At 43.5% G+C, this 144179-nt stretch overlaps 1 protein-coding gene and 1 pseudogene across 4 annotated transcripts in view; both read left to right on the top strand.

Moving 5' to 3' along the window:
- Positions 1-35337: 35337 nt before the first annotated feature.
- LOC307057483 (aldehyde oxidase 2-like) lies at positions 35338-100304 on the top strand (annotated as a pseudogene). The gene is made up of 34 exons: positions 35338-35391; positions 38725-38773; positions 40260-40356; positions 41845-41951; positions 43258-43384; positions 45661-45722; positions 48281-48369; positions 50605-50685; positions 52759-52903; positions 54340-54432; positions 58584-58732; positions 61568-61661; positions 63626-63736; positions 65130-65314; positions 65876-66056; positions 67862-67955; positions 69332-69501; positions 70089-70204; positions 73094-73212; positions 77168-77265; positions 77706-77830; positions 78557-78688; positions 80734-80821; positions 82485-82571; positions 83124-83317; positions 85719-85945; positions 90122-90204; positions 92713-92841; positions 94570-94648; positions 95394-95442; positions 96998-97115; positions 98450-98616; positions 99284-99382; positions 100128-100304. The product of its transcript is annotated as an aldehyde oxidase 2-like (transcript).
- A 40029-nt stretch (positions 100305-140333) lies between these two features.
- The window catches only part of BZW1 (basic leucine zipper and W2 domains 1), a gene marked incomplete at its 5' end in the record, with an annotated part of 13843 nt that continues 9997 nt past the window's right edge, over positions 140334-144179 (top strand). For 2 of the 3 annotated variants that reach the window (XM_079710387.1, XM_079710386.1), the window contains 2 exons: positions 141115-141178; positions 143264-143440. In XM_079710387.1, the coding sequence (XP_079566513.1) occupies positions 141115-141178; positions 143264-143440 (241 nt within the window). Of the gene's footprint in view, positions 140435-141104; positions 141179-143263; positions 143441-144179 lie in introns of those variants that run through there. The other variant, XM_079710385.1, reaches the window with a different exon arrangement.

Here is a 144179-nt window from a genome sequence, read left to right as displayed (position 1 = left end):
TTCCTGTGTATGTCACCAGAAAAGAAAACTGCAAGTGATTGTCAGCTACAAAATGCAGAAAGCGGAGAGTCTCATCAGCTGGAACTTGGCAAACTTGTTTTGCCTACTTTATATTTAAGGACCTCACTGAACTAAGTAAGCAAATGTTACTAACAGTGAAAAAGATTCTCTCTGAATGCCTTCTCTTTATCATGCTCCTTTGCATGTATAAAGAAAAGATTTAGAGCCAAGAAAATGTCTTTTAAAATAATTATGTTATAAAGATGTCATCTTCTGCTTGTGGTTTATCATAACAGACAGGTACTGAAAAAATTGGGAAACTCTATGCAATAAACACAGATTTTCTTTTAAGATAAAATTTGACCCCACCAAATATTAGTGAATTCTAGTTATCCATGTGTAAATGTTCTCTTATTTAGATAAAATATTGGTAACGGAAGAATTTTATAGTCTAAATATAAATTCTGTTTTACTTGGTGTGTTTAGCCTTTTGTTCTTATTACATACTGAATCTTTCCTCAGTTTCCATATCCCTCCAGTAGGTACTTGTTTTTAAAAATTACATACGTCTTTGTTTTTTTGTAAACTTAAGATAACTTTATGCTTGTTTGACTTTGCTTTTACTTTATTTTAGATTCAAATGGCATTATTTCATTCCTTTTATGGCTGAGTAATATTCTGTTGTATGTATATACACCACATCTTCTTGATCCAGTCATCTGTTGGTGGGCACTTGGGTTGCTCCCATGTCTTATCTATTATTAATAGTGCTGCTATGAACATTGGGGTGCATGTATCTTTTCAAATTAGTGTTTTCGTTTTTTCCAGATATATACCCAGGAGTAGAATTGCTAGATCATATGGTAGTTCTATCTTTACTTTTTTGAGGAACCTCCATACTGTTTTCCGTAGAGGCTGCACCAATTTACATTCCCACCAACAGTGTACGAAGGTCCCTTTTCTCCACATTCTCTCCAATGTTTGTTATTTGTAGATTTTTAATGATAGCTATTCTGACAGGTGTGAGGTGATACCTCATTGTGGCTTTGACTTGCATTTCTCTAATAATTAGCAATGTTGAGCATCTTTTTATGTGCCTGTTATCCATCTAAATGTCTTCTAGAAGGACATTTTAAATAAGATTATTTGTCATGATTTGATATCTTGATTCCCTATGTTTACTGCTATATCAAAAAAAGCAGCTTAGTTTCTTTTTAGCTAGAGTAATAGAGTAGGGATTGTGTACATTTAGTCTGCTTTGGTATGTCGAAGAATTAGGAATCCTTTTAGTTTACCCACAAAAACAACGAATACCTGTTTGGAAAGAGAAAACAAACTTATACAAGTTAAACATAATTCTTGAAGTATAGATAGGTTAAATGCTCAAAAAAAGAAACTACTGCTGCTAATTAATTATAGTGAGTAGTTTAAAAATTTTTTTATGGCTGAGTAATATTCCATTGTATATATGTGCCACATCTTCTTTATCCATTCATCCGATGATGGACACTTAGGTTGTTTCCATCTCCGGACATATATACAGTACCAAACGTAAGGTAGATAGATAGTGGGAAGCAGCCGCATAGCACAGGGAGATCAGCTCCGTGCTTTGTGACTGCCTGGAGGGGTGGGATAGGGAGGGTGGGAGGGAGGGAGACGCAAGAGGGAAGGGATGGGGGAACACATGTATAAGTATGACTGATTCACTTTGTTATAAAGCAGAAACTAATAAAAAAAATTTTTTTTTTACTGTTTTTAAATCATATTCCTTGTCTTCTGAATTTTTCTGTTAGATTCCATGAACTGATTCTAAATGCTGCTGCCTAATGTTTGGGGCTTGAGAACACAGGTTGATGTTCTGAATGATTTAAAGACTTAGCAGGTCATTAGTATACACATCTTCATCTAAAGTACATAAAAAATTAAGGCACTTTTAAATTTTCATATTTCATATTTATAAAATTTATCATATTTATATATATTTTTAATATCATGTAATCTCCAGTTATATGTATAAGCAATTATGTTCCTGAAATTTCAACAAAAATATGGCATTTAATTCAATATAATCAATATAGCATTCCTTCAGTTGTGTGCCATACTTTCAGGCTGATTTTATAAAGAACATGAAAACCTATACCATAACATTACTCTTCTTGGGGAAAATGGGAGAACAGAAAGGATTTTGTGGTTGTTTGCTTGCTATTTGTGAAGTTTATTACATAAGATGCTATGCCTAAAAATTAATTTTACTGGGCTTTTATCATTAGTCTAAATATTGCAGTATATGAGTGATAATCCATGATGACTGTAAAAACAAACACCTGTTTATTTTAATGCCAACAAGTTTGCTGGCAACTCGCTTGACTTTCTGAGGCTCTCAGTAATCAAAGAATTATTAATTCACTCAGTAAAATATTAGATAAGGCAGAGTCATCTCCTAAGATGGAAGCAAATTTAAGGGAACTATGGAAGTAATTCCATAAAACGTATAGAAATATTTGCCACCATAACTTCAACAAAGTAATTCTATTCATTGACTTTTTCCCTCTATATGTGTGCTCAAAAATGAAGATTGTTTGTATTTAGATCTACTGTGTTAAGGTGAGAGTGGCCAAATACTTGCAGCCAGTATCCTTATAGGTTAAGGTTCAAAAGACATAAACACTCAATACTTTTAATACCCAAAGCATATTTTTAAATTCTATGGGCTTCCCTGGTGGCGCAGTGGTTGAAAGTCCGCCTGCTGATGCAGGGGAGACGGGTTCGTACCCCAGTCCAGGAAGATCCCACATGCCGTGGAGCGGCTGGGCCCGTGAGCCATGGCCTCTGAGCCTGTGCGTCCGGAGCCTGTGCTCCGCAGCGGGAGAGGCCACAACAGTGAGAGGCCCGCGTACCGCAAAAAAAAAAAAAAAAAAAAAAATTCTCCAGTCTGGAGTATTCTAACATAAATGTTCAAATACTGAACAATAGCTAATATCAAACTTCTTTTTGTACAATTTTTATACTTTATACAAACAAGCTGATTTTGCACATGGACTCACCATAAATCCATTCAAGTCAATAAATCCTTTTTGAATTCCCACTCATTCCCTTTCACCTTTTTCTTTTGGGGTGCCCCCTTCTCTATCCATCATTTTCAAAAACTGGAGCTGCCTGTCTGAGGGTCACGTGAAGGGTGAAGAGGGTGGTAGGCTAAGCAGGAATTTGCAATTAGGGATGCAATTTACATATAGGCAGTCAAGAGTTTTTGTTGGAACTATAGCAAATAAAATAATAACTACAATAATAATAAGCAATATTTGCATGCCACTGTCCAGTTTCCAAAACATTTTCGCATGCTCCACCCAGCTTAAGCCTCATAGTTTGCTTCTGGGTACTTAATAAAATTTCACTTTGTAATTTTTACTGAATCATTCATTATATCCAGCTGTCAGTTTCTTGAGGGCAGTGACTGTGTTTTGTACTTTATGAACGTACACATACATGAGCCCCCTGGAAGTAAATGTTCGTAAACTGATTGCCAAATGGTTAAGAGCTTCAAGTGGAAGATTTACTGGATTTTATGATGAAAGATCTATTAAGACTGTTAAGGAGACCAATGACACCATCAGAGAGAACAGTAGGAAAATCTGTGGCAAATGGGCCAAAGTAAGGGGATTGGACACAGGGAGACCAGGAAGAGAAGATTCCAGGAATCCCCCTTGGAAGGATTAATCCTGGGCCAAAGCTCTTCATTATTTTTAATGGCTAAATTGTTTTCCATAATATCTGTATATCATAGTCAACTATTTTTTCCATTGAAGTGCATTTGTCCTCTTACACTGAGGAGTGTGTATCCTAAATTTTTGGTAGTATAAGCAATGCAAATTTATAGGCATGAAGTTGAATATAATAGTTATATCCTAGTTCTTATTCCTAATTCTATTTATTTGAATTTTCTCATTTTTTTCCCTTAAGCAGACTTGTTAAATATTTATTAGATTTTCCCAAAAAAGTTTTTGGGTTTATTTATCAATTCTACTCTTTTCCCATTTTCTAAATATTTTTTCTTCTTCTATCTTTGTTATCCCTATTCCTACTTTTTCTTTATTTTTCTTTTTCTGCCTTCTTGAGCTGAAAGGTTAGCTCTTTTATTTTCAATCATTCTAGATTAAAAATAAAACATTTCAAGTTATAAAATTTCCCCCTCAATATAGTTTTAGTCACATGTCATAGGTTTTGACATAGAACCTTTTCATTGTCTATTTTTATAAGTCTATATTTTCTTTTTTTAGTCTTTCTTTGAGCCTGAGTGTTAAGAATTTTTTAAAATTTATTTTTATTTACTTATTTTTTGGCTGCATTGGGTCTTTGTTGCTGTGCACAGGCTTTCTCTAGTTGCGGCGAGCAGGGGCTTCTCTTCGTTGCGGTGCACTTCTCGTTGTGGCTTTTCTTGTTGTAGAGCACAGGCTCTAGGCACGTGGGCTTCAGTAGTTGTGGCACACAGGCTCAGTAGTTGTGGCGCACAGGCTTAGTTGCTCTGTGGCATGTAGGATCTTTCCAGACCAGGGCTCGAACCCATGTCCCCTGTATTGGCAAGCAGACTCTTAACCACTGCGCCACCAGGTAAGTCCCAAGAATTTTATTTTAAAATTTATCTGTGGCTAGATGTCTTTTGTTCGTCTTTTTATCATTTCCAATTAATATGGATTGCACTGTGATCACTAATGATTGTTCAAAGGGAAAATGACTAGAAAATGAAATAAGAAACAAACTGGGGTGGGGGTGAGGAACATATGCATGAGACATAGCCTTAAAGGGTAAAGAAAAATAATGAAAACAAGGCACAAATAAGAAGAGGAAGTGAGAGGGCTCAAGTGGCTGGACAGAGCAGAGAACTGAGTCTGTCAGTTACTAGCATGGCAGGAGGTTTGGATTGTTTAATATGGTACCTGATGCAAGACAGTGTTAGGAGACCAGAATGACATAGGGAAGGGAGAGTAATGCGCAAGAAAGACAGTCCTCAAAGGAAATCCAGATGCTCCTTGTTGAGAAGGCTCTTTGAAGACTACCAAGAAATGCCTGACTTGATCTGCTCTAATGGTTTAAGTGTTAAGATGATAATATTTTCCTGCACCATCCCGTGATATTTTAGCTTCTTGGGTGGGCTTACTATTTCTAGATCTTCCAGTAAATTGGAGGGATGAATTTCAACATAGAAAATGAGCCAAGAGCCCAAACTGTGGAACCCATCCCACTCGTACTATTTTCTTCATCCAACAGTCATTTTTGAGTTCCAGTACTGTGCCATATGATAAGCACAAAGGGTCATCAGCTTCTAAACGTCTAACTTATTCACAGCCCAATATGTATGCCAATTCTCTTTTTGCTGACCAGAAAGGAGAGAGAGAACGAGTGACTGGCCAAGGTAGCAGTTATTTCGCAGCCAGAAGAAAATTCTGTATACCCACTATCTACCTACAATACCACAGTCACCAGGGGAGCAGGAGAAGAGTTGCGTTCCCTGAGCCACTCCCTAATTATTTCTTTCAATGAGGGGTTTCATTAATGAAGCTTGCCCAGAAATGTCATGGCATCCACAAGTCCCTAGGGAGGCATTGGTACTTAGTGGTGACCAGCCAGGATGCTGGAGCAAGGCTGCCCGGGTTTGAGTCCTGGCTTTACTACTTCTAGAGTATGACCTTGGGCAAATTTCTTAAACTCTCATGCCTTGGTGTTTTGGACCTGTAAATGGGTACTATAATAGTCCTTGCCTTACTAGATTGATTTGAGGATTAAATAAGCTAATACTTAGAACAGTGCCTGGCACATAGTGAGCACTCAATAAAAGTGAACTCTTATTGTTATTCCAGAATGCAGGTGCCTTCACCAGTGCAGAGTCACGGAGGCATTGCCGGTCCTGCAGAGAGAATGAAGCTACCAAAGAGAACACAGACACAGGATGCTCAAGTTAAACAAAGCCACAGCATCATGCAGTCCTTTTCATTACAAAATTAAATAGCTGTCTAGAAAGTTGTGAAGCAAGTTGGAGAGAGGCCAAGACTTCAGTAGAAATCACTGAAAGGGATTTTGTACTTAAAGACTTTTCTTTGAGCAAGTGCCTAAGTAAAAGTTAGCAACTGTCTGTGATGAGCACTGAAAGCCCTGAAATGAGTAGTGGGACTCCTAGCAGGACAAGAACAGCATAGATCACCCAGAAGAGGGTCCAGAAAGAACATAGACTATCGTCTGAGCCACAGTGGATAGGCTTATTATCAGTTCTTTAGTACGAAAGAACAGGATAGACCCACTCTAAAATCTTTAGGATATAGCTCATTACAGTATGAATTTAGTCATTCTTTTTAAAAGAGCATCCATTTTGTCTTTATAAAGTCATAGGTGAACCAGGCTTTGTGCTAAGCATTGGAAACACATGATGAACAAGACAGACCCTGCCCACATGGAGTTTATGACCCTAGGAGAGACTTGACATTAACCAAGTAATCACACAAATGTCATTGCAAGCTTTGTTAAGTGCTCAGAAGAAATATGAAATGGTCAGTGAAGATAATGTAAGGGACTTTGAGACTTGGGAGTCCGAGAGCAACAGCAATGCCATGCCCTGAGGATAAGGGGACATTGCCTGGGCAAGAACTGCAGCAGATGGTGCCAGGGAATAACATGCTTGAAGGCTCTGCGGTGGGAAATGAGAGGTGTGAGCCAGCGACTGGGAGAAGGCCTGTGCGGGGAGCATGTCAGTGGGATGGAGAGCCTGCCAGGCAGGGCCATGTTAGCATCTTTGCTTTCTTCCAAATACAGGGCAGGTCACTGAGGGGTTTAGGCACACGCACTTGACACTGACATATTCATATTTGTGTTTTCAACGGATCCTTGCAGTTGCAGTGTGGAAGCAAGTTTGAGGGACTAGAATGGAAAAGAGAAGTCTATTTTGGGAGGCTTTCAACCTGGCTGTTAGAGTCAAGGTTATGGTGCCCACAACCAAATACAGAGACCCCTTTACTGAGTCAGATCCCAAAAGGCTCATACCTATCTGGGTGCTCCATGTGCTAGAGTGACACCCAAACCATAGGAGTCCATGTGACCACAGTGAAGCTTTTATTTGGGTAAATTTAGTTGAATCAAAAAGGTGTCAAGGGGCTTCCCTGGTGGCGCAGTGGTTGAGAGTCCGCCTGCCGATGCAGGGGACATGGGTTCGTGCCCTGGTCCAGGAAGATCCCACATGCCGCGGAGCAGCTAAGACCGTGAGCCATGGCCGCTGAGCCTGTGCGTCTGGAGCCTATGCTCCACAACGGGAAAGGCCACAACAGTGAGAGGCCCGCATACCACAAAAAAAAAAACAAAAAAAAAAAACAAGGTGTCAAGAGTAACATTAGCCATATAAAAGTTTGTGAAACTAATGGGTTTGACCTAGTGAAATAAGCTGGGAATGTGAGACCGAAATGATTAGCTGATGTGCTGGGGTTTGAAGAGGCTGCCTGATTTCAGGACAACTAAGCGATAGATAGAGGAATTAAACAGATGAAGATCAAATTACTATCCCAATTTTATTAAAAGCAAAGTTGAAGAATTGGCTGAGGGCTGTGGGCAAGCCATGTTGCACATATTTCACTTCTGAATTCAACCTGCCCTGATCGTAGTGGGCCCTGTGACTGGGGCAGGTGGTGCAAGATGGGGCCTGTTTGGGGGACTTTTGCCTTTGGGGGCTCCTTCCTCCATAAACAAATATTAGAAATTATATTTTACGGCTGAATTGGTACAAAAGTATAATCCAGGGTGGTTTATATTCATTTTTTCTTCTGATTTTAAAAGAAAAGAAAACATTTCGTGGCCCTCTAAACTGGGTTATGTCAGCCCAGCAGAGGGCAGAATCCTAGAGTCGCAGGCAGGTAGGTCCTGAGATGGAGGAGATGGGATTTGAGCTGAAAGTGCCAGTAATGGACAGTCCTACTCTCATAGCCTCCGCCCATGGAACATGACTGGTTGTCCCTCCAGCAAAGTACACTAGGATCCAAATAAATGTTCTGGTCCTGGCTCACCAAATTTGTGTACCAGCAGATTCCCATTCCCATGGATCCATGTACCAAGCGGCGTTAAGAAATACAGTCTGGTAGCCAAAAATAATGTTAGTGTGTTTTCCAGTCTTTGTGTCTCCTGAAGAATGTTCATTGAAATCTGTAACTCATCACACTTCCAGAAAGCCTGTTTCCTCCTAATTCGGTCAAGCCCTGCAACTAACTGCCCTTACTGCAAACCCACCTATCTAACCCTAGTCTGGCTTGTCTGTCTTCCCCAACTCTTTCTTCCTTTTGTTTCCTCCCCACCATTAACCTGCTTGGTCTCCAGGAAGGGAAGCACAGAGACCCATGGGGAGGGGGAAATGCCCCTCCCTGTGAGGGGTAGAGAGGAGGAAGGAGGAAGCGGTGGGGAGGACTCACCTACTGCGTCCGTCTTTGCCCTGTCACACCACAGAAGCCAGAAGCCTTAAAAAATAGCCCGTTTTGTTACAATGACAATAGACAATGTCTAATAGAAATAGAAGTGCCCTATAGCAGGGCCCAGCTGTCTCTGGAGATGCAGGTGAGCCAGTGGGCACAGGAGGGGCCGGGTAGGGGGCGGGGAGTGGCAGAGAGGCCACACCCCTGTTTTTGACTGGAAGAAGAGAAGGGCAGTGTTATCCAGCCCTCCATGTGCCCGTTTGTCTTAGCTCCTGGGGTAGAGATCAACTGCGTGGCAGAAGAATGCTATGGAATTCTTGGCCAGCCACCTGGTGGGCAGAACCGAGGGCTCCATTGCATAGATGAACCAGAATTCAAAAACAACAACATCAAGTACAGATTGTAAATTATAGGCAAAAGCTATGGAAATGTTTGAGGAAAGCAGTACCCTTTAAACAATTCTGTCCTAAGGGGCCTTATTTCTGTCTGGGTGTTTGATTTGTTACACATGGACAAGTGGCATGTGTGTGTTTCAACAGCTGGTGCTTTTAGACTCCAGAGGGTGGTTCCATGAAATCTCCAGGCCTGTGATGCAGCCCAGCTCCCAACATGACCTGCATTTCCAGGGAAGATGAGAAGTCCATAGTTTTACATCTTTGAGCAAACAAGACCCATGCCTACTGATAAGGCAAGACCTCAAGAAATATCTGACTCCAAGGGATAACCGCCCATTTTCACATGGTAGGAGAAACCATATCTCTGTATTATTACAAGCTCAAACAAGCCCTGGAAGGAACTCTGTGCTATTAAATCTTAAGGAACAGTTGGTGTTCTATATATACACATTTCTACTCACCAGGGAGACACTGCAGCTCCATCTGCTTGAAAAAGATGTCGAAATAACCTGGACCTGGAATTGCCAACACATCTCAGGAGGGTGGTGCTGGGTCTTTCAACCAAGCAGGTTCCATCAGTGGTGAAACTAAGCCAACCCAGCGAGGGGCTGGGCACCCAGAGTCAGGCCATACAATTTTTTAAAACGTGATGGATAAAAGCTAGGGGATAAATTACCATGACATTTAAAAGCTGCAATCGTTTCTATTTCACAGGCAGTGAAAACTTTATTACTCTGTTAGGGTAGACTATTCCAGCATTCCAAGGAAACTGAGAATTATTCTCTGTCTCACAGGTGGTTGAGGAAACAAGAATAAGAAATTACAAATAGGAATCTCATAGGGCACAGACTCACTTGTACAAAACATGTAACTATCTTTGGGTGCCTCAGAACCTCATTTGTAAAATGGAGATTTGATTCCTACCTCAAAGATTATCACAATGGGGAGCCTTCAAGATGGTGGAGGATTAAGATGTGGAGATCACCTTCCTTCCCAAAAATATATCAAAACTAAATCTACATGTGGAACAACTCCTACAGAACCCCTACTGTACGCTGGCAGAAGACCTCAGACCTCCCAAAGAGCAAGAAAATCCCCATGTACCTGGGTAGAGCAAAAGAAAAAAGAAAAAACAGAGACAAAGGAATAGGGACGGGACTTGCACCTCGGGGAGGGAGGTGTGAAGGAGGAAAGGTTTCCACACACTAGGAAGCCCCTTCACTGGTGGAGACAGGGGGTGAGCCGTGGGGGGAAGCTTCAGAGACATGGAGGAGAGCGCAGCAACAGGGGTGCGGAGGGCAAAGCGGAGAGACTCCCGCACAGAGGATCGCTGCCGACCGGCACTCACCAGTCGGAGAGGCTTGTCTGCTCACCCGCCAGGGCGAGTAGGGGCTGGGAGCTGAGGCTTGGACTTTGGAGTTCAGATCCCAGGGAGAGGACTGGGGTTGGCTGCGTGAACACAGCCTGAAGGGGGCTAGTGCGCCACAGCTAGCTAGGAGGGAGTCTGGGAAAAAGTCCGGACCTGCCTAAGAGGCAAGAGACCATTGTTTTGGGGTGTGTGAGGAGAGGGGATTCCTTTCCCGTCTGCACACAGAAGGCAGAACACCACCTAAATGAGCTCCAGAGACCAGCATGAGCCGCAGCTATCAGCTCAGACACCAGAGATGGACACCAGAGATAGGTACGAAACGCTAACACTGCTGCTGCAGCCACCAAAAATCCTGTGTGCAAGCACAGGTCAGTATACACACACACACACACACACACACACACACACACACACACACACACACACACAGGAGCCTGTGTAGCCTGCCACTGCCAGGGTCCTGTGATCCAGGGACAACTTCCCCAGGAGAACACATGGCATGCCTCAGGCTGTTGCAACATCATGATGGCCTCTGCCGCTGCAGGCTGCCCCACATTCCAATTATAACTACCGTACCCCTCCCTCCCCCAGGTATGAGTGAGCAAGAGCCCTCTAATCAGCCACTCCTTTACCACCCTCCTGTCTGGGTGGGGAACAGATGCCTGAGGGTGACCTACACGCAGAGGTAGGGCCGAAACCAAAGCTGAACCCCATGGACTGTGCAAAGAAGAGAAAGGGAAATTTCTCCCTGCAGCCTTAAAAGCAGCAGATTAAATCCCCACAATCAACTTGATGTACCCTGCATCTCTGGAATACCTGAATAGACAACGAATAATCCCAAAGTTGAGGCAGTGGACTTTGGGAGCAACTTTAGGGTTTCCTGTCTGCGACTGATTTTTTTCTGATTTTTATGTTTACCTTAGTATAGTTTTTAGCACTTGTTGTCATTGGTGGATTTGTGTATTGGTTTGGTTGCTCAATTTTTTTATTATTATTATTTTAAAAAAATTTTTATTTAAATTAAAAAAAATTTTTCATTTTAGTAATTAAAATTATTTATTTATTAAAAAAATTTTTTTTTCTTTCTTTTTTTCTCCCTTTTCTTCTGAGCCATGTGGCTGACAGGGTCTTGGTGTTCCAGCCTGGTGTCAGGCCTGAGCCTCTGAGGTGGGAGAGCCGAGTTCAGGACACTGGACCACCAGAGACCTGCCGGTCCCACATAATATCAATCAATGAGAGCTCTCCCAGAGATCTCCGTCTCAACTCTAAGACCCAGCTCCACCCAACAGCCAGCAAGCTCCAGTGCTGGATGCCCCATGCCAAACAACTAGCAAGACAGGAACATAACCCCACCCATTAGCAGAGAGACTGCCTAAAATCATACTAAGTTCACAGACACCCCAAAACACACCACTGGACACAGTCCTGCCCACCAGGAAGACAAGGTCCAGCCCCATGCACCAGAACACAGGCACCAGTTCCCTCCACCAGGAAGCCTACACAAGCCACTGAACCAACCTTGCCCAGTGAGGGCAGACACCAAAAACAATGGGAGTTACGAACTGCAGCCTGTGAAAAGGAGACCCCAAACACAGTAAGTTAAGCAAAATAAGAAGACAGAGAAATAAGCAGCAAACGAAGGAGCAAGGTAAAAACCCATCAGACCAAACAAATGAAGAGGAAATAGGCAGTCTACTTGAAAAAGAATTCAGAATAATGATAATAAAGATGATCCAAAATCTTGGAAATAGAATGGAGAAAATACAAGAAACGTTTTAAAAAGACCTAGAAGAGCTAGAGAGCAAACAAAGATGAACAACACAATAAAATGAAACTTAAAATTCTCTAGAAGGAATCAATAACAGAATAACTGAGACAAAAGAACGGTTAAGTGACCTGGAAGATAAAATAGTGGAAATAACTACCACAGAGCAGAATAAAAAAAAAATAATGAAAAGAATTGAGGACAGTCTCAGAGACCTCTGGAACAACATTAAACGCACCAACATTTGAATTATAGGGGTCCCAGGAGTAGAAGAGAAAAAGAAAGGGTCTGAGAAAATATTTGAAGAGATTATAGTTGAAAACTTCCCTAACATGGAAAAGGAAATAGTCACTCAAGTCCAGGAAGCACAGAGAGTCCCATACAGGATAAATCCAAGGAGAAACATGCCAGGACACATATTAATCAAATTATCAAAAATTAAATACAAAGAAAAAATATTAAAAGTAGCAAGGGAAAAGCAACAAATAACATACAAGCGAATCCCCATAAGGTTAACAGCTGATCTTTCAGCAGAAACTCTGCAAGCCAGAAGGGAGTGGCAGGACATATTTAAAGTGATGAAAGGGAAAAACCTACAACCAAGATTACTCTACCCAACAAGGATCTCATTCAGATTCGACAGAGAAATTAAAACCTTTACAGACAAACAAAAGCTAAGAGAATTCAGCACCACCAAACCAGCTTTACAACAAATGCTAAAGGAACTTCTCTAGGCAGGAAACAGAACAGAAGGAAAAGACCTACAAAAACAAACTCAAAACAGTTAAGAAAATGGTAGTAGGAACATACGTATTGATAATTACCTTAAATGTAAACATATTAAATGCTCTAACCAAAAGACATAGACTGGCTGAATGGATACAAAACAAGACCTGTATATATGCTGTCTACAAGAGACCCACCTCAGACCTAGGGACACGTACAGACTGAAAGTGAGGGGATGGAAAAAGATATTCCATGAAAATGGAAATCAAAAGAAAGCTGGAGTAGCAATACTCATATCAGACAAAATAGACTTTTTGTTGTTGTTTTTGTTGTTGTTGGGGTATGGATTTTAACACTGTATTTTGAAGTCCTGTTATTAAATAAATCCTTTTAGGATTTTTAAGTATTTCTGATAAATTGTCCCATTTATCATTATTTTTGGTAGTACTTCTTTCTTTCTTTTTTTTGCTCTGAATTGTATACTTCTTTCTTGAAATCTATGTTGTTTGATGTTTCTATAGTCACACTCTCTCTCTACTTATTGTTTGAATGGTTTATAATTTGTGTCTTTTTACTTTCAATCCAGACAAAATAGACTTTAAAATAAAGAATATTACAAGAGACAAAGAAGGACACTGCATAATGATCAAGAGATCAATCCAAGAAGAAGATATAACAATTGTAAATATTTATGCACCCAACACAGGAGCACCTCAATACATAGGGCAAATGCTAACAGCCATAAAAGGGGAAATTGACAGTAACAGAATAATAGTTGGGGACTTTAACACTCCACTTTCACCAATGGACAGATCATCAAAAATGAAAATAAATAAGGAAACACAGCTTTAAATGACACAATGGACCAAATAGACTTAATTGATATTTATAGGCCATTCCATCCAAAAGCAGCAGAATACACTTTCTTCTCAAGTGCTCATGGAACATTCTCCAGGATAGATCATATCTTGGGTCACAAATCAAGTCTTAGTAAATTTAAGAAAATTGAAATTGTATCAAGTATCTTTTCCAACCACAACTATGAGACTAGATATCAATTACAGGAAAAAAATTATAAAAAATACAAACACATGGAGGCTAAACAATACACTAGTAAATAACTAAGCAATCACTGAAGAAATCAAAGAGGAAATCAAAAAATACCTAGAAGCAAATGACAATGAAAACATGACGACCCAAAACCTATGGGATGCAGCAAAAGCAGTTCTAACGGGGAAGTTTATAGCAATACAATCTTACCTCAAGAAACAGGAAAAATCTCAAATAAACAGCCTAACCTTACACCTAAAGCAACTAGAGAAAGAAGAACAACAACAAAAAAAAACCCCAAAGTTAGCAGAAGGAAAGAAATCATAAAAATCAGATCAGAAATAAATGAAAAAGAAATGAAGGAAACAACAGCAAAAATCAATAAAACGAAAAGGTGGTTCTTTGAGAAGATAAACAAAATTGATAAACCATTAGCCAGACTCATCAAGAAAAAAAGGGAGAAGACTCAAATCAACAGAATTAGAAATGAAAAAGAAGTAACAACTGACACTGTAGAAATACACAGGATCATGAGAGATTACTACAAGCAACTATATGCCAATAAAATGGACAACCTGGAAGAAATGGACAAATTCTTAGAAAAACACAACCTTCCAAGACTGAACCATGAAGAAATAGAAAATATGAACAGACCAATCACAAGCACTGAAATTGAAACTGAGATTAAAAATCTTCCAACAAAAAAAGCCCAGGACCAGTTGGCTTCACAGGCGAATTCTATCAAACATTTAGAGAAGAGCTAACACCTATCCTTCTCAAACTCTTCCGAAATATAGCAGAGGGAGGAACACTCCCAAACTCATTCTACAAGGCCATCATCACCCTGATACCAAAACCAGACAAAGATGTCACAAAAAAAGAAAACTACAGGTCAATATAACTGATGAACATAGATGCAAAAATCCTCAACAAAATACTAGCAAACAGAATTCAACAGCACATTAAAAGGATCATACACCATGATCAAGTGGGGTTTATCTCAGGGATGCAAAGTTTCTTCAGTATATGCAAATCAGTCAATGTGATACACCACATTAACAAATTAAGGAATAAAAACCATATGATAATCTCAGTAGACTCAGAAACAGCTTTTGACAAATTTCAACACCTATTTATGATAAAAACTCTCCAGAAAATGGGCATAAAGGGAACCTACCTCAACATAATATAGGCCATATGTGATGAACCCACAGCCAACATTGTTCTCAATGGTGAAAAACTGAAACCATTTCCACTAAGATCAGGAACAAGACAAGGTTGCCCCCTCTCACCACCATTATTCAACATAGTTTTGGAAGTTTTAGCCACAGCAATCAGACAAGAAAAAGAAATAAAAGGAATCCAAATAGGAAAAGAAGAGGTAAAACTGTCACTGTTTGCAGATGACATGATACTATACATAGAAAATCCTAAAGATGCCACCAGAGAACTACTAGAACTAATCAATGAATTTGGTAAGGTTGCAGGATACAAAATTAATGCACATGAGTGTGGGAGGGAGGGAGACGCAAGAGGGAAGAGATATGGGAGTATATGTATATGTATAACTGATTCACTTTGTTATAAAGCAGAAACTAACACACCATTGTAAAGCAATTATACTCCAATAAAGATGTTAAAAAAATTAATGCACAGATACAGGGTGAAGTAAGTCAAAAAGAGAAAAACAAATACCGTATGCTAACACATATATATGGAATCTAAAAAAAAGAAAAAAGAACCTAGGTTCTGATGAACGTAGGGGCAGGACAGGAATAAAGATGCAGGTGAAGAGAGTGGAGTTGATGACAGGGAGAGGGGGAAGGGTAAGCTGGGACGAAGTGAGAGAGTAGCTTTGACATATGGACACTACCATATGTAAAATAGATAGCTAGTGGGAAGCAGCTGTATAGCACAGGGAGATCAGCTCAGTGTTTTGTGACTAGAGGGGTGGGATAGGGAGGGTGGGAGGGAGATGCAAGAAGGAGGGGATATGGGGTTATATGTATACATATAGCTGATTCACTTCGTTATACAGCAGAAACTAACACAACATTGCAAAGTAATTATACTCCAATAAAGATGTTAAAAAAAAAAAAGATTATCACAAATATTAAGTGGGCTAATACAGGGAAGCTTTTCACTCAGCATATACTTAAGTACTGAATAAAGGTTAGCTATTACACAACGGTAATATATTTTATATATTCATTTACTCTATGTATATATAGTAATTATATATATTAAATTATATATATATGTAAATATATATGTTTAAATTCTATCTCAAGCTCTATTCCACCTGGCAGCAGAAACTGAGTCCTACTCAGTGGAAACCCAGCAGTACAAAGTTCCTGTAGTAGATTTGGGACAGTGGCCTTAGGAGAAGACACTCACCTTTGGCATCCCTGTCTTTGGGCCTGGCATTTCTGCATTTCTTTTTGAATTCCTGATGTAAGAACCTCACTCTGAAGGCTGGGAGTGTGGCATGCCCTCACCAGTACCTGAAGAATGGGAAAAAGAGTGGCAAGGGGGAAGCACATCAGCTAGTATTTCCTGCCACAGTAGAAATGGGACTTTACAGTTCCCATGGGGTTTGTGCTTATATATCATCTGGGAGCTGATGACTCTTAAATTGGCATCTACAGTCTGGATGACTCCTCTGACCTCCAGATTCCTATATCCAATTGACATGTGGACTTGAAAGTCAAATAAGCAACTCAAACTGAACAGACCCAGGAGAAGACTCCCACCCCCAACGTTACAAACCCAGTTCTCCTATCTCAGCAAGTGACTCCACAGTTCACCCACCTGCTCAAGCCAGAAACCTAGGACTGATGCTTGAGTCCTCTCTTTCCTTTACCCCCACCTGTATGTCACCTATCAACTGATCCAGTTGGTTCTACCTCCAAAATTCATACCAAGTCTGTCCCCTTCTCTCTATCTGATGCCACCACCTTACACCCTAGTCTAATTCCCCATCAACCCCGTCAATAGCTTCAGATCTGGTATCCAGGCTACCCTCTTATCAGCAATAACTCATTCCCTATACAGTGGAATGATCTAATATAAATCATGTTACATCCCAGCTCAAAACTCTCCGTGGCATCCCTTCCCACCTAGAAACCTGCGAACCCCTCTCCCTGGCCCTGCCATCTCTGATCTTCTCTCATGCCATCTTCCTCCTCCTCTCCACACATACCCACACTGGCTTTCTGCTTTTCAACATGACAAGCTCATTTCTTCCTTTGGGCCACTTGGGGCTCTCTTTTCCTGTGCCTTCTCTCAGTAGGCTGGCCTTTAGGACTCAGCTCAAATGCACCGCAGTGCTGACTACCCAAAACTAAACTAGTCTTTTAAGTCAGTTTGTATCACCTTCCCCTCTTTATCACATGGCTTATCATTTCCTGAAGTTAACTTATTTCTCTAGTTGTTTTTATCCCATCACATTCTAAATACATGGCATTTTGTTGTGTTGGCCAAAAAGTTCGTTTGGGTTTTTCTGTAAGATGTTATAGGAAAACCCGAACAAACTTTTTGGCCAACCCAATATGTAGTACTTTACGGTCCCCACAGAACTCACACACACACACACACACACACACACACCCCTAAGATCCAGGAGAACAATGATCTTGTCAGGCACGCAAATATTTTTGAATAAAAGAATCATCTTATTTGATAGTCATATTCCTCTCACTCATTCTCATGCAATTCATATGCAAGGATAAAACTACTTGTAAATCTCTGAAACGTAATACGCAATTCAAACTTCCTTGACTTTACATGGTGGTTCCTTCTGCTGAAATGTCCTTTCTTTGTTCTTGTATTCATCCTTCAAACCCCTGTTTGGGTAAAGAGCACGCAGAGGGGTGGGGATGGGAACTGCAGAGGCAGCAAGGCAGGGGAGGGTGGGGCCGTACTGCCCGGCCGGTGAGGTCAGAACTCGGTGTTCGAAGGAAGATTGGAGTCTCCGTAGTGAAATTCTGTCCCAAACCCGGAGCCCTCCCTCTCCTCAAGACAGGAAGCAAAAGGAGGCAGCTTTGAATATCCAACAACGCACTCACCATCTCCATTTGCACCACGTGCATGCTTTTTAGGGTTCCCAAACTTTTCGTATCCAAATAGAACTTGAGATGTAAAAGACAGCTCCAGTCCCCTGCTCAACCCAAAAGCTGTGGGGACATTTTTGATTCCACCCCTGACACACACACACACACACACTCACACACACACACACACCCCTCACATCCAATCTGTCAGCAAATCTGGCCCCTTCTTACCACTCCCCCAACTGTCACCCTAGTCCAAGCCTCATCATCCCTTGACTAGGCCAATGTCATAACTTCTAATTATCTCTCTTCTCCCACCCTTGCCCCTACCTTTCATTCTCTGCAAACAGCCGAGCCATCTTTTTAAAACTTAGACCCTGTCACCCCCTCCTAAAAGCCCTCCAATGGCTTCCCATCATATTTAGACAGCTCAGCAAAACCTTTACCATGCCTACCAGGCCTCCCTACTTGCTCTGGCCCAGACTCTGGTCACTGACGACTCCTCCAGCCTCATTTCCTACCATGTTTCCATCTGGAGCACAGGAAGGAGGTCAAAGACACAGACTTTGCAGCAACTCTGTCACCATTGCCTATGTGACATTGGACAAGTTGCCTAATGTCTCTGTGCCTCCGTTTCTGCATCTTGAAAGTGAAGATGACAATACCATTTTACCAAGCTGTTGTAGGATTAAGGGAGTCCTGAGAACGGTCTCCAGCCCATAGCAAGCTTATGTACATGTTTCTGGTTTTAAGTAGTTCGAGGTCTTAACCCTTAAATTTGAAGAAACAAGTGAATATAAAAAAAAAGATTAAGGGGCTTCCTTGGTGGCGCAGTGGTTAAGAATCTGCCTGCCAATGCAGGGGACACGGGTTCCAGCCCTGGTCTGGGAAGATCCCACATGCCGCGGAGCAACGAAGCCCGTGTGCCACAACTACTGAGCCCACATGCCACAACTACTGAGCCTGTGTCCTCTTTTCTCTGGGTTCAGTGTTGCTGCCCTTCCTGATGAGTTTCTCTCCAATTCTCCTCTCCAATCTTGCCTGACTGTACCCAGCAGAGGAGCTGCCTGAGCCAGGGACGGCAGATAGCTTTCATCTTGTGTGCCAGGGTTTGTTTTTGTTTTTGTTTTTGTTTTTTTGCGGTACGCGGGCCTCTCACTGCTGTGGCCTCTCCCGTGGCAGAGCACAGGCTCCGGACGCGCAGGCTCAGTGGCCATGGCTCACGGGCCCAGCTGCTCCGTGGCATGTGGGATCTTCCCGGACCGGGGCACGAACCCGTGTCCCCTGCATCGGCAGGCGGACTCTCAACCACAGTGCCACCAGGGAAGCCCTGATGTGCCAGGTTTGATATGTTGGGAGGAGCAGCCTGGAGCACCACAGGACAGACAGAGCAGAGATTTATGTTCTCTTCTGCTCTTCCTTCACATTGGCACCTCCGTTTCACTGGGGAGGGGAGGTGGCAGAGACAGAAGTGGCTCCCCTATAACATACTCCCTTATGACCCTCTTAGGGGATCTTCTCAGGCTAAACATTTTTATGACTTTATGTGGCTGTGAGTTATCTTGAGTCAATTTTGGAATCTACCTGTTTCCCCATCTTGGTCCTTTCCAGGTAACTCTAAGGAAAAATAATACAGAATTTACAATTGTCACATATATTAGAAAGTTCTGAAATAATGCTCCATTATTTCTCCAAAATTCTAGTTCCAAGTGTTAGAAATGGTTTCCTTTGTTGTTTTTGATCCTTGTGAATCCACCACCTATCAAAAACATGCCCCCCAAAACAATGGATAGAATTGCCATAACATGTTGGTATTATCTTCCTAAAATCCCTTCTCTTATTTCAACAGTATAGGTCATAGAGAAGAATGGTGATCCTGAAGTAAATCTACTATTCTACTTGAGGAAAGTCTGTATCCTCACATTTTACTGCAATCGATCTGGATTGGGTGGTGAAAAAAGACCATGCTAAGACTTCTGAAGAAAGTCGCTCTGTATTTGCTCTAGGTAAATAAGCTTGTGTTCAATTTGTACAGTCTAGTTGGAGTTCAGAGAATGCATCTAAAAGTGATAGATTTGTGCTTTATTTGTTGTACTTTTCACCTGAGCAAAACCAAAATAATCATCCAGTGAACCTCGAGTGTGCTAACTTTGGAAATAACTTTATGACTTTTGAGCCCCATGGTCACCTTGATGATGGTTTTTATATTCAGGAGTGTGAATGTAAAAATGTCCAGCCAGGGAATTCCCCAGCGGTCCAGCAGTTAAGACTCTGAGCTTCCATTGCAGGGGGCACGGGTTCAATCCCTGTTCGGGGAATTAAGATCCTGTATGCCACGTGGCGGGTCCCCACCAAAAAAAAGATTAAAAATTTCCAGCCACTTGCTCAAGGGTGCATGTTACTGACAATAGCTTCCCACAAGGGCATTTCATTGACTTGTCAACTTTTTATAATCCATATCAGAGAAAACAAGATTTTATAAATATATTTCAAAATCCCGATGTATAACTAATGCACTCCCAGCTGTTAACCTCTGATCTGGACCCTTTTTCACTTCTCACTCCTCCTGCACCTTCAATAAATAGTCAAAAAGAAATTCCTGGGTTTGGGTGCAACTATAAAAGGGTAGCACAAGGGAGTGATTGTGGCAGTGGTTACACAGATCTATGAGATAAAATTGCATAGAACTGAGTATACCCACATGATATGAGTGCATGCATAAGTGATGAAATCTGAAGAAGCTCTGGAGTCTGGTTATCAGCATGATGGCGATGTCAATTTCCTGGTTTTGCTATTGTACTGCAGTTTTATGGGATGTCATCACTGGGGGAAGCTGGGGGATAGGCCCATAGGACCATGTACTATTTTTGCAACTTCTTGTAAGACTATAATTGTTTCAAAATAATAAGTTAAGGGAGCTCCCTGGTGGCCTAGTGGTTAGGATTCCGGGCTTTCACTGCTGTGGCCTGGGTTCCATCCATGGTCAGGGAACTGAGATCCCACAAGCCACAAGGCGTGGCCAATAAATAAATAAATAAATAAATAAATAAATAACAACATAATAAGTTAAAAATAAGTATACTTATTGAGCACCTACTAAGAGCCAGGCACTGTGTTAAGCACTAAGGAGTCAGTGGTGTACAAGACAATCCTGCCTCCAGAATCTTCACTTCCTTCTGCCTCTGTTTTTTTGCCTCCCAATGTGCACATCTAAAAACATGACTTCCTTTCTCCCTGTTCTTTTCTTGCCAGACTTAGCTAATAAATTGTGTGTATCTGATGCCTCATTTTCTCTCCAGCCTCCATCTTTCACTATTTAACATTTCAATCTGGTTTCCTACCCCATTATTTTACTACTGTAGCCAGTATGGTCCCCTAGTGTCCCCATTGCACTCACTGTTCCAGGAATTGGCTTATAGTTGAAACAAAACAAAACAAAAACCAAACAGGCCAAATCCTCCCTCACTGGTTCCTCCATCTCCCATTTACCCAGCTTCAAAGTCTCAGTGTTAGTCAGCACACCGTATCACTTCCCTTTTATTACGCTTCTAAATCTACTACACACTTTACCATGCTTTCTCTAGACATCTTAAAATGAAGAAATCCTATATCAGGAATAAGCTGAAAATTCATGGACTCCCAGGTAAGCATAGCCAGAAGCAGCCCCAGTCTCCCATTTTCCCACCCCTTCCCTCAGTGTCCCTCGCTGTTCATTCCTTTCTGGTGTCTAGTATCATAAATAAGTTGTTCTGAGGAATTAAGACTCACCTAAGACTTCCAGATCTCAATCTCTGATTACAGAGTCAGCAGTTCTGAGATGGAATTAAGGGCTTCATTTTTATTATTATTTTTTTTTTTTTGCGGTACGCGGGCCCCTCACTGTTGTGGCATCTCCCGTTGCGGAGCACAGGCTCCGGACGCGCAGGCTCAGTGGCCATGGCTCACAGGCCCAGCCGCTCCGTGGCATGTGGGATCTTCCCGGACCGGGGCACGAACCTGTGTCCCCTGCATCGGCAGGCGGAGTCTCAACCACTGCGCCACCAGGGAAGCCCAGGGCTTTATTTTTAAGTTGTTCCTCAAGTGGTTGATTCTCATGAATATTTATGAATAAGCACAGATTTCCTACCAGAATCAGCACCCCACATGCACATACCAGCACTGACCTTCTTCACTTTTCACAGGACTCTCATGGTCCCTCCCAGAGCCCTCTACCTAAGTTATATTCATAACTTTATCTTATTTTCCTTAAGGCAGGTGTCCAATATTACAAAAACTTCAGGCTGCCACAAAACTCCAATTTGCTGCTGGCTTGGAGCCTGGCTTAGGTGTCATTTCCAGAACAGGACACACTCACACAAAGAGAAAACTTTGTCTGGAGGCATCTCCACCTCCCTTCAACCATTCCACTCTTTCCTTGCCCAAGTTCACAGTCTCCCACTGAGCTACCCACCCAGCCTGGCCTCCCTGCCCAGACCTGTTGGGGTGCAATCCTGCATCACCTCTCCTTCCACATGACACCTCCTGGCCTGCTGTTAAGCGATCCAATCTGTAAAACAAGATAAAGCACCACAAAGAGTGGATGGCCCACAGCTGCTTGGGTCAAGGATGGTGTGTCATAGAGAGTTGCTTAATCCGGGTGAGATCCTGGCTCTAGGATAAAACTGGAGAAATGGGATGTGTCAGAGGCTCCCTAAACATTTGTCCTTATTTTCCCCTCACATATACCATCACTGAGGCCCTAACACTTCTTGCAGTGCTTCTTTTTAAATTTTATTTTATTTTTTATTTTTATTTTTTCGGTACGCGGGCCTCTCACTGTTGTGGCCTCTCCCGTTGCAGAGCACAGGCTCCGGACACGCAGGTTCAGCGGCCATGGCTCACGGGTCCAGCCGCTCCGCGTCATGTGGGATCCTCCCAGACCGGGGCACGAACCCATGTCCCCTGCATTGGCAGGCGGACTCTCAACCGTTGTGCCACCAGGGAAGCCCTCTTGCAGTTCTTGAAACAACTATTCAGTTGATGAATTTTACCAAGCACCAGGTGTTCAAATGACAGTAAGCTAGAAGACAGCCTCTGCCCTCGGTCTAGTGAGGGAAACAGCCGGTGAAGAAGCAGACAGCGGGCGTGATGAGTGCCATGTTGTTGGGACACGGGCAGGGCACTCACAGCAGGCTTGGGGATGGAAGGAGGAGAGGAGGGTTATATAGGAGTTGCTAGGCAAAGGGAAGTCTTGGGGGAGAGGGTGTCCTTGTCGGTGTTATGTGTGAGCTGGGGCGGATACAGAGGCAAGAGAATATATTGCTTTTGAGGAACTGAAAGCAATTTATTCTGACGGATGTAAAGAGTTGTGTGTGGGGATGGGAGGGTGTAACAAGAGATGAAGGAGGAGTGAGATCGTTGAGGCAAAGAATCAAGTTTGACCCCGACGTCACATTCTCTGCCTGGCACGTGGGACACAATCACTCACTGATGGATGACCAGAAGCCAGTGGAAATTCCATGGTCAACTGCCCATGCTGGCCATGAGCATTTAGTCTCAGGGTAACTTCTGGATATGCTGTAGGGCTGTGTATCTTGGGGACACTGAGAAAGTTCTTTTCTTAAAGGACCAAAAAATAAACTTCTGATATATTATTGTTTGAATTTGACTTATTATGTAGGGTTGCCAGCTTTAGCATAGAAAAATACAGTATGCCCAGGTAAATTTGAATTTGAATGCATGGGACATACACTAAAATATAATTCATTTTTTATCTGAAATTCAGATTTAACTGGGTGTCCTATATTTTATCTGGCAACCCTACCTAATGATGAGCTTTAGGATGAGTCAACAGAATATGGAAGAAACTGCTTGAGTCAGACACTTCTGGTGGGAGTGGCATCAAACGAGTTGTTTGGTGACCAGAGGGCAAAGCAGCCAATTGAATCAACTTTTTCCTTTTCACTCAAGGCAACGTTAACATGTGCAGCACAGAGCTGTTTTAAGGTCTGACAGAGTGAAAAGTGAAAATTTGCCTCCATCTTTGAGCCAGATGGCTCCTGGTTTCCTTTGCTTGGAAATGTCAGGACACCAAAGGCAAAGAGAAAGGGTTTCTCTGCCTTTTCTGTTCCGGTCAACAGTGCACTCTCACTAAGGTATCACCCACATGACTTGACTTCCCTGAGCTGGCTTAGACTGAGGACCAAAGAACAGAGGAAGTGGGTGTGCAGCCCCTATGAACCTCTGCAAAGAATCTCAGCGCTTTACTCCAAGGTGTCCTGATCCGGTATTACTTCTTCATGGGCAACAACTTCCAAGATGAAATCAGTCTCCACCTCCACCCAAGCCAAGTATAATCTGCACCCATGAAGTCCTTTTTAAACCTCACCCAGAAAAGGTCCCAAGCAAATTCCAGTAGATTCTAATAGAACCTGTAGCAGGGGATTTACATATACTGTTTGTTGTTTCTTTGTGAAAATATGCCAGCGTCATACAGGGAAGGGGAACACAGAGGCTGTTGACATTACTGGTTCAGGAGCCAAGATTATTCAATTAATATTCTCTAATCCCATAAGAAAGCAAAAGCATTACATTGCTGAACCAGGGAAAGTTTAACTTCCCGATGGGCGTTTCTGAATTTTACACACGCACCATCTCCCAGCACTTCCACAGCAATAATATAACACGAGTCCAGAATCCATTGTCCACAACCCTGAATTCAACAGGCTTTTTCATACTCATTGGGAGGCAGACTCTGATCTAACTGTCATGAGGTTCTTTGTAGTCTTCATGTGTCCCACTCAGTGTGAATATACATATGACTCACTGCAGAAACATTAGTGTTTGACTGCAAACACTAGCCCCACCTGGAGGGCGATTGTACTATCTTTCTAAAATCTAGAAAATGTTGGATTCAGAAATGCATCGGGGTTTTCACATGAAGCAGTGTAGTGTTGGTCTGTAGGGATTTCTTCTCCCCTTTCACCAGTTAGCTCATTTATATGCAAAAAAGTAGAACAACTCTCTAAGCAGGAAATCTTGGGGGAAGACTCCAGAAAATGACTTACTTGTTATCAGTATCCGAAGAAGAAAATGGTAGAAAGCAGAGCGGCCTGGGCCCCTCTTTTCTTTGACTCCCTTCCTTCCGGTCCACCTCACAGGAAGTATGAAGTATGGTTGCAGGGGAGGAGGCTGCGGTGCATGCACCGTCATGGTGTCAAGATACAACCCTGAGTGCTTCCCTGGTGGTGAAGTGGTTGAGAGTCCACCTGCCGATGCAGGGGACACGGGTTCATGCCCCGGTCCGGGAGGATCCCACATGCTGCGGAGTGGCTGGGCCCGTGAGCCATGGCCGCTGAGCCTGCGCGTCTGGAGCCTGTGCTCCGCAACGGGAGAGGCCACAACAGTGAGAGGCCCGTGTACCGCAAAAACAAAAAACAAACAAAAAAAACCCCTGAGACCAAGAAGATCCAGTATCCTTTGTGTTGGCCCCAGCACTTCTGGAAAGAATGCAGGGCCTCCACCTCCTGTCCATATGTCCCCTCTCCTCTCTCCAGGTGTCCATCGTGCTCACACGGCCTCCAGGCCTGCTCTCCTGCAGCTTCCCAAGCTCCAGATCTTTCCCATGGACTTTCTTCCCATCAGAGTATATCTGTCCTGTGTGCCAGTCTCTCAGGGCCATGCTCTCTATTGCTGTACAGCTACTTCCTTTGCTTTTGAGCAGGAGATCTCAGAGTGGGGGCCAGGCAAGAATGCCTTTAACACAAAGAGGTGATACATTGTCCTGGCAGAAGAGCTAGGTCAACATACACTAGAAGAGTTACTCCCCTGGAAGGGCTGAGTGAGACCTCAAATCATGCTACATGATTGAACATTTTAGGTCACCTTGACCTAAAATGTAAATTTACTCACTAATTGAATGTGGTGGGGGAGTTGTCTAGCATGATTCCCAAGTTTTTGTGTTAGGTCCCTGAGTGACGCTGTTCACAGATTAGGAAGGGGGGAAGCAGAGGAGGGAAAAGGGGTGAGTTCAGCTTTGGACGCATTGCATTGCAGTAATTAAGGGACACCTGAGAGGGATTGGCCACGGGTATCTATGTCGACAGGTCTGTTATTCAGAGGAGAGGTCTCATCCGGAGCTATAGTTTATTCAACTTTATCAACATAAATGCTAACAATGATAATAAAAATAGCTAACATTTATTGAATGTGAGGCACTGTTCAAAGTAATTTACATATGTTATCATATTCAGTCCCCAAAATGACACTGAGAAAGGCTTGACTATCACTAATACTGAAAAAAGCGGAAACGGAGGCAAGAGGGTTAAATAACGTGTCAATGTCATGAGGGCCAGTTAGTGGTGAAGACAAGTTTTCAGCTCTGATTGTCTGGAATGTAGCAGGAAACAGAGAAGAGCTTCTAAGTGCAGGACACTGTAGAACAACAGACAGGGAAATGGGCAAAAAAAGACACTCTCACAAAGGAGACCAAGAGGGAGTAGCCAGAGTTGAAAGGAGCATCTAGAAGAGAAATTTCCAAGATGGTAGAAGTGCAATAGTATGAAACACCAGGGAGTGGCCCAGAGCCATTAGGTTGCTCCCAGAGCATTGTCAGCAGGGACGTGGGGCTAGAAGGCGAGGTACAGATGGTGAGGTACAGACAGGAGTGACTGGAGGGCCAGGAAGTCTTGGAGAGCTTTTGAAGAAACTTGACTAAGAAGGGGAGAAAGATGGGCTATTAGCCGAAGAGAGATAATGATTTGGGGATTTTTTTTAGCACAACAAACACTTGAACTTACTTCTAAATTCAAGGGAATTTAGGGAAATGAGACCCTAGAAAGGAAGAGGTTAGGAAGGCAAGTGATAATGGAGCAAGTCCATGGGGAGAAAAGAATAGATGGGATCCAGAGCACAGGGGAGGAGGTCGGGGGATTCCTCACCCTCCCGGCCTGGAATGGGGATGAGGCTGACTGCAGCTATAGATGAGTAGGGATGGGCTGGGCGGTGAAGGGAACTCTTGCCTCTATTTCCTGGAGGAGTCATAAGGGTAAGACAGGAGAGCAATGAACACTGGAAAATTTGAGAGAAAAAAGGAGAGCGAGATAACATTAAGAGGAAGTAAGCTTAATGGGGGAGGGGGACTGGAGGACACATAAAACACAACTACACAGTGAACCCAGGGTCCACTCTTGCTCTGTACACCAAACACTCTTCCAAGAGACTAAATTGGACTAATGAAGCCTGGACCCCATTCCCAACCAGTGAGATGAGAATCTAGTGCTAACACATCTGCCGTGTCGTCAATACAGATTCTAGTGTGGGAGAGATGGTCAAGACAAGGGCATAAACTCACGGCTTCCACACTTGGCCATACATTTGAATCAGCTGAGGAGTTTTGAAAAGTGATGGAGTGATTGCATCCCAGAGATTCTGGTTTAATTAGGCTGGCATGCAACCAGAGTATTTGTATTTTTAAAAACTTCACACAGTTGAGAATCGCTGGGGTAAATTACCCCATGGTGGTTTACATAAGTCAGTATATCATCTTATGATGAGTAAAAAGCTTTCTTTCTCTGAAATGAGAAAAATAAATGGAGAGTGAGTGTCTCTTGGAGGTCCTACGCAAAACTCATTGTTCTTTTTTTCCATTTCTCTCTACCATTCTACTCCAGCCATATGTAAGTCCTTTCTTTTTTTTTTTTTTTTTGCAGTACATGGGCCTCTCACTGTTGTGGCCTCTCCTGTTGCGGAGAACAGGCTCCAGACACGCAGGCTCAGTGGCCATGGCTCACGGGCCCAGCCGCTCCGTGGCATATGGGATCTTCCCGGAGCGGGGCACGAACCCGTGTCCCCTGCATCGGCAGGCTGACTCTCAACCACTGCGCCACCAGGAAAGGCCATACATTTTTTGGTTGAATTCATTTTTAAGCACTCTATGTCTTGGAACTACTGTGAATGGAAATTTTTCCACTTCCATTTTTTTATTATTATTTTTTAAGATTTTTATTTTTTGGCTTCGATGGGTCTTTGTTGCTATACGCGGGCTTTCTCTAGTTGTGGTGAGCGGGGGCTACTCTTCATTGTGGTGCGTGGGCTTCTCATTGCAGTGGCTTCTCTTGTTGCAGAGCACGGGCTGTAAGTGCAAGGGCTTCAATAGTTGCGGCACGCAGACTCAGTAGTTGTGGCACACGGGTTTAGTTGCTCTGAGCCATGTGGGATCTTCCCGGACCAGGGCTCGAACCCGTGTCCCCTGCATTGTTAGGCAGATTCTTATCCACTGCACCACCAGGGAAGTCCTTCCACTTCCATTTTTAAGTGTGTATTTACATAATAACAAAAACTATTAATTTTTCAATATTTATATTATATCAATCACTAAATCGAGTTTTCTTCTCTTCCAATGTTTATATCAACTTATACAAGTTATCTCATCTTTCTGCTATTTTACTACATCTGTTATAACCTCCAGGGCAGTGTTATCCAATTATGGTAAGAAAGGGCATCCCTAGCTAATCCTTGATTTTAATTAAATATTTTTATTTTTGCCTGTAAGGATAATATTAATTATTGTTTATTGTAAATACTCCTATTCACTAGTTTCTTCCTGTTCTGTTTGATTTAGAGTATTTCTTAGGAATGTCTGCTGAATTTTATCATGTAACTTAATAGCATTTATCAATTTGATTAATTTTGATCCTTTATTTTCTTGATGTAACAAACTGAGTTAAATTTTAAAATGTCATAAATTTCTGATATTGAACTGCATTTGTGTCCCAGAAACAAGTCTTACTTGATGTATTATCCTTTAGTGCATTGCTGGATCCTATTTACTAATATTTTATTTAGAATTTTTGTGTCTACCTTCATAAGCAGATCTATTCTACAATTTTTTGTACTGTCTGAGTTGGGTTTCGTTGTTAACATTTTGCTAGGTTTATAAGATGAATTGGGGATAATTTCTATTGTATACGACCTCAGAGAGTTTAAATAACATTGGCATTATCTTAATAATTATGTAAAATTCATCTGTAAATACATTTGTTCCTGGTGCTTTGTTCAGTGATAGAGCTTTAATCTTTGCCATTCTCTTCCATAATAAGTTGTCATGTTGTTTACATTTGCCTGTTATGTCTTTGACCCACCTATGTCTCATCCTTTCTTTTTCACTTTAAACATGTTTCTTAGTATATGTATATATATATATTTTTTGAGGGGGTGGAGGGTGGGTATTTTTCTAATCCAATCTGCTAGTCATTATTTTTAAGTAGTAATAGTTATTTCATTTCTATATTTTATAATTATCTAAAATGTTTAATTTTTCTATTTATTTATACATATATAACAAATAATATAATGTCACATATTTATATAATTCAGGCTTCCTCTCCTCTTCACATTTCTCAATGGGGTTGTTTTCTGTTTGATCCTTCTCAGGTGGTAAGGTGGTTGTTACCCTGGCAGGAATACTTAGCTCCACCCACAGGGTATCTATTGCCCTTCTCTCTTCTCAGAAACCAAACCTGCAGCTGCTAGTCTCCCACCCTCTATCGTCCACATGGCAGCGAGAAGTTTGACGCCAGGCTGAATTTTTTTCTTTCATAGAAAACTTGATCTTTCAAGCTAGTACCTTGTAAGAAATTCTTTTTATCCTTGGAGTACAAAAATGGTGTCAGGAGATGTCAGATGCGTGTCTTTCTCTTCAATCCAGCCTGGAACTTGAGGAGAATTTCCAATCTCTAGACTCAGATCTCTCTTCAGCTCACAGAGAGTGTCTTCCTTGGTGTTCCCTGGCTTGTAGACACATCTCTCCAATCTTCCTCCATCGACTGAATTGTTTGTAAGTTGGTTGGTTGGTTTTTTCTTGAGAAAGTCTTGGGGGCAGGGGTTGTCTTAGTCCATTGGGTACTATAACAAAATACTATAGACCAGGTAGCTTACAAACAACAGGCATTTATTTCTTATAGTTCTGAAGGCCAGAAGTCCAAGATCAAGGCACCAGAGAGTTGGTGTCCAGTGAGCACCTGCTGCCTGGTTCATAGACTGCTGTCTTCTAACTGTGCCCTCACTTGGTACAAGGAGCAAGGGAGCTCTCTGGGGTCCCTTTTATAAGGGCACTAATCACATATATGAGGGCTCTGCCCTCATGGCCTCATCACCTCCCAAAGCCCCACACCTCCTAATACCATCATCTTGCGGGTTAGGATTCAACATATGAATTTGGGGGGACACAAACATTCAGAGCATAGCATTCCACCCCTGCCCCACAGAATTCATGACCTTTCATGCAGGCAAAGTGCTACATAGGAAATAAAACATGCTGTGTGCTTTCAAAATACAGTGGTGTGACAGGCATAGAATAGACATTTCCATTGCAAAAGGGAGAAATAGGAAAGAAGAAAAGGATGGCAGGTCCAGAGATGTCCAAATCCTTAAGACTCCAGAATAATCCCCTTTGGCTAGATGCTCTAGAATAATCCTCTTTGGCTAGATGCTCTAGCTTCCAGGCCCACTGGGCCCTTCAGGACCCGCTGGGCCTGCCTTCAGGATCCCACCCCATCAGCTCTTCTGGGCAGAAGTTGGGCCCGATGCCTCTGCTGGGCATTGCCCTAGGGGGGGCTGTCTACCATGGTCCCGCCCCAGGCTGTTCTCTGCTTGGTGGTCAGCACAGCTCCAGGTGGCTCCATCCCTCAACAACAGGCAGAGGTAGCCACGCCCCAGCTGGTACACTCAGCAGGCAGGTGGAGGCTGTGCAGCTTGGACCAGCCAAAGGCCCTCACCTAACCAGTTGGACAGGAAGTGGAGCCCGCAGTGTGGGCACAAGGCAGCAGCAGCCCCTCCTTTGAAATCATTCTGCCTCCCAGGCCCTTGCACGCTAGGCCTCTGATGGAAGGGGCAGCCCTAATGAGGGCTGCACTTCAATAATCTTTTTTTTTTTAATTCAAATTGACAGTTGTCTCCTCCAATAGCTCCCTTTTGCTGAGTGTGTTCTATTTTGAATAATTGTCCCTCTAACTTTTGGGTCTGTATGAGTTGCCAAGGACTGCGCTAACAAATTACCACACGCTGGCTGGTTTAAAACAACAGAAATGTATCCTCTCACTGTTCTGAAGGCTGGAAGTCTGAAATCAAAGTGTCAACAGGGCCATACTTCCTCTGAATGCTCAGGGAAGGAGTGTCCCTTGCCTCTCTCTCGCTAGCTTGCGGTGGTTGTCAGCAATGCTTGGTATTCCCTGTTTATAGACACATCACTCCAATCTCTGCCTCCATGTCTATCTTCCCTCCGTGTATGTCTGTCTGTCTCCAAATCTCCCTCTCCTTATAAGGGCCCTTATAGGGCCCACTCTAATCCACTGTGACTTCATCTTAATTTGATTGCATCTATAAAGACCCAGTTTCCAAATAAGATCACATTGGGAAATTCATGCAGCTCAATCCGCAACAGGCCCCCTTGAATATATTTGTCGGCTTACTGGGCTCCAACCTAGTTATTGGCGTACCCTAAGAAGCACCCGGCTATAGAAGCCAAAGTGATCCTGATTCACCCGGTGAGCTGGCAGGGCAGAAGCAGGAAGCCTGCCAGTGCCCTTCTAAGGAAACTGAGGAAGACTCACAGCCTTGCAGCTCCCTTGACTCCCCTCATACTCGCCCATTGGGAAGAAAGGGCTTGGATGGCCCATGTGGCACACCTGCACCCCAAAGGACCAAACTCTCCTCCAGATTCACAGTTCTCAAAGTGCAGATTTCCAGGGTCTTCCCCCAGCCTGGAACCTCTCCCCACACACAGCCCAGGTCTCACTGGCACCCAGCTTCCCAGAAGCCCAGCAGCCACCTGGCTCCACAGAGGCTGGAAGATCAGAGCTGGGAGGGGCAGGGAAGGGACCTCACAGTCAAAGAGGTTAAGAATGGAGGGTCTGGAACATAGACATGTAATGACCAACCTAAGGTCATTTTTTTTTTTTTTTTTTTTTTTTTGTGGTACGCGGGCCTCTCACTGTTGTGGCCTCTCCCGTTGCGGAGCACAGGCTCCGGACGCGCAGGCTCAGCAGCCATGGCTCACGGGCCCAGCCGCTCCGTGGCATATGGGATCCTCCCAGACCGGGGCACGAACCCGTATCCCCTGCATCGGCAGGCGGACTCTCAACCACTGCGCCACCAGGGAGGCCCCCTAAGGTCATTTAATGACCAACCTGGGGTTCCTAAAAGCACCCACTGTTGGTCTGCTTGCCAGTGTTCCATCTTCAGGTTTTGAGGAGCTCGCAACAGAAGGCAGCACCCCAGGGACACAGAAGTAGTGGCAAGTACTTTTCCATTTACATCAGCAGGCAAGACTGGTTACATTTTTTCCCCCAGAAATAAGTTTGTTTGAATTGTTGGGGAGGGGTGTCATTTCCAATGTGAGTTCTTTCCTTGGGTGACAGGGATTCTTTGATGTAACTCATAAGACCTTTTTTATAACAAACATACAAGCACCTGGGTCAATAGATGTGGCATTTCTCTCACCCACCGGAACAACCCATTTAAAAGGAAAGAAATTAAAAAAAAAAAAAAAAAAAGCAGTGGTTGCTTTTTTCCCCATTGTCTTGAATGAGGTCTGAGAATCAGAAAAACTTGGCAGAGACAACCTCCTACCTTCCTACTGTGAACAACCTTTGTTCCCTCTGCCATGAGGGATCTTTAGACTCAGCTCCCCAGAGCCCTGAGGGTTTCCGAAGGAGAGAAAACCAGAGGACTTTAGGCCTCACCCATAGCCCTCCAGGCTAAGCAGTAACCGTCTTAATAATTTGTTTACACTTCACAAGATACCATTCAAGCAAAACTTTCCCTGTGTGTTGGAAAAACACTTCTTTAAAGCCATTCAAGGTCAGTTTCCAGTTTCCCAGCAATGAATGTATTTGGTTCCCTAATCCATAGTACTTATATCTTCCAACTCTAATACCGTAATCTGACTTTAGTACTCTAAAACTGATCTTCTCCAGTAAATGCTTGTGTTTTATATTGACTCTGAAGGAGTTACTCCTATAAATATTTTGAAACACCATGATTTATGCTTTTTGTTGGCAGTATCCGCGCTCCTATAAATGGGAACCGTGTGTTCTTTGTGATCACTGGCTGCTCTGTTTTAAATAGCAGAGTGAAGGAATTCCCTGGAAATCCAGTGGTTAGGACTCCATGCTTCCACTGCCAGGGGCAGAGGCCAAAAAAAAAAACAAAAAAAAACAAGGGCAGAATAAGATGGTGAACAGACTGTGGACCCTTAGACAATCCCTGCGTCGGTTTTCCCCTAAGTGGAAGCAGCCAGAGGAAGCGCCTCCGTCTCCACATGCCACTTTCCCTCTCCCCCAGCCCGCCTCCCCTCCATTCCCAATTCTCTTGGAATCAACTCCTAGTCATCTTGTGGGCCTACATGTCCCTTCCTCAGGGAAGCCTTCTCTGATCCTTCTCCCCAGACAAAGCTAATTGCTCTGTTCTATGTTTCTCACAATTGTTGATATCTAATTACATGTTAATTGTCTCTCTTACTAACTATAAACTCTTTGGAGGAAGAAAACATGTAGATCTTATTTTCCACTGTGCCTCTACCACTTAGCATAATGCCTGGTGCAAGGTAGATGCTTAATAACTGCTGGGCCAATGAATGAATGATCACTAATGCCTCCTTCATTTAAAGTATTTGGGGTAATCAGTCAAGCATTCATGAATCCCTGCAATGAACAAGTTGTCATCCATGCTGAGCATGGTGGGGGAAACAACCAGCTGCTTAACCTCCAGGAGCTTAATACTTAATTGGGAAAATGAGATACAAACATTGATAAGCCAACAAACTATTAGTAGCAGATTAGAGACTCGTTTCCTGATTTATTAAGTAGAAAGTAAAGAAGCAATTGGTTGGATCTGCAGATGCTTTTGGAATTGAGAGAAAGCAGTGAAGAGAGGTTTGATGCTGCTTTGTGTGTGTGTGTGTGTGTGTGTGTGTGTGTGTGTGTGTGTGGTACGCGGGCCTCTCACTGTTGTGGCCTCTCCCGTTGCGGAGCACAGACTCTGGACGTGCAGGCTCAGCGGCCATGGCTCACGGGCCCAGCCGCTCCGCGGCATGTGGGATCTTCCCGGACCGGGACACGAACCCATGTCCCCTGCATCGGCAGGTGGACTCTCAACCACTGCACCACCAGGGAAGCCCCTGATGCTGCTTTTTGATGGTAAATAGAGAAGGAGGGAAGATACAAGGACAAACAACCACAGCTGGATAGGAACAGGGTTGCTATCACTGCAACATGGAAGAGCCTTCTTTGGTCACTTAACAGGTACTCACTGGGCATCTATTCTGTGGTCGGCACCATTCCAGGACTGGGATACAGTGGTGCCCTCAGGTAGCTTGCATTCTAGTGGAGAAAGCAAATACCAGGTGAAGAAGCGTCAGGTAGGACTGAGTGCCATGAAGAAAACGAAACAGAGCTGTTAGGAGAGTGATGGACATGCTCCTTCAGACTGGGTGGTCAGGGAAGAGCTCAGACCCAAGTACCAAGAAGGCAGAGACATGCCAGCGTCTGAGAGAAGAGAAGTCGAGGCAGAACGGGTAACGTGCACCAAGGCCTAGGACAGGAACGAACTCAGCACATTCAAGAAGCAGGGAGGGCTTCCCTGGTGGCGCAGTAGTTGAGAGTGCGCCTGCCGATGCAGGGGACACGGGTTCGTGTCCCGGTCCGGGAGCATCCCACATGCCGCGGAGCAGCTGGGCCCGTGAGCCATGGCCACTGAGCCTGCGCGTCCGGAGCCTGTGCTCCGCAACGGGAGAGGCCACAACAGTGAGAGGCCCGCGTACCTCAAAAAAAGAAGAAGCAGGCAAAGGCCAGTGTGGCAGAGACAACAACCAAGGGAGAAAGCGGTGAAGCTGCGCTCAGAGAGGTGGGCCCTAGTTTATTTATCTGTTGAGTGGTTACCTAGACTGGATCACTATTTTCCAATGGAATAATCCTGTGGGCCAGGAGGAAGGAGGAAAGGCATCAAGGTGCTGGGTGGATGCAACACCCTACACCTCCACTTCAGGGCACAGACTGGACTTGTCCATGCAATTTCCTGTAAGTAGACATTTCTGCAGCTAGAATAAGAAAAACGTTGGGGCAAGTGGGAGGTCTCTGAAAGCCCACTGCTAGCTCTCCATGAGAAGGAGGAAGTCCATCCAGGACATGCCCCTGGGGCGGAAGCAGCATGCAGAGTGGGTTTAAGTTTAAACAGTTTATGGTTTTCACACTGAAGCCCTCCAACTTCCAAGGAAGCACGAAAAGGTGTGGGCTATTCACGAGCAAGCTTCAAAGCCAGGATTGGTGGGAGGCAAAGTGAGGCATGAGCTAGGAGGCCGGGCCACACAGGTGCCCTTGACTTAAAAGGCCACGAAGCAAGGGAGTCTCCACCCCCTGCCCTGCTCTCTGGGGCTCCAGGCTGTCTGCTTCCACACAGGAAGAGATTTCAGTTGCTCGGACCTAAATCCTTTCTGCTCATTTCTGCAGCTGGTGCCAAAGAGCATTCCCATTTGGAGCTGTAAGGTGAAACTTTAGCTACGGGTGCAATGCCTTGCCCATCGAGATCGGATGAATTGGTTTTCTTTGTGAATGGGTGGAAGGTAAGGGTTGGGTGTCACTACCATAGTTTGCAGAGACAACAGGAAACTTCTAAGGTGAGGGGAGCACTTGTGGCCTGTTTGGGTTGAGACCGCTCCAATCAGGGACAAGAAGCCAGAGGCTGGTAACCAGGCTAATTTGGCCCGTTATCCAGTCCGCCCGGGCTCGGCCTCTGGGAATGTGCGGAGGCAGTAAAGCATTGGGGGTAATGGCACGTGCCTCAGTGTCAGACAGCCTTGGTTCCAAGCCGGCTCTGCCTTTTACTGGACAAGCTTCTACAAGTTACTTCACCTCCCTGAGCCTCAGGGTGCCCGTCTTTACGGCTATTGTAAAGATTAAGAGAGACGCTTCTTTCATTGATTAGGAACCTCCTAAATTCTTATACGAGGCCCTTAGCACTGGGCCTGATATACTGAAGGCCCTCTATTCTAGCAACATATACCAATTCTCAAACTCAGGAGGATAAGAAATGGAGCGCTCTTTATTTTTCTGTTTTTTTTTTTTTTTTGCGGTACGCGGGCCTCTTACTGTTGTGGCCTCTCTCATTGCGGAGCACAGGCTCCAGATGCTCAGGCTCAGTGGCCATGGCTCACGGGCCTAGCCACTCCGCGGCATGTGGGATCTTCCCGGACCGGGGCACGAACCCGTGTCCCCTGCATCGGCAGGCGGACCCTCAACCACTGCACCACCAGGGAAGCCCTATTTTTCTGTTTTTTGAACTTAATTTTTCTGTTGAGTCTCCATTATACAGAATTAGTTGACGTGTAATTGCAGTCAATTTCCAGGCCCCCTCTTTCCCTGAGTTGCAGTGGAATTGCAGGAGGAAACGCTACAACACTTTTCCCTGGCAGCCACCCCTCCAGGCCTCACCATCAGTCCACACAGCCCACTAGTTAATCCTCAGTGCCTTCTGCCGGGCCTGTTCCTCTCCTGCGTCTCTCAAGGGACCATTCTGTGCTCCAAGGCATGCAGCTTCTCCGGGGTCTTGCCACCTCTCCTCCAGGGCCCCTCAGCCTTCCCATCCCATGAGCTTAGCTGGAATTTTGTCAGGTACCTCCACCCCTGCCCCACGTCGGGGCTTGGCCCAAGGAAGGAGATAGAGCAGAGCCTCTACCTTCTCATCACTTTCGTTTTAACTCTCTCTCCTGTATCCAGTCTCCACCGCCAGCAGCCACTAAACGTTCTTCCAAAACTCTCACTTACAAGCTGGGTCCTTACTCGCTTGTTCCACTGGCCTGGGCTTTGGAGGCTCCTTCCTCTATTTTCTGTCCTGCATCCCTTCTGAGTCATGAGCCCAGAATGAAGTGGCTGCAGCCCGGACAGGGAATAAATCAAGGGTTAGAGGAAACACAGGTTGTGTGGTAGGAGTGGAATCAGCTAGATTATAAAAATATTATCCAACCACCTTCTCATTAAGTGCTTTCAAAAGACCTGGGGGACTTCCCTGGTGGCGCAGTGGTTAAGACTGCACGCTCCCAATGCTGGGGGACCAGGTTCAATCCCTGGTCAAGGAACTAGATCCCACATGCATGCCACAACTAAGGAGGCTGCGTGACACCACTAAGACCCTGGGCAACCAAATAAATAAATAAATATTCAAAAGACCTGGGATGAAAGTAAGGGCAGGCAGATGAGGGCTGCTTCTTTCATTGATAGCAGCCCCTAGAGATCCAGAAAGCTCTTGAATTGTAATATCTCAACTTGGAAGCATCTTCCTGTACTATTTTATTCTTTGAGGTCTACAAAAGTTCATGTTTTTCTTCTGGGGAGAAAGAAGAACCAAACATGAGTGGCCCACTGTAGCTTCCTTTCCTCTGTTGCAACAAAATGGCTGGAGGTGTTTACAGGACACCCAAAGAAAAAGTGAAAGTAAATAAGCAAATGGGAAAGAAGCAGCAAAGAAGCTCCCTCCATGGCTTTAGAGTGCCAAATCCCCCACTTATCAAGGTGAGGGAGGGAGGAGTTCTAGTGTTCTTCCCGAACCTCCCTGGGTCCTGAGCTGGGGCCACAAGGCTCACCATTGGCCACGCTGCTAGTGGCACATTCAGGGACCACTCCAGGATGGTAGCAACTCCCTCACCTCCCCTTTCTGCCACCAAGTCTTAGGATCCCTGATGTTATCAAACATACTCCCCACAGGAGGTGTCTCAGAGGTGCCAGAATAGAAACCCTTCCTATTCAGCCTTCTTCCCTCAAGGACCCTTCACACTTACATACACAGACACAGACACAGACACACACACACACACACACACACAGCATCCAAGTCCTTCTCCAATTTGAAGTATTTCAAGAGTACAAAAGACTGGGTTAAAAGACTCCACAAATTTAGATAGTGCAGCAAACGTGAAGAATTTAAGTGCCAGGGGCATTTTTTTTTTATAGCTCTCTATTTTTTTTATAGCTCTCTATTTTATGGCTCTCTCTAAACTGTGTTAGTTTCTGTTGTACAACAAGTGAATCAGCCATACACATACATATATTCCCATATCCCCTCTCTTCTGAGCCTCCCTCCCACCCTACCTATCCCACCCCTCTAGGTCGTCGCAAAGCACCGAGCTGATTTCCCTGTGCTATGCTGCTGCTTCCCACTAGCTAACCAAAGCAATCTACAGATTCATTGCAATCCCTATCAAACTACCAATGGCATTCTTCACAGAACTAGAACAAAAAATTTTATAATTCCTATAGAAACACAAAAGACCCCGAATAGCCAAAGCAATCTTGAGAAAGAAAAATGGAGCTGAAGGAATCAGGCTCCCTGACTTCAAACTATACTACAAAGCTACAGTAATCAAGACAGTATGGTACTGGCACAAAAACAGAAATATAGATCAATGGTACAGGATAGAAAGCCCAGAGATAAACCCACGCACCTATGGTCACCTAATTTACAACAAAGGAGGCAAGAACATACAATGGAGAAAAGAAAGCCTCTTCAATGAGTGGTGCTGGGAAAACTGGACAGCTACATGTAAAAGAATGAAATTAGAACACTCCCTAACACCATATACAAAAATATATTCCAAATGGACTAAAGATCTAAATGTAAGACCAGACACTATAAAACTCTTAGAGGAAAACACAGGGGCATCTTTACACAGTGGTGGTTCCCAACTCTAATCACATATAAGAGCACTGTTGCCACAGATGCTTGGTGAGTCTTTTACTCCATAAATGTATGTAAAAGTTGTTTGCCTGTAGAGCACAAAAAAAGAGGCAAATGAAATCAGGCCTAATATACCCCAGTCCATAAACCAAGCAGGCCATGACAGGCATTCCTCTGGGTCACCCATTCAATTCCCATAATATTCTCTTTTCTGTTTCTAGTGCAGGTGATTGAGAGGAATGTGGACCCAGAAGTCACCCTGCTGACCTTCTTATGAAAGAACTGGACCCTTTTGATCCCAGTCTTGGCCGGGTCCGTGTTTGCCTTAAAACATAGGCCAGCTACAATTATGAGAACTAATCAAATCTCTCCATCCCCACACAGCCAGGTCCCGTGGCCCTTGCTCTCTATTTGCTTTTGGCAATGGTTTTAAGGATATTAAGTTAATTGAGCTATTTGGAGAGGATAAAGTTTCCCCAGAGTTTCTTATATCTTGATTTAATAGCCATGAAATAGAAGCTAAGCTCTTTCTTTCAGCACTAATTATTCCCTTAAGTGCCTTCCAAATCCCCAAGATGGTGGTTATGTAATAGAGGTTTGTGTTGCACGTACTCTTCCCTGGAAGAAAACCAAATTCTCCAGTTTCAGGAAGAGCACGTGTCATAGGAGAAGATTACCTTTCTCTACATCTGTTTTCTCACAACAGATTTTCCCCACCATTCTATATTCTGAAATTTAGATCTTCATAACAGCAAACATATTTTAATTGGTAAATCTAATGGATCTCTCAGAGAAGCCAAAAAAAAAAAAGACAGAAATTACAAGTTTTGTTTAAAAGCCCACATGGTTTTTAATTTGTTGTCAACGTTTGAAAATTAGGAAATCTCATTTTTTTAAAAAAAAAAATAGGAATTTCTCAGGAAAAATGGGAAGTTAGTCCTTCCTGCCCAGCAACAGTCTTGCTTAGAGCTGAGTGGGACCTGTCATCCTCCATCTAAAATGGGGCACAAGCTCTCCAGTCACACCCAGCCCACTCCACTCATTCACACACCTCTCTGATAAGCATTTATGGTTATGACTTAATTTAGATGAGCAAGCCATATGGCTTAAAAAAAAAAAAGCCAAAGATTCCAAAGTCTTCTTAGCCAGTCTAGTTAATTACATCCAATCCATAAACTGTGTGGAAACGGACCACAATCAGGGAGAAGGATGACTAAAGAGAGGATCAGAGGCTGAGCCTTGGGATTGGACCTGGACCAAGCAGGAGCAGAGGGACACTCCAGGTGGGATATGAAAATAAGGACGGGAGTTTTCTCCGAAGGCTCACTGACTTGGTTTCAAATGCAGTACAAATTACTGGGCAAAACTAGCAATACATTAAACTGCTAAAAATAAGTGTTTCTCTTCCAATTACATGATTGGAACCCAGAAGAATACCTATAATGAAATAGGATTTTTCCAAGGGCTTTTACTTCTGTAATCCTACAAGATGCTTATGCTAAGCCTGTGAAGATAAAGTAGGTATTACCTTTCCCTCTTTGCAAGCGAGGAAACAGGCAGGGAGAGGTTCCTATGTCCAGTGTCACAAAGCTAGGAAGATACAGAGTTGTCTTGACTGAGGCCTGCGGGCAGGCGAATGCCTTCTCAGATCTGCACCTCATCCCACGAAGGAGACTTTCTTCGCTAGTGACACCCTAGGAAGGCAGCTCTAATAGAGGCGACGTGTCCGCCTGGGAGTCTTTCCTTGACCACCCTTCCCAGTGCACCTGACAGGAACCAAGTATGCCTGCAGAAGAGGAGGCTGTGGCACCTGCACCGTGATGCTGTCTAAGCGAGACCCCACGTCCCAGGAGATAAGGTATCTGCCCAGATGCCCAGAGGCCAGGCTTGCACTCTCATCTCACAGCTGACGAAGATCTCAAAGACCTTCCAACCTTGTGATTCTAACCCTCTCTAGGTCTTAGACCCCTCTGAGAAGCTGATAAAATCTATGAGCTTTTACAAAAATTAATAATGTTTTGCACACAATTTCCAGGAGATCGTGGGCCTCCCACGGCCCATTGATGCATCCCAGGTTAAGAATCCCCAATTAAGGGACCTCCCTGTTGGTCCAGAGGTTAAGACTCTGTGCTTCCACTGCAGGGGGCATGGGTTTCATCCCTGGGGAACAAAGGGAAAGGAAGATCCTGCATACTGCAGATCCCACATACCACAAATCCTGCATGCGCACAGTGCGGCCAAAAAAAAAAAGAAAGAAAGAAAGAAAGAGGGACTTCCCTGGTGGCGCAGTGGTTAAGAGTCACATGTCAATGCAGGGGGCACGGGTTCAAGCCCTGGTCTGGGAGGATCCCACATGCCACGGAGCAACTAAGCCCGTGTGCCACAACTACTGAGCTTGCACTCTAGAGCCCGTGAGCCACAACTGCTGAGCCCATGTGCCACAACTACTGAAGCCCGCGTGCCAAGAGCCCATGTTCCGCAACAAGAGAAGCCATCTTAACGAGAGGCCTGCGCACGGCAACAAAGAGTACCCCCCGCTTGCTGCAACTAAAAAGAAAGCCCGCGTGAAGCAACGAAGACCCAATGCAGCAAAAATAAATAAATAAATAAATTTATTTTTTAAAAAAAGAAAGAAAGAAACCGCAATTTAGGCCAAGCATTCATTTTACAGATGAGGAAACTGATGTCAGAAGGATGAAGTGACTTGCTCAAGGTCATGCAACTAGTATGTAGAACAACACCTTGAGCCCACGTTTTCTGGCTCTGACACTAATGCTCTTTCTACTGTTGGGCTGGATCTGGGCCATGATTCCAGCCTTTCATTAAGGGCCAGATTCCAGGACTTGGGCTGCTCCCAAATCCACTGGCCCAAGAAATCAGGAAATGGCCTCAGGACACAGGCCTTCCAACTCTGCTGAATGACCTCATACAGAGAGTTTAAAATGAACAAGCAAAAAAATTATCAAATACGGTTAAAAGACAAAGGCGCGCCTTTTACCTTTATGGGATCAATGTCCTAATGTTTACTAGTTGACGTCCAACCATATTCCTGATGACACAGGTCCATTCCCACTGAGACCAGACCCAGGTGGGTCTGTTCTAGGTTTGGAAAATGTTTCTGAGGTTCAGAATGCCCGCATTCCCCCTAAGGATCCCAATTCTTATAGATAATACAGAGTCGGCAGAGAGGACTCTAAATTCTTCCTCCCAGGCACTCCTCCAGGTCTCCATCCTCTCGGCTGAGTGACAGGGAGCGGGGGTGGTTTCCACTGCCCTTCCTGGTTCTCACATTCCCCACAGGGCAGAGCTGTGTTCCTTTGGATTTTCCTTGTGCTTCTCATATAAGACACTTCTCTGTCACCGTGTGCCTGGTGCCCATCTGCTCTCTGTGTGGGGCTGCTGTCACCACTGAAAGGTGTTGGAAGCAACAAAATGAGGCTTCACCCCGTGCAGGTAAAAGCACATCCTAAATTTCTCATTTCTTAACTCTGTCTTTGTAATCAACACTGTGTTGACTGTGCCTCCTGGGGCTTCTAGGTTGTGGTCCAGTAAGTAGAAGCTTTGGATGCATATTGATCAGGATAATAATATCTGTTAAGTGATTTAAAAGAAAGCTAGAAATTCATCTACATTTCATTAGCTGATCATCTTTCTTCTTACTTTTTCTGCTTGAATGATAACAGCATGATCAAAACATTGATTAATGCCCATTAGACTGAGAGGCAGAATAAATATTGCACAAAGAGCATTGTGCATAGAATAAAACACCTCTGAGGATAACAGGGTAAAATTCAGGATTATTCCCTCTGGCATGGAGTTTTAAGAGTACTGTGACATACACTGGTATAAACACACCAGTTCCTCTGTCATTGTCACAGCGGTTTGGAGAGTCATAGGTCCAGACCCATTAACACTGCGAGTCCTTCCAGGAAGAAGGAGTCTGGATTTAACCACATAAGAGTCAATTCCAGGAAGGTCAACAAAGGCCAAAGACCCAGCAGAGTTTACTAGAGTCTCTGAGAAGGTCAGAGAGGATGTTCACCCCAAGGCCAATAAGCCCAAATCCTAGAATTATACTACATTCTGAATCCAGAGCAAGGCTTTAATGTGCCCAAGAACCAATCAGCTGGGAGCTTGTTAAAAATGCAGATTATGAGTCAAGAAGTTTGGAGCAGAGGCCAGAGGTTCCGCATTTCCTAAAAGACCGCAGGTGGAACCAACACTGCTGGTCCACGGACTGCACTTCAGATAGCAAGGATCTAGAACACAGACCAAAGTCGTGGACCTTTGAAAGCAGAGCTCCTTTGAGCCACACCAGAAGAATTTAAAGAACAAAGTAACATGAGATCCATAACGGAGAGTCTCCAAGTTAATCGGAAAGAGGTGACCCCGTGCTCAGAACCAGGCTGGGAAAGAAATAGGGGTGCTCAAGGAAACTGTTTTTGAAATCACACACGCTTTCCTTATAATTACTGATTTCTGGAGAACTCTTCTCACTCTGGGAATGGAGGTTGCGTGCTAATTCCCAATTAGAAGGATCTGGGCACTCGAGCTTGAGAAGTCATCGTAATGCTAGAACACGGCTCCCAGGTCACCTCCTCCAGAAAGAAAGGGGATGCCGGCCCACTCTGCCCAAGGGGAGGGTGAACTGCTCAGGGAGAGGGTTCCACCATGACAGGAGAGACACAGGATGTGGACCCTGGCAGGAGGTGATGGCAGCAGGAAGGCAGGGCCTGTGACCATGCCTGTATGCTTCCAGGAGAGGATTGACGAGAGCCATGGCACCCGGTGCAGGATCTGGACCCCAGGGATGGTGATGTCCATGTACACGCTGCTCAGGAGCCACCCGCAGCCTTCAGAGGAGCAGCTGCTGGCAGCCCTGGGGGGTAGGTCTGACTTGAACAAGCCCACTGCCCGCCAAAGCCAGATGGGGTCATGCGTCAGCCTGATCCTCCCCACCTACAATGCCACCCCAGCCCCGTTCAGGGACCCCTCGGTTGTTTCCGAAGTAGCTGCTTTCACCCCTGAGCAGAGAAGAATGTCAAGGTGTATCTGCTTATCAGAGCACTTGCTGCACAGAACTAAAGAGCACGCGTGGCCCACACCCGCATCTCGACACCCTGCTTTTCTACCCAGTGACTTATGTGGCTGCCTTCATTAGGGCTGTCATAACAGAGCACCTCAAACTGGGGGTGTTAAAGCAGCAGGAATTCCTTCTCTCGCAGTTCTGGAGGTGAAGAGTCTGAAATCTAGGCTCTAGAAGAGGACTCTTCCTTGCCTCTTCCTAGCTTCTGGTGGTGGACAGCAGTCCTGGCGTTCCCCGACTTAGAGATTCATCACTCCCGTCTCTGCCTCCATCTTCTCACGGCCTTCTCCCCTGTGTGTCTGTGTCCAAATTTCCCTCTTCTTATAATCCAGTCACTGGATTAAGGCCTACCCTCATCCAGTAGGGCCTCATCTTAACTTGATTACATCTGCATCACTGCAGGTTTCCAAATAAGGTCACATTCACAGGTTCCGGAGGTTAGAACGTCAACATATCTTCTGGGGGGGAGGGGAGGACACGATTCAACCCATAACACAGCCCTTCATGTATCGAAGGGAATCCTTTAAAATTTGCAGGCTTCCCTGGTGGCGCAGTGGTTGAGAGTCCGCCTGCCGATGCAGGGGACACAGGTTTGTGCCCCGGTCCGGGAAGATCACATATGCTGCAGAGCGGCTGGGCCCATGAGCCACAGCCGCTGAGCCTGCGCGTCCGGAGCCTGTGCTCCGCAACGGGAGAGGCCACAACAGTGAGAGGCCCGCGTACCGCAAAAAAAAAGAAAAAAGAAAAAGAAAATTTTCAATGGGTTTAAGTTACTAAAGAGTTCACGGGAATTCCTTGGCGGTCCAGTGGTTAGGACTCTGCATTCATTGCTGAGGGTCTGGGTTCAATCCCTGGTTGGGCAACTAAGGTCCCACAAGCGGCGCAGCACAGCCAAATAAATAAATAAAGAGGAGTTCATAAACATATCCCTTTTGCAGGATCAATACAGCTCATGTCAGGTGTCAACAATCCCTAAACCAGACATCTGTTACACAGTAGATATACAAATCCTTAGATTGAGGCCTGAAGGGTGAGCACCACACACTCTCCTAATCTGCCAGTTGCCAGTGGACTTCCTTTACTCTCTCTGCTCCACTGCAGAAAATCAGGTCAAATCACCTAAAACCCTGCCTTCCTTAGGTCCTTCCACTCTTTGAGGTCCTTCAGCAGCTCCTTACCCCTCATGTGGCCACGCCTACTCTCCTTCACCGGCATTCAGAGGAGTCCAACAGCTGGCCTCCCAAACTCACTCTTCCTCCTCAGCTACATGAGTCCCTGCTGGCCAGTCTCTTCTCAACCCTCAATCCTCCGCATGTTTCCACTTCTGCACCTCTGCTTGTGCTGCGCTGTGAACCCCGAATGCCCCTCCCCTGCTCTCCACCAATCCATTGCTTTCTCATCCTTCAACCCAAGCTTCTTTGTGAAGTCTCCCCCGATGAACTCGATTCCACACTGACCCTCCTCCATCCCACCCGCCCCCATGCCTTCATCCTTGGAAACCTGAGTTTCTTACACTTTACCATGCAACAGAATTACCTGCAGACCTCTTAAATGCAGATTCCTCCACCGGACCCAGACATTCTAATTTAGGAGAATTGGAGAAAGGTCAGAGATTTGCATTTTAAACAAATAGCAGAAATTCTGATGCAGTGACCTAAAATCCACTGAGGGGCACTACTAACAGCCTGTCCGAGGCATTACACTTCACTCATATGGTGCCTTAGAAACGGCCACATTTTCTTGTTTTGGGATCGCTTGCATCTTACATAGTCTCTGAAATATAGTTGCTGTCAATAGATACATGTTGAATGAATGAATAATTTAATAGATGGATGCAACTGAGCTCACCAGATAGACTATCATCTTCTTTAGAACAGAGAATAAAACTGGAATTGAGGTGGTGGGAAGGATAATTATCTAAGAAGAAGAAAAAAAGCAGTGAACAGCCTAGTGGCTATTTAAATATTCTCAAAAACAAAACAAAACGCCTGTGTTTGTTTCAATTTTCTAAAGAAAAATAAATTAAAAATCAGTAAAAATAAAGAATACTGATAACTTTTCTTCTTCTCTGATTAGGTAATCTATGCCACTGCACTGGGTATCGGCCAATTCTTGCAAGTGGAGGGACCTTTTGTTTGGTGAGTAGGGGACTATGCAGGCAACCTACAGAGCAAGAATGACAGTGACAGCTGGTCCAGGCTGGGAGCACAGGAGGTGAGGTTTTTAGACCATCTAAATAGACCATACGGAAGACCAACTGAGTTAGCTCCAACTAACTCATGGGAGTTTGAGCTCTTTGTTGAGGGAAGGGTGAACGTTACACCACCTTTGATGCTCTACATCACACCACTGGGAAGCTAGGTGGTCTAGCCAGCCAGCCAGACATCTTCCATGGCTAGTTCAGCAAGGCCTCAGGACAGGACACATAGGAGGGCTCAAGGAAACCCAAGGAGACAAGCAAAGACATGGAGTTTGCTTTGGGGAGGCAAGGTTAATTCCAAGAATCCAGACCATCTGGGGAAGTGTGAGCAGATAAAGAAGCCAAAAATCTAGAGTGGAATCCAAAATTCACCCCAAGTACCAGAGTGGCGGGAGTTTCCCCCACCAAAGAGCAATATCGCACTAGGCTGCTGTGAAAATCAAATGAGAAATTGTAGGCTCATAACAAAGTCTTCCTTAGCACCTAGTAAGAACTCAACAAATAGTTACTACTGTATTGAGGATGCTGTCCACACTATGAATAGTGTTTGGCAGGGAAACCAGACAAGTACATCTGATCACCCTCTACAGATGGCAGGATGGATGTAGGCAGTGCTGCCCTTAGACCCAAGCAAGGGGGATTCCAAACTTTGGAGAGCCCCTCGCTGGCCCTCCTCCAGCCAATCTCAGGAGGCCACGGGGCCAAAGTGACTTGTGTGCCTCGAGCCTTCACCCTTTTCTAGACTGTGCTCCAGATATGTTCTGACCCCATTCCCAGGCACAAGTCTCTTCCCCAAGTCCATCTTCCTTGGGAAGATCATAACAGCCAGCATGTGCACCCTGAGGCCAAAGACTAGCTGTTTGGGGAATGAGTAGACAGAGCTTGGACATGCAGCCTGGCTCACAAGTGTGTGAGGCCCTTCACGGTACAGAACAGAGCCAGGGTGGGGAGGGAAGTGCAGCAGGCCACAGGCCGGGGGCCTCCATTTGTATTCTTGCCTCAACTCCACAAATAGTGGATGAGGGCCTGGAAATGGACCAACAGGTGTGTCCCACTCCCCAGAGCCAGCCAGGTCCCCAGTGAGTGTCCCATCTTCTACTGCCACATGGGGGAGCCAGCAGGTGACAAGCTGAGAAAATGAATATCTTGTAAACCCATCAAATTGCTGGTGTAAATAGGAAAACACTTGTGAAATACAAATAAAGGAAGTTAAAGGCACCCTCTGTCCCTCTGGAATGTGGATGTTATCCATCTTTCCAGGCACAGACTCTGGGGATAAAAGCAAAAATACAGTCAGAGACCCACCCTGCAGCCAACTGGCCCCAGGGACCTTCATGGGTGAAAGGAAACTAGCCCCGGTGGGAATACCCAAGGCTCCCATTTATTAGGCAAGAGAAGACTGGCTTCTTCTGTTATCTCTCACTCATGGTCCATCGTGAGAGCGCCCAGAGTTCTGGGTGAGCGAGGAAGCGCTACTGGCTTCGCTCAGCTGGTTTTGCTTCTTGGACAGAGAAGAAGCTGTCTCTGCACAGCTGCCAGCCTGAGACATTTGTGCAGAGACAGAGAACTGAAGTATCTGGAAGAAAGTATTTTACTAGAAACTTAGGAGAGACTATTTGAGGAAGAAGGTACAAGAGGTAAGCTTGGAGAAAATGGGAAATGAAAGAACCAGCAAGTGGAACCCTGCTTTAAAATTCATTGATTGTCCATTCATTCCCAGTCAGTCCCATGCAGTTCGCAAATGTCGGGGAGATCGGGTTCCCAAATGGTTTTCTTTTCTCTTTTTAAGGTCCCTTTATAAATGATAATACTCAGTGTTGTTGAGTCTTGTATATACTAGAGAATGGATAAATTATTATTGCTGTGAAAAGCATCTTATCAATTGATTCTACAACTAGGAATTCACCTAAGAAAAAATTCAGAGATGTACACAAAGCTGTACATGTAATGAATAGAAATGTTCATTATGGTATTTGTAGTTATAAAATGAAAAAAAACCCCACTAAGTATACATCAATAGCAAATTTTACAACTATATTATGGAATAGCCAGAAGATGGACTATTATGCAATCAGCAAAATTATATTTTAAAGGCTTTTTAATGATAGGCAAATAAATGAACAAAAAGTCAAAGTAAAAAGTAGATTGTACTAAAACTATAGTACAAATATATATTACATAAAAACATTGTCAGTGGAATAGAGTAATGATAGTTTATTTCTTTTATGCTTCTCCATATTCTTTATTATTGTTTTAAGCTATATAATATATACTGTGTGTGTATTATATATTCTATATATTTATCTGTATCACTGTATTTAAAAAATAAAGTAAAAAAAAAAAAAAGAAAGATCTTGTGATTATCCCTATTCCAGTAGAAACCACCAAAAGTGACTTTAAAAGTTTGGAGCCTCATTTAAATTGTCAAACCCTTCAAGGCACACAACCATTTACAGGTTAAAAAGTTTTTCATCTCAAGGCATTTCACTATCCTAGGAGTCAAATGGTTGTCAACAGAAAGGAACAGGAAAATGCTGCCTGGATGGGGAGAAAAAGATTCTTCCTCACTCGACAGGAAAAGTGACGTGAGTCCCTTTGTTTGTCCTCTTCCTGAGAGTATCGCTTAATGCCGGCCAGTGCTGCAACTGTGCTTGTGAGTTTTGATGGTCGTTCTCTGCTTTACTTACAAACGTCCAAAGTGCAGGCACGAATAAGGCACTTTTCATTTGGGATCTGGGTAAAGTGGTGATTCAAAGCCCACGATCTGATTTCCCCCTTCACTCTCTGGAAGGCTGAAACAATAAAACATAAACCTACTCAGACAAGAGAAAAAAGACCTACCCCAACTACGATGAGTCCCATCCTTGCCTGGCCCTACTCATGCAGAGCTGGCCTCTATCACCATCTCCTCCTTTGCAGAGAGAGGGCACTGCAACGTCAGGAAGGCTGAGGAGCCTGTCCAAAGATACATGGCAAGTTCATGGCTCCCACAGCTGGGAAGTCCAGCCTGAAACACACCAGTCTCTGGCTTTTTTCTCTGAGAGACACTAGTTTCAAAAAAAAGACCCACAGCCAAGCTCTTAAAGGAATTACTCAGAGAGAATTCCTAGTTTGAATATAGGAAAAATAGAGTCTGCTCCCTGTAGACACGGAAAACTAAGAGAACACAGTTGGCCTTAGACAAAACTGAGCCCGTCATTCCCTACTGCATGTGTTTCTATCCTTAACACCCCGGGAATTCAATCTGGGCAATGATTGCACTCTGGGGTCCACCTGGATCACTTTAACCAAATGCAAAAGAACATATTTAAACTGGACTGTGCCCCAATATTCCTTATAAAGAGAAACACAATTTTAAGGTGGATCTTATGATCACTGAGCCACATGCCCTTTCCCTATACGAAAAGACACACAGGAAGCCACATTATAAGGCGAAGGTTGCTTGGTGACCATGGATGCAGAGCAGTTGGGTAATCTTAAGAGTAACATCATAGAAGACGCCGCTCCATCCATCAGGTAGACCTGCTGGATGGCAGGTGTCTGCCCCATGACACTCCCTTCTCTTGAAGCTATGTTAATATCTTCCATGGGGTAACTGTAAAGTCTTGGTCTGGTCCCTGTTTAGGGGAACTTTAATTCCTCAGCTCTGATTCATTTTGTTTGTTTTACATTTTAATTCTCAGACACTATCTTGCTTCTAGGCTTTAGACATACACCACATTATTGACCTCAGGTACTGCCTATACTTCTAATTCCAACTTACAGAAAAACTGATCCTTCAGATGTTGGCCGGTTATGCTTCAGTCTGGGGTCCTAACCTACACAAGGAACAACTGCAAGTTTTCCTTCTGCAACCTGGGAAGACCTTAGAGAGATAGGAAAAAAGGCAGGGGAGTATTGGACAAATGTCAGGTCATTTCACTTACTTGTCACAATTACCCTTCAAAATAGGCGTGATTTCTATTTAATCTTCAGAGAGGTTAAGTACCTTTCCATTGAGAGGGTCAGAGAGCCAAGTCATGGCGGAACTGAGAAGGAACGCAGGCCTGTCTGTCTCCCTATCCCCCATGTTCTTCCCCACGACACAGCCCTCTAGCCCTGCATCCCACAGTTCCCTCCCAATTTGTCTTTCTCTTCAGGAAGGTTTCCTGGGAATAAGTGTTTCCAAAGGTTAAAATATGTTTGATTCAGACAAGATTCCAGTTTGGGTAACTTTTCACTGTGCTTTAGTTTCCTAATAGGGAAAGTGGAGTTGATAATTTACTTTCTTTGTACAATTGTTGTGAGGATTAAGTAAATTATTGATACGTGTAAAAGTACTTGGAACGTAAGCACCCCATAAATGTTAACTATTGTTATTAAAGCAAGTGGGGTGTGTGTGTGTGTGTGTGTGTGTGTGTGTGTGTTTACACATGGGTCTGTATGTTTAGAGTCATTTTTTTACTTAAACTATAGGACTTCTCAGAGTTTTGAATCCTGACTTGACAGGTGAGGGGATAGAGGTTGCGGCACAGTGGAGAGGGTTTCCCACGTTTATTTGACCTATGATTGTTTTTCATAGGCTGTCTTGGTATTTCGCAGGGTACTGTTTGAACTATTTAATAGAATACTCTTTTCTTTAACATCACATTAGTGTCAAATGAGTATTTCTCTTACAACAAGATTCTTACTTAAAACTATTTGGTTTGAACTATTTTCCCATACAAGGAGAATCAGATAGTTATTACTATGTTCATTTTGCCTAATTAATGTAAAGAATTACAATGCTGTTTCCATTTGAGCAGGGCTGACAGAACAATCTTCTTCTGCCTTTTATAAAGATTTGCATGGAGCTATTTGCAAAAGAGGAGTTCCAGCCCTTGGACCTTACTCAGGAGCTCATATTTCCCCCAGAACTCTTGGTAAGGTGAGTTGGGTGTTTTATGTGCTCATTTCAATGCCACTGGTTATAAGCTCAGTTTTCTAAAACCACACTTTCCGTCCTGTGAAATTATCAAATTGTGGAAGTGCTTGACCAAATCAGTATGCCTGTCCCTGTCCAGCTCACCAAGCCCTGGCTGTTGCCCTGCACACTTTCCCCGAAGCCTCAGCTGAGGCTATTTTTTAAAGCGATTTCATCATTACTCCCATCATTGTCATCTGCAGTGTGTCCCTATTGACTGTCCCAAGCAATCCAGTTTTTCTCAGCTTCTAACTTGGCCTTTCCAGCCTTTTCCAGATATTGACCTTAAGGGGCACTTCCAAGGCCTCCCGATACCTCAGCCTTCCCTCTGTCAGCATCTCTATCTTTCCTCTCTAACATCCAGTGGTCCCATTCCATAAAATGCCTATTTCTGAAAGATTCTGATGTGTTTATTCATGCATTCAACAAATATTCATCATTCGGCAATGTGCCAGGCACTGTCTGGGGTACTGAATATACAACAGGGAACAAAACTCACACCGACCTGACCCCAAGGAGTTTGTAATCTGGTGGCAGAGACAGACAATGAGCAAGATAATAGATAAGTTATATAGTGTGTTAGCAAGTGAGAAGGAGAACAAAATAAAACAGAGAAAGGGGATAGATGGAGCACAGTGAACCAGAGAGATCAGAAAGCTGCGGGCAGGGGAGTGGGCAGACCATGCTGAACTTAGACTACTTGGCTTTTACTCTGCCTGAGATGAGAAGCTATCAGAGAGGTTGGACAGAAGAAGGGTACGCCCCTATTAACCTTGTAATGGGATCCGGGGTCGTTTTAGCTGCTGGGATGGGAATAGCCTGCGGAGGGGGCGAGGGAAGGAGCAGTGAGCCCATTAGGGCACTAATGTCATACTGAGGATGGTGGAGCTGGACCAGGCGGCCAGCACGCAGGTGGTGAGGAGGGAGTGGATTCTGGATACATTTTGGAAGAAGAGCCAACAAGATTCCCTGATGGGGCTTCCCTGGTGGCGCAGTGGTTGAGAGTCCGCCTGCCGATGCAGGGGACACGGGTTCGTGCCCCGGTCCGGGAAGATCCCACATGCCGCGGAGCGGCTGGGCCCGTGAGCCATGGCCGCTGAGCCTGCGCGTCCGGAGCCTCTGCTCCACAATAGGAGAGGCCACAACAGTGAGAGGCCCGCGTACCGCAAAAACAAACAAACAAAAAGATTTCCTGATGAATGTGATGTAGGGGAGGGGTCCCCAACCCACCCGGCCGCGGACAGATACCGGTCGCAGCCTGTTAGGCACAGGGCAGCACAGCAGGAGTAAGCGGCGGGCAAGCAAGCTTCATCTGCCGCTCCGCATTGCTCCCCATCGCTCGCATTACTGCCTGAACCATCCCCCCACCACCACGTCCGTGGAAAAGCTGTCTTCCACGAAACCAGTCCCTGGTGCCAGGAAGGTTGGGGACCGCTGCTGTAGAGTGTGGGAGAGAGATTGGAGTCACTGCTGACTCCGGGGCTTTGGGCAGCTGGAAAGGGGAGTGGCCATTTACAGAGAAGAGGAAGACCTCCGGAGGAGCAAGGCCTTTTGCCTTTGGGGGGTCCTTTTCCGGGGCTTGGAGGGGGATGGGATATGAGGAGCTCAGTTTTGGACACGTTAAATTTGAGATGCCTATTACACATCTAAGGAGAGACACTGAGTACTCGTTCAGGAGTTCAGAGGAAAAGATGAAGATTCTAATTTAGGAGTATTAGTATAATTATGATTTTTAAGGCCATGATACTAAATTATGTTGAATTCATCTATACTGAAGGGTCAGTGACAGATGCCAGTTCATAGTGTCGCTTTCCTCCAAAGAACTACACATTATCAAGGCTTAAGCTAAAGGAGTACATATCTAATTATGGAAATTCAGGCCTTAGCCAATGGGTGTACTGAGTGTCTTTTTGGTCAAGGGGACCCCAGAGCTTCTGAAATCTCTCTAGAGGAACATACCTCCACCTAGGATCTATCATAACCCAGGAATACAGGTGTGCACAGGTGCACACACCTTATTATTTGCACGTAGAGAATGGCAGAGAACCCAGAAAAACGAACCCTGGCCTTTCATGGAAAGAGCATCACCTGGATCTCCCCTGGGACCCTCAAGGACCTCCTGGAGCTGAAAGCAAAACACCTGGAAGGCCCTCTTATCCTGCGCAACAGCTCGCTGGGTGAGTGATTGCAATGGTTCACACTCCACCATTTGTGCCGAGCTGGACTTCCTGTCCCCCACTGTGCTCACAGTCTACAAAAACTACTTTTTAAGGATAAAAACCTCATTTTTTAAATAAAAATGCTATAATACTGTATCATAAAATGTACTACTATATTGTATATTATATAATAATTATTTATATAACATAGTATTTTTATATATACTATATATTTTTATAAATACTAGCATATATGTGCTATATAGACTCATATATAAATTATATATACAATATTAAAGTATAATACAAATATCGTATTATTATAGTAAAATGGTCTCCAAAATTGGAGGTACATATACCCTGGGAGTATGCAGTGTAACCTCTTGAGGTGTGGGAAAAAAGTATTAGAGGACTGTTTATCATTTAATTTACTTTGTCCTTTTTAACTTTGTTTTTGTTAAATAAAATAGAATTTTATAAAATATGGATGGATATATTAACAATGCACACCCAGTTATCACCACACCCAGTTTAAGAACCAGAGTTTTGGGAATGGGCTTCCCTGGTGGCGCAGTGGTTGGGAATCTGCCTGCCAATGCAGGGGACACAGGTTCGTGCCCCGGTCCAGGAAGATCCCACATGCCACGGAACAGCGGGGCCCGTGAGCCATGGCTGCTGAGCCTGCGCGTCCGGAGCCTGTGCTCCGCAACGGGAGAGGCCACAACAGTAAGAGGCCCGCGTACCGCAAAAAAAAAAAAAAAAAAAAAAAAAAGAACCAGAGCTTTACCAAGAACTTTGAATGCCCCATGGGCCCTCCCAAACCACAGGCCCTCCCCTTGCCTTCTCCTCAGAGGCACTCATTAGCCTGAATATGATGTTGGTTAGTCTCTTCCTCATTTTTACAATTTTACCCCATATATTTGAGTAACTAAGCACCATGTCCCTTAGTTTTGCATATTTTTGAACTTCACATAAATAGACTGACACGGTATTATTCTTCTGCAATTTGCTTTGTGCGTTCAACATTGAGCTGAGATTCACCCACATTGTGGCGTGTAACTGTGCTGCTGGATTCCATCGTGTGTCCAGGGCACAATTTGCTCATCCATTCTATTGCTCAAGGAGGTGGAGTGTTCTCCAAGTTTTTGCTATTACAGATATCTTTATATGTGTCTCCTGGTGCCCACATGCAAGGGTTTTCTAAGAACCTCTCATCCATTTTATTTCCTATTTTTATATACATGTAGAGAGTATAAATAAATACATATACCAGGAGAGCCTGTGCTATAAAATTACTTGGCAGGGTGTATGGCCACTGCTTTCACATCTATACACATTTATTGCCAGTTTTTAAAATTAGCATCTGAATATTTTTATGAGAAACTCTCAATGCCAAAAAATTGCATTTTCTCTTTCCTAACTCTCTCTAGAATATATAATGCATTTACTTTCAGGACCTGCGTTGAAATCTCAAGGATATTTTCACCCAGTTCTCCTCTCTCCTGCTAGGATTTCTGAGCTGATTATGGTGTCTAAAACAAGTGATGGTGAGTTCCAGGTGTTCTTCGTAAAATATCAATGAACTGATTCCTGCACTAAACTTAACATTTGCTATATAGTTTAGAACCTCCTCATACATTTATCTTGTCTGGCCTGTTTCCAATTCTTCATCATTTTCCTGATGTGATATGACATCCCCACCATGAAACTTTACTGTCAAAAGCCTTGCACAGAATATGAGGTACCTGAACTGATTCACTTTGTTATAAAGCAGAAACTAAAAAAAAAAAAAAAAAAAGAATATGAGGTACTTGGATAATGTCATTCAAGACCCTGCAGTCAGCTGCAGGATTCTTGCCTATAAAAAGCTACTGTCGGGCTTCCCTGGTGGCGCAGTGGTTGGGGGTCCACCTGCCAATGCAGGGAACATGGGTTCGTGACCCGGTCCGGGAAGATCCCACATGCCGCGGAGCGGCTGGGCCCGTGGGCCATGGCCGCTGAGCCTGCGCATCCGGAGCCTGTGCGCCACAATGGGAGAGGCCACAGCGGTGAGAGGCCCGTGTACCGCAAAAAAAAAAAAAAGTCACAGTCTTGCAGTGTCATTTTAATGGGAAGACAGCAAGAGAGAACTGGCACTCTCCAATGGTTGGATGGTCAATTCCAGGGAGGGAGTATGTTCACAGGAGGAAAGTAGGCGATGTAGTGTCTGGCACTCAAATGCTACTTGTCTCATGGGGACAACGGCAAAAGGCCAAGTGAGACAAAAACCTGCCCAGGCAAACACCCCCAGTCACTTACAACATCCTTATGGGCCCCTTTTGTACAGATACTGCATCAGGCAAGCTGGCACCCACAGAGTAGGAAGGAAACATGTAAGTCTTTGCCTTCAAGATGCACTGCAAACCCTTTGGCAAAAGGAACCTTATTTTAGTCCTTCCCTCATCCCCCAGATCTCCTAGCATATATGGGCCTGTCCCAGATACATGCATATATGTGCTAAATTACTGACAAATAACTGAATGCAAAAAACAAACAAACAAATGAGTGGGTCAGAAACTTGAATTAGGGAGGCAGTGGTAATAATGACTTCCTTAACTCAGGCAACAGGGAGGTTGACTGAACTGAAAGCTTTAGTCCAGACTGACTGGTAGGCCACCATATGTTTTTGGTGGTTGGTGGTGGTCAGGGGAGGGGACCCACCTTGGCTGTATCACTGCCATCCAGGAGTCCTACCTTCCCGGCCTCAACCGTCATCAGCCAGACTTTGACCGTGCTGCAGACCAGCAAGCCTGACCTTCCCTGACCTCACCCCACCCACTTGCTAGGAAAGGGACCCTTCCTGGTTTTGCCCAGCACCACAGCTTCACAGCTTCAGCCTTGGGACAACTCAGGTAGCACACCTGCATACCACTCAGAAGAGGAGGATAACGTGCTTAGATTTATCTGAAATCTTGGGGTTGGAGAGAAGAGAAAGAGGGAAGAGTAAAACGGGTGGCTTGGGAGTATAGTCAAGTAGCTTAAGCAGACGGTCAAGACCCGAAAACCCTTCCCCTCATCTTCACCCCAGGCATCGTTTAGCCCACGGTTTTCAAACTTGTCTTCAGCACCACAACCCTGTCCTCAAACAAATCTTAGTAAATGAAAATAAGTTGCTCTATTTGAAGGAGGGGGAAGACCTTCTCCATCCCACTGAGCCCCTATATCTACCTCCGCCAGGGCCAGGACTCAAGGAAAGTGAACTTGCCCAAGGTCCCCAAACTGGCTACTGGCGGGTCATCAAGCCACACATCTCCCACTTCCAATCCAGAACTCTTGTCTTTACTGCCATTCCCCGTCCCCCAGGCCCACCCCACGGCCTGTCCAGTTGGCTATTTATCAGTTTGGACTCTGCAGGCAAAGTAGAGCCAGATTCTAAAATCTGAGGAAACAAACAATGCACTTTCCTTGGAGGCCCCTTAAACTTTAAGTGTGAGTAATCTCTAGTGGCCTCCAGGGACCTTTCCCAGGATGCCCAAACTTTTCCTAAGTCCCAGAAGAATGAAGGACACTGGTGGGGGAGGGGTACGTGGGAGCCAGATGTACCCACCACCACCACCAGCAGTCTCCCGCAGGAAGTCAGTTTCTGTGACAGCTTACGCTTGTTTAAATGTTGTGTGCTAATCCGTGTCACATACACGCTTGGCTCTGTATACTTCTTTTTCCTCAAAATCTTTAGTATAGTAAGCACTCCAGAAAGTTGCTGCGCCTTTAACCCATAGACCCGAAAACTCTGAGAAGCATGGAGTTAAAACAAAATCCATGTTCTGAGAATCAAACAAAGATAAGGCTCTTTTCAACTCTGTTGAAATACAGGCTAGGTTTTGTGACCAAAGATGGAATAAAATATGAATGGAAATACAGTAAATAGAATTTCCTCTGTACAGCTATGTCAGGCCTGGCACAAAGTGAGCAACGGAAAGAGCCAAACGAAAGCCCCAGAATGGATTGTCTGGCCTCAGCCTGAGTCTGAAATCCATACTTCTGAGAACCCAGGCAGTAGCAACAGCTGGCGTTTTACTCTCCCCTAGGGCTGAACTGCCCTATTCTAGGTCAAATAAGGGATGATCATACTGGTCTGTGTGATGCTCCTGACCTTAAAAAGATATTAATAATTATGATAATAATAATGTCTTTGTCTCTGATTTCTTCCCTACGAATAAGGCTCTGGGTCTATAGGGTAGGAGGAACTGTATGATAAGAAACAAGCTTGGTCTTCCCAGTGCTCCTGCAGGCAAAGGGAAGGCAGGATTTTGCAGAAGTTCAAGACCAAGCTTTATTGGAGCTTGTAGTGATGGGAAGCAATAGACCATCCCTGGTGGGTCTGGGATGGGATCCCGTGTTACGGAGTGCCTTGTATGAGACGCTGAAGCAGAAACAGGGTGAGGACTCTAAGTTGAGAGACGTTCCAGGGCAGAGGAGCAGTTTAGTTACTTTTAGGCAAGATTTGCTTAGCATATAGATAATAAGGAGAAACTAGTGGTTTCTCTAATCAATTAGGTTAGCTATGATCATTGAAGCAGCAGGGGGTGTTGTGCGTGTACGTTGGCAGGGGTGGGGGAAGTATTGTGCCAAGTACATTGTTAATACTGATGAAAATAAAGTTATGTGGGAGGGTGAAATATTCTCCACGATTAATCCACAAGAGAAAAATCAAAGCCCAGCCCACAACCTGTTAAAAAACAGACTAACTGAGGTTAGAACCCAGCCTTGGAAATGATGTCAAATCAGATTCTACGTGTTAGTGATTCATTCTACAAACCCCAGAGAGATTAATTTTTAAAGTCCAGCTAAGTCACCTCCTGATGGTTTGGTGATTTCTTCATTTTCAAAGATTGATCTGAACCCTTTACATCCCTACTACAGAGAAGCCCAAAGCCAGCGCTAATATCCTGCCAATACTCACGAGTATGGCTGCAACGGTTTTTAAATTCTGAATTACTTCCTTGCCAGCCAGCAAATAGCATTGCCCTGATCCCCCTAGATGGATGCTCTTCTATTGCTCCTGCCCCCCAAGCCCCTCCCTGGGAACCCCCAACATCCCCACACCTAACAACAACCAACATAATACCTAGGGAAGCTCCTTGCATGAGCTGTGTTCATTCTGATTGGCCAGTGCCCCTCCTGGAACTGGTTGTTGACGATTTTGAATATCAAGGCTACCGGTAGAGGTGCAAAGCAACAGTAAAAGCATTATTGATTTTAGACAATGACCTAGGAAATTGAAAGACCTTTGATTGTTTTCATGCCATCATATTTATCCCCCTTAATCACAAAACAGCTTTGCATAGCTTCACTGTGGTCAGTCAGGAGGGGGTCACGGAAAGTTCTAGTAGAGTCTGCCACCTGCTAGTTTTTACTGTCATCCCTTCTCTCTAGCCTCTGTTTTCTTGCATTCATTCAAAGAGTGTAGACCAACCCAGGGGTTCCCAACCCTGGCTGCCCAGGAGAACTCCCTGGGGAGACTTTGATAAAGCCCTGCACCCAGAGATTCTGATTTGATTGACGTGGGAGTGGGGCATCTGTGCTGTTTGAGTTCTGGTGATTCTCTGAGCAGCCAGTGTGGAGAGCCACCGCACTAGCTGGACACCAAGGCCCTGGAGCCATGCTTACAATCCAGCTGCTCCTCCCACATCACCTGTAAAAACAATGTGCTATCCAGGACTGACAATAGATGCTGCCTGCAGTCTGGCCCAGGTCAAGGACATCTTGGCTGAGAGGGTATCTGAGTTCCCGGAGAAGACCCAGACAAACCAAGCATTCCTGAAGCACCTGAAGAGCCTGGCAGGCAGGCAGATCTGGAATATGGCCGTATGTCCTCTGGGCCAATCACGAGGCCCACTGCACCTATTTCTTAACCTCAGCGAAATGTTGAAATAGGCATTGGCAGAATCAGTGTGCAAAAGGGTCTCAGCAGATTGAAACGACAGGCACAATAAGTAACTATTCAATATTTAACATACATTATTTAATAACGTATTTCAAAGAAGACTCTAAGTCAAGTTCAACAGAATAAGCCAAGTAGGAATACAAGTGCTAATTTTGTGATAAGACCTTCAAAGAAGCTAATTTAGACTTAGGCTGCGTTAACGGAAGTATAATACCTAAAATAAGGAGGGTAGTCTCCTCTACCTCAGACTGTTCAGATCACAGCTGAAGAATAATGCTCAGATCAGGGAATCACACTTCAAGGTCTGGTTGTTTTTGACCTCAGAAGAAAGCAGAAGTAAGTTTTCAAAGTACACACACTCCTTCCCTTACGTACCCCAAATGGTGTATTAGAAATCCTTGGGATACAGGGAATGGAGGGAGAACATGTTTCCTTTGAAAAATCTCTTCAAGTGATTCCAGAATGTTCCCATTCACTGTCAAGAACTCTGACTCAGACCCTGGAGCCTGGCAAGGAGATGGTGGCAGGAGAGTTGGGGGGTTGGAAACCACATCAGAAAGAGGAATGGTGGGGGCGGGGACAATCAGAGGGGCCATGAGAGCTGCCTTCAAATATTTCTAGACTCCCAAGGAGATGTGTGATGTATTTCATATGATCACAAAGGGTAGAAGTATGACCGACAGCTGAGAATCCAGGGATGCAGATTTCCACTCAGTGGAAACAAGAATTTTAAAATTGAGCTGCTCATCACTCTATGACATAAATCACAGCAAGAGCCTTTTTGACCCACCTCCTAGAGAAATGGAAATAAAAACAAAAATAAACACATGGGACCTAATGAAACTTAAAAGCTTTTGCACAGCAAAGGAAACCATAAACAAGACCAAAAGACAACCCTCAGAATGGGAGAAAATATTTCAAATGAAGCAACTGGCAAAGGATAAATCTGCAAAAGTTACAAGCAGCTCATGCAGCTCAATAACAAAAAAGCAAACAACCCAATCCAAAAATGGGCAGAAGACCTAAATAGACATTTCTCCAAAGAAGATCTATAGATTGCCAACAAACAAATGAAAGAATGCTCAACATCATTAATCATCAGAGAAATGCAAATCAAAACTACAATGAGATATCATCTCACACCAGTCAGAATGGCCTTCATCAAAAAATCTAGAAACAATAAATGCTGGAGAGGGTGTGGAGAAAAGGGAACACTCTTGCACAGTTGGTGGAAATGTAAATTGATACAGCCACTATGGACAACAGTATGGAGATTCCTTAAAAAACTACAAATAGAATTACCATATGACCCAGCAATCCCACTACTGGGCATATACGCTGAGAAAACCATAATTCAAAAAGAGTCATGTACGAAAATGTTCATTGCAGCTCTATTTACAATAGCCAGGACATGGAAGCAACCTAAGTGTCCATCAACAGATGAATGGATAAAAAACATGTGGCACATAAATACAATGGAATATTACTCAGCCATAAAAAGAAATGAAATTGAGTTATTTGTAGTGAGGTGGATGGACCTAGAGTGTGTCATACAGAGTGAAGTAAGTCAGAAGGAGAAAAACAAATACCATATGCTAACATATATATGGAATCTAAGAAAAAAAAATGTCATGAAGAACCTAGGTGTAAGACGGGAATAGAGACACAGACCTACTAGAGCATGGACTTGAGGATATGGGGAGGGGGAAGGGTAAGCTGTGACAAAGTGAGAGAGTGGCATGGACATATATACACTACCAAACGTAAAATAGATAGCTAGTGGGAAGCAGCCGCATAGCACAGGGAGATCAACACGGTGCTTTGCGACCACCTAGAGGGGTGGGATAGGGAGGGTGGCAGGGAGGGAGACGTAAGAGGGAAGAGATATGGAAACATATGTATATGTATAACTGATTCACTTTGTTATAAAGCAGTAACTAACACACCATTGTAAAGCAATTATACTCTAATAAAAATGTTTAAAAAAATTGAGCTGTTCATAGAGGAACTGGGGTTCCCTGTCCTCACCCATGTTCCAGCCCGGGTCAACACAGCCCAGGTTGTCCCTGTAGATTCCATCACTACATGGGAAGGAGAGCACTGAGTGGACTGGCTGGTCATTTCCCTGCCACGTTCTGAGATGCTACAGCCTCAAGCAGATCCAAGTGGAATCTCCCAAGAGGAAAAGGGCAACTCTCCCTCAGTGATGTGGATGCCCAGCACCTCAACACAGCCCACAGGAAGTCCAGCCATTTCAGAGGCCGTGAGATGAGGCTGAGATTCCAAGGCAGGACGGCACCTCTGTGGCCAGCACTGTGGCCACCTGCACCAGCTAAGTAGGGGCGGCTCAGAATTGGCTGCTGAGCCTCCCTCACTTGAATCCCAGTCCTGCCCCTTCCTAGCTGGCAGACCTTGATCAAGTTTCATAATTTCTCTGTGCCCCAGTGTCTTCATCTGTAAAGGGGGGATAATTGCATCATCTCGCTGGGCTGTTGTGAGGATTGAGCAAATACGTGTGAAGGGGTTAGACAGCAGGTGGAACATACCAAGTGCCGTGGAGTGGGACCATCCATTCCTCACCCGATCCAAAGTCGCAGGTGGGTGGAGGCCTCTCACGTGGTCTGAACTGAGTCTCATCTGCAGAGCACACTGAGACTCCTCTTGACCCTTTCACTACCAGAGAAGACCATAAGCAGGTGCCTGTGGGTCTCGGATTTGAGGTAACGAATGCCGAGGCTGTAACTCTGTCTCCTTAGTCCTTAGGGGGACACATTATAAGCCGGCATTGCTATTCAGATCTGAATCCAGTTCTGGCTGTGGGCAACACTACCCTCAATCTGATATCAGAAGGTAAGCTACCCCAGAACACTCTGAACAGCTCCTGAAAAGTTTTTGTCTGTTTTTAAAGAATTGCTATATCAGAGCCCAGGTCTCTGACTCTCAATCCACCATGGGAAGCTCAGGCTCCTGGCAGGAGGCACACTGATGGAAGGGGTGGCTGATGCTTCCTTCCGCACCACCTGCCACACATACACGCAACACCCAGCCTGGACCACAGCTCAGTTAGCCCACCATCAGCCTGGGGTGGTATCAGAGGCTGACGTGAAGGCTCTCTGTGGCCTGAGGACCAGCACCTCCTTCTCTTCATGTCCACCCCCCCTCCAGTTGCTGTGTGAGAAACCACAGATCTAGTGAGGACACTCTGGGGACATCGTGGGGCCCCTGGGGGCAGGAGGAAGGCGATGACTAATTTTACATGCTGGCTGAGAGGGACGCTCCCTTGGGCCGCTCCGTGCTATACCACCCTTGTCTCCCCCGAAGTGCTCAGCCTTCACGCTGCCTCCGGCTGCTACAGGGATGCTAGCACTCCCGTTTACTGGGTGCTGACTTTGTGCCAGGCTCTGCTGGATACTTTACACACGTCACGTCTAATGTGTGCAACCACCCGGCGGAGGTTGCTTGTAGAGGCAGGCATGGGATGGAAACCCAGTCTGCTTGATTTCCAGATGGGCATGCTTGTCTCTTCTCCATCAGCGCCTCCCCAGGGCTTCTAACTCCCCGCTTCCCTTGTTTCTCGCCCTCCCTCACCCACCAAATGCCCTCCTACCGGCTGACACGGGCCCAGGCACTGGGTGTCGGGAGCAGTCACACTGCCCCTTGTGAACTTCGGGGTGTGGCCAAACAGGAATTATATTACAGGCATTGTAACCCTCCCCAGGGGATTGCTGGCTAACACAATCCCATCAGTGGGAACTGAGGAGTGTTGGGAGAGACCTACTGGCAGAGGACAAGCTCTCATGCCCCCATTCAGCTTTGTGTGGGACCCACCCAGAGGGGAGGAGAGGAAAGGCCTCACCCCTGCCTGGCCCAGTCAACTGTTTTGCTGAGTCCTCCAGGCCTGCGGTCCAGGACGCCCTTAGCTCAACCCCCAAAGACTAAGGGAGAAGCAGCCAAGGCTCTGGGGCATCAGGATAGCAAGGATGGCCCGGCCCCCATGGGGCCTTCTACACTAGGACTAGGACTAGTAGTACTAGCTGTGTTCTTCTGCCGGGGTGTCGGTCGTTACCTTTGGCTTAAGGTCTCTGTTTTCCCAGCTCTGCCAAAGCCACCTCCAGCCTGAGCTCAGCCCGCTCCAGTGAGGCCAGTAGCAGGGAGGGAAAGGTCCACAGGGGCTCCTTTGGGGTCCCCCTGCTGCCTGCCTTCCAATCAGCATACCGCTGTTGTGTCTGGAGAGGAACCCACGTCAGATTCCCTGCCCTGCTGCTTGATCTTCTCACCACATCTCCTCTGTGGAGCCACAACCACTTTTTAAAGCCAGAGGGGACTTCTCTGACCACCATGTGGTGAAAACGGGGCCGAAAGGAGGTTTTGTGAATTGTTCACTTTGCTTTAAAGGTGTGGGTATCCCCCTTAGAGGCCAACAGCGGTGCCGAGAACAAAAGGCAAATCCAATGATCTGAGCTCTGTTAATAATGGAAACAAACCACGTCTCAGCTTAAGTTACGCCCTTACCCGGATCACAGTATTGAACGAGTTAGATTTAGTTAACCAGCCTCTGCTGAAAGATGAAGACAGGCCTGACAGGCCTTGGGGACAGGAAGAGACCCAGTTCACACGGCACGTGCACTAACAAGAGTAAATGTCATGCAGCTGCTGTCACCCTTCCCCGTGGAAGGGACAAGGGCGCCTGGTCCACGGCGCGCTCAGATCCCCGCACTGCTCCACGCAGAGAAAGGTGACCTTTTCTTCTCCGCTGCTGTCATTTAAGAGTACAGGATAATCTCGCATTCCTGTTGCACCTGTGCAGAAATGTCATTTTCTTCAACAGATTCCTCTAAGCGAACATTTTCATGCTGGGTTGGCGAAGTGCAGACCTGGAGCCGGAGGGAATTTCGGAGTCTGCGTATATTCCCCACTCTCAAAAGGTAAGAATTCCGCTGGTCACTTTTGAGAGTTGTTTTTCTCTTTGCATAACTGAGTCCAGTCATCTGTAGAGATTTCAGAACAGATGGAAGGAAAATAAGGCTGCCCTGAAAACCCGTTTCCTGTCCTCTGCAGCCTGGTGCGGCCCCAAGGCTTTCAGCAACCCTTGAGCGGGCAGCTCCAGGTGACCAGCTGCGGTCGTTGCTTCAGCTGTGGGGTGGCGCCTGCCCGGCCCGTGGAGGCGCTTCCACACCCCCTCGTGTCCAATATCAATGCTGGGAGGCGGAAATTCAAGTTCTCCTGCTGCTGAATGAGCTTCTCCACCTGACCCAAAGGAGGCAGAGGTTGCGGCCAGATCTCCGCACTCCCCACCCCCCCACCCCAGAGCTGACCCCAACAGTTCAGAGAAACAGGAGTGCCTAACCCACCAGCCCTGGGGGAGATGTGGCCACCCAGCCAGCTACCGAGGGGGCCCTCTGTTCTTACTCCCTGTTCCCTGTGCTTCTCCCCCAAACTGTACCTGAATCCTAGAGGACAGTCTTGCCAAGAGGGGCAATACTTCATACACACACACAGTGATCCCAAGCCAGGAGTCACCTTGGTCATATAGGAAGTCTTATATTAAGTCATGCTTTCAGCCATGTATGACCTTCATTTATTTTTCCTTGGGAATGGAAACTTTGAAATCTGTTCCCGAGCCAGTGTGCATCTGGGTAAGGGCCCCAGACAGGAAAACAAGCTGACCAAACACAGCACCCTCGGTGGCCACACAGATGGAAACACACTCGAGGCACCGGCCATCTCCGTTAACACTCAGGCAGCACAACAGCGGTCATGGTGCCAAGGGTAAGGGGTGCGGCCATCACCATCCTGACTCTTGTCTCAGATAGAAGAGTCCCTAGTCCACTGTTGGAAAGTTCTATTCAACGCCTTTACGAACTTTGCAAAATGGAAAAATGATAGCATCTACAAGCCAAGAAATTCGGTGGGTCTCTTTCACACTTTCAGCAAATCACATTTAAAAGCACCTGTGGTGAGGACGCTCCTCCATCCTCACAGGGGACAAAGGGAACTGGAGACCGGAGTTAATGGCGCCCGGAAATAAGAGCATGTGGAAATGCCCCAGGCATTTTGTGCAGAGGCATCCTGACCTCAGAGGGAAAGTGCGCAGTGATCCCTGCTCATTGAGGGGATGGGGGGATGGGGACAGACCTTTGGGAGGACATCATTCTCTCTCTGAACGAACAGGCAGCCAAATGGTCCTCAAATTGTGCCAAGCGTCCTTTGTGTCCATTTAGATTGAGTCTAAGTGATTAATTAGTGGCACCAAGAAGCAGAAAACTTGCTCTTAGTTTTAACGTATCAAATAACTCCAAACGGCTTTTGTCTCCACAGTGGGAATCTGTGTCAGCCTTCCGACAGGCTCAGTGCCAGCAAAATGCCTTGGCCCATGTGAATGCTGGCAGGCAAGTCCTCTTCAGAGAGGGTACAGACACCGTCGAGGACCTGAGCATCGCCTACAGAGGGGTCGGGGCTGCCACAGTCAGTGCACAAAAATCCTGCCAGCAGCTCCTAGGGACGTAAGCAACAAACCCTGGACCCTGAAGGTGAAGCTTGATGTCAAAAAAAACAAGTGGGAAGATGGAAATTCCTATGTGTAGAATCATTGCTTGTTCTTTCTGTGATTTTGCTAAATGAATCCAACCTTATTTGACTTTGATTAATTAGGTGCCACTCTTTGGGTGAGGGATACAACACATATGGCCCAGGGCTGTGTTCAGCCCCAGTGCTCTTGTGCACGTCAACACTCCAGCAAACCCACACCAGGCAGCATCCAAGTGGCACCTAGCACTCCCACTGCTCGGGGGCACACTATTTCTTCCTCAGTAAAGGCAGTGTCTGAGTCTGAGTCCTGTCCAGTTCATAATGGAATTGCCCCTAATGGTCTATTTATTTAATGCCTGGTTCCAGCATGTTCAGGCTACTCAGTGCAGCCTCCCAGGCCTCAGTTTTCCTGAAGGGCTTGTTTAGGTGATTTCTAAGTGCCTATCCAACTCATAAAATGAGACTCTGGGGTGTCTGAACCGCCACCATCCAATATCTAGCACATGCCAGTAGTCACTGAGGCTGCCGTTCTCCAGGCGCTGGGGTGAGCTGATGCTGGATGAGGCCTGCAGGCTGCTCCTGGACGAAGTCTCCCTCCCAGGCTGGGCTCCAGGTGGGAGGGTGGCATTCAAGAGGACTCTGGTGGTCAGCTTCTTCTGCAAATTCTACCTACAAGTTCTGCAGGAACAGAAGCTAATAGAGCTGTTCTCTGTGCCTGTAAGTGCTCTGGCTTTTATGTGCTCCTGGCAGCATAAGCTCCCAACTTCCCCACTACTTTTGCAAACTTTCTTGTGGGCAACCTGTCAGTTCCCAGACATCCCTTCTTCCAGAACTCAGCCCTGAAGGACTACTGCGTGAGGCTCAGGATGCCAGACTGTTTTCAGTGCACAGATGTTTACCACATGCCCTGAGCAGGGAAACATGACGGGACCCTTGCCTCCTATGTGCAATTTTTTTCTCTTTTAAAATCAACTTTATTGAAGTATAATTACATAGAACAAAATGCACCTATTTAAACTCAGAGAGTTTTGACAATTGTGTAAACTGGTGTCACCACCACCTCAAACAAGAGATAGGGTATTTCCATCACCCCAAAAAGTGCCCTTTTGCCCCTCTGCTGTCAATCCTCCCACCCCTGCCTCCAGGCAACACCCCTGATCTGCTTTGTGACACTATAGATTAGTTTTGCCTATTCTAGAATTTTATATTCAATATGAAATATAAAATAAAATTTTATTTTTCAAAAAACTAAAAGGTTGGATGGTGGTGGGATGAATTGGGAGATTGGGACTGACATGTATACACTGATGTGTATAAAATGGATGACTAATAAGAACCTGCTGTATAAGAAAATAAATAAAATCAAATTCAAAAAAAAAACTAAAAGGTTTATATGCTAATATTTAAGTAGGTTCTTTTCAGAATTTCTGATTATAAACTTCTGGAATAAGTTACCAAAGCAAAATATTTTCACTCTCTTTCTCCCTCTCTCTCTCCCCCTCCCCCTCTGTCTTCTGAATCTATCTTTCCTCCCCTGACTGTGACTACAACTCTCACCCTAACTTGCACCCCTGTTCCCCAGTCACACCCCACGCCTGCAGCCCAGTGTTCCTAAACTGTCTGGTTTTCATTCATTCAGATGAAGACCCTCACAGGACTTCCCTGGAGGTCCAGTGGTTAGGACTCCATGCTTCCACTGCAGGGGGCCCGGGTTTATCCCTGGCTGGGGAACGAAGATCCCGCAAGCTGCGCAGCGAGGCCAAAAGAAAGAAAGATGAAGACCCTCACAAGCCAAATTTACTAGAATAATTCTTGCTGCCATTGAATTTCTTTTCTTTTTTTTTTTTTTTTTGCGGTACGTGGGTCTCTGACTGTTGTGGCCTCTCCCGTTGCGGAGCACAGGCTCCGGACGCACAGGCTCCGGATGCACAGGCTCAGCGGCCATGGCTCACGGGCCCAGCCGCTCCACAGTATGTGGGATCTTCCCGGACCGGGGCACGAACCCGTGTCCCCTGCATCGGCACGCAGACTCTCAACCACTGCGCCACCAGGGAAGCCCACCATTGAATTTCTTAATCAAGACCCTTGATGTGTTCCAGTGACACCCAGAGAGACTTCCCAGTTTTGCTGCTCTCCCAGAAAAACTGAGTTGCTGAGGAAAATAATCAGGATTTGGGTTCTTTGTGTTCAATGAACCACCCCAGCTCGTTCTAGAATGGCTTTTCCAACCCCAGATTTTCTTGCTTCTCCTCCTGCCTCTGCCCAGCTTGCTGACAGGCCTCTCTCTCCTCAGACTGACTTGAGGATCAGATTCAAACAGTCGGTCCAGGTCTTCCTTATGTGGAAAGGGAGGGAGGGCAAGGAACATTCACAGAAGTGAATCCTGGGAGGTGATGTGGATTTGCGTCATCCAGGCTACCCGAACCTTACGGTTTCTTGGCTACTTAAGCCAAGTCACTTTCAAAGCCCAGTTTAATCATAGGCTAATCAGCTTATCTTTATTGTTTTGAATCGCCTTTCAGAACAGATGCCGTTATTCTGAAATTTCAGACCGATTCCTAAGTGCTGTAGAAGACTTCCCGGTCACAGTACCCCCAGGGAGTCCAAAGGTACCAGGTCAGTGAGTTTAATTTAATGGAAACCGAGAAACTAAGAGACAGCTGTAGCTGTGTGAACAAGCAAGTGCTTCAAAGTTGTGATTTTCCCTTCTAACTTTCTGGGTTTTGCTAGCACATTGGCCCTTTGTTCAGGCCGATCCAGGGAGAGGCTGGATCTAAGATCAGGCCTGAGCTGCCGCTGGATGCACTCAGGGCCAAACCGACCTGAAACAGTTTGACCATCTGACTGATAATTGAGATTGTCTTCAAACTGCTGTTCTTTGGGCATTTGTTTGAGGAACAGCTAAGCCAGGAGTAGGCGGAAGGACAGAGCAGGACAGTAGCAAGGTTCAGCCTCCAGCCCTGATTGCAAATGTTTAATCTCCAGTCGGCAAGACAAGAGCCCTGCAAGTAACTGAACCCCCTCTTCTTGAAGGACAATTTCGAAAGTACCTATTATTATCTGTTAGAGCACAGCCCCTGCCGCCACCCGATCTCCACACACAGTCCACACATAGATCTTCCCTGAGAAGAGTTCCAGAATAAACACGTGCTCCCTTTACTTTTTAGTAAGTATATTTTAGGAGTATAGTTGCTTTACAATGCTGTGTTAGTTTCTACAGTACAGCAAAGTGAATCAGCTATACGTATACATATAGCCCCTCTTTTTTGGATTTCCTTCCCATTTAGGTCACCACAGAGCACTGAGTAGAGTTCTCTGTGCTATATACTGTAGCTTCTCATTAGTTGCCTATTTTATACATAGTATCAATTGTGTATATATGTCAATCCCAATCTCCCGATTCATCCATTTACTTATACTGCCAGGGATATTTTTGGGCACAAAACTATCACAAGGGCAGCCGAGGCACCTTAGACCAGGTCTGGATAGACTCCATTGCCATGTGCCCCCCATCTCCCACCAGAGGCCCTGCTCGAGCTCATAAGCAGGCTTTTGGCTTAGGTTTTGGTCCCCCATCCTCAGGAATTATGGCACTCTAGGCCTCATCATCATGGTCACTTTACGCGTAAACAGGCTGATCATTGGAAAGGTGAGAAAGCAGGACAGGGAGACCCTCTGAATTCCAGAATAAGGAGGTACGGGGCACCACTTGGGAAAAGAACGTGCCCAAAGGGGAAGCCAGAGTGCCCCTTCACCTACTTCACAATTTTGCCAAAACACTGGCCCTGTCTAAAGCACTGCCGCATAACTGAAATAACAATTCCCCAGTCTAGTTACATCATTAAATTGCCACGCTCATCTGACCCACTCCAGTGTTTGTCGCCTGAGGGTGACCGTCTGATTTCTCAATCCTGAATCAGGAGTGTTGGTAATCGGCCAGGTCACTTCTGAACATTAAAGTTTTCCAGGGAAACCCTTGTCTTTCTCTGGAGAGTGTGGATTCTCACCAACCCCTCCAAGATCCAGTCGGATGCCCCATCATGCACCTACCAGGCCTTAAACATGCCACAGATGAAGCCGTATTTTGTGGTGCCATCCCCATGCTGGATAAAGAACTTTCGATGGCTTTGGTGACCAGTACCAAAGCCCATGCAAAAATCATGTAAGTAAATGAAAAGCTTTCGAAAGGCTTCTTTAAAGCACACTTGGGGATTCCCTTGGAGGAATGTGACCATTCTCCTGAAATGTTCTAAACCCAAAGAACCTTATGGAAAGAATTTTAAAAAGGTCACCAGCCCCAGGAGGAGGAAGGGAGTGTAACTGGAAATGCCCATCATGAAAGAGAGACAAAAATCACAGTTCGGGCCCTGCTTTCATTCTAATCTCATCTCCCTGCTGCTGCCTCAGGCATGGCTCAAAGGAGTAACTCTGAGTAGGGCTAACATTCAGCCGGTGATAAAACAATGAATGAATGGTAAATGGCCACTGTTCTAAGCTTCCTAAGGACACCCCTGCCACAGCCATACTGGACCCTCCCTCCCCTCCCATCCCAGTAGCTATGATGTTACCCCAGGCCCAGCAGGGGTCCTTCCGAACCCTGCTGTATGTCAGATCAGCTCTGATTGGTCAGGGCCTATGGTGAACCAGTTGTTATATATTTTGATTTTCACCCATGCTCTATCTCTCCCTCAGGTTTAGGGCCCTCAAAGCTTGCTGATTTCTACTTCTTAAATATTTCTCTTTTTTCAGATCAATTGATTTGTCCGAGGCCCTTGAACTACCTAGGGTGGTTGATGTGATAAGAGCGGAGGACATTCCAGGCACCAGTGGTACCGAAAAATGACAAATTGTTGGCCGTGGATAAGGTAAGGTACAGAACGTGCCTTCCTGCGTGACTCTGTGCAGATAATCACCAAGGTACCACCTTCAGGTGGCCTTCCATCGCCTCCCAGCCCTCTCTGTCACTGGGGGCTAGAAGTGCCAATTCTTCCAGCTTCTCTCTACCCCTAAGGCCTTTATTCAGATGGACCTACTCTTCTGGAATCAGGAAATAACATCGAGAAAAGGAAATTTATTACAGGAAAACAACAAGTCCTAGTTTTCCCACTGTGTGCTCTTGAGTCAATTTACTCTTATTTGAAGAATAAATGCTGGAATTGACATATATCAGGATAGAAAACCCTTGAAAGATCTAGAAAGGAGAGTACAAATATACAGCCAGTCTCTGTTATTTACACTGCACTCTTTCCTTTCCTGGACTAACCCTCTTCCTGCCACCTCCCACTCACCTTCACATACTCCATTTTTAATAAAGTTGCTCATGTCATCCTTGACCTTTTAATTCAATTCTACAATCATTCATTGAGCACTTGCTTTTGGAGCCAAACTACCTTGGTTCCTGGTCTCGCTCTGCCACTCACTAGCTGTGTATCATCACCTGTGAAATGGTATCATGATACCTGTAAAATATCATTACCTGTAAAATGGGAATAATCATAGCACCCGCCTCATTGTGTTGTTGTGAGATTTAAATGAGCTGATACATGCAAAGTGCTTACAACAGTGCTTGGCATGTGAAGGCTCTCAGTAGGTGTTAGCTACTACTGTTGCATCTCAGGCTGTTTCTCTTCCAGCCATGAAACAAACCACTGTTCTTTTGGTTGAACTCCAGATGAAGAGGTTGGCTGTTATTTAGGAGCTATGTTATCTGCTCGGGCTGCCATAACAAAATATTGGGTGGGCCAAAAAGTGCCTTCAGTTTTTTAAATAAAAATAAAAGATATTTTTCATTTTCACCAAGAACTTTATTGACCAATGTATTCACCCTTTTGTTCCACTACCTTCTGCCGTTTTTCAGGCAACTTCATAATTCCATCTTCCCAAAACTTTTTATCTTTTTGAGCAAAGAACTGTCCCCGGTGCCTTTATTGTCTTCCAGGGAATTGAAATTTTTTCCATTAAGAGAATTTTGTAAAGACCGAAATAAATGGAAATCCGAAGGTGCAATGTCTGGTGCATACAGCAGATGAATCAGAACTTCCCAGCCAAGCCGTAACAGTTTTTGCCTGGTCATCAAAGAAACATGCAGTCTTGCGTTATCCTGATGGAAGATTATGCGTTTTCTGTAGACTAATTCTGGACGCTTTTTGTTGAGTGCCGCTTTCAATTGGTCTAATTGGAAGCAGTACTTGTTGGAATTAATCATTTGGTTTTCCGGAAGGAGCTCATAATAGAGGACTCCCTTCCAATCCCACCATATACGCAACCTCACTTTCTTTTATTGAAGACCGGCCTTTGGTGTGGTTGGTGGTGGTTCATTTCGCTTGCCCCACAATCTCTTCTGTTCCACATTATTGTACAGTATCCACTTTTCATCACTCGTCACAATTTGTTTTAAAAACGGAACGTTTTCTTTACGTTTCAGTAGAGATTCGCATGCAGAAATATGGTCAAGAAGGTTTTTTTCACTTAACTTATGTGGAACCCAAACATCAAAGTGATTCACATAACCAAGCTGGTGCAAATGATTTTCTGCACTTTATTTTGATATTTTGAGTATGTCGGCTATCTCCCGCGTGGTATAACGTTGGTTGTTCTCAATTATTGTTTCAATTTGATCGCGATCAACTTCAAGTGGTCTACCTGTGTTGATGCTCAACTGGACCGTGGAGCATCGTCCAGCAAGAAATCTCCAGCACGAAACTTTGCAAACCACTTTTGACACGTTCGGCCAGTCATAGCACCTTCTCCATACACTGCACAAATCTTTTTTTGCGTTTCAGTTGCGTTTTTACCTTTCTTGAAATAATAAAGCATAAGATGCCAAAAATGTTGCTTTTTTCCTTCCATCGTCAATATTAAAATGGCTACACAAAAATTCACCACTTTTGATGTCTTTTTCTAGATGCATGCTGATATGACAGCTGTCACATAGAATCTAACAAAATTGTTTCAAATGAAGTTAAAGACAACTAAGCCATCTTACGGAAAAAACTGAACGAAACTTTTGGTCCACCCAGTACCACAGACTGGATAGCTTAAAAAAGAGAAATGTATCTTTTCACAGTTCTAGCGGCTAGAAGTCCAAGATCAAGGTGTTGGCAGGTTTCTCCTGAGGCCACTCTTCCCAGCTTGCAGATGGCCACCTTCTCCTGTGTCCTCACATGGCCTTTTCTCTGTGTATGAGCCTCCCTGGTGTCCCTATCTCTTCTTCTTTTTTCTTTTTTTTGTCCCTACCTCTTCTTATAAGGACACCAGTCATATTGGATTAGAGCTCCATCCTTAGGACCTCATTTCACCTTCATTACCTCTTTAAAGGCCTTATCTCCAATACAGTCACCTTGGGGGTCAGCCCCTCAACATATGAATTTTGGGGTTGTGGGGTGGGGGGAAGCACAGGAATCACATTGTACAAAAAATACTCTCCTTATCTTTAAACTCTAAAATGACTCCATGAAGGCGACACTCGCAGACAACCCTTGACAGAGGATACAGCAGATTCAGGTCACAGCCAATCTCACATCCACTCTGGGGCTTACATTCACTGAGTAAAATGGCCAGTAGAAGCATCTGTATGATTTTAATTAATTTTTAAATTAAAATTTAAAAGAAATTTTTTTTAGCCAAGTACCTGTAGTCACATGTGGTTATTATTGGTCAACAGTGATAACTAAAACACCAGCCATTGGTAAGCTTGCACTAACAGCACTTCTACCCAGAATTTTCCACCTGCTTCATGTATGTACTTTCCGCAGGTACTCTGCGTGGGCCAGATCATCTGTGCTGTGGTTGCAGAGACAGATGTACAGGCAAAGCACGCAAAAAGCTAAAGGTAACCTGTGAAGAACTGGAGCCCATAATCTTCACCACTGAGGTAAGCAGGCTGCCTGATCTCTCCCATAAGGTTGTAGAATCAAAAGTTCCTTTGCAAACTTCTTAATGCGAGACTAATTCAGGGCTCTACTTTTTTTTTTTTTTTTTTTTTTTTTTTTTTTTTTTTTTTGTCACTGGCTTGCTCTGGAAAACTCAGCTTTCTCTGGAAGATATTACTTAAATGAATTAAAATTAGCTTTGGCTCCAAGAAACAGGGAAAAAATAGAAGTTTCTTTCTCTCTCACATGTAGAAAATCTGGAAATGGCCAGTCCCGGGCTTATATGTGTTTCTAAGTGTCAAGGGTCTGGCCTCCTTGTATATAGTTGCTCCGTCCTGCGTGGTTTCCATTCTCCAGATCACACTTTGGTCCACAATGGCTACTGAACTCTGGCCATTGAGTCCACATTTCAGTCAGCAGAGAGAATGAGGTGATGAAGAGGAGCATATCCCCTCCCCTTAAGGACACCTCCAGAAGCTGCACATAACCTTCTTAACTCTCCTTGGGTAGAACCTAGTCACATGCCACACCAACATATCTAGAAAGGGGACCTGGGAAATGTAGACTGTATTCTAGGTGGCCAGGTATTCACTAGAAATTGGGGATTCTATTACTTAAAAATAATGAGAATGGATATTGGGAACAATAATCTTTTCAAGGTCGAGCCCAAAAGCAGTGGGACTTTCATGATGAAATTCCACAGAAATTTCCACTCTCATTTCTGGGTCTAGATGATGGAATGAAAATGCTACTTCCAAAAAAAATAATGAATTTAGATTAGAAAAGTGAGATGTGCACAGGGGTTTGCATGTTCTAATTCAATGAAAGATAAGATCATAGCAATTAAGTTGAGAAAAGCTTATTTATTTCTTTGCTTGTGAAAGAAAATAAAATTTTTTCAAAGGCCCTAGTAAACCATTTGAACATTTTAAAAATGTGCCTAAAAGGTACAACTTGCTCAATATTCAAAGTGTTAAAGAGGTCATGTTTCTTGTTCTTTCTAAACCAAATCAACTCTGTTCCAAATTCCCATTTCGTCAAGTTTGCAAGAAGTCCAAGCCATTGTTCTTGGCTCACCCCCCTTCCTAGGGTTGTACTAGGATCCTAACAAGGGTTTTTTGAAATTTTAATTCCAATCCCATTTCCTCAAGGGGGAAATGGCACCCAAAGGACACACTCATGAAATATCTTGGGACTTGGAATGTTTAGAGATCTAGAGTTCCCTCCGATTAGGACTGTCCACCATCAGCAAAAAAATTCTTTTGCGAAGAAAAGTAGGTAGGACTTCCCTGGTGGCACAGTGGTTAAGAATCCGCCTGCCAACGCAGGGGACACAGGTTTGATCCCTGGTCTGGGAAGATCCCACATGCCACGGAGCAACTAAGCCCGTGTGCCACAACTATTGAACCTACACTTTAGAGCCCAAGAGCCACAACTGAAGCCCGTGCGCCTAGAGCCCATGCTCCGCAACAAGAGAAAAGCCACCGCAATGAGAAGCCCATGCACTGCAACGAAGAGTAGCCCCCGCTCGCCGCAACTAGAGAAAGCCCCTGTGCAGCAACGAAGACCCAACACAGCCAAAAAATAAATAAATAAAATAAATAAAAAATTTTAAAATCCTTTTATGTGGCTTCCCTGGTGGGGCAGTGGTTGAGATCCGCCTGCCGATGCAGGGGACACGGGTTCGTGCCCCAGTCTGGGAAGATCCCACATGCTGCAGAGCGGCTGGGCCCGTGAGCCATGGCCACTGAGCCTGGGCATCTGGAGCCTGTGCTCCGCAACGGGAGAGGCCACAGCAGTGAGAGGCCCGCATACCACAAAAAAAAAAAAAATCCTTTTATGAAGAAAAGCAGGTAGGACTTCCATGGTGGTGCAGTGGTTAAGAATCCACCTGCCAATGCAGGGGACATGGGTTTGATCCCTGGTCTGGGAAGATCCCACATGTGTGGAACAACTAAGCCCATGCACCACAACTACTGAGCCTGCGCTCTAGAACCCATGAGCCACAACTACTGAGCCCATGCACCACAACTACTGAAGCCCGTGCGCCTAGAGCCCATGCTCCCCAACAAGAGAAGCCACCGCAATGAGAAGCCCACACACCGCAACGAAGAGTAGCCCCCGCTCTCCGCAACTAGAGAAAGCCCACGTGCAGCAACAAAGACCCAACACAGCCAAAAATAAGTAAATAAAATAAAAAATAAATTAATTAAAAAAAAATAAAAGTAGCTAAAAGAACAGTCATATATACCAATACTCATTAATCCATTCATTCATTAACGTGACTATATATATGAGAGGCAGTATAGGGTACTAGTTAAAAGCACAGGTTCTAAAACCAGGGCTTCCCTGGTGGCGCAGTGGTTGGGAGTCCTCCTGCCGATGCAGGGGACGCGGGTTCGTGCCCCGGTCCGGGAGGATCCCACATTCCGCAGAGCGGCTGGGCCCGTGAGTCATGACTGCTGAACCTGCACGTCTGGAGCCTGTGCTCTGCAGCGGGAGAGGCCACAGCAGTGAGAGGCCCGCGTACCACACACACAAAATAATAATAATAAAAAATAAATAAATAGAACCAAACTGCCAAGTTTGAATCCTGGCTACACCACTTCCTAACTGTGTGACCTTGGGCTAGTTTCTTAACCTGTCTGTGCCATGGTTTCCTCATTTGTAAAATGAAGGTAATAATACCTACCTCATCGAGTTGTTGTAAGACTAAATGAGTTAATATGTGCAAAGCACTTAGAACAGTGCCTGGCACATGTTGATAGTTAGTACTTGATAAATATAGCATATATTATAATAAGATTATACTACCCTAGGACACATTTATGGGACGGCAATAAACATACTTCCACATGTACTATGGTGACATATTGAGACCTTGGTTTAGCAAAAAATGAAAATTTCAACTATATTCTTCATTTTCTGCTGCTTTGAGAAAGCCAGTATTCATTATTAGGCAAGATCCTTCTGAAAACTAAGCCCAGGCTTGAAAGCTGCCTCTATCACTTATTTGAAGTGTGACTTTGAGAAAGTTATTTTAACCTCCTTAAGCCCAGTTTCTTCATCTGGAAAATGGAGAGAATAATAGAATTCACGTGAGAATACATGTAAATACACTGTATATTGTACAGTGTTTGACACAAAACATGCACTCAAAAAATATTAGCTGCTTTCCTTATTCCCATTATCGTCATTAGCAAGAAAGGCGATGGACTTAAGGCCATTGGCAAGTGAGAATGCAGGAGTCAGATGCCATTGTCAAGTGTGGAAAACACCTGGATCTAAAGGTTAAGCAAGGATCAGCTGTCCCAGGTCAATCCATAGAACCACAGGACAGGATGGCTTCCAGTCTTCATGTGTGAGTCAGTTCATGTAATTGTCCAAAAAACACCCCTAGAGCAAAGGGCTAGAAAGGCCCTTATGAGATATGCCAAATACACAAAGAAATGAACAAACTGCCTACTGTGTCTGTTGGGCTTTCTTGCCCAGGAGATGTGTTAGGACGTTAGTCTTCTCCCATTAACGTGGTCTCCATCCTATATGTGAGCTCCCTAAGTCTGACACGAGTATTTTTATTCCAGAAGAGGGGAAAAAGGGAGCGCCCTGAGCCTCGCTCTTACTGCATTTGGATCTATCACTTGTTCCCTGGAGATCTACACTGAAAATGAGAAATGAGTAGTTATCATCCCGGACCAGCATGGTGTCCCCAGATCTCAACTCTAAATGTTTCTCTAATCCTTGTTGGTTTTCTCTGCAATTTAGAAGGTATTTTCTCTGACATCTCATCTCTGCGGGGGGTCTGCTACTCTAATATGTGCTCCCCTGCTTGCCCGACTCCTTTGTGTGTCTTAGCAGATGGCGATTTTCGGGAGTTTACTGGTTTTTGAGTAAGAACAAATTGCCATTGGAAGAAAACAGTAAAAAGAATTAGCTCTTTTTCTCCCTGTCACTCAGGATGCCATAAAACACAACTCATTCCTGTGCCCTGAAAAAAAAACTTGAACAAGGAAACATTGAGGAGGCATTTGAAAAAGTCGATCAAATTGTTGAAGGTAAGTGACTCAGGATGTTTCACAGAATCTTTGCGCAACGTTCTTCTGAAGCAGTCATTGAGAACATGTGACTTCCTCTCAGAAAGACCATCTTCTAAAGTCTTGGCATTTTGCCAAAGTTCTCTTTTCTCGCTTCCTTTCAAATTGGCTTATGTGTTGTTTTGGGGGGTGGGGGTAGGAAGCAATAGAATAAACAGAATAAAAATTCCTAAGACTTTGATTAGTCAAGGACAGAGTGAAGAACGGAAGCAGACACTTTCAACTTGTTATCCAGAACCGCAGTCTCTGAAACAGATGGCCTCAGTTGTCACAGGACAAACGCCTGATCCATCAATGCCTTGGTCAGGACAAATCCAGCTGGCCAGTGCACGTCTCACTTGCTTTTGAATTCCCCAACCAGCATACAACTTCAGGCATTTCCCTGTGCTTGCCCTTGACAGGAGAAATCCATGTTGGAGGACAGGAACAGTTTTACATGGAAACACAGCAACTGCTTGTTATTCCAAAGACAGAGGACAAAGAACTGGACATTTATGTGTCAACACAGGATCCAGCCCACGTGCAGGTGAGGTCCAGGATCACCCCCAGCTTCCTAATTGTGTCATGGCCTTCCACCTCCACAGCCTCACAGCTGGTCACCATTTTACCTGCCGAATCTTAGAATCCAAGTATTGGACATCAGCAGAGCAGCTACGACCCCAGAACCTTTTCTGATGTTTTCTGGTCTTGTCAAGTAAATGAAAGAACTGCCACAGCCATTTTCAGTTTGAAGTGTACGTTTATGGGCTTCATGCTTAAATATGATTGTGACTGGATGACAACACTTAATTATTTCCATACTTGATTTTTCCCTAAAGTAATCACTACAGGTAACCTTTGGAGTAAACACATCACTTCATAGCACATTTTCATTTCCCCAGTCATAAAGTGCTCCAGGTTTTAGCTGCAAACATATCTTCTTCTTTAGTAGATTGTCAGGTGTTCACTAGCTCTCTCACCTTGCTGGGACTTTAGGGGTAGGTGTTTGTCTAAGATCCAGGTTCTGACAGGAATCCAGGACAGTTTCCCTTTAGGAAAGTACCATTTTTCTGCTGGAAAATCTGCTGGAGACTAACAATGTTTATAAACTCAGTAGAGCTCTGAAAGACAGATTCAGACTATCTCAGTTGTTTCTTTCTTTGTCTTTTACTGACAGTAGATGTTGATGAATTTTGCTGTGATGTTTCAGGAAGCAAAAACCTTCTTTACCATTTCACTCTTGTAAACCTTTCCCGTTATCTACCTTTTACAGAAAACAGGGTCCTCTACTTTAAACATCCCATCAACAGAATCACCTGTCATGTAAAACGAGTGGGGGGAGGTTTAGGTGGGAAGGTAGGAGGACCAGCTGTATTGGGGCTATTGCAGCTGTGGGCACGATCAGGTAAGTGCGCTTGGGGACACGGGAGGGCGTAAAATGCACAGAGCTGAGGGCAAATCAGTGGCCTGAGAGTCACTTGGGCTGCTGTCATAACCACCTGAGTGTCCTTGGGCAACTCAGCCTCCTGTCTCTTTTTCTTTATAATTGTAGATAACACCCACCCTCCTAGAGTTATTGGAAAAGTCAAATGCACATAGAACTTTGAATAGGCTAATTTGTTCTATAAAGGAAAAGCGGTATTATTAGTTGAACACCTCCAGAGCTGACGCAGCCCCGTCCCCGAGCTTCAGGGAAGGTGACCCACTTAGGGGTGGGGCAAGTCACCTGCCCAAGTGGAGTGTCAAGGGGGAAGGCTGCTCCCCAACTTTTCCTTCCTACCGTCAGCTGAAGACAGAGTGGGGTGAGGAAAAAAAGGCTCCCACCCTCTCCCTCACTGCTCCTGGCAAAGGCTTGCTCTGCAATGTGTGCTCAGTGGACACATGACATCCTCAAAGAGAGCCTCTGGGCTGACCTCAACCGGAAGTCTTGCTCCTTCACTGTTCATGCTGTTCATGGCGCTGGCTTTTCTATTCCTCATTCATTTTTTTTTAACATCTTTATTGGAGTATAATTGCTTTACAATGGTTATTCCTCATTCATTTTTTATGGCTGTTTTTTGTTTTGTTTTGTTACTATGTCAAAGGCCCAATCAGCCTGCAAATTTCAAAGGTCCTGCTTCCTCTGACAACTTCCATGTAGTTCAAGGGGCCCAAAAAGCACTCAGATATGTGTCTCATTTTGCAATGACAGGTGGGGAAAAGGTGGAATCTGAAATCCATCCCCAGTGTTTTCCATAATGAAACTCTTTGTATTCACACCCAACAAGGAGTCAGCAAGGGATAATTAGTTCATCGTATTCCCACCAAGCTTTGTGCATTTAAGACTCCTCAAACATGACTGCACATCAGAATCATCTGGGAGCATTTAAATCCCAGTACCTAGGCTTCCCCATGTTGACCCAGGCATCAGTCTATTTTAAAACTTCCCCAGTGATTCCACTGTGCAGCCAAGTGTGGGAACCAGTGTCTTAAGCTACAATACCTGCCATGCACTAAGTGGTCCCCAGGGCAGTGTTCCCAAACTGCTGATAATAAGAGTCTCCTGGGCTCATAGAAATTCTTGCCTCCCCATCCCAGACCCACTGAATCAGAATCACCAGGGGATGGACGTGGAAACTGTACATTTAACTGATACTCCAGGTAGTCCTCATCATTAAAGAGGACTATAAAACCCTGCGGTAGAGTCGTGGTTTTCAACATGTACCTGAAGACACCTGCATCAGAATCACTGAGGAAAATGCAGATTCTAGGGCTCCTCCCAACCTATCGAATCAGAGTCCTAGTGCTAAGGCTCAGGAATCTGCATTTCACCAGCACTCCAGATGATTCATCTGCACTTCAAAGTCTGGGAACCTCTGCCCTAGAGAAACAGAAAGCCTGGACGTCCTCACTACCCAAGGGCCCAGCTTAGCTAACATAGTAGCATTCATAGCTGAAAATGAAGATTCTAATCCAGACTTCCTAGGCCGTGTGCTTGGCCTTGTTTTTCCAGTTGTGTTGTTAAGTTTGATTTACCTGTTCACACTCTTTTGCCTCTGTAACTAGATCCAAAATGGTTGGATCTAGGTGAGGGTCAAATTTGAAGCCATGAGAACACAAGTTAACTGACATGTGACATTAATCTCCTTTGGCTAGTTCGTCAAACAATGAGTTCTAGAACACAGAGATAATAGTAATTTAGCCATACATCAATTCATATCAGTGCCTAGCATATCATATGCACTCAGTGAATATATATAAGTGATGGGTGGGTGGTTAAATAAATGGTTGGATATATAGGTGGGAGGGTGGATGGTGGATGGATGGGTAGAAAGGTGGATAGCTGGATGGGTTAGTAAATAGTTAAATGAGGGGATGGATAAATAGGTGGGCGGGTGGTAGATGGGTTGATGGATGGATGGATGGATGGGTGGGTAGGATGGATGAAGAATCTAAGATTTGTTTCTTTAGATCTGGTCACCCCATTCTTCTTGTTCTTGATTGTGAAGATGATATGTTAATACCTGGGAGAAGACACCCATTATTTGGAAAATATAAAGTTAAGTATTGAAGATGAAAATATTGAAGTACCTCATTTTATTTGAATGGTTTATCCATTTCTATTATTTTGATTTTCTAAATTCTAAAAACAATCATCTTAGCACCTACAATATTAAAATGGATGCTGTGTGTTTGAATACTCATAATAACATTTTATGAGGAACTTTTAGTAAATTTGTTGTAAAATTATGAAGAAGCTAAATGATAAAAATAATTTCCAATAATGATTTAAAAAAACACTATTGGAGAAATGGGATTTATGTTAGTGGTCCCTCAAAGACAAAAAAAAAAAAAAAAGAAAGAAACTACAGACATTGTTGTACCAAAACTTCTTGACTATAAAAATATTATTTTGCAGTAGAAACTGTTGGGAAACAATTTGACCATTTTAACTGCAAAATTATTTTTTACAAGTGTTGCCACCAAATGGTTATGAAAGCTCCACAAAAGCTTTTTGCAAATAGGAAAAAAGAATCAACTAACTAGTGAAATAACTTAAATTGTCTCAAACCACGTTCATTGCATTTTTATGCAACTATAGCATAAACACTATTAAAAATAACTGCTGGGATCTGGTTGACAACAATACTACTTTTCAAATTTGTGATTGAGTGTTAGGACAGTTCTAATGTAATGTTTCTATATCAAACATGCTTCATTTGGGAATTGCTTATAGCATACACATAGCTAGATTTTCTGTCTGATTTTGTCATTTGGTAATTTTGACAAATGCTAGGCTGAAGTTTTCATGAAGAAAGGTTTGCTAAGAAAAATAGTACCATAAATGAGGGAGCAGAGAGATTCTTAAGCTGTTCGATATAAACCTTTCAAGAATTTTGGAATTACTATAAATTCTAAATTTGTACATTTTGCTCCATTTCCTAACTTCTCTGATTTACTATCCAACAGTTCCCTTGGAGTAGATGATAACCAAATAGGTAAATGGTTCCATCAGTGTATTTATCCCTGATTTCAGAAAGGCAAAGGGACCAAGGCCAATTCTTTTTTAGTAGAACTACACTAGGGAGTGAGAATTTTTCAACCTGGACTGTGCAGACAAAATGATCCAGGTGGGCAGGAAGGGAGTGGCAACTTGAGAAAAATGCAAGCTGCCCGGTAGTAACATCAGCATGAGCTCACATTTGTTACATGCTTCATCAGTGACAAAGTGCTTCACTAGCTCAGTAAGGTGAGAGCAGTCATTCCCGTGTCCGTTTCCCGACCTCAGAGGCTTTCCTGTAAAAAGATGCACTGTGATTCATTCCAATGCACTCTGGAATCCCAGAGACTTTTTTCTGCAAGGGGGAAAATCACAGACTAAATTAGAAGGAAAACCAGTAAAAAGTGAAGGAAAATCTTCCAAGAACAAGGAAGAAGAGGGTAGCAATTATATGTTGGGAGACAAGCAAGAACTTTAGGATTCCATACTGACTGTGAAGACAGAAAATTACACGTTGAAAGGAAAGGGCTCAGCAAAATTCAGGTCAGAGGAGGTCTTTGTCAGCCAAGCACTGAAAAACAAGAGAATGTCCAGACGTGGTCCACCACAGAGCAAACAGGGGTGGTCTGTCTTCAGTCCTGCCCATGGAGGAGCTGGGCTGCGGCTCAAGCTTAGCATTAAATTCTAAACATATCGTAAAATGTCCATCATTTGGTGACAGGTGGGATTCATGAACAACGGGCGAATCAAAGCTCTAGACATTGAGTGCTTCATTAATGAAGGGTGCACACTGGATGACTTGGAGCAGGTATGCGCATCAGAAACTGGCACCATCCTGCTTCATGAACAGAATGCAGGATTTCTTTCTCTTTTATTTATTTATTTATTTATTTATTTTGGCTGCATTGGGTCTTCGTTGCTGCACGCGGTCTTTCTCTAGTTGTGGCGAGCGGGGACTACTCTTCATTGTGGTGCGTGGGCTTCTCATTGTGGTGGCTTCTCTTGTTATGGAGCATGGGCTCTAGGTGCGCAGGCTTCAGTAGTTGTGGCACGCGGGCTCAGTAGTTGTGGCTCGCAGGCTCTAGAGCACAGGCTCAGTAGTTGTGGCACATGGGCTTAGTTGCTCTGTGGCATGTGGGATCTTCCCGGACCAGGGCTCGAACCCATGTCCCCTGCGTTGGCAGGCAGATTCTTAACCACTGTGCCACCAGGGAAGCCCCAGAATTTCTATATGAGTCTTTGCGGAGCACTTTCTTCAAGTACTTACCTAGTTCCACAAGCGGTTCAACTCTGTACTTGACTTTTAGAGAAAAGAAAACAAAAATGTCCAGTATTATGTGAATATATCTTTTTACTTTAGGTAGTAGAATTTCTTATACTGAAGCTGAAAAATGCATGTATAAAATCCCCAACCTCAGGTTCCAGGGCCATGCATGCCTGACAAATTTACCATCTGACGTGGCCTTTCGCGGATTTGGCTTCCCACAAGGAACCCTGGTAACAGAATCTTGCATCACAGCTGTGGCAGCCAAATGTGGCCTTCCGCCAGAAGAGGTAAGGTTGTAATCGAAGTCATAACCAAGGTTGCTGAAGAATCAGATGAGGTGTGAAACCAGCTACCCAAGGAAACACCCCAGAAGAACCATACAAATTAGCCCTGGCTCAGAATTCAAGATAAATTATGGGCTACCTAAAAGAACTCACCTCCGCCTATTGGTCTCCTTCCTTATGCAACGATTTCTCTTTTTCTTTCTTTTTTTAAATTTGTACGAAAGGGATTACTCTTTTTAAAATTCAAACCAGGGACTTCCCTGGTGGGGCAGTGGTTAGGAATCCGCCTGCCAACGCAGGGGACACGGGTTCAAGCCCTGGTCCAGGAAGATCCCACATGCCGCGGAGCAACTAAGCCCGTGCACCACAACTACTGAGCCTGTGCTCTAGAGCCCGTGAGCCACAACTACTGAGCCCACATGTCACAACTATTGAAGCCCGTGTGCCTAGAGCCCATGCTCTGCAACAAGAGAAGTTACCACATTGAGAAGCCTGCTCACCGCAACAAAGAGTAGCCCCCCCCCACGCAACTAGAGAAAGCGCACAACAACAAAGACCCAAAGTAGTCAAAAAATAAATAAATAAATAAATTTATTTTTTTAAAAAAATTCAAACCATACTGAAGTTATTAAAGTAAAAAGTGTACATCCTTTCATCCCCCGTCCATATTGGTTGAGGGTAACCATTGTTAACAGTTCCATGTTTATTGTTCTAGCCCTTTCTCTATGTTTACCCACCCATCTGTATTCATACACAATTACATAAACACTGACATATGATGCAAATGTGCACATATGTGCTTATTTACCAAAATGAGACCATAATAAACACATAATTCTGCACCTACTTTTTCTACTTAATATGCCATGGCCATCTTCCCATGTCAGTAAAATGATCTACTTCATTCATTTTCATGACTGAATACTTCTGTGTAATATGAATGTACCATAATTTATTTAGCCACTCCACTATTGATACACATTCAGGTTGTTACCCATTTTTTGCTATTAAAATGGTATTGGTACAGAGGTACCAAGGTTGTATCTTTGCTCTGTTGTGCATATCTGTAGGATAAACTTACAGAAGTGGAATTGCTGCTGCACTTGAAAACTTTTGAGAGGTATTGCCAAAAGAATGCCCTCCAAAAAGATTATCTTGTGCAAGATCCTAGAAAGTACACAGTATGTACGATATGCCAGACCAAAGAGAGGCAGCCACTGGCAACTGAGATAATTGTTGATAACACGCTTCCACTCCTCACACATTCCAAGCAAATCCCAGCCTGCTTTTTCCACTTCTATCCCCTGTTTCCCCAGTATAGACCCTCTGCTCCAGCAAAGACTCTCCATGTCTTTGAACCCCTTTGTCCTTAAATTCAACAGGGAGGACCACCAGGTCTGTGAATTGTGATTGTTGGGGTACTTCCTACACACAGGGGAACACCTAAATATTGAACAAGGAAGACAGTAGTTATCCTAGGAGAAGTCACATAAAGTGTTCTATGGGTACAAAGGAGAAAAACATCACATTGGCTTGGGGGAGGGGAGTCAAGCAGAACTTTCTGGAGGAGATGGCACTGGGGTGGGCCTTGAAGAATAATAGCACAGGGAATGGAAAGGTAATCTGGGCCAGTGGAACACTTGAACAATGAGAGGCAGCCTCTTTGTGGCTCAGTCTCTTTATCTACAAAATGAGGACAATATGACTCACCTCACAGAGTTTCCGCAAGAATTAACTGAATTTGTTAATATTTGGTTTCATAAACTAGGTAGTAGTATGCCAGTGTAACTACTGATAATCATAATTCCTTTATTGTCATCAGAGTGGCTGGGGATGATGAAAAACCCTGAGCATATCTCAGTGGGCCCCCCTTCTTCTTTGTCAGATGTTGCAAGTTTCTAGGACATGACACACCTATATTTAAATACATTTCTAAAAAATTTGACCACACATTCCAAAGGCAGTTGGAAGGCTTAGAGAAGATCTGCTATTTGTCACTAGCTGCAGTGCTCTTCCTCCCTAGCAAAACAAGTCTTCAGTTATGACAATAAATCCTTGCTTTCATAGCCTGTCTACCAACACTGCTCCCCCGCTCTGAACCTTGTAGGAAAAAAAGGAAAATCTACCCCCTTCAGCCCCTCCATCCCACTGCCCTTCAAAGATCAGTTACTACCTCTATCTTCCACTTCCAGGAGGGAGAGACCCCGATTGGTGCATTGAAGACAGGAGAAATACCACCCCCCATTATTTCGGCAAAAACACATGCTGTTCAAAGAAAAAGAAGAAAGACCCTGTCTTCTCCCCACTGAAGTTTACGCTTTAGTGGGGAGGCTTTACAAGTCTCTGTTTTGCACTCATTTTCTGTCTTATCATAACTATTGACTCAATTTCCCACCCACTTCAGATTAGGGAGAAAAACATGTACAGAACAGTTGATAAAACCATCTACAAACAAGCATTCAGCCCTGAAATCCTGATAAGATGTTGGAATGAATGTCTGGACAAGTCTTCCTTTCACAACAGAAGAATGCAATAAGAAAAATTACTGGAAGAAGAGAGGCATTGTTATGATCCCCATGAAGTTTTAAGTCGGATTTGCTGCAACAAGATATCATCAGGTAAGTCTTGTATGTGTGGGAAGTAACCCTCATTCAGACACACTGTGGCTCTCCGACGTGGGAAGAGTGTCACATTTCCCAGGGTACTGAGCCCCTCCCCCAGCACCTGGGAGAAGTGTACAGAACTATCCTGACCAGTCCCCCATCTGCAAGCACTTTCAACACAGCGCAGTAGAAAAACACCTCAATGGCAGAAAATGGCATCAGCAAACATGAGATCCACAGAAGCAAAACTGCCATGATGGAGCGTTGACCCCTGCTGAACCCCCACTGTTCCAAAAGGGGACAGGAGCCCACGAGGCCCATGGTGCCATGCTTTCTGAGCTTGGAGGTCTCACGGCTTGGGCAAGAATGGGCTTCTCCTGCTCTGTGCCCCAGACCCTCCAGCACTCTTCCGTGCCCCTAAGTCTGAGGCAGAGAAGTCATTCCATCTTGCCGTTGACAGGCTGGCTGTTCTCCTAGCCACCTCTCCTGGGAATCTGTGTCAATTCTGCAGGGGTGGAATGGGGGTGGGAGGGTCCAAAAATTCTCCCAGGTAGATTTGTGAAAGAAGAGTCAAGTCATTCAGAGGCTCATCCAGAAGGGAGGAGGGAGGGCAGCATAGGGATGGAAATTTTGAACAGCACAAAGACTGGTACAGACGAGTTTCCCAGCAATCCCAATGGGTCATATACAGGAAGGATGTTAGAAAACTGGGAAAGACTGCTGCCTCCCCATTGCTGTCCACCAAAAGCAGAAACTCAGCAACTGGAAAATCTTACATGCATTAGATCTAGATCTAAATCTAAAATCCAAATCTGAAAGTGCATTAGATCTCCCTTGTGCGTATCATTGAAAGCATTCTTCCACTTATACTCAGCTACTGGCAGCCAGCACACACACACACACACACACACACACACACACACACACACACACGCAAAACACAAAAGCTGCCCTGTCAAAGGGAATCCCTCTTAGGGAATAAAGCAGTTGCCCCAAATCCCTAATCAACTGGAGCCAGATGGACCTGAGAAATCCTTGGCCCTGCCACTTATTAGCTGTGTGAAATTAAGCAGGTTATTCAAGCTCTCTGAGCCTCAGCTTCCCCAATTATAAAATGAGAATAATAACCCTTTCTCCTAGGACTGACGAGGATTCAATGAGATGCTGAATGTAGGATTTGGCAGCGTTCCTGGAATGCTGTGTGTTATCCAGGGCAGCCCTAAGCCCCTCCACAGGAGATCTCAGACACATCTCTCAGGGCTGTGGCTCCTCTGGTGGGTAGGACTCCCTGGACTCCTGGATCACATTCCTGTTTGGGTCCAGAGTGCCCCTTTTATAAAGAGACACAAGGAGGTTAACCGTCACGTCTACAAGTCTGGACTGAATCAACAGCCGGGGTATAAGAGATCCTGGACAGCTGCCAGTGTGGTTTTTCTCTCTGACACCAAGTGCTGTCTGTCCTCCACCAATTCCCCAACAGCAATTGGGTGTCCAACAATTCAGTTCCGGCACTAACTACCCAGAGTTGGCACAGAACCCACAGATCAAGGACTGAGTCCTACAGGATGGTCCCCACTTCAGACGCCAGTGCAAACAGGGTACCCGTACTACCTACACTTCTGCTCAGACAAATACAAATTCAGGGGTTTCCACTACCCACCCTCAGGTTTGATAATGCCATAGAACAACTCACAGAACTCAAGAAAGCACTTTACTATGATTATTACTAGTTTATTACAAAGGCTACAACCCAAGAATAAATAGCCAATGGGAGAGATGCACAGGGCAAGGGATGAGAGAAGGGGAGCCAGGCTTCCAATGCCCTCTTCATCCAGGCACACTGCCTCCCGCTTGTGGATGTGTTCACCAACCCAGAAGCTCCCAGAACCTTGTCACTTGGGGCTGGGGGCGGGGGGGGGTTGATAATGGACTTCATTACATAGGTGTCGTTCACTACATTATTGACCATTGGTGACTGAACTGCTCTCCCCTCCCTGGAGACTGGGAGATAGGGCTGAAAGATGGCACCCTCTGACCATGTACCTTGTTGTTCTAGTAATGAGCACCCATCCTGAAGTTATCTAGGCTCCCTCCCTGAACCATCCCATTAGCACACAGAAGACAGTAAATTCCAAGAGTTTTGGGAGTTCTGTGCCAAGAACCAGGGCCAAAGACCACATCTTTTTTGGTTTTTATTATTTTTTTATGGATGTATGGTTGCTGCACAATATTATAGTTACAGGTATACAAGTTACAGGTATACAATGTAGTGATTCACAATTTTAAAAGTTATAATCCATTTATATTTACTATAAAATATTGGCTATATTCCCCATATTGTATAATATATCCTTGTGCCACATATTTACTTTTTTTTTTTTTTTTTGCGGTACGCGGGCCTCTCACAGTTGTGGCCTCTCCGGTTGTGGAGCACAGGCTCCGGACGCGCAGGCTCAGCGGCCATGGCTCACGGGCCCAGCCGCTCCGCGGCATGTGGGATCTTCCCGGACCGGGGCACGAACCCGCGTCCCCTGCATCGGCAGGCGGACTCTCAACCACTGCGCCACCAGGGAAGCCCCACATATTTACTTTTTATTATACCACATCTCCCCTCACTTGCATGGCCACCTTTCACCTAAACCATAGCCTACTCTCTACCATCATCCATGGGAGACAGCTTCTCATCTTGCTACAAAAAAAAAAAAATCTTTAAATCAAGCACCGGCTTTGTCTCCATTTGAAAGGCCTCCAGCTTCCCCACAGAGTTCTAAATTGACACACCCAAGAATCATCTGTCTGAGAGTTGAAGTGTGTTATTCCAGGTCAGCCGATGACTCACAAAGCTGGAAAACCTACTCTCTAAATTCGGTATGAGAAGTACTCTCCTCAAAGGGAGTCAAAGGCCCACAGTGAATAAATACTATTATTAGCACCTACAAGCCTTGATGCCCCGGAGCGCCTCCAAGCCACCCTGGGCTTCCGGGCATCTCCAGACACGAATAAAGTCCCAATTCCTCCTCCTCCTCCTGGAAAGAAAAATACCACATTTCCATTTGTCCAACTCAACAAACATGTATTTAGTGTCTCTGTGATTCAGACCTGCTCAAAGTTCTCTGCAGGACTCAGAGATGAACAAGACCAGGGGCCCCTCCTCTAAGAGACTTACAGGAGAGCCTGTCACACCAGTATTTGTTTCCTATGGCTGCTCTAACAAAGTACCACAAGGCTTGGTGGCTTAAAACAACAGATTTATTCTCTCACAGTTCTGGAGGCTAGAAGTTCAAACTACAGGTGTCAGCAAGGCCATGTTCCTTCTGAAGTCTCCTGGGAAGAATACTTCCTTGCCTCTTGCAGCTTATGGTGGCCTCCATCTTCACGTGACCTTCTTATAAGGACACTAGCCAATGTCCTAGTGGGCCCACCCTAACCCACGATGACCTCATCTTAACTAATTACACCTGCAAAGACTCCATTTCCAAATAAAGTTACATTCTGAGGTTCTAGGTGGACATGAATTTGAGGTGTAGGAGGGGACACTATTCAACCCAGTACACCCCTGTAAGAGGAAGTGCAGAGGAAGGAGTCATTGATCCTTCCCAGAGGGGAATGAGAAGCATTCAAGGAAATTTTCACAGAATAGAGACTTGGGGTGAGGGTCTGAAGGCTGGGGAGCAGGCCAGGAAGAGAGAACAGCATCAGCAAGAGTACAGGTCAGGAAGGAGCAGATGTCAGGCCAAACTTGGAAGCAAGGAGGGAAAAGACAGGGATGAATCTGGGAAAGTTCAAGAGACCAGATCCCAAAGGGCCTCATATTGTGGTAAGGAGCCGGGCTTTCCCCTACAGACAATGGGGAGTTTTCACCCACCTTGCCCAGTGGTGAACCCTTCTTCCCTCTATGATTCCATTCAGTTGTCATTTGGGGGAACGCTTCCCGGGCTCCCCAGAAGCAGCTGGATCTGTTCTCCCAGAGCCCCTTCCGCCACATCCATTATGTCACAGAACATTCCACACAATAATGACTTGCTCTCCAGCCTGTCCCCCCACTATGCTGTGAGCTATTTGAGGAAGAACTCCGTCTTATTCGTCTTTACATGTCGAGCTGAGCACAGGTTGGCACATAACCTGTGCAAGCACTTACAAATGCTTAAGGAGCTGGTTGAGTGGTCAGCCAGAGGATTTAAGCAGAGGAATGACTTTCAAAGAGTTCATATCTACACCGATGGGTCTGTATTGGTCACACATGGAGTCAACGAACTGGGTCAAGGTATTCACACCAAAATGCTACAGGTGAGAGAAACAAAATTCATCTCTCTATACATTGTTGACATGACAGACATGTGGCACTAATTTTAGAGTCAATGATGACTCCCTGTATGCAAACCCTAAGATCTTGACTATTTAGTTGAAAAACTTCTTACATATGAAATAGAATAGCTGAGGTGGTGGAAATCCTACACGTGTGCAGATACTCCTGGAGCTTGGCCCAGGTTTATGGACAGAGATGGTTCTTAGTGAAAACACCATTGATGTGTCCCCAGAGCACTGTGGTGGGTACACCATGTAGGCTTACCTAGAGTAGGCGTTTCTCAACTTTTCTATTTTGAGACCAGTATGTATAATTTTTAAAATTTGGACAATAATGTCAGGTGGCTAATGGATTGTTTTGAGAAGCAAGGACAAGTATTTCATCAACTGTCATCATCCCATAATTTTTAAAGGATATCTTAACACACACACATATACCCAAAGTAGGAAGATATAATCCCAGGATAAAAAAAAAAGAATAATGGGGGCTTCCCTGGTGGCGCAGTGCTTAGGAATCCGCCTGCCAATGCAGGGGACACAGGTTCGAGCCCTGGTCTAGGAAGATCCCACATGCCGCAGAGCAACTAAGCCCGTGTGCCACAACTACTGAGCCTGTGCTCTAGAGCCCGCGAGCCACAACTACGGAGCCCGTGTGCCACAGCTACTGAAGCCCGCGTGCCTAGAGCCTGTGCTCCACAACAAGAGAAGCCACCGCAATGAGAAGCCCGCGCACCGCAACGAAGAGTAGCCCCTGCTCACCGCAACTAGAGAAAGCCCGTGCGCAGCAACAAAGACCCAACGCAGCCAAAAATAAATAAATAAAATAAATATTTAAAAAAAAAAAAAGAATAATGCTTTAAATTGAATAAGTGTAACTTTATGACTAATTTACTAGATTGTTATAGTGCACATCTGCAGCTTTTGACTATCCAGCCTCTTAGCTCCTTTGGAATACCCCTCCCACATTCCATATAGTTCTGAAAGACTCCTCAATTCTGGTACCTTTTAACCTCATCCCCCTCCTGGCCCCAATGCCTGCCACAGATATATAGGCACAGGACCCTGATCTGACCAATCATAGTTCCTGAACCCTGCTGGCTGCAGGGATTGGTCCAGGAAGAAGAAACATGGCCAAGCAAGGCCAAACAACGTCCTTTCCTGGAACTGATGTGTACATGTTAGGAGAAAGGAACTATTTTTCCTTGTGGTAGTTTAGCTACTATGCTGTAGGCCAGTGGTTGTCAGAGGCAATTCTGTGCCGTGGATGAAACCTGTCTACCGTTGAAAATGACATGGCCATCGTAGAAAGAAAAGCAAATATGAGAGGCTGTGGGAGAATCCAGATGAGACCACTAAGCCCCTAGATACAGATATATGTGATACTAGCTCCTCCATCCTTCCCAGTTATGTGGACCAATAAATTCCTTTTGGATTTTCATCACCAAGAATTCATCAAATTGTCCTTTTTCTTTCTCATTTTGCATCTTTCTGGGGAAACTTAATCACTGAACAGTATTAGTCTGAAGCTTGGCAAGTATGAACAAGTACATGCCTGCAGACATCTAGAGAAAGTGTTTTTGCAAAAACTAAAACACAGTATCGGCCAAAACAGTGCTATATCCTTTTCCTTCCTTCCCTCCCTTTCTTTCTTTTTCATTTTTTCTTGATTAAATATCTTAATTTCCACATGTGTCTGCTGGAGAAATGGAAGGAAAAGCACAGAAAAGGAAAAAGTGAATAGCACATACTAGAGGAGTATAAGCAAGTGGGAACAAATAGAAGAAAAGAGGGAGGAAGCTAAAATTAAGGTGGGAATGAGGGCAAGAAAGAAGACAGGCCCCCAGGGTCCTTCCAAGTTCATCTGATAACCAATACCAACAGACTTAAGACCAAACTGAGTCAGTCAATCTAATCTCTGTCTCTCTTCCTGCCACTGCCACTAAGTAAATCTGAATAATCTCAACTTGGCCTATTCTCTACACATGTAAAATTTAGAAAAAAGGAAATCCTTAACATCCTAAATGCACTAAATTTGAATAGAAGAACTGCCGTGGGATATTACCAAGAAAACACTTTAAAAATTAGCATGAGGGCTTCCCTGGTGGAGCAGTGGTTGAGAGTCCGCCCGCCGACGCAGGGGACATGGGTTCGTGCCCTGGTCCGGGAAGATCCCACATGCCGCGGAGCGGCTAGGCCCGTAAGCCATGGCCGCTGAGCCTATGCGTCCGGAGCCTGTGCTCCACAATGGGAGAGGCCACAACAGTGAGAGGCCCACGTACTGCAAAATAAAAAATAAAATAAATAAAATAAAATAAAATTAGCATGAGGCCCTACTAAAAAGTGGTTTTAATTCTTAAAAGACACATTATTTTAGGCTTTAAAGGATATTGTGGATGTAATAAAAATAGTAATTTTTTAATTAAGAAAAATAATGACTCAAGTCTTCATAGAAGTCCTTACCAGACTTGAAATTATTTCTTTTTCTCATAGGTGGCCAGCCATGAATTAAAAATACCCATGTCATACATGCACATCTCTGAAACAAGTACAGCCATGGTATCTAATACAATTGCTACAGCAGCATCCATTGGCTCAGATGTCAATGGCAGAGCCGTGCATGTGCTTCCTCCTGTCTGTCTTTTCCTGGGTGCTTTCTCCACATCTCTGGTTTTCTTAGCTGGACATAGTCACGGTGGTTGGATTCAGAGAAGTTATCTGTGTCACTGAACATAGGCTTGGGGTCACCAAAATGCCAGGAGAGGGTGTTAATTGGAGTAAGCTAAACTGAGGTGACAAATAGACCCAGAATATAATGGCTCCAACACAACAAAAGTTCTTTCTTGCACACAATCCAGAGGAAATATTCGGTCATTCGAGCACCCAGAGTGTGATGGCAATTCCTTCATCTTCAACACGTGGCTTTCAAGGTTGCCCTAAGCATCATCACTTGGGTGATCTGAAGGGAAAGAACATGGAGGCCAGACTTGGGAGGGATGCAAGTCACTTCCCCTCATCATCCATTAGCAGAACCAGTCTCAGGCCATGTCCAACAACAGGGGAGGTTGGCGAAATGTAGAGCAGTGGGAAACCATGGCCCAGCTACTATGGAAGAAGGGGAGAATGGATTTTGGTGAACAAATTTTCTGTGTCCCTGGGAGACACAGAACAAAGAAATCTGGGTACCAACTAATGCAGACCTGTGCAAGTTTCCCTTGATACAAACAAGTTCTTGCAGGCAGGTAGGCCGACAGAACCCCAGCCAGGTAGATATGGTGCAGTTAAAGTGTCTGCATTAGTAGAGTTCTACCAGACTACTCATCCTTTTTCTTTGTACTTATTTTTCTAACTAATGTAAAAAAAGACTGCTAAATTTTCACTAGTTCAGAATAGAACCATGACTTCATATTCCTAATTCAAAGATCTGACTGCATGTACTTTTGAAGTAATATCTATTTGTCATGTTTCTGTTATAAACTATCCACTTTTTCCACTGGGACATTCTGGGGAGGCATATAGCCTCACTCCCAGGACACTGCACTTATGCTACCAAGAGGAACCACTTTCAAATCCATCTTATCTTTGTGGAGATACCTCCTAGGGGATCAAAAAACAGACTATTTTTGCTCAGAACAAGGTGGGAAACCTCAAGTTCATGAGATCCAATTTTAGGTAGAATCAAACACAAAATAGGAACTGCTCTGTGTGTATGGAAGTTGTCAGCCCAAACTAGGCATTAATCCATCTTCTAGGGTTTGGGGTTTCTATATCAAGGATCATAAACTTTGTGGATCTAGGTTATTACAGAAACAAATTTAATTATTTTCTCACTTCACGCTCAAAGCCAAGGCCTTCACTGCAGTAGTTTGATGACAGATGGATGAACAGACAACAGACTGGACAGACAGTTGAACAATATCTCAGACCCAGAGGGATCCTGGCATGTCATTGTTACAGACTAAAGAGCACAAATTTGAATGAAAATAGGATGTTTTGTTCCATAGACCTTAATGGCTGGAAAATACGAAAGAAGGTATAAATCCAAAATGTAGAAAAAACAAAGAAGAAGGAATTAAGAACATGAATATTCTTAGAAAGGGGATCTGAGAGTAGAAATTCAGCTGAGTTCATAGTTTCACAGGAAGTGAGTGAGGAAGGGAGAACACCCTCTATAACTGATATTCTCCTCATGATCAGGGGCTGTGTTGGTATTGTCTCTGCGTTCCCAATGTGTCAGTATCAGGCACCCCAAAAGCATTCACTGACCTGAGCAATTGTCAACCAATATTCTTTCAAATCCTAACCACCACACTCTTCTCTAATGAGGATTCATTTCTTTACTCCTTCAAGAATGCTTGTCAGATTCTTCTGAAACACCTTGAGCCCATCATTAAGAAAAATCCAGAAGGTACCTGCAAAGACTGGGTAAGTGTTCCACTCTGTCTGTTATTACAAATGAGAAAGCAATCCAAACCTGTGCTGACAGAGCTGTGGTAGTGCACACACGTGCCACGTAGAGTCAGACCTAGGAGTGGATTTCCGTGAAAGGGCAGGATCACCAGGTGATACAGCTGCTCCATGATGTATCCCAGGTATGAGTGGAGAGAGAGCACAGGGAACCGCATCGCTGAGAGGAGGAACAGAAGTGTATGAAGAATTACCAGAGGCCTTACCTCTTTTCTTTCTTAAATAAGAAAGAAAAGACTGAGCCTTCCTAAGCCATAAAAATGTGATATTTGGGGAGGGAGGAAGAAAACTAAAAAGCCTAATTGCTACTGAATATATCTCAAGGGAAAAGACTTGTTTAATCCAACTTTACAATGTCCTATATCTTATTTCATTAGAACAATTATCTCACACTTGCACACACACTTACCAGAGTTCTAACACTTAGAAATGAAGCTCCAAATATCTTGTGAACTAAGCCCCTACATCACAGATGTGCAGCAGGATTCTATTTTACTTGCTTAATTTAGATTTCTGAACTCAGTCAGAAGGAAATTGTTAGTGCACTAGCTGAGGAGAAAAAAATATTAGGATGGGTTCTATTTTTGGTAACAAAGCACCAGTAACAATTGTCAGGTGTCAATTCTGATATACAGAATATTTTCCTTCTCACCTATCAGATGGTATGTTTATTTTATTCTGACTAAATATGCCCATTCTGCACATAGAAACTGCTTTTGAACAAAGAATCAGTCTTTCAGCCACTGGATACTCCAGGTAAAAATTACAATAATGTCTTGACTTGGCTAAGAAATTATGAGGCCATCAAATCACTCTGGGCCTCAGTTCCTTCAGTTGTAAAATAAGTTGGGTTTTTTTTAATAAATTTTATTTTTATTTATTTATTATTTTTGGCTGTGTTGGGTCTTTGTTGCTGTGCGCAGGCTTTCTCTAGTTGCAACGAGTGGGTGCTACTCTTCGTTCCGGTGTGTGGGCTTCTTATTACGGTGGCTTCTCTTGTTGCAGAGCACAGGCTCTAGGCGCACGGGCTTCAGTAGTTGTGGCTCATGGGCTCAGTAGTTGTGGCGCATGGGCTTAGTTGCTCCGCGGCATGTGGGATCTTCCTGGACCAGGGCTCGAACCTTGTCCCCTGCATTGGCAGGTGGATTCTTAACCACTGCACCAGCAGGGGAGCCCGTAAAATAAGTTTTTATTATGTGAGCCTTAAGGTTCCTTCTAGGCCCCAAATTCCATGACTTTGAAGAGGCCTTTGAGCTATGTCCAAAGAAATATTAAATAATAAAAATACCCCTATTTGCTAAAAAAATAAATAAACATGACTAACGATGTCTAATCGTTATTTACTATACTTTACTATGAGTAGTAATACCATTAGAAATAAGTTGCAACTCAATTTTACACATCTCCCTCCCTTTACCATAAAACTTTTCTATTTTGAAGCTCCTTGCTGGGCAAGAGAGATGGATAGGATGCTTAATTTAGACTTCTGAACTCAGTCAGAAGGAAATTGTTAGTGTATCAGCTGAGGAGAAAAAAATATTAGAATGGGTTCTATTGCTGGTAACAAAGCAAAAGAGATGGAGGGGTGGATAGGATGGATAGGACGGTCATCACCAGGCATCCTGGGTGCAGTGCCTGGCAGTGGGAGGCCCTCAGTAGATGCACGTTAATTAAATGAAGCACAGAGAGGGGAGATGATTGTCAAACGCAGGAAGTGTATGACATTAGTTTTACAATCAAATGAAACAAGCCAACAAACCACACACACAAACACACACACACACACACAGGTATAGAAAATCCTCATGAAGAAAGGAGGTAATGGCCAGCCCAGTGCCCTGTACATAATAAATTCCAAATTCCTGAGTTCAGTAATCCAAGAAGAGGGCAAATCAGCCCTCTAGCTGGATCCATCTTCCATTAATAAACACATCGAATTACCGGCCCTTTCTCACCAGCCCTGAATTACCACCAGTCCCCTATGAGTTTGGTTAGCACAATCTAGGGGGTCCCTCTGGGAACCCTAATAAAAATCAATTGAGGGCTTCCCTGGTGGCGCAGTGGTTGAGAGTCCGCCTGCCGATGCAGGGGACATGGGTTCGTGCCCCAGTCTGGGAAGATCCCACATGCCACGGAGCGGCTAGGCCCGTGAGCCATGGCCGCTGGGTCTGCACATCCGGAGCCTGTGCTCCGCAACGGGAGAGGCCACAACAGTGAGAGGCCCGCATACCGCAAAAAAAAAAAAAAAAAAAAAAAAATCAGTTGAGGTTTTCAATGTGCAGATCTAAAAGTCAAACCTTAAACCCTCAAGATGCAGACACCCTGTGAGGTCTGGACCGAAACAGTTTGTTGGCTTCTCTCTTTTTGGCATCCTAACTGAAGCACAAAGCATATCCTCTTTAAAAATGGAGGCAAATGTTAGTGTTGCTGTAAGTAGCTGGACTGTAAATATGGGTAACTTAAAAGCAGTCACGGGCTTCCCTGGTGGCACAGTGGTTGAGAGTCCGCCTGCTGATGCAGGGGACATGGGTTCGTGCCCCAGTCCGGGAAGATCCCACATGCCACGGAGCGGCTGGGCCCGTGAGCCATGGCCGCTGAGCCTGCGCGTCCGGAGCCTGTGCTCCGCAACGGGAGAGGCCACAACAGTCAGAGACCCACGTACCGCAAAAAAAAAAAAAAAAAAGGGAAAAGGCAAAAGGAAGCTCAGAGCCTAGCTTTCAGTTCATCGAGAGTAATAAGCAGGCCCTTGAGTCCCTGTGTTTGTGGCCAGTCACTTACAGGCAGGCATTCAGGAAAACCCTGGGTTTGCAGGTGCCTTCATGGAGTGTACTGTGTAATAATAAGAGGAACCTACCAGGTACCAGGCACTGTGCTAGGTGCTTTTGCACTTCCTGAACCTCATGACACCCTGTAAAGTAGGTATCATTGGCCTAAATTTCACTGATAAAGAACAGGGGCTCAGAGAGGTGGTGTCACCCAGAGAAACACAGGGAGTAAGAGCCAGGATACAGACTCCATCTCTCTAGCTCACAGGTTGCAAATTGGGGGCCCGCTGGTAGAATCTAGCCTGCAGTGTTTTCAAAGGTCAGGGAATCTTACATTAAAATACGAATTTCTAAATCCTCTTGAAAAATTGGATGTTCTGGTAATTTGGACTACATTCCTGAAAAACAACAATTAGCTAGAGCTGAAGAACAGCTGCCCCTTTAGACGGGCCACAGAGTTATCACTACTACACCATAATTCCCACTATTCCTTATCGTCCTTCATCTGTCCACATCATTCATTTACATTACCTTACTGTTCCTTACAGATGCTAAGCCTGCAACTCATCTGGTACCAAAGTGTGTACTCTTTCTTCTAGAGTACCTTGCCTTCCCTGACCCTGGAGTCATAATGCGGCTCATGAAGTTGTCCAGTTCAGTCCACTGAATGTGCTTTTTAAAATAGGCTATCCTCCCCTCACCCAACACACACACACACACACACACACACACACACACACACACACACCTTTCCTATAGAACAAAGATTTAACCCACACAGGATTTTTGAAAAGGGAAGTTCAGGCAATACTAGGATTTTTGAGAACTCAAGCTTCACTCAATCAGTAAGTCAGTCAACAAACAATTATTGGAAATTACTGTGTGCAAGACACTGTGCTAGGAGTTGGGGATACAATGGTGAAAAAGATCTGTCCCTCACCTACAGTGGCTTGTCGTTTAGTAATAGAAGCTTCTAAAACAAATGTGTTTTTTTGCAGGGTCTGGGAGTGTTTGGGATGTTCCTGGGGTCATCGGTGTTCTTCACCATCACTGATGCTGTGGCTCAGCACACAGAGAAGGAGACATAGCTGAGGACCTCACAGTGAAGAGCCCAGCGACCCCAGAATGGGTTTGAATGTCCTGTGCAGATAGGTTCACAGAGATGGTATGGAATTACTGTTTATTTTCCTAAAAGGTGATTTTTCTACTTCCTGCTCCTTAGACCACTCAGGTAAATTTAAAAGCTAATGTGAAGACGCAAGAGGGAAGAGATATGGGAACATATGTATATGTATAACTGAGTCACTTTTTTATAAAGCAGAAACTAACACACCATTGTAAAGCAATTTTACTCCAATAAAGATGTTTAAAAAAAAAGCTAATGTGTGTCTAATCAAATTATAAGAGCACATTATAAGATATAAGCTAATCAAAGTACAAGATGATAAAAATAAATCACACAAATACCTTTAGTATATGTCGTAATTTTAACTTTATAAAAAGCATTTCCCCATCTGTCATGTAATTTGATCATCTGGGCAATCCTGTAGTAGGATAATTTATGGTGCCTCAAAAACTAATAGCTAAATGTGAAATAACTGACTGATTTCACAAAACTGTTCTAAGTATTCCCTCCCTCTGTCCTACCTAATCTATCCAATTCTTCAACAAAAACAAACACAAAAAATAACCCAGATCATGGAGAAGTATTTGATAATGCCACTTTCCATGTTTCCTATACAAATATAGAGTACACACAGTCTGTCCTTCATTTAGGAAACGTGATCTCATGACCCACTGCTGCTTTTCTACTTCATTCCATTTCATGACAGTGCCTCCCAGCCCGGGCGCGAGGACTCAGGAGCCATCTGCTAGATACACATGCACACAGCAATGCCAACCTGCTGACCGTGGCAGACACGCAGCGTTGGGTAGGTCACTGAGTCCACCCTGTGTGGATTTCTTCATAGCTTCGTAATATCAACAATGATGGTAGTTTGCATTGACTGACCACTGCACTAAATATTTTACAGATTATCTCATTACTCATTCCTACAACTCTATCAGGTAACTATGATGATTTTCTTCATTTTACTATTGAGGAAACTAAGGTATAGTAATTTACCCAAGGTTAAGATTCAAGCCCAGACCGTCTGGCTCCAGTAGAAGTATATTGCCTCCTAGAGAGAAAAGAATTGATTCTCTACTTCTTAAAAGAAATTTGTATTTTCATATCTATATTAAAAGAAGCCCAAATACTTAACTGACCTCTTCAAAACAGGCAGCCGGGGCTTCCCTGGTGGTGCAGTGGTTGAGAGTCCACCTGCCGATGCCGGGGACACGGGTTCGTGCCCCGGTCTGGGAAGATCGCACATGCCGCAGAGCGGCTGGGCCCGTGAGCCATGGCCGCTGAGCCTGCGCGTCCAGAGCCTGTGCTCTGCAATGGGAGAGGCCACAACAGTGAGAGGCCCGCGTACCGCAAAAAAAAAAAAAAAAAAAACAGCCAGCCGTAGAGTGAAAGACCTAGGATTTAGGAATATTGCTTAAAGGAATATGTCATAATTACTCATTTCCTTCTCCTACATGATCCAGTCCTCTTCCCGTCTCCAGATCTGACTCAGCATTTCTTGAACTCCAATAATACTGACCACCCTGGATTTTTCTCTGTCCCCTCAGGCTGACGCTCAGCTGACTGCACTGGCCACAGAAAGAATTCCAATCACCTGCTTTGGGCCAGACCCTCCTCAGATGGCCAAGACCAGGGAATCAGCCCTCCTCCCCTCCGGGAGCTCCTTCTCTGGGCTGATTTTGGCCTGGAGAGCCATGTCTGCCTATTTCCAGCAGCACCAGTGACATGTTAACTGCAGAATCGTGTGATCTTCACCCCAAAAGCACAAGCACTTCTGACCTTTAAACAAAAGTTCTTGATCGTCTTTGGCAGTAATAAATATCCTTTTCTGGGATGGGGCAGGTTAGGGAACCGAAAAGATACAACACAACAGAAAGATACTTCTAATCTTCCTTTCTTGACTGGGCTCAACATTTTCAGTCCTCATTGGTCCCTGCTTTCAGAAAATTAATTCCTTTGTTTCCAAGATTTCAGGCCATTTTTCATAGTCCAACGGCCTGGCAAAGTCACGCTGTCACATGCAACGGTAAGAAGTGAATCGCTTTGATTTCATTCACTGTTTGAAACGCAGCCTATTGGCTACCTGGTCCGTGTAGTGAGGCCATATTTTCTCCCCAGTCTGATGGTTTCTTGATAAGATTAATTAAATGTCTTCATGGATATAAATCATCTACTAATTTGTACACCCACCAATCAAATGCTCAGAGTCAATGTGAGAGTAATCTACCATTTTCTAAAATACTCATAAATGGATGCATGGCCAATATATATCACCTCTTACGTTCTAATCTATATTTCATATTATAAACCTCATTTTTTTTTTTTTTTTTGCATTATGCGGGCCTCTCACTGTTGTGGCCTCTCCCATAGCGGAGCACAGGCTCTGGACGCGCAGGCTCAGCGGCCATGGCTCAGCGGCCATGGCTCACAGGCCCAGCCGCTCCGTGGCATGTGGGATCCTCCCGGACCGGGGTACGAACCCGTGTCCCCTGCATCGGTAGGCGGACTCTCAACCACTGAGCCACCAGGGAAGCCCTATAAACCTCATTTTTGTAACAAGTATTTTTTATCTTCATAAAAGTCACACATGTCCATTATGGAAAAATTAGAAAATGCTGAAAAGAATAAGATGAAAGTTAAAATCACCCATAATCCCACTCACCAGAAATAGCCATAACCATTTTTGGTGATATATATATATACACATACATACACACACACACATAAACACATTTTTAACCATATTTTAATTCTTATAGGTTTATATGTACAAAATATCTTATTTATGTATTCATTTTACAAAATTGGGATATCCCTGACATAAATGTTTAAAAAGATTTGAACAGTTTAATTGGGGGTTACTCAGTTGAGCCTTCATCCACAGGAAGTCTGGATTGAGAAGATAATTTTCCCATGCAGTATCACTCAAAAATACAGTTGCTTAAACCCAAAAAGAAAATACCTGGCCAAAGTTATTTATCCCAAAACTTATAATCTTTTTTTTTTTTTTTTTTTTTTTTGCGGTACGTGGGCCTCTCACTGCTGCGGCCCCTCCCGTTGCGGAGCACAGGCTCCGGACGTGCAGGCTTAGCGACCATGGCTCACGGGCCCAGCCGCTCCATGGCATGTGGTATCTTCCCGGACCAGGGCACAAACCCGTGTCCCATGCATCGGCAGGCGGACTCTCAACCACTGCGCCACCAGGGAAGCCCCCAAAGATATGAAATTTGATTAAGATATGAAAGGTGAGTAGGGGGTTAGCCAGGTGAGGAAAAACAAGAAAATGGTTCCAAGCAGTGGGAAGCGCTGGTGGAGGCCTCTGTCCTTGACATGAGGAACAGACAGCAAATGTAACTACTGTGGAGAGACAAGGTGGGGTAGGGAACCCCGTGTGGCTGGAGAAGTGGGTGGGGGCCAGCCATGCTGGACTTCACAGGTTTATAGGTTTGGCAGGCGATGTAAACAGGTTTATCTTTATCCTAAGATCAATGGGAACCTTTTCGCCTGTGTACATGCTAGAGTGACATGATCATATTTATCACACCACGTTGCAGTAAGGAGACCAGTTAGTAGGCTGCTTTGACCCAGGTTAGGGAGATGGTAGTTGGACTTAGAGTCTCTAGAAAATAAGCTTCTTGAAGGTAGAGGTCACTCTCTGTTTCATTCACTGCTGTATTCCCAGCACCCAGATCAATTCCTGGCACCTATTAGATACTGAGCAAATGTTTGTTTAATGAATGAGTGACCTAGTGGTTAGAAATGGAGGAAATAGACTGGTGGAAAAGATTGTCAGGGGCATGGTGAAGGACTAGCTACTGAGTATGAGGGAGAGAAGTGTCAGGCCAAGTCAAGGTTTCTGGTTTGTGTTACTATATGGATAAAGGAGTATTGACATTTCCTGTGACGGGAAGTGGCAGAAGAATCTGTTTTGTGGGTTTCTGGTTCTCTCTGTTAAACTAAGAGTCAGGACTTCCTCCTCTTTGTCTCTCTTGGGAGGCCCCACTGAAGGCTGGCTTCTGGTTGTCCTCTCCTCTGTTTGTGTACAGCTGAGGAGAGGGGATCTGCAGGCCAGAACAGAGAAATGCTTGGCTCACTGAAGTCTTGTCAAGGATTTGAAGAAGCCTATATTCTCATTGATTCGAATATATGTGAGGTCAGTGGAATGGCTAGGAATATTGTGGGTCAGGATGAGAATGAAAGATAAATGGTCTTTCTCAACATGTTCTAAGTAGTCTTAATAACAAGAGGCTTATTATTAAGAAGTTAAAACTTCTGCCCTGCTCTTGCCTCCAAAACTTATTCCAGTGGCTATAAATAAAGATTATTTATCTTCATAAATAATCAGCTTTATAAATAAGCGGCTGGGCCCGTGAGCCATGGCCGCTGGGCCTGCACGTCCGGAGCCTGTGCTCCGCGACGGGAGAGGCCGCGGCAGTGAGAGGCCCGTGTACCGCAAAAAAAAAAAAAATTTCATATCTTCAATCAAATTCATATCTTAATCAAATCAAATTAAATGATACTTTCCTTCTCGCATAGTTTGAGGTACGAGGAGTATAGTGGTGAACTAGACTCAAAGGCACCTTCTCTCTAGTTGTTTATGGTATAGCAGAGGGGGAAGACAAACAATTACTGTAAATTATAAGGGCTTGCCTGTGGGTTATCCCTGTGTGTCAATAGAATAAACTTTTCTAAGTTAACCTTTTCTTACAGTCAGAGGGGTATGAGATGTGGCCCCAGCTTTGATCATTTATCATGCAATCATTCATTCATCTAGCATGCTTATTCAGCCCTTTCCATGTGCCAGGCACTGCTGGTAACTAAAAAAATAGTGAGATAGTCAATCTCTGCCATATGGAGCCTACATTCTATTGGGGAAACCAGACAGTAAACAAATAAAGAAACAAACAATTTCAGGTGGTGATAAATACTGTGAAGCAAAATAGAAGAGTAGGGGGCTAGCTTGTGATAGAGAGATTATTTTAGATTATTAGAGAAGGTTTCTCTGGAGTATTTACATTTGAGCCGAGGCCTGTATGAAGTGGGGGAGCAAGCATAAAGCTGGTAATGGTGTGTTCCAGGCAGAGAACAGCTAGTGCAAAGGCCTTGTGGCAGTTTCAATGGATTCAAAGTAGCCTGGGACTAAGTAGTCCTCCAAAATGGCCTTCTTTGTAAGTTTCTGATCTTGACTCCCTGGTGGAAAAAAACTTGTAACTGAAAGGCTGCAGTTGTTGTTCTCCGTGGCAGAGAGATAAAAGAAATAGAAATATGCGGTCAAGCAACTTTATCTTCACATCATCAGGGTGAAACCCGGATAGTCCTTATCCAATCAACAGTTTCCTGGCAACTAGCCCCTATCACAGTGCAGGTCTACTGCTTCAGATCTTTCGAAACTACAGTTCATTCACACAGCAGGCCTCCTGAAATTGTTGTAGCCTGGCTCTTGACACAGACCAGTTTTTTAAAGCACCTTGGAGCAAATCTGAGCCTGTATTAGCATTTACATTTGGTCGAACTCCAATGTGGTTTTTTAGTTGAGATATATAATGCTTCACACTGGCATACAATATTGTACTATGAAAAAAAATTTTTTTTGAGAAATATAGATACTAACACTCTTTGTATTTGGCCTTTGAATACTTTTGTCAAAAGAATTTGTTCTGACAAGTAAGAAGGTGAGACGGTCAGGTCTGTGTACTAGAACATGAGCATTGGAAAGTCCCAAACCTCCTCTTATAACAAGCTTCTTATAATCATAAGGTAAATAAAAGCCAGCATATAGCTACTTCTTAAACAGAAATCAGGGTCAAACATTCAGTATTTTTCCTTTGGAATTAAGTAAAATAATGCATGTAAAAATACTGTGTAAATACAAGTCATCATGTAAATATTACAGTTAAGGTCTCCACCTAATACCTATAACTGTTAATGACGTTTTTCAAAATATACCTCTCCCAAAGGCTTAAAAAGAGTTTACCACATTAAATCAAGTTGAACTGCTGAGAGCAGAAAAAACAGCCCTTAAGATTTAGCAGCCTGTTTTTCACGGGTAATTGACTTTAAGCGTCAATGAAAAGCAGACATTTGTAAGAAGACTGGAGCATTTTTGTTATAAAAATTTCTGCAGTTTGAATAATCATATCAAAAGTTGTTTTTTTTACCAGTGTGGCTTTGGTAACCTTGATCAGAGTTGTTGATTTTTGCTCTTATCCCTTTCTTAGGTGGTTAACTCCTGGTCAGAACAGTGATGCTAGTGAGGGTTTCTGCTCTGAGCCCAACAGAGCAGCCTGGCTCAAACAGATACCACAAAAAATATCATTTCTATACAAAATCTCCTTTTTGGTGATGGGAGAAAGAAAAATGTAGTTATTGGAAAATGTATTTTGTGTAGTCATTTAAAATTCCGCGAGAAAAAAAAAAAGAATTAATTCTACCAAGGACTAAAAAGACAACTTGAATAAATGGAAAGGCATGTTCTGTTCTTGTATAGGAACATTCAAAATCATGAAGATATCAATTCTTCCTAAGTTGGTCTATAACTCTATTTTTAAAATATCTACAGGATATTTTTGGTACTAAATGATTCTAATGTTCATTCGGGAAAAGAAACAAGCAACAGTAGCTCAAATAATTCTGAAAAAAGAACAAGAAGGGACTTACAGAGGTAAAAAGAGAGTATAATAAAATAATCAGATATTTGGGCAAGCAAAGTTGAAACAGATTGTATACTGAGTTGGGAATCAGCCTTGCTGCAGTGCTGGCCAAGTAGGTTTGCGCCAGCTTTTGGGTCCCTAGGTGTTTGAGTCACTCAAGGGTAATTTTTTATGTTGAACCATATGAAATACTTGTCTTTGACCTACAAAAATATCAGTTTCAACTTAATATGGTTTAACTTAGTATTTGGAATGAAAAAATGAGGGAAAAATCACAGCAGGGAATCTGAGTCAAAGTCTTTTGCCAGTGGCCAAAAACAAGGAAACCAAGTATCACACCAAGATTAAGGGCCTTAAAACTGGTCCCCGGGCTTCCCTGGTGGCGCAGTGGTTGAGAGTCCGCCTGCCAATGCAGGGGACGTGGGTTTGTGCCCCGGTCCGGGAAGATCCCACATGCCACGGAGCATCGGGGCCCGTGAGCCATGGCCGCTGAGCCTGCACGTCCGGAGCCTGTGCTCCGCAACGGGAGAGGCCACAACAGTGAGAGGCCCGCGTACCGCAAAAAAAAAAAAACTGGTCCCCAACTCAGAGATACAACTCATGATTGGTAGCTGATGCAATTGAACTGGAGCAGGCCAGGCATGAAGTGAGCAAAGTCCCAAAGAACAGCTACAGATTCTTAAAAGAGATATGTTTTCCCTTCTGGATTTCTAAAATTTTTAAATAACAAATTTTTTAAAGTTTTTAATTAAAATGTATAAAATAAATTTCTCATGTGGAACTTTAAAAAAAATAAAATAAAATAAAATTCCACAAGAAAAAAAATGAAATTTCCTTTAAAGGTATAAAGAAAATGCCTAATTAACACTTTCAAATTAGGACCTTCCTTAGAAACAAGGATTTCATTTTTTAAAAAATCTTTAGGATTCAGAGACATGAAGGGTTCCACAACCATAAAAATTAGAAAAATACTGCTTTGGAGAACTTGTCCTGCCCTGTTATTCTATAAAGTTGGCAAGTGTCTTGTTTCTAAAGACATTTACCTTCCCCCCTTTGAAAACCTAAAACATACCAATGGGGAGAGGGCCTGGGGGAGGGGCATTAAGATTAAGAGACACAAACTACTATGTATAAAATAAATAAGCAACAAGAATATATTGTACGGTACAGGGAAATATAGCCACTATTTTGTAATAACTTTAAATGGAGTATAATCTATAAAAATATTGAGTCATAAAAAAAAATATATTGAGTCACTATATTGTATACCTGAAACTAATAAAACATTGTAAATCAATTTATACTAACGACACCCTGTCAGCCAGAATCCACACTATCAGGCTCACAAAGCCTTCATCTGCAGTGACTCCCGGAATGAATGCATAGAGGAGGTGAGCCTGAGCTGGGAGCTCTGGGTGACTGAGGAGGAAGGCAAAGAGTGGGCATGTAGACAGTCTGGAGGAGGCTGAGGGCTGCTGAAGGCCATGAGTATGTCTGACTGAAGTGACTGGGACACAGCTGTCCACAGGCTGACTGGAGGCCTCACTGGGCCACAGGAGTCCAAGGGAGGAAGTGGGGCAGAAGCACAAAGAGAAAGGAGACAGAAGCAGAAGGGTCACAGGCAGGACAAAAAATTACACAAGAGTTTTGCACACATGAGCCGAAGAGCTGGGGAACTTAGTGGGAGTAGCCAGGGTAAAATAAGTTGAAAGTAATAAAGAAAAAATGTTTTGGCTCTTTAAAAAAAAAATCCTTGGGCTTCCCTGGTGGCGCAGTGGTTGAGAGTCCGCCTGCCAATGCAGGGGACACGGATTCGTGCCCCGGTCCGGGAAGATCCCACATGCCGCGGAGCGGCTGGGCCCGTGAGCCATGGCCGCTGAGCCTGCGCGTCCAGAGCCTGTGCTCCGCAACGGGAGAGGCCACAACAGTGAGAGGCCCGCGTACCACAAAAAAAAAAAAAAAAAGTTAAAAAAAAAAATCCTTAACTGTGTAATCTAATATGAATGTGAGAAATTTGTGTGTTTTATCATTTGTATCATTTTAAATGATGGTGAATATAATTTTTATTTTAATTTGGTGTATTAGGGCTGAGGATGGTTACTGGGTATTTATTTTCCATTTGTCAGGGTTGAGAACTATAAAGCACTAAGAACAGAGGGGTCTGAATAAAAATTATTCATGTGAGTTGATGCACTAAAATCTGGGTGGCATGGATATGAATAAAATACTTTTTTAAAAAGACATATTTGAAGCCACATTCTAAAAACCAGTTCTTTGGGCTCTATAAGCCTTGTTAAAGAATAAAACTTACTATATAAGTAATACATTCACACAGTTAAAAAAAATATGAAAAGTTATACAGTGTAAAGACTCTCATACCACCATCCCATCCAGCCAATTCTTACACAAGCGCAGAGTATAACCACTTTTATTAGCTACTTTTTACTTTTTTCTTTCCTTCAGGAATAGCTGGTCCCAGAATGCCCAGTCACTGTTGTCAAGATTAGAGCTACTCTCGACTGACCCCACAGATGGATGGGACACAAAGGCCAAATGTCAGCATGTCAGGGGGAGTCTAAGGCAGCAGGACAAGCACATGGTTCCTGCCTGTTACCCCTGCTGGATGCACTGAGTGAGATGCTGTTCCCCCTTTCTCTGTGTAGACAATTCCACCCCCTTTTCCATGTCAGCAGTACCTTGGTGCCCATAATAGTGAGAAATTGTAACCCTTGACACTCATCTGGGCTCTATGTTCTTCCCCCTTGGGTCTTGGGTGCACAGGAGGCATTGTACACTTGCCTTCAGAGCCTGGCTTCTCTGGGTGGGTTTTCTCTCACGTAAAGGAAAAACAATCTGCTCTGAGCTCCACCCTGGAACAGTAAAAACACTTGATTGTCTCATATAACTGGGTAGACAAGTAGCAAAAAGTAGGCTTTCTGACTTTCAAGATACCAAAAAGAAGTAAAAAAATAGGCGGAAATAATTGGCAATAGAAAATAAAGGCATCTCTCAGCCTCCCTACACATTGAATGAGTCAATGTTAAGAAACCACAGATTGCAAAACGAGAGCGTTCTTTCCTTGGCACAGACACGGCAGCAGGAGACGCCCCCATGCTCCCTTAACTTCACTCTGGCTGACGTCACCAGCTGTCTAGCTGCTCTTGCTCCAAACCGTTCTGCACAGGGCTGCTGGGATAATCTTTCTCAACATCTGTAACCACCCACCCTCCCTGGCTAAATGAGTAGCATCCAACAGGACAGTTTCTTCTTCCAAAAAGGATGGTGCTAACATTGGCATAGTGGTCATCTGTCATTTTTATCTGACTGGGGTCTTTTCCTTCGAGAAGTTACCTGTCCTCCACTCCATGTGTTCCAGGAGGGCTGTGGGAAAGGCACAGAGAAGCCAGATCAGAGTTTCTCTGATGAGAGTCAGACTCTTGAGTGAGCTACACAAGGTTAAAAGGCCACTGGAGCAGATTGCCTGGATGGCCGGGCCAAGCATGGAGAGTACATGAGCTCTGCAGCTGAGATCCTCAGAGGTGCCCCTGTTCCTACACATCTGAAGCCTGGCCTCTTCAGCTCAGCACTCAGTTCTGCGAACTACAGAGTATCTTTTCAATTGTATTACTCTCCTTAAAAAAAAAAAAAGGAATTCCCTAGCGATCCAGTGGTTAGGACTCAGTGCTTTCCCTGATCAGGCGCTTTCACTGATCGAGTTCAATCCCTGATCAGGTTCAATCCCTGATCAGCAAACTAAGATCCCACAAGTCGCATGGCGCAGCCAAAAAAAGGTATTACTTTCCTAGGGCTGTTGTAGCAAATGACCACAAACTGAATGGCTTAACTATTTATTTCCTCACAGTTCTGGAAGCTAGAAGTTTGAAATCAAGGTGTTGGCAAGGCCATGGGTTCTAGGGAAGAATCCCTCCTTGCCTCTTCTGGAGGCTCCTGGTCTTCTTGGCTTGTAGCTGCATCACTCCGATCTCTTCCTCCATCATCATATGGCCTTCTTCCCTGTGTGTCTGTGTCCAGCTCTCTCTCTCTTTCTCTTATTAAAACAGCAATCATTGGATTTGGGACAACCCTAATCCAGTATGATGTCTAATCTTAACTAATTACATTTGCAAAGACCCGATTTCCAAACAAAGTCACATTCTGAGGTCCCAGGTAGACATGAATTTGGGGTGACACTACTCAACCCACCATGCCAATAAACCTTCTTGCTGAGGCTAACAGATACAGTTTGGGGTGGATGTGACCTTTCCTCCTTTATGCCCTATTGTACCTGGTTCTTCTTTCTCTCCCACCAACTATTTGTCTACATGTGTATCCTCCCTTTCTAGACAATGGGTCCACTGTGGTGTCAGGGACTGTATTTTACTCATCCTTTACCACAGGGTCTATCTCAAACTGGTACTTAACACATGTTTGACTAAGGAAGAGCAAACAAATATGCTCTATTCAAACAGAAAGTTTTGATAGTTGTGAAACCTATACTGTGTAACTCAGATATTCATGAGCCAGGAGATCTAAGGAAGGTAAAAATAAAGAAACTAGTTCCTTAACAGAGAAATCAGGCTACATTGTTATTGAATTTTAATCTGTTGGAGTCACTATTTATGTTACTTGCACATGTTGAAAATTTTTCCAAAACTTGGAAATAAGGGGAAAAAATACTGTGGGAGGGTTCAAAGTCATACTCCAGAACTAATAAACCCATTAATGAGTAATTTGATGCTCTAGGGATGCCCTGTCCAATATGGTGGCCGTAAGCCACATGTAGCTTATTTAGATTTTAATTTTAATTAATTAAATAAAAAAATCTGTTCCCTAGTTACCCTAGCCACCTTTCAAGTACTCAATAGCCATGCGTGCCTGGTGGGTACAATATTGAACATCATAGAGGAGACCATATTTGTCATCCCAGAAAGTTATATTGGACAGTACTGCTCTAGGGAAATGGAACTTTATGTATCTACTACTTATTAGGGTTCATCCTCTGAAAAGATATGTCTTGAGGTATGCAGTCTCTAGAAGCTGGAAAAGGCCATGAAATGGGTTTGCCCCTAGAGTCTCCAGAAGGAATACAGCACTGCTGACACTTTGATTTTAGCCCAGTGTGACCCATTTTGGACATATGACCTCCAAAACTGTAGGATAATAAATCTGTATTATTTTAAGCCACCAAGTGTGTGGTGATTTGTTACAGCAGCAATAGGAAACTAATACAGGTGTTAACCTGTAGAACATTGACAAACAGCAAAGGATTTCTGTAGAGTGGAAAAGATAAGCCCAAAGGTTTCAGGAGTTTTTTTGCCCTGTAGGACATTCACCAGTTTTGTTTTGATTTTTGGTTTTGGTTTTTTGGCTTTTGGGTTGTTTTGTTTTTGTTTTTATTTGTTTGTTTGTTTGTTGTTTTTGTTTTGTTTTGGTCTAACTGTGTAATCTTATTCTGGCATTCTTTTCTTCCATATCAGTTTCTCATATCTTCCTTTGAACTTGTGTTTTCATCTTGGCTCCCTCATTGACTATATCTTTGACCTTGCTCACTGTACATTATATGAGTCATGGTTTAATATTTTTAAAGTTAGACACTGATACACGGCTAGCAAGGAAAAACAAACACACACAGGACTCTGAGATTTTTCTGTATGTCAGAAGAGGCTACACAATTTATATAGTGATGAAATTGATGAACACAGTTCATTTACAATTTAACTGAATAAATTTCATATCCTACAACAAAAATAACTTATTGACTAAATGTAACCAGTAGACAATTACATTCCAGGGAGAAGATGCAAGGAACTTTGACTTAACTTTGAACAAGCCCTATGTAATTAACATTAAATGTATAACTAAGGAGGAACTTCTTCCTTTCTTAGCAAATATTACAAGAGCAGAGCCTGTACCAATACAAGCAAGACTTTTTCCACTTGTTCAGTATCTTAGTTCCTTGTGCTTAAGAAATTGCTGGCATATAAATGTCCTCCAAGGCTTCTCCAAATCAGTATATTGAAAATGCAAAGTACTTGATTTTTCCTCCTCAGGCCTGTCAAACACCATTGTGACAATAGTTTATTTATATTTTTAACTAAAGACTAGATGAATCAAAGTTTAGGGGCTTAATATTTCAACATTCTATTCTCAAGTTGCTCACAATGTATAAACATTGAGGAGATATGATGTACGTACAAACAAAACAACAGCAACAACAAAACCCTGTCCCCTCTCCTGCCCTGAGGCTCTTCTCCCCACTCCCTTAAGCACCTGGAAGAAGCAAGCGTGAACATATCAGAACCATGTAAAGAGCTTTTTTAAAATGCCCCTATCTGGCTGCCCACCCCTACCCTATCCTGATACACCACCCCAAAGTGGTATTGCCAGAATCTAGGTAGCTTAAAAATCTATAGGAGGGGGCTTCCCTGGTGGCACACTGGTTGAGAATCCGCCTGCCAATTCAGGGGACACAGGTTCGAGCCCTGGTCTGGGAAGATCCTACGTGCCGCGGAGCAACTAGGCCCGTGAGCCACAACTACTGAGGCTGCGCGTCTGGAGCTTGTGCTGTGCAACAAGAGAGGCCGCGATAGTGAGAGGCCCACGCACCGCGATGAAGAGTGGTCCCCGCTCGCCGCAGCTACAGAAAGCCCTCGCACAGAAACGAAGACCCAACACAGCCAAAAATAAATAAATAAATTAATTAATTAATTAATTTTTAAAAATCTGTAGGCGGAAGAAGAGAAGCAATTATACAAAACACATTGTAAGAGGTATATATCGCCCTAGTTAAAATAGAATCCTATGGGGTCTCACCTTCTAGCCCACCACACCTCCCTTGCCCCAGAGTGATCTTTCTAAAATGCTAACAGTCTGCTGGTGGCTTACTTTGATAATCTCCAGTGGTCTCCACAGTTGACCAGACTGTCACAAACTGATCTAAAGCAATTGGTCAATTGACAAATACAACAATCGACAGATTCTTTTAATAAATATTGGCTGATTCCACCAGTTAAGGGTTAGGTCAAGCATCTCACACGGCAGGTTCACTTTGAGTGGGCACAACACTCTGATGGCAGAATCATCTAACCTTCCAGTTGGACAAGTGACAGCATCCTCTGGGAAGAAGGCACTCAGAACCAATAGTGCTCCCAGCACTGCCTGCTGGATCCCTACACCTTCTTCAGATAAGGGTCATAGGTCCAGGTTATCTTTCTAGACAACCATGTTATCTTATTTCTATCATCCCCTATACCAGTTAACAAAACCTTAAGATGGAGTTTTAGAAAATTATTTGAAATGTTTTTTTAATATAAATTTATTTACTTATTTATTTAAATTTATTTTTTATTTTTGGCTGCATTGGATCTTCGTTGCTGTGCACGGGCTTTCTCTAGTTGCAGCGAACGGGGGCTACTCTTCATTGCGGTTTGCGGGCTTCTCACTGCGGTGGCTTCTCTTGTAGCAGAGCACGAGCTCTAGGCACGCGGGCTTCATTAGTTGTGGCTCGGGGGTTCTAGAACACAGGCTCAGTAGTTGTGGCACATGGGCTTAGTTGCTCCATGGCATGTGGGATCTTCCTGGACAGGGGCTCGAACCCGTGTCTCCTGCATTGGCAGGCGGATTCTTAACCACTGTGCCACCAGGGAAGCCCTGAAATGTTTAGGGAACCAGTTTTGAAGTGCAAATTCATGATCTGGATTCTTCAAATGCAAATTTACTACACAAGTTGACTGTATCTAGGGTATAGATAAAAGTTAATTTATGTTTAAATACATCACATAGTTTATACTAAATTTCTGAAGTATTTTAAAGTAAATTACTACACAGAAAATGGAACACAGATTAAGACCAAACTCTTCAGCATAGCCTCCTAGGTCCTTCTCAATCCCCACCTCATCTCTGTCACCCTTCACCCTACATACACAGACACAGATACACACACACTCTACACTAGACACACCAAGCTGCTTCCTGCTCTTAGAATCTGGCAGCTATCATCACATTTCAGGCTTTTTCACGTGCTGTTTCTTGGCTCTATTTCTCCATCAAACCAACCTCCTCTCTTCTTCAAGACCCACCTCAAATATCTCCTACTCAGGATTCTTTGGGAATCCCTTCCTTCCCAACAGTGGATTTGGTCACTCCCTCCTCCATATTCTAACGGCATCCAGTACAAACCTCCACATCTGCACATTCACAATGGTATCGTGCTTGTCCTTGCTATGTCCCTCACTGGACAACGCAAATCATCTAAGTACCATGATTTACTGTCTTCAGCTCTCCATTACAGCACACCAGACATACAATTGGTATTTACTGGATATTTACTGAATCAGGGAAATAAAAACGGAGGGCTTAGAACATTTTGTTGTTACCTCTTTCCTGCCTAGAAAAAGCAGAGAGCTTCCTAATGTGTTCCCAGCAAATGCATTTCTCAAAGACAAATCTGTTGCTTGTTTTTGTTTTTTTTTTTCCTTTCTAGGCAACTGATTCTCAAAATGTCATAAAACACCAAAGTTCCTTTTTTTTCACTTTTATGTGAATTTTTAAAATTGAAGTATAGTTGATTTTACAATATTACCTTAGTTCAGGTGTGCAACATAGTGATTTGATATTTTTATAGGTTATACTCTACTTTTTTTCTAATTATCTGTCCATAGCACTTTAAAAATTATTTTATTTTATTTATTTATTTTTGGCTGTATCAGGTCTTAGTTGCAGCACACAGGATCTTCACTGCAGCATGCGGGATCTTTTGTTGCAGCATGTCGGCTCTTCATTGCAGCACACAGGCTTCTCTCTAGTTGTGGTGTGAAGGCTCAGTAGTTGTGGCATGCAGGCTTAGTTGCCCTGAGGCTTGTAGGATCTTAGTTCCCCGACCAGGGATTGAATCTGCATCCCCTACATTGGAAGGCAGATTCTTAACCACTGGGCCACCAGCAAAGTCCCAGGTTATAGTCTATTTAAAGTTATCATAAAGGGACTTCCCTGATGGCGCAGTGGTTGGGGGTCTGCCTGCCAATGCAGGGGACATGGGTTCGAGCCCTAGTCTGGGAAGATCCCACATGTTGCAGAGCGGCTAGGTCCGTGCGCCACAACTGCTGAGCCTGCACTCTAGAGCCCGCAAGCCACAACTACTGAGCCCGCGTGCCGCAACCACTGAAGCCCACACGCCTAGAGCCTGTGCTCCGCAACAAGAGAGGCCACTGCAGTGAGGAGCCCGCACATTGCAGCGAGGGGGGCCCCTGCTCGCCACAACTAGAGAAAGACCTCATGCAGCAACGAAGACCCAACACAGCCAAAATAAATAAATAAATAAATAGAATTTATTTTTAAAAGTTATCATAAATAATGGCCATATTTCCCTTTACTGTACAATATATCTTTGTTGCTTATTTATTTTATACATATTTAGTTTGTATCTTCTAGTCCCGTACCCCTATCCTGCCCCTCCCCACCACTTCACTCTTCCAACTGGTAACCACTGCTTTGTTCTCTACATCTGTGAGTCTGTTTCTGTTTTGTTATATTCATTCATTTGTTTTCTTTTTAGATTCCACATATGAGTGATAACATACAGTATTTGTCTTTCTCTGTCTGCCTTATTTCACTAAGCATAATACCCTCTAGTTTCAACCATGTTGTTGCAAATGGCAGAATTTCATTCTTTTTTATGGCTGATTAATATTCCATGTGTGTATATATATACGTATATATCTATATCTCACATCTTCTTTATCCATTCACCTATTGATGGATACTTAGGTTGCTTCCATACCTTGGTGATTGTAAATAATGCTGCAGTGAACATTGGGGTGCATTTGTCTTTCTGAATTAGAAATTACAAAGTTCTTAATGTTATTTAACCTTTTTACTTGGCTTCTGAAAATTCTTCATGGCATTTTTGTATTTTAAAATGTGAACTGAATGCTAAGAAATAGGTATAGAGAACTGATGGAGAAGTTCACTTTAACATTTCCTATAACAAGTCACCTAGTGCTAAGAATCTCTGTTGCGGGTAAGCCTTATTGTATAATGTCCCCTGAGGCTACAGCTCCTGCAACTGGTCAGGTTCTGAAAAAGAAAGCTATGTTTTAAAAGAAAACTATTTTTATCCCAGAAAGACCTGGGAAATCCTCCAAGACAGTTTTAATACTGCATTTTAAGAGTAGAACCTGAAACGCATCTTAAGAAAAAAGGTTCTATTTTTTTCTCACCAGCTAAATTGATATTAAATTTACTTAACAGTAGTCCATGGCCTTCTTTCGGAAGAATAACAATCATTGTCGGCTTACTTTGAAAGTAAAGCAGTCCTTCTTACTCAGAAAGTTTCTGTGGAAAGTTATAAAATGCATGTGAGGGATTTCCCTGGTGGTCCAGTGGGTAAGACTCCAAGCTCCCAATACAGGGGGCCTGGGTTCGATCCCTGGTCCAGGAACTAGATCCCGCCACAACTAAAAGATCCTGCATGCCACAGCTAAGACCCATCACAGCCAAAATAAATAAATCAATAAATATTTAAAAAATAAATAAAATTAAATGCATGTGAAAATATTTTGTAAACTTTAACATCCTCTATAAACATAAGGTCTACTATGACCAGTGTATTAATATTAATAGTAGTAGAACACACCAATTAGTAGCAGTAGTAGTAGTGACTACTACTAGTAAGAGTAGCAGTACACTGCTGCTGCTGCTACTAATACTACTTTGAATAATAATAATAATAGTAAAGCAGCTCTATTTAGTTTAGTTGCCTTTTTATTTTTCGTAAATAACTTTACATCACACAGAGGCCTCCAAAAAGTAAAATTTGGTTTATAAATAGACATCAAAGAAAGATGGCCATGTAAATATGTCAAGCAACAGTTCAACATACATTTGAGATAATTTTCTAACACAGAAACATTTAAATCTGGGTTATCAGTAAGATTTCTTGTTCTTTAGGAACAAGGAAAAGATTTCCTTTGCATTTTAATATACCAAAAGATATGAATTAATAAGCAATAAACAGTCCTTCCTAAATAATCCTATAGCTAACAATTATACCATATGCCATCACAGTTAACTTTGTTAGGTTCTTTTTTGTTTTATTAATAAATACCTTGAATGTTATATAACTTAGAATGTAGATATTGTGGTCATCCATAATATTACTTACTTAGCAAGTCACCTCAAACTACTTTCTGAATAAACAGTTTACAAGAACAAAGAGTTTTCACCTTAACCTATCATCATTCCTATGTGGAGAGATTGAATGCCAGGTTTCTTGAATCCCTAAGCCTGAAAAATCTAAATAATAGAGTGTGTTGGCTGATCCTGAATAAACCCAGTTTTGCTGGAGAAATACCTGCCAGTCTATTTGTTTTAGGTCAATATTTTGGTAACCCATATGGGGGCCAGATGGCTCTGGAGCAGATGAGCCAACAGGTGCAGTAACCACAATTAAGCCCAGTGAGCTCACTGCTTTTCTTGCTGCCCCTGAAGTTTGAAGGTATGTCTTTCTCTTGGACTCAGGCTTCCAGCCTCTTTGCACTAGAAGCTCTCCAGGACTTATTCAGGATCTATTTTAAGGTTTTGTCCTTTCTGGTTAAGGCCTTGTTCTGTATGTGAGTACTCATTTGGCACTTTATTCTGATTCAGAGATCAGACTGTTTCAACTGAAGCTGGCTGAGAAGCCTTTGGCTCATTACTACTGCAGCAGGAGCTGTTTCACTGAACCTGTGTCAATTCAGCTGTCCACCTATTCCATTGGAATAGGGGCTGTTCTATGGGAACTGGCTGAGAAGTCCTCAGCCTGGCTCCTCAGGGATCAAGTTGTTTCCTTAGAACTGACTGGTATTAGGCCTGAAGGCTGTTTGAGCTAAAAGTTGTTTGAGATATTTGACTGTTTAAGCTATTTGAATTGAGTTGTTTGAGCTGTAAGTTGTTGAAAAGTATTCTTTTAGAATGGAAAGATATCCTATGCTCTTGGATTGGAAGAATTAATAGTGTTTAAATGGTCATACAACCCAAAGCAATCTACAGATTTAATGTAATCCCTATCAAATTATCCATGACATTTCTCACAGAACTAGAATAAATAATCCTAAAATGTATATGGAATCATAAAAGACCCAGAATTGCCAAAGAAATCCTGAAGAAAAAGAACAAAGCAAGAGACATAACCCTCCCAGACTTCAGACAATACTACAAAGCTTCAGTAATCAAAACAGCATGGTATTGGCACAAAAACAGAATATGGATCAATGGAACAGAATAGAGAGCCCAGAAATAAGCCCACATGCCTAAAGTCAATTAATCTTCGACAAAGGAGGCAAGAATATACAATGGGGAAAAGACAGTCTCTTCAGCAAGTGGTATTGTGAAAGTTGGACAGCCACATGTAAATCAATGAAGTTAGAACACACCCTCAACACCATACACAAAAATAAACTCAAGATGGCTTAAAGACTTAAATATAAGACATGACACCATAAAACTCCTAGAAGTAGGCAAAACATTCTCTGACATAAATCGTACCAATATTTTCTTAGGTCAGTCTCCTAAGGCAATAGAAATAAAAGCAAAACTAAACAAATGGAGAGTTCCCTGGTGGTCTAGTGGTTAGGATTCCAGGCTTTCACTGCCATGGCCTGGGTTCAATCCCTGGTCAGGAACTGAGATCCCACAGCCATGCAGTGTGGCCAAAAAAACCCAAAAGGGACCTCATCAAACTTACAAACTTTTGCATGGCAAAGGAAACCATAAACAAAACGAAAAGACAACCTACGGAATAGGAGAAAATATTTGCAAATGATGCAACTGACAAGGGCTTAGTTTCTGAAATATACAAACAGTTCATATAACTCAACAACAACAAAAAACAACCCAATCAAAAAATGGGCAGAAGATCTAAATAGACATTACTCCAAAGAAGACATACAGATGGCCAATAGGCACATGAAAAGATGCTCAACTTTGGTAATTATTAGAGAAATGCAAATCGAAACTATAATGAGGTACCACCTCACACTGGTCAGAGTGGCCATCATTAAAAAGTCTACAAATAACAAATGCTGAAGAGGGTATGGGAAATGCTATTGGTAGGAATGTAAGTTGGTGCAGTCACTATGGAAAACAGTACAGATGTTCATCAAAAAACTAAAAATAGAGTTGCCATATGATCCAGCAATCCCATTTCTGGGTATATATCCAGACAAAACCATAATCAAAAAGATACATACACCCCAGTGTTCATAGTAGCACTATTTACAATAGCCAAGACATGGACACAACCTAAATGTCCATCAATAGATGAATGGATAAAGCAGATGTGGTACATATAGACAATGGAATACTACTCAGCCATAAAAAAGAATGAAATAATGTCATTTGCAGCAACATGAATGGACCTAGAGATTATCATACTAAGTGAAATAAGTCAGAAGGAGAAAGGCAAATACCATATGATATCACTTATACGTGGAATCTAAAATATGACACAAAAGAACTTATCTATGAAACAGAAACAGACTCAGAGACATAGAGAACAGACTTGTGGTTGCCAAAGGGGAGGGGGATGAAGGAGGGATGGAGTGAGAATTTGGGGTTAGCAGATGCAAACTATTATATACAGAATGGATAAACAACAAGGTCCTACTGTATAGCACAGCGAACTATATACAATATCCTGTGATAAACCATAATGGAAAAGAATATAAAAAAGAATATATGTGTATGTATAACTGAATCACTTTGCTGTACAGCAGAAATTAGCACATTGGAAATCAACTATACTTCAATAAATATGTATATATTATTAAATATAATAAATTTAAAAAAATTATTCTTTTACTCTGGAGAAAAACCTCTGAGAAGTGATACCCCAGTTATCAAATATTTTGAGGATGCCCCACTCTAGAGAGGGACTCCGGCTGATTTCATGTTTAAAACGCATTGTCCTTCCTCATGCACATTTCTGCTAAATGGACTGACTTGACCAAAGGCAATTTAAAATAATGGGAATTCCCTGGCAGTCCAGTGGTTAGGACTCTGCACTCTCACTGCCAGGGCCCAGATTCAATCCCTGGTCAGGGAACTAAGATCCTGAAAGCCACTCGGTGAAGCCAAAAAATAAAAAATAGATTATCAATGGCCATTATGGGGAACTTTTGAAATCCCCAAACTTAATTTTCTTAAAACCAATTTATATTACAATAGCTCTAAAACTTCCAGAACTGAATGGAATGCCTATTTTGATTGTTATTTTGAGGCGTCTGAATGTAAAATTGCCTCTCTGCAAAATAAGATTTTAAGATTAACTGAGGGAAATAAACAAATAATTAAAGGAAAAATGTCTCCCAAAGCCTCAGGCTCTTCTTCCTCAGCTTCTTTGTTTCAGGCTCCACCTCCAGTGCCACCTTCCTCCCTTCCTTCAATGCCCTCAGTTCCTCCATACTAATTCTCTCTCTGAACTTCCCTTTTTCTCTGAAACTCTCCCCACTCCTTTTCCTCTGAACTTATCAGAACCTGTCCCTTTAAAATTAAGCCTGCTGAGGATCCAGAGGCTAAACCGTTAATTTCTTATATTCCCTAGACTAAAGCTGAACTGTGAGCCATAGTCAAATATTTTCCCAAAGTAACCAAAGATTCTCACAGATTTGCTGAGGGATTTACTGTAGTCATTCAAACTTATCAATCTGGTTTCTCTGACTTATATCAGCTAGTTCATACGCTTGTCAGTGAAGGTCTGCCCACTATTGGATGAAAACTGCTAACTGAAAAAATCCTAAAAGGTTTCTAAAATTACAAACAGGAAACCAGCCCACTACCTTGTTATATTATCAGGCTTGGGCAATTGCTACCGGACTTCACTGAGCAATTCCTAGGGCTTTTCCAAAGCCTGTTGACTGGAACAAAATTCAGCCTTGCACACAAAAATCTGATGAAACTGTTCATGACTGCTACAGTTGACTTCAGATAATTTTTAAAGAAAATTCTGGTTTTCCTTCAGATGTTGATTCCACCCAGGTGGGTTTTAGCTCTATGTTTATTAATGGGCCGAACTGGCACCTTTCCCTTCAAGTAAAAAAGGCCAGAATGGAATGCAAAATTATTTCCACTCCAGATTTAGTGAATCTGACAAACCAGTGCTCTCACACTCTAGATGACTCACCTATAAGGAAGACGGCCAAAATTCTTAATCTTCAACTCCAGCAACTGAAGGTCCCTAATAAGACCAGAACCCTCCTAGTTTCTGCTACTACTACAAAGAGCTAGGACACTGGAAAAGAGATTTTACAGATTCAAGCATTTCAGGTGCCTTCAGCCCTTTAACCAGCCTTTCCAACAGCCTCCCAATTCTCAATGATGGGGTGCCAAGGAACTAAAGGGGCTCTTCCCAACCCTCCCTCTTAATTGGCTTAGAGAAATATTTCTCCAGGTTGGGGATGAATCTCCTCCAGTCCTAAGAGACATCAGAGCCACACTCTCAGTGCTCAACCCCACTACTATAAAGCAGCCACTGCTTCGGAGGACTAAAACCATTCAAATAGTGGGAAGCTCTAATGAGCCAAAAGAGATTCCTGTCTCTGAACTGATTCCCTTTCACTTAGACCCTTTGAGACATATACACCCTTTTCTCCTTAGTTCCTCCTCTTCTATCCATTTATTAGGCTGAAACTTCTTAGAGAAGTATCATGGCAGAATTTCTTGCTCCCAAAAGGGGGAATAATTCTAGAATTTGAGTCATCACAGCAGCCAACAAGGTGAATCAAATGACCCTATGATGTCTTTTATTTGCTCCATCTCTCATGGCACTAGAAATGATTGTGGAAACACTGATCATTTGTGCCTATTGAATTAGGAGCTACCATCCTCCTTATGGGCAAAATCTCCAACCGATATTGGCAAAATTAACAGCACACCTCCCATCAAGATTCAAATAGATCCTTCAAAACCTCCTCACAGAATTAATCAATACCCTATAAGTAAAGAAGTCCTTCAATGCACAGAGCCCATAATAAAAGAATACAAGGCTCAAGGCCTCAGTATCCTTTGTACTAGTCCCTGTAATGCCCCCATTCTACGGGTGAGAAAACCCAAGGGCCCACGGTGGAGGTTTGTCCAGGACCTCCAAGCAATAAACAACATTGTTCTCCCTTGACACGCTGTGGTCCCTAACCCTTACACATTACTAATACCCATTCCCACCAGAGTAAATTCTTTACTGTAATTGATTCTTGTAGCGAATTCTTTAGTATTCTGATTGATGAAGCTGGCCGATACCATTTTGTCTTCACTTGGGAAGAAAAACAATTCACCTGGACACTAATGCCCCAGGGTTTTTACTCAGAATCCTTAGTCTCACACATCCTGAAGGCTGTTCTGGATGATATAAAGTTCCCTTGAGGTTCTACTTTGTTGCAATATGTGGATGATTTGCTTCTTTGCTCTCCTTCTCAAGCCTCCTCACAGGAAGATAGCATCTACTTGCTAAAGCTTTTAGGCTTAAAGGGACATAAGGTCACCAAGGAAAAATTGCCATTTGCCCAAACCCAGGTTTGATATTTAGGGCATCAGATATCAGAATAAGGGCTACACCTAGATCCAGACAGACTTCATAATGTCCTAAGTTTCCCAGACCCCCAAACTAAGCACCAACTGTGAGGTTTTTCTCAGGCTAGCTGGTTACTGCTGAAATTGAATTCCAAATTTCTCTTTTATGGCCAAACTTCTGTATGTTTTACTAAAGAACATCAACCCCGACCCAATTTTATGGGAAGAATCAGACAACATAGCTTTTAAGTCCTTAAAGGAGAGTTTGATGAGCCCACCTGCCCTTTGGGCATCCCAATTATCAGATTCTCTTTTGTATATGAAAAGGAAGGGAAGGTCCTTGGGGTACTCACCCCAAAACACAGGGGCCTCTGTTAACCCATAGGGTATTATAACCAGAAACAGAACCGGGTGGCACTGGAATACTCCCTGGCCATAGAGCTGTTACAGCCTTTTGGTTAAGGTCACCAAGAAAATAATTGTGGGATCCCCTTTATCCATTTTTATACCCCATACAGTAGAAGATCTCCTCAGTTCTCATCACACTCAACATTTTTCAGTCAGCTGCCTCACCTCCTGTGAAATACTTTTGTTAACTGTTCTTCACATAATTCTTTTTTTTTTTTTTTTTTTTTGCGGTACGCGGGCCTCTCACTGTTGTGGCCTCTCCCGTTGCGGAGCACAGGCTCCGGACGCGCAGGCTCAGCGGCCATGGCTCACGGGCCCAGCCGCTCCGCGGCATGTGGAATCTTCCCAGACCGGGGCACGAACCCGCGTCCCCTGCATCGGCAGGCGGACTCTCAACCACTGCGCCACCAGGGAAGCCCCCACATAATTCTTTTATTTTGTAATAACCTTAACCCTGCTACTCTTCTCCCCTCCATCACTGACAAGGTCCCTCACCACTACTTAATTCTGACAGGTCACCTCCAGACTCCCCATGATAATCTGCAGGAAATACGTTTATGTAACACTGACATCTCACAGTTCAATAACGGCTCTTATTTAAAATGTGACAATGGCCAGTTTTTGTAAATGTTCTATGTATTTTTGAGGAGATTGTGGATTTTCAGTTTGTTGACTCTGAGAATCCATATGTCCATTAAATTTAGATTGTTAATAGTGCTTTTCATAGCTTCTCTATTTTTCCTAATTTTCTATATTTGCTATATTAAACAATGTATAGTGAAAAAAAAAGGTGACAATGGCAAATGTTGTGCTGGGTATGCTACTGCAACCCCTTTTGATGTTGTTGAGGCAGTATCTTTACCCATGACTACTTCAGCCAAGAGGCTGAATTATACACTCTTACACGGGCTTGCACTTTAGGCAAAGGGCAAAAATGCCAATACTTATACTGATATTAGATATACTTTTGAAGCACTTTCATGATTTTGGGATGTTGTGGAAGCAACATGGCTTCCTTATTTCTGCAAAAATGAAATTTAGAATGACCCCTTTGTTCAGGAATTATTGGATGCAATACTTTTACCTGCCACTTTACCTATTATTAAGATTCTGAGGCATTCTAAACTTGACTCTCTGGAAGCTAAGGGAAATCATCTTGCTGACATTTCCACAAGGAATGTTGCTCTTAAAGGAGCCAACAGCAGCCAAACCTCTGTCATGGTTCAAAGGGATATTTCCCCAAATGATAACTTAGAAAAACTGGCTAGAGAAGTTAGCCAGCCTCAAAAAAAAAAAAAAAAAAACAGAAAAGCAAGATTTAAAATTCAACAATTGGACTTCCGGGTAAGATGGCGGAAGAGTAAGACGCAGAGATCACCTTCCTCCCCCACGGATACACCAGAAATACAGCTACACGTGGAACAACTCCTACAGAACACATACTGAACGCTGGCAGAAGACCCCAGACCTCCCAAAAGGCAAGAAACTCCCCACGTACCTGGGTAGGGCAAAGCGGAGAGATTCCCGCACAGAGGATCGGTGCCGAGCGGCACTCACCAGCCCGAGAGGCTTGTCTGCTCGCCCGCCGGGGCGGGCGGCGCTGGAAGCTGAGGCTCGGGCTTCGGTCAGAGCGCAGGGAGAGGACTGGGGCTGGCGGCGAGAACTCAGCCTGAAGGGGGCTAATGTGCCACAGCTAGCCGGAAGGGAGTCCGGGAAAACTCTGGAGCTGCCAAAGAGGCAAGAGACTTTTTCTTCCCTCTTGGTTTCCTGGTGCGCGAGGAGAGGGGATTAAGAGCGCTGCTTAAAGGGGCTCCACAGAGGGGCGCGAGTCGAGGCTGAAAGCGCGGAGCCCAGAGACGGGCGTGGGACGCTGGGGCTGCTGCTGCCGCCGCCAAGAAGCCTGTGTGCGAGCACAGGTCACTATCCACACCGCCCTTCCGGGAGCCTGTGCAGCCCGCCACTGCCGGGGTCCTGGGATCCAGGTGCGGCTTCCCTGGGAGAACGCACGGCGCGCCCCGGGCTGGTGCAACGTCACGCCGACCTCTGCCGCTGCAGGCTCGCCCCGCACTCCGTGCCCCTCCCTCCCGCCCGGCCTGAGTGAGCCAGAGTCCCCGAAGAGGCTGCTCCTTTAACCCTGTCCTGTCTGAGCGAAGAACAGACGCCCTCCGGCGACCTACACGCAGAGGCGGGGCCAAATCCAAAGCTGAGACCCAGGAGCTGTGAGAACAAAGAAGAGAAAGGGAAACCTCTCCCAGCAGCCTCAGAAGCAGTGGATTAAAGCTCCACAATCAACTTGATGTACCCTGCATCTGTGGAATACATGAATAGACAACAAATCATCCCAAATTGAGGAGCCAGGAGTCAGTGCTGTGCCTCTGAGGTGGGAGAGCCAACTTCAGGACACTGGTCCACAAGAGACCTCCCAGCTCCACATAATATCAAACGGCGAAAATCTTCCAGAGATCTCCATCTCAACACCAGCACCCAGCTTCACTCAACGACCAGCAAGCTACAGTGCTGGACACCCTATGCCAAACACTAGCAAGACAGGAACACAACGCCACCCATTAGAAGAGAGGCTGCCTAAAATCATAAAAAGTCTGCAGACACCCCAAAATACACCACCAGACGTGGACCCGCCCACCAGAAAGACAAGATCCAGCCTCATCCACCAGAACACAGGCACTAGTCCCCTCCACCAGGAAGCCTACACAACCCACTAAACCAACCTTAGCCACTGGGGACAGACACCAAAAACAACGGGAACTACGAACCTGCAGCCTGCAAAAAGGAGACCCCAAACACAGTAACATAAGCAAAATGAGAAGACAGAAAAACACACAGCAGGAGAAGGAGCAAGATAAAAACCCACCAGACCTAACAAATGAAGAGGTAATAGGCAGTCTACCTGAAAAAGAATTCAGAATAATGATAGTAAAGATGATCCAAGATTCTATTTCCAAGATCCAAAATCTTGGAAATAGAATAGACAAAATGCAAGAAACAGTTAACAAGGACCTAGAAGAACTAAAGATGAATCAAGCATCGATTAAAAACACAATAAATGAAATAAAAAATACTCTAGATGGGATCAATAGCAGAATAACTGAGGCAGAAGAACGGATAAGTGAGGTGGAAGATAAAATAGTGGAAATAACTGCAGCAGAGCAAAATAAAGAAAAAAGAATGAAAAGAACAGAGGACAGTCTCAGAGACCTCTGGGACAACATTAAACGCACCAACATTCGAATTATAGGGGTTCCAGAAGAAGAAGACAAAAAGAAAGGGACTGAGAAAATATTTGAAGAGATTATAGTTGAAAACTTCCCTAATATGGGAAAGGAAATAGTTAATCAAGTCCAGGAGGCACAGAGAGTCCCATACAGAATAAATCCAAGGAGAAATACGCCAAGACACATATTAATCAAACTGTCAAAAATTAAACACAAAGAAATCATATTAAAAGCAGCCAGGCAAAAACAACAAATAACACACAAGGGAATCCCCATCAGGATAACACCTGATCTCTCAGCAGAAACTCTACAAGCCAGAAGGGAGTGGCAGAACATAATTAAAGTGATGAAGGAGAAAAACCTGCAACCAAGATTACTCTACCCAGCAAGGATCTCATTCAGATTTGATGGAGAAATTAAAACGTTTACAGACAAGCAAAAGCTGAGAGAGTTCAGCACCACCAAACCAGCTTTATAACAAATGCTAAAGGAACTTCTCTAGGCAAGAAACACAACAGAAAGAAAAGACCTACAATAACGAACCCAAAACAATTAAGAAAATGGGAATAGGAACATACATATCAATAATTACCTTAAATGTAAATGGACTAAATGCTCCCACCAAAAGACACAGATTGGCTGAATGGATACAAAAACAAGACCCATATATATGCTGTCTACAAGAGACCCACTTCAGACCTAGAGACACATACAGACTGAAAGTAAGGGGATGGAAAAAGATATTCCATGCAAATGGAAACCAAAAGAAAGCTGGAGTAGCAATTCTCATATCAGACAAAATAGACTTTAAAATAAAGACTACTAGAAGAGACAAAGAAGGACACTACATAATGATCAAGGGATCGATCCAAGAAGAAGATATAACAATTGTAAATATTTATGCACCCAACATAGGAGCACCTCAATACATAAGGCAAATACTAACAGCCATAAAAGGAGAAATCGACAGTAACACAATCATAGTAGGGGACTTTAACACCCCACTTTCACCAATGGACAGATCATCCACAATGAAAATAAATAAGGAAACACAAGCTTTAAATCATACATTAAACAAGACGGACTTAATTGATATTTATAGGACATTCCATCCAAAAACAACAGAATACACATTTTTCTCAAGTGCTCATGGAACATTCTCCAGGATAGATCATATCTTGGGTCACAAATCAAGCCTTGGTAAATTTAAGAAAATTGAAATTGTATCAAGTATCTTTTCCGACCACAATGCTATGAGACTAGATATCAATTACAGGAAAAGAGCTGTAAAAAATACAGACACATGGAGGCTAAACAATACACTACTTAATAACGAAGTGATCACTGAAGAAATCAAAGAGGAAATTAAAAAATACCTAGAAACAAATGACAATGGAGACACGACGACCCAAAATGTATGGGATGCAGCAAAAGCAGTTCTAAGAGGGAAGTTTATAGCAATACAATCCCACCTTAAGAAACAGGAAACATCTCGAATAAACAACCTAACCTTGCACCTAAAGCAATTAGAGAAAGAAGAACAAAAACATCCCAAAGTTAGCAGAAGGAAAGAAATCATAAAAATCAGATCAGAAATAAATGAAAAAGAAATGAAGGAAACGATAGCAAAGATCAATAAAACTAAAAGCTGGTTCTTTGAGAAGATAAACAAAATTGATAAACCATTAGCCAGACTCATCAAGAAAAAAAGGGAGAAGACTCAAATCAATAGAATTAGAAATGAAAAAGGAGAAGTAACAACTGACACTGCAGAAATACAAAAGATCATGAGAGATTACTACAAGCAACTCTATGCCAATAAAATGGACAACCTGGAAGAAATGGACAAATTCTTAGAAATGCACAACCTGCCAAGACTGAATCAGGAAGAAATAGAAAATATGAACAGACCAATCACAAGCACTGAAATTGAAACTGTGATAAAAAATCTTCCAACAAACAAAAGCCCAGGACCAGATGGCTTCACAGGCGAATTCTATCAAGCATTTAGAGAAGAGCTAACACCTATCCTTCTCAAACTCTTCCAAAATATAGCAGAGGGAGGAATACTCCCAAACTCATTCTATGAGGCCACCATCACCCTGATACCAAAACCAGACAAGGATGTCACAAAGAAAGAAAACTACAGGCCAATATCACTGATGAACATAGATGCAAAAATCTTCAACAAAATACTAGCAAACAGAATCCAACAGCACATTAAAAGGATACACCATGATCAAGTGGGGTTTATTCCAGGAATGCAAGGATTCTTCAATATATGCAAATCAATCAACGTGATACACCATATTAACAAACTGAAGGAGAAAAACCATATGATCATCTCAATAGATGCAGAGAAAGCTTTTGACAAAATTCAACACCCATTTATGATAAAAACCCTACAGAAAGTAGGCATAGAGGGAACTTTCCTCAACATAATAAAGGCCATATATGACAAACCCACAGCCAGCATCGTCCTCAATGGTGAAAAACTGAAACCATTTCCACTAAGATCAGGAACAAGACAAGGTTGCCCACTCTCACCACTCTTATTCAACATACTTTTGGAAGTTTTAGCCACAGCAATCAGAGAAGAAAAGGAAATAAAAGGAATCCAAATCGGAAAAGAAGAAGTAAAGCTGTCACTGTTTGCAGATGACATGATACTATACATAGAGAATCCTAAAGATGCTACTAGAAAACTACTAGAGCTAATCAATGGATTTGGTAAAGTTGCAGGATGCAAAATTAATGCACAGAAATCTCTGGCATTCCTTTATACTAATGATGAAAAATCTGAAAGTGAAATCAAGGAAACACTCCCATTTACCATCGCAACAAAAAGAATAAAATATCTAGGAATAAACCTACCTAAGGAGACAAAAGACCTGTATGCAGAAAATTATAAGACACTGATGAAAGAAATTAAAGATGATACAAATAGATAGAGAGATGTACCATGTTCTTGGATTGGAAGAATCAACATTGTGAAAATGACTCTACTACCCAAAGCAATCTACAGATTCAATGCAATCCCTCTCAAACTACCACTGGCATTTTTCACAGAACTAGAACAAAAATTTTCACAATTTGTATGGAAACACAAAAGACCCCGAATAGCCAAAGCAATCTTGAGAACGAAAAATGGAGCTGGAGGGATCAGGCTCCCTGACTTCAGACTATACTACAAAGCTACAGTAATCAAGACAGTATGGTACTGGCACAAAAACAGAAGGATAGATCAATGGAACAGGATAGAAAGCCCAGAGATAAACCCACGGACATATGGTCACCTTATCTCGGATAAAGGAGGCAGGAATGTACAGTGGAGAAAGGACAGCCTCTTCAATAAGTGGTGTTGGGAAAACTGGAGAGGGACATGTAAAAGTATGAGATTAGATCATTCCCTAACACCATACACAAAAATAAGCTCAAAATGGATTAAAGACCTAAATGTAAGGCCAGACACTATAAAACTCTTAGAGGAAAACATAGGCAGAACACTTTATGACATAAATCACAGCAAGATCCTTTTTGACCCACCTCCTAGAGAAATGGAAATAAAGACAAAAATAAACACATGGGACCTAATGAAACTTAAAAGCTTTAGCACAGCAAAGGAAACCATAAACAAGACCAAAAGACAACCCTCAGAATGGGAGAAAATATTTGCAAATGAAGCAACTGACAAAGGATTAATCTCCAAAATTTACAAGCAGCTCATGCAGCTCAATAACAAAAAAACAAACAACCCAATCCAAAAATGGGCAGAAGACCTAAATAGACATTTCTCCACAGAAGATATACAGACTGCCAACAAACACATGAAAGGATGCTCAACATCTTTACTCATCAGAGAAATGCAAATCAAAACTACAATGAGATATCATCTCACACCAGTCAGAATGGCCATCATCAAAAAATCTAGAAACAATAAATGCTGGAGAGGGTGTGGAAAAAAGGGAACACTCTTGCACTGCTGGTGGGAATGTGAATTGGTACAGCCACTATGGAGGACGGTATGGAGGTTCCTTAAAAAACTACATTAGAACTACCATATGACCCAGCAATCCCACTACTGGGCATATACCCTGAGAAAACCATAATTCAAAAAGAGACATGTACCAAAATGTTCATAGCAGCCCTATTTACAATAGCCCGGAGATGGAAACAACCTAAGTGTCCATCATCGGATGAATGGGTAAAGAAGATGTGGCACATATATACAATGGAATATTACTCAGCCATAAAAAGAAACGAAATTGAGCTATTTGTAATGAGGTGGATGGACCTAGAGCCTGTCATACAGAGTGAAGTAAGTCAGAAAGAGAAAGACAAATACTGTATGCTGACACATATATATGGAATTTAAGGGAAAAAAATGTCATGAAGAACCTAGGGGTAAGACAGGAATAAAGACACAGACCTACTAGAGAATGGACTTGAGGATATGGGGAGGGGGAAGGGTAAGCTGTGACAAAGTGAAAGAGCGGCATGGACATATATACACTACCAAACGTAAGGTAGATAGCTAGTGGGAAGCAGCTGCATAGCACAGGGAGATCAGCTCGGTGCTTTGTGACCGCCTGGAGGGGTGGGATAGGGAGGGTGGGAGGGAGACGCAAAAGGGAGGGGATGTGGGAACATATGTATATGTATAACTAAAGAAAAAAAAAATTCAACAATTGTTGGTTTGATAAAGAGAAAGCTCTCATTTGGATGAAATAACACCCCAGGCCTACCGAAGACTAAAATTCCCACTGCTCACCACTGTACATGCACTAAACCATTAGTCTACTGACAAAGTGATAGCATTCATCAATCATTATTCGTGGGGAAACACCAAGGCTACAAAAAGTGCCTATCTCTAGGGGCCTCCCTGGTGGCGCAGTGGTTGAGAGTCCGCCTGCCGATGCAGGGGATGCGGGTTCGTGCCCCGGTCCGGGAGAATCCCATATGCCGCGGAGCGGCTGGGCCCGTGAGCCATGGCCGCTGGGCCTGCGCGTCCAGAGCCTGTGCTCCGCAACGGGAGAGGCCACAACAGTGAGAGGCCCGCATACCGCAAAAAAAAAAAAAAAAAAAAGTGCCTATCTCACTTGTCTCACTTGTCTGAAATACAACCCAGGGGTTCTTGTCCATATTGCTCCCATTTTTTTTTTAAACATCTTTATCGGAGTATAATTGCTTCACTATGTTTTGTTAGTTGCCGCTGTACAACAAAGTGAATCAGCTATACGTGTACATATATCCCCATATCTCCTCCCTCTTGCATCTCCCTCTCACCCTCCCTATCCCACCTCTCTAGGTGGACACAAAGCACCGAGCTGATCTTCCTGTACTATGCGGCTGCTTCCCACTAGCTATCTATTTTACATTTGGTAGTGTATATATGTGCATGCCACTTTCTCACTTCGTCCCAGCTTACCCTTCCCCCACCCTCATGTCCTAAAGTCCATTCTCTACGTCTGCGTCTTTATTCCTGAACATATATATTTTTTTAGATTCCATGTATATGTGTTAGCATATGGTATTTGTTTTTCTCTTTCTGACTTATTTCACTCTGTATGACAGACTCTAGGTCCAACCACCTCACTACAAATAACTCAATTTCGTTTCTTTTTATGGCTAATATTCCATTGTATATGTGTGCCACACCTTCTTTATCCATTCATCTGTCGATGGACACTTAGGTTGCTTCCATGTCCTGGCTATTGTAAATAGAGCTGCAATGAACATTGTGGTACATGACTCTTTTTGAATTATGGTTTTCTCAGGGTATATGCCCAGTAGTGGGATTGCTGGGTCATATGGCAGTTTTATTTTTAGTTTTTTAAGGAACTTCCATAGTGTTCTCCATAGTGGCTGTATCAATTTATATTCCCACCAACAGTGCAAAAGTGTTCCCTTTTCTCTACACTCTCTCCAGCATTTATTGTTTGTAGATTTTTTGATGATGGCCATTCTGGCCGGAGTCAGGTGATACCTCATTGTAGTTTTGATTTGCATTTCTCCAATGAAATTAGTGATGTTGAGCATCCTTTCATGTCTTTGTTAGCAATGTGTATATCTTCTTTGGAGAAATGTTGATTTAGGTCTTCAGCCCATTTTTGGATTGGGTCGTTTGTTTTTTTGATATTGAGCTGCATAAGCTGCTTGTATATTTTGGAGATTAATCCTTTGTCAGTTGCTTCACTTGCAAATATTTTTTCCCATTCTGAGGGTTGTCTTTTTGTCTTGTTTATGGTTTCCTTTGCTGTGCTAAAGCTTTTAAGTGTCATTAGGTCCCATTTGTTTATTTTTGTTTTTATTTCCATTTCTCTAGGAGGTGGGTCAAAAAGGATCTTGCTGTGATTTACATCATAGAGTGTTCTGCCTATGTTTTCCTCTAAGAGTTTTATAGTGTCTGGACTTACATTTAGGTCTTTAATCTATTTTGAGTTTATTTTTGTGTGTGGTGTTGGGAAGTGTTCTAATTTCATTGTTTTACATATAGCTGTCCAGTTTTCCCAGCACCACTTATTGAAGTGACCATCTTTTCTCCATTGCATATCCTTTCCTCCTTTGTCATAGATTAAGTGACCACAGGTGCACGAGTTTATCTCTGGGCTTTCTATCCTGTTCCATTGATCCATATCTCTGTTTTTGTGCCAGTACCATACTGTCTTGATTACTGTAGCTTTGTAGTATAGTCTGAAGTCCGGGAGCCTGATTCCTCCAGCTCCGTTTTTCTTTCTCAAGATTGCTTTGGCTATTTGGGGTCTTTCATGTTTCCATACAAACTGTGAAATTTTTTGTTCTAGTTCTGTGAAAAATGCCATTGGTAGTTTGATAGGGATTGCATTGAATCTGTAGATTGTTTTGGGTAGTATAGTCATTTTCACAATGTTGATTCTTCCAATCCAAGAACATGGTATATCTCTCCATCTGTTTGTATCGTCTTTAATTTCTTTCATCAGTGTCTTACAGTTTTCTGCATACAGGTCTTTTGTCTCCTTAGGTAGATTTATTCCTAGGTATTTTATTTTTTTGCTGCAATGGTAAATGGGAGTGTTTCCTTAATTTCTCTTTCAGATTTTTCATCATTAGTGTATAGGAATGCAAGAGATTTCTGTGCATTAATTTTGGCTCTTAGATATTTTACATTGCTTAATGGACCGCTCAAGTTCTGGCAAATGGATTTCATACAACTTCCTTCATCTCATAGATATAAATATGTTTTTGTCACAGTCCATTTGTTTTCACACTGAACTGAAGCCTTCCGTTGAGACAGGCTACTGCTTCTTCTATGGCTAAAGTACTTTTGGAAAAATTTGTCCCAATCTGGAGAGCTCCTCTTGAACTTCAGAGTGATTGAGGAACCATTTTGTTGGTCAGGTACTTCCTTTTTTTTTTTTTTTTTTTTTGCCATGCTGCACAGCATGCAGGGTCTTAGTTCTCCGATGAGGGACCAAACTCGTGCCCCCTGCAGTGGAAGCTCGGAGTCTTAACCACTGGACTCCCAGGGAAGTCCCGCTGGTCAGATACTTCGACAAGTCGGCACTGTTTGGTTGGTTTTACGACACTTTTATTGTATTTACCACCCTCAATCCTCTGATTTAGTCAGACACACTAATAGCACTATTCTCATTTGGCAAAATTTGTAGAGGCCCTCCAAATACCTTGGCCAAAAGCATTGAAGTTGGTCCTTCTAAATCTCAGATCCATGCCTTCTGGAACTCATAAACTTTCAGAGAGTCACAGGACACCCAATGCAATTGGCTCTTGCCTCTTTTGATCCACAACTTATAAAAGGAGAGATACTCCAATATTGCAAAAGCCTAATTGCTTCTATCAAAAATAACTATGTTTTGGTAGGACAATCTTTTCACAGGTACTCTAAGAAGACAAAGACCTTAAGCATCACACCTTGAAACCTGGAGATTTTGTCTTTTGGAAAAGAAACCTCTAGAAGACCTTGCTGGAGAGGGCCCTTTCAAGTACTACTAACCAACCCTTGTGCCACCAAACTCCAGGGAACAGACTCTTAGACTCATATGACACACTAAAGAAAGAACCAAACTCTGACTGGAACTGCAAATCACCTGGTGACCTGACAGTAAAGATTTTCCAGAATTGAAGCAGATGACATCTAATGAGACAGTTTTCCCAAGATACAGAGAAGGCCTGTTGGAAGTCTGTTGCTGAACCTTTGATGATGACATAATACTTCAGATAATCTCCAATCTCTATAATCTTGATAACATATGGAAATTAAATAAAAAGTGCTTGAGAGTTCTCCCTCAAATGTGACCTCAATAGGTTTCCAATCTGTGCACTTTCCCCCAGTATGAGACACTACACCCAGGAAAGATCCTTCCTGGCATTGATGAACAAAAAGCCATTGAAACTGGAAAACCTGACTCTTGATCAGCAGTGCTTTCAGAGAAAGATCTTGATCAAAAGGGGGAACTGTAAAAAATTAATAAACGGAAACCTCAATTAAATAGAGTTCGGAGACCAGCAGGGGGAGCACTCATGGCCTGGGACAACAGCAGAGCCCAATAAGAAAATTCTTTTTTCCTGATGACAACTCAGCCAGTGAAAAGCCATGGACTCCTTGTTTGCTATAGCCCTCCCCACTTCCTTTTCCCCTCTATAAAAGAGTTCTCCTGGGCTTCCCTGGTGGCGCAGTGGTTGAGAGTCCGCCTGCCGATGCAGGGGACACGGGTTCGTGCCCCAGTCCGGGAGGATCCCACATGCCGCGGAGCGGCTGGGCCCGTGAGCTATGGCCGCTGAGCCTGCGCATCTGGAGCCTGTGCTCCACAACAGGAGAGGCCACAACAGTGAGAGGCCCGTGTACTGCAAAAAAAAAAAAAAAAAAAAAGAGTTCTCCTTTCCTTGCTGTGCCAAGACTTGCATGTGTCTCACCATGGTTGCAGACCACTAATTGCAATTATCTGCTGATCCCAGATAAACCTATTTTTACTGGAGAAATAACTGGCAGTCTGTTTTAGGTCAAGAACACACATACATATATGCATACATACATATGTATTTATGAGTGTGTGTGTATATATGATACAGTATCTAAGCCACATTCATCAGGTGTTCTATAATCTTCTATTCAAAGCATAGGAGTATAAATACTTTTCCCAGATCATTTTCCAAGGGAAGCAATGTGCTTGTTGAAACAGGCCCTTGGCATCTTCCTAGCTACGGGAATAAAGACCTATTGTTACTTGTCCTTGAAAAAGAAGCATCTATTTCCACCACCAAAGTTAAAAGCAATATCAAGCTCACATGTTGCAACTAACACCTTTCATCTAAGTAGGTCAAAATTTTTAACCCAAAAGTACTATGGGGATCTCACAGCAAAGGCAGAGTAAAGAGGCCAGCAAATCTTCTCTCCAAAAAAACTAGAAAACTGGGTAAAACTGTCCAAAACTACCATTTCAGGACTCTAGAAATCAACCAAAGGACAACAACAAATTTAGAAGTTTATTCATGAAAAACTGCTAAACCTCAGATAAGAACAGGAATTCTGTGGCATTCTTGTCTGGAAGGAAAGAATAAAGATCAGAGTGGAAATTAATGAAATAAAACAAAAAATAGAGAAAAATCAATGAAACCAGAAGATTTTTGTTTCTTTGAAAACGTCAACAAACTGACAAACCTTTAGCTATACTGACCCAGAAAAAAAAGAGAAGACACAAATTTACCAAAATAGAAATGAAACACGAGACCTCACTGCCAACTTTATAAATTATAAAATGATTATAATAAAATATTATGAACAACTTCATGCCAACAAATTAGACAATTTAGATGAAATGACAAATTCCTAGAAAGACACAAATTACCAAAGTTGACTAATGAAGAAAGAGAAAATCTGAACAGATCTATGACAAGTGAAGGATTTGAACTATTAATTTAAAATATTCCCATAAAGGAAAGCCCCAGTCCATATAGCTTCACTGATGAATTCTATCAAATATTTTGAAAAGAAATACCAGTCCTATACAAATATTATGAAGAATGTCAGGAATGATTAATAAAATATGTTCATTCATGAAATAAATCTTAATTGAAAGTAGGGAAGCCAATCTGGCCTATCAATGATAAAAGTTCCAAAATATTTTAAATCATAAGACACTGTCTCAAGGACTTTCCTGGTGGCTCAGGGGTTAAGAATTTGCCTGCCAATGCAGGGGACATGGGTTTGAGCCCTGGTCCGGGACGATCCCACATGCCACAGAGCAACTAAGCCCGTGTGCCACAACTACTGAAGCCTGCGCACCTAGAGCCCTTGCTCCGCAACACGAGAAGCCGGCACACCACAAGGAAGAGTAGCCCCCACTTGTTGCGACTAGAGAAAGCCCACACACAGCAATGAAGACCCAAAGTAGCCATAAATAAATAAATAAATAAATAAATTTACTAAAAAAAAAAAGACACTGTCTCGAATGTTGCTAATATTTTACCAAAACCTTTATTATTTATGGCTGGAGTTTGCAAGTTTAGCCAGTTTAGAATTCTTAACTGAGCATTGAAAGTCTGAATAACAAAGTTTTATACAGCACTAACAAAACAAAAGCCAATCTGAGGCAGCCCAGGACCTTGTCTTATGAGACATTTCCTCAAAGATCGGATTTATCCCTCCTCTCCTTAAGGTCATCAGTTACACTAGTACAGTATTTATCAAGTAGGAGCAGAATATATTGCTAGGAAATCCAATCAGTTCAAGGATACCAAAACGAGGATACAAAGAGATCTGGAACCCCAATTATGAGAGTTAGAAGAGTCGTAACTATCATGTACAGCTTTGGTACTCACATTTTACAAAGAGCTTAAGTGACTCATGTGAAATCACAAAAATAGCCAGGGACTAGATCCTCCTTTAATTGTCTATCTTCCAGCATCCCTGTAAGTAAACCAGCTTGAACTTGCTTGTCACCCTTTCTCCTCCATAGTCAAGTCTATGATTGTGATATAAGTACTGGCTTTATCAAATTCATTCCATACATATTAAAGCATGTTGCTTGCCATACATTGAGGCAGCACTAAAATGAGTGAGAAATTGCCATTGCCATCAAGAATTTCAGTTTAAGAGAAAAGATAAGACAATTGCAAATGCAAAAGTAGACCAAATATCAGGAAGAAAGTACAAGGTGCAAAGTTCAAAAAAGAAATGTGTTCACATCAGATGAAATGACTAAGAAAGGCTTGCAGGAAAGGGTAGTATTTAAGATACAACTTGAAACAATAAGTAGGATTTTGACAATAGAAAGTGAGGGAAGGACATCTCAAGAAGAGGGAAGACACAGTGTGTCCAGTCTGACTAAAACATAGAGTTCAGTTGTTTAAGAGCTTTCTCTACCATGATATCAGTTTACAAACATTTCCCATGCCAGCCCACTGCACCTACTCCCATGGGTGCACCCAAAAGCATAGATAAAATAGGCTGCTTGCCATATACAACTCCTAGTAACCCCACTCCCTCTCTCACTTCCAAGAACATATATCAGAATGCAAATGAATGATAATTATCCTATAATAGATGACTTTCGATCTGCTTTAATTTTTAAAGAAAATAATTTGCTAACTTTAATAAAGTTTTTTGTCAAGAATTGCTTGCTACACACCCCATAATGGATGGCAATAAGTTAAGAACCACCAATGTGATGGAAAATAGTGGTGGAAAACATTGGTCAGAGCTATCCTCAGGTGGCCTCAAGTACAAACCAAGGTATTTAAACTGTGAAGAGAAATGATTCAGGCTGCATTTGGGAAAATTACTCTGGAAGTGTGGAGAAAGAGATAGCACAGTTAGGAAGTTATTGCAAAAGTCCCAGTTAGTTAGAGGTAATAGAGGCCCAAATCAAGATAGTACCAGGAAAGGAGGATGGAAATAAGAAATGTGACAAATATAGAAGATAAGCTTTGTGACTGCACAGGTCTAAGTTATGACTTCTGTATCTCTAGAAGTCTCTAGTTCAATAAATATTTGTTGAATGGGTAAATACATAAGATCTTGGTAGCAAGGCAGTATATTATAATGGTGGAGTCAGACTGCTTGGGTTCCAATCAAGCTCTTTACTTGCTAGTTCAATAAACTTGGGCAAGTTACTTGACCTCTCTATGCCTCAGTCTTCCCATCTATAAAATGGGGCTAATAATAGTTTCTAGATCATAGTGTAGTTTTGAGGATTAAATGAGGTTAATATGGAAAGTGCTTAGAAGAATGCATGATACATATCTGCTATATTAAAGTAGCTATTATTTTTATTAGTGAAACATTATATCTTTAACAGAACTTCAGAAGTGAGAAACGCAGTTTGGGGGGAAGAGTAATCAATAGTATTAAGGGTTTAGTTTGGTATTCCAGGAGAGATAGCAGATAGGGTGGACTGGGGGCTTGAGAAAAAGGATGGGGCTAAACTTACCCAACAAGCCCCAGTCACACTAGCCCTGTCAGTTCCTCCAGTAGGTCAGGTTTTTTTCTCCTACCTCAGGATCTTTCCACTGCTGTTCCCTCAACCTCAAAGAGCACAGAGCCTGGACTCAACAAATATTTGTTCAATAGATAAATTTGGAACTCTTTTAAATGGAGATAAAAGTTAAATCCCTGAGAATATATGACGCTGCCACGTAAGAAAATCTGAGGAAAAATGATATAAGGTGTGACTACAAAAAAGATGAGCCAAGTAGGTCAGAAAGAGAAAAACAAATACCGTATGCTAACACATATAAGAAAAAAAATCTAAGAAAAAAATTGGTTATGAAGAACCTAGGGGCAGGACAGGAATAAAGACGCAGACGTAGAGGATGGACTTGAGGACACGGGGAGGGGGAAGGGTAAGCTGGGACGAAGTGAGAGAGTAGCACTGACATATATACACTACCAAATGTAAAACAGATAGCTAGTGGGAAGCAGCCGCATAGCACAGGGAGATCATCTCGGTGCTCTGTGACCACCCCTAGAGGGGTGGGATAGGGAGGGTGGAGGGAGATGCAAGAGGGAGGAGATATGGGGATATATGTATATGTATAGCGGATTCACTTTGTTATAAAGCAGAAACTAACACACCATTGTAAAGCAATTATACTCCAATAAAGATGTTAAAAAAAAAAAAAAAAGATGAGCCAGCAAATACAAAGGACTATGCAGAGGTAACCAGGAGAGTTGGAGTGAAGTTTTAAGGAGATGGGTAACACCCTAAATGCTCAGAATTGAAAGAATCACTGGATTTGGGAATAATTCTGGGAAAGAACACTGAGAAAGTAATTTTCCATGAAGTTGGGAGGAGCGTGGGGCAAAGATCAGATTGTTAAGGAAAAATAAATCAACTAAAACAAACTAATTTACCAAATGTTTGATAAGGAGGAGAAGCAGGGTCCAAGAAAGGTGATTTTAGGGACAAACCCTGTTTTTAGGGTTTCTCTGGTAATAGGAGAGTAAGGAAGCAGATGGAGAGGCAAACAACTAAGGTACAAACGGAATAAAAATATGAGGCTAGATCCTGGAGACACTGTGCATCGTTATTTGTACAGGTATATAACGTCCACAGTACTTTCAGCACTTTTCTTCCCCCAGCTCTCTGATGATACATCCTCTAATTCAGTGATTCACACTTGAGGTCCCTAGACTGGCAGCATCAAGCATCACAGGGAACTTGTTAGACATGCACATTCTTGGGTCCCACACCAGATCTACCTAATTCAGGCGAAGCTCAGCAAAGTGTTTTAACAAGTCCTCCAGAGGATTCTGATGATCTCCAAGTTCCCACAACCATCCTACTCAGGACGGAACTACCAAGACCACTGCAAGGAAGGCGGCCGCAGTCGGAGGGCCGAACTTCCTTCCGACCCCTATCTGGCTTTTCCTCTCTCCTAAGAGGGGCATTGCACAACCCCACCCAGCCAGCACCGCAGAGCAATGTTGCCCCGCTTCGGACTTAGCCTGAGCAAGGGCTGCCAAGCCCAGCCGCAGTAGAGACCATGTATGGACCCCTTAGCAAACTCGGGCTCCGCCCACGAAGGGCCCGGGCGCCCCCAGCCCTCGGGCTTCGACTTCCGGCGCTACTGGGGCGTGGGGGGTGGGGGGGCTCGGTGGGGAAGGGACTCAGGCCGGACGTGTCCAACTTCCTCGACACCGGCAGGGGTGGTGGGGGGTATTCGTTCTCCTAACCCCTCCATGTGCTAACTAAGAGGCCGGAGGACACGGCGATGGAAGAAAGATGGGCTAGTCTAGGCTAAGTGTCCGGGAAATCTGGAATCCAATAGAGGAATAAAGAACCTTTGAAAAACCTCTTCGCTTCCTTTCCCTCCTTTCCCACCCCACGCCCCGAAGCCGCCATCAGGGAGGGGCGAGCAGAGCACCGGAGGAAGAAATCTCGCGATAGGAGACCAGCCGGGGCGGGGGTGGCACCTCTTCCCTCCTCCTCCCCTCCTCTCGTTAGTTCCGGTCGCAGAGGAGACACCGCCGCAGTTGCCGCCACCTCCGGGATTTCTGGCTCTTTTCTCTTCGCCTTAAATTCGGTGAGGCGCAGGGCCCGCTCGTCTCGCGCTGAGGTTGCGGCCCGTAGTCGCTGGGCGGAGGATGAGGGAGGCGGCAGGTCCTGTGCGGCCCGGCTTGGATGGGCCCGGGCGGAGGCCGCCGCATGAGGTCGGATCAGATCCGGCGCCGGGATTCAGAGGTCGGGGCCGCTGCTTCAGCAGGGAGGCCGAGGGGCGGGTGCCGGGCCGGAACGTGGGGCCCGAGTGTGCCCCGCGGCGCCACAGGCGGAGGCAGTGGGCTGGGCAGGTCCCCCTGCGGCCCTGCCCGGCCTGGGTAACAAAGGGCCGTGGCCTCTGTTGGGTAATGTACGCATGGGGGGTTTCGGCAGGCGGGGCGGAGGAGCCGCCACCACCACTGCGGCCGCCTCCGCCGCCGCTGCTTTCCCGGGAGGGAGGGCGGATGTACGGGGCGGCTGGGCCCCAGGCGCGAAGCGCCTCGGCGCCTGTGGTCCGTTCGCGGCAGCGGCCGCCACCGCCAACAACGGGGTCAGTAGAGACGGGGCTGAGGGCGAGGAGCAGCCCCTCCGGCTCCCCGCCGTGCCCAAGGGGGTCCTGGGCGGGAGTGGGTTATCCGTTGCTGGGCGGGAGGTACGGGAAGGGTTGGATGGGGAGACACGTGGCCAGGGAGGCGGCTTGTATTGTAAGGTATGGGACGGAGGAGGCTAGGCCGGCTCTCAGCCCCTTTCTCAGGCTGGAGTGGTGCAAGCGCACGCTGCGGTCACGGGCACGACTTCAGAGTAGGGTAGTGCTCGTCATAACCAGGCCCCTCGATGAAGGGATTCGCCCTCTGATAGCGTCTTTAAATTGACTTGCATATTTTGGATACCTCCAGACTGTGGTGGTCATCTCTGTTAGTCCTCTGTGGTGCTCAGAGTGGTGGAAGATGTAGGCGAATTTAAAGAGGAAGAGACTAACTCTGTTTATGGTGGGTGATTTGCCACTAGTCGCTGTGGCGCTGAAAAGTCATTTAAAAGTGTGCTTCACATTTCATCTTTAAAGGGCAAAGGTAATTCTGTGTGCCTGCCCCAGGTCTCTTGCTAGGCTGGAAGTGTATGTTCTATGTGGTTTACACGTGACTAGGCCAGGGTTTGATACTTTGTTTTTAAAATGGATGTTATGGCACTGATGTTTTAAGGCCCTATTTTTCCCCCTCTAGGGTGTCTTTTATGAATAATCAAAAGCAGCAAAAGCCAACGCTATCAGGCCAGCGTTTTAAAACCAGAAAAAGAGGTAAATATTTATATTTTAATAATATCTCTCTTCAGACCTCCAAAGTAACTTTTATGTCTTGGTTCCTCTGGCACGCTGTTGCTTAGCATTAAAACCTAAAGAGAAAGTACCGAAAGGAACTTGAGTTTCTAGTTGACTGCCATTTCAGATGTACCCTTAATATTTCTACTACCTTTAAGACTTTTGGTATCAACATATATGTATCTAAGCAGGCTAGTGAATGATGTTTTTGTTGTGCAGATAAAGTGCCTCTACAAAAAGAAAGTATGGGCTGCATTTTCACTCGCTAAATTTCATTTAAGGAAACTTCTGCTTGAGGGAAAAGGTTAATTTATAAAAGGAGAGCTCCTAATGTGACTACTAGTTTCACCCAAACTTTGTGAACATCTGTGGGAGAAAAATCAGACTTTAACCCATGGAAGTTAATTATGGAACAGAGTTCACATTGCAGTGTCTTTTGAAACTATTCCCTCACAGACTTAGTAAGAAGACTACGAGAATTATATTAACTACTTCTGTGTATTATCAGGTACTTCGATGAATATTGAATTCTGTAGCAAGGCACTGCACTAGTGACACACAGTTAAATGAGATGTGGTCTCAGATATATTTTGTATTGGGTTTAATATTTTACCCCTACACTTTTCAGTGTTGTTGCTCAAAAGCACATATTGACCTTATTTTACAGGAAACTTTTAGGAAATAGAGAACTGGGTAGGCTACTCTTTATAAATTGTGTTTTTCTATCCTGAGTGGCAGACACTTTGAAACATACATTACAGAATCTTTTATGATTTCTGATTGTAGCCTGCCCCCTTCCAGCAGGGAGACCAAGGAGTAAGTGGATTCTAGTCTTTGCAGATTCATTTAGATTTAAGCCAGTAAATTTTCTCAAGAGGAGGCATAGAAGTTGGGAGCCAGAGCAATTCTGCAGTAATGGAAAACTCTGTATCCTCAAGTTATGTGGATTACTGATACCGCCTTTGTGTAAATATAGTATCAAGTACTTTTATTATTGTTAGTACCAGGAAGACATGTCACTTCCCCGGTTCCAGATTGCGATCACTCGTGGCCTCCTAGTTCTTGATGATTGGGTCCTGGGTATGGTGAACAACTATCCCAATTTGCCTGGGACTGAATAGAGTTCCCAGGACACAGATCCTTTCAGTGCTAAAAACAAGAAAGTCCTAGGCAAACAGGGAAGAGTTGGTCACCCTAGTGCTGTGTAGAAATTAAGATATCATCTAACCTAGATAGGGAAATCAAACCCTACCCTGGAGTGTGTGATAGCAGCACAGTAAAGGCTAGGTATGTACCCAAGGCACTTTTTAGAGTGCTTTATATTTTATTTATGTCATTTAATATTCACAACTTTATGAGATAGGTCCTACTCTTAATCATCATTTTACCATAGGGAAATTCAAACATGAGGAATGGGGCCAGTTGCTTAAATTCAGACAGTTAAGTGGTGATCTCGATTTGAATCATGCAGTTTGAATCCAGAGCCCTTACTCATAACTGCTACATGACATGTATTAGACACTCAGTAAATGTACTTTCTAAAGATTACCTTAATAAGTATTAAATGAGTGATTTTTTTTTTTTAAGTAGAAAGTGTTATGGGCACTTTTAAAGAAAATCAAGAGCTCCCTTTCACTCAGGAATGAAGTTTACCTGAGGTATAGAAGATATCCTAAATTTCAGAAAAGCTCAGAAGTAATGGAAGAGCATTCCGGGTGGAAATTGTAACCTGGCAGTAGGAACACATCAGCTCATTTAGCTCACTTAGGAGACTTGTGTGAAAAAATAGTGGGAGAAAAGCCACACACTTCTTATGATAGGCAGTCCTGCCTTGCACTTGTAGAGGTGCAACTTGCAAAGCATGTGTGTTTAGTCTCCTGTTGTGTTTTCTTATGTTGCAGGTCTTGGGTAATCTAGGTAGTGTTTGTTTTTTCCAGCTATTGAAATAAATGAAATTGTGATGAATGTGGTTAACTTATTCAGTAGTTACAGCTTCATAAGGTTGTGGTGTCATGGTATTTTAGTAAACCTTTTAAAACTAAATGTTTTGGGGTTTTCCCCCAGATGAAAAAGAGAGGTTTGACCCTACTCAGTTTCAAGACTGCATTATTCAAGGCTTAACTGAAACTGGTACTGATTTGGAAGCAGTAGCAAAGTTTCTTGATGCTTCTGGAGCAAAACTTGATTACCGCCGATATGCAGAAACACTCTTTGACATTCTGGTGGCTGGTGGAATGCTGGGTAAGTGTCTGGGTCTTGTGGGAAGTGTGTTGTATGGGAATTATGTAGAATCCAGAATATGAAACTATTTGACAAACCTATCAAATCAGGGTGGCTTTTTTTTTTTTTTCCCCCTTAGGATTTTCCCTTTTTTTCTTCTCAAATTATAGTAAATTTGCCAATTGCCTTGCTCTGTCTAGCTTTATATTTGAAATCCATTATAGAACCATAACATTTGAGGAAGACTTGTCTGACATATAAGTCCCAACAATGTCTTCCATCAGTGATTTTTCCAACTTGTGTTTGTACACTCTCAGTTAATGAAGAAATCCCTATCTCTTGTTCTGTCTTTATCAAATACTTTATAAATTTAACCCTCGTATCCAAGGGTTCCGCATCCATGGATTCAGCCAACTGTGGATCAAAAATATTCCCCGGAGTGGTGGTGGGGGATTGTCCAGAATGTTCCAAAAAGCAAAACTTGCATTTCCCATACTCCAGTAACTATGTAGCATTTACATTGTATTCTGTTTTATAAGTAACCTAGAGACTATTTAAAGTATACATAAGGATATGTGTAGGTTATATGTAAATACTCTGCCCTTTCATATAAGGGACTTGAGCATCTGCAGATTCTGGTATCCACGACGGTCCTGGAACCAATTCAGGACAGCTCTGTACCTGAAGACTCTAATCCTGCACTCTTCTATGTATTAGCCACTAGCCACTTGTGGCTCTCAATCACTTAGAATGTGGCTAG

Source organism: Hyperoodon ampullatus, assembly GCF_949752795.1.
Source record: "Hyperoodon ampullatus genome assembly, chromosome: 8".
Classification (NCBI taxonomy): domain Eukaryota; kingdom Metazoa; phylum Chordata; class Mammalia; order Artiodactyla; family Ziphiidae; genus Hyperoodon; species Hyperoodon ampullatus.
The sequence above is the reverse complement of the archived record's forward strand: the minus strand, read 5'-3'. Positions and strand labels throughout refer to the sequence as shown.